At 45.5% G+C, this 103,769-nt stretch overlaps 3 protein-coding genes and 1 non-coding gene across 8 annotated transcripts; 1 reads left to right on the forward strand and 3 right to left on the reverse strand.

Moving 5' to 3' along the window:
- Positions 1-1,319: 1,319 nt before the first annotated feature.
- Positions 1,320-24,570, reverse strand: Ggt7 (gamma-glutamyltransferase 7). Of its 3 annotated transcripts, none has more exons than XM_032904535.1 (15): positions 24,351-24,570; positions 17,445-17,680; positions 17,068-17,219; positions 15,751-15,868; positions 14,517-14,584; positions 14,234-14,307; positions 13,739-13,935; positions 12,158-12,245; positions 10,473-10,600; positions 10,213-10,301; positions 7,157-7,306; positions 6,925-7,042; positions 6,084-6,221; positions 4,505-4,597; positions 1,320-2,063 (listed from the first exon to the last, which is right to left on the reverse strand). In XM_032904535.1, exons 1-15 carry the CDS (start codon positions 24,517-24,519, stop codon positions 2,001-2,003), a joined length of 1,881 nt encoding a protein of 626 aa, XP_032760426.1. In that variant the 5' UTR covers positions 24,520-24,570; the 3' UTR covers positions 1,320-2,000. The 3 variants fall into 3 exon arrangements, with proteins under 3 accessions (XP_032760426.1, XP_032760425.1, XP_032760424.1); XM_032904534.1 differs by having other exon boundaries at positions 4,498-4,597; XM_032904533.1 differs by having other exon boundaries at positions 4,483-4,597.
- Positions 24,571-27,592: 3,022 nt separating this feature from the next.
- On the forward strand, positions 27,593-70,270 carry Acss2 (acyl-CoA synthetase short chain family member 2). Of its 2 annotated transcripts, XM_032904530.1 has the most exons (19): positions 27,593-27,842; positions 31,541-31,736; positions 56,527-56,618; positions 56,811-56,914; positions 57,133-57,205; positions 57,474-57,549; positions 57,711-57,825; positions 58,542-58,580; positions 62,746-62,881; positions 63,226-63,398; positions 63,672-63,805; positions 63,992-64,124; positions 64,206-64,262; positions 64,436-64,516; positions 65,606-65,714; positions 68,173-68,241; positions 68,538-68,714; positions 69,240-69,314; positions 69,447-70,270. In XM_032904530.1, the coding sequence occupies exons 1-19, from the start codon at positions 27,665-27,667 to the stop codon at positions 69,572-69,574; spliced, it is 2,145 nt and encodes a 714-aa protein (XP_032760421.1). In that variant the 5' UTR covers positions 27,593-27,664; the 3' UTR covers positions 69,575-70,270. The 2 variants fall into 2 exon arrangements, with proteins under 2 accessions (XP_032760421.1, XP_032760423.1); XM_032904532.1 differs by lacking the exon at positions 58,542-58,580 and having other exon boundaries at positions 27,594-27,842.
- Positions 38,244-38,374, reverse strand: LOC116902544. The gene has a single exon (XR_004388145.1). It is a non-coding gene; the product is annotated as a small nucleolar RNA SNORA18 (small nucleolar RNA).
- Positions 70,271-70,674: 404 nt separating the features above from the next.
- Gss (glutathione synthetase) lies at positions 70,675-100,680 on the reverse strand. 2 transcript variants are annotated; one of them, XM_032904536.1, is made up of 13 exons: positions 100,597-100,680; positions 95,545-95,679; positions 89,723-89,868; positions 86,209-86,284; positions 85,795-85,934; positions 85,026-85,142; positions 80,661-80,741; positions 80,496-80,573; positions 79,179-79,245; positions 75,267-75,461; positions 74,394-74,475; positions 72,222-72,411; positions 70,675-71,212 (listed from the first exon to the last, which is right to left on the reverse strand). In XM_032904536.1, the coding sequence occupies exons 2-13, from the start codon at positions 95,671-95,673 to the stop codon at positions 71,089-71,091; spliced, it is 1,425 nt and encodes a 474-aa protein (XP_032760427.1). In that variant the 5' UTR covers positions 95,674-95,679; positions 100,597-100,680; the 3' UTR covers positions 70,675-71,088. The 2 variants fall into 2 exon arrangements, with proteins under 2 accessions (XP_032760427.1, XP_032760428.1); XM_032904537.1 differs by lacking the exon at positions 95,545-95,679 and having other exon boundaries at positions 100,597-100,615.
- Between the last annotated feature and the right edge of the window lie 3,089 nt (positions 100,681-103,769).

A 103,769-nucleotide genomic window follows, 5' to 3' on the forward strand; every position in this document is an offset into this window, starting at 1 on the left:
GAAAGGTACCTGTCGTGTGAACTATTATCTTAACAAAGAGCTCTCCCAGGTAGTTGTGAAATCGGTTAAGAACACAGGTTGCAGGGTTGAGAGATGGCTCAGTGGTTAAGAGACTGCTCTTCCAGAGGTCCTGAGTTCAAGTCCCAGCAACCACATGGTGGCTTACAACCATCTGTAATGAGATCTGATGCCCTCTTCTGGTGCGTCTGAAGACAGCTACAGTGTACTTATATATAATAAATGAATAAATAAAGAACAAAAAAAAAAAAAGAATACAGGTTGCAGAGTCAGACAACCGGAGCCTGGACCCAGGTTCTTCCACTTAACAGGTAAGAAACTTTGGACAAGTCCTTTAAACAACTTTTCTGCCCACATTTCACCAGTAAATCGAGAATACTATTCACATCTGGCTCAGGAGGTCTGTGACAAAGATTAGGTAAGATCATTTTCTTTTTTTCTTTTCTTTTTTTGGAGCTGAGGACCGAACCCAGGGCCTTGCGCTTTCTAGGCAAGCGCTCTACCATTGAGCTAAATCCCCAACCCCAATCATTTTCATAAAAAGTGCTTAGCATTAAGTATGCTTAGTAGATCTCTACAATAAAAGTTATTATCAGGCTGGAGAGATGGCTCAGCGGTTAAGAGCACTGACTGCTCTTCCAGAGGTCCTGAGTTCAAATCCCAGCAACCACATGGTGGCTCACAACCATCTGTAATGGGATCTGATGCCCTCTTCTGGTGTGTCTGAAGACAGCTACAGTGTATTCATATACATAAAAATAAACAAAATCTTAAAAAAAAAAAAGAAAAAAAAGAAAAGTTATTATTTGTTTAAAATATCCAATAAAATTGATTTATAATTACTAGTATAGTTTTGGCAACACAACCCGTACAATGTTGATCCCAGGTTGTCCAGGTGTCATGAGCTTCTAAGATAGGGGGCCAAGGTCTCCTCTCTCATTCCTACTTCCAAACCCATGTCTGAACTTTTGGTCTTTACCTGGGCACACTCTGACATTTTGGGAGTTTACAGATCCCCTGCAGGTGGGGCCTAGCTGGAGGAAGAGGGTGTCTGGAGAATAAGGCTTGAGGTATAACTACTGGCCTTCTTTCCTGTGATGTCTCTGCCTCCTGATCTGGTGTGAGCAAGTTCTCTTGCCATTGCTAGGAGCTGTTTTATCACCAAGCCATCCCTGCTTGATGGACTAGATCCCCTTAAACTGCAAGCCAATGGACTCTTTTCTCCCTTAAGTTGCACCTTGCCAGTTACTCTATCAGAGCAATGAGAAAGCGATTACTACATCAGTTAAATCAAGCCAGAGTCAGGGTTAAGCAATATTCTTTCTTTAATTCCCCGTTGCAAATGGAAGCCCCTGAGCTGATACCCACCCCCACCCCTACTCGGCTGCCTGGGGACCTGCAAATGCAAGGCCCCTGCTTCAACCTGGTGGAAGGGGAGGATTACCTCTCCCTATAGTGGCCAATTAAAAAAAAAAATTCTAGTCACTTAAGAAACGGGGCCAGATACAGGAAAAGGGAGCTGGAAGACAAGGCCTGGGTCAGACCAGTCTGAAGGTGTTGGTGTTGTGAGACCCTTGAGAAGGGTTTGCAAGCACATCCCTAAGCTCAAGGATAGCATGGCTGAGAGAGGAGAAGAGGCAGACAGACAATCTGACTCCTCAAGGTCCTGTCTGCCTGGTCATGGACACTGATGTCATCATTACCGCCAAAGGCCTCCAGTTGGAGAATTTTCCAGTTACTCTGGGATAGGGTTTGCTAAGCATCCCCTCTGGCCCCTGATCTGAGGCATCCATGGGGTCCCCCTGAGACCAAACCTGGGAGAGAGAGGGACTCTGGGAACATGCAAAGGCGGGGAGCAGAGATCCCGCCCACCCCAATGCTCTACAGGATGCTGGCTCCAGCTGCATCCGGGCTCCGAGGGTCCTTCACACCGATGATGAAGTTGTTGGTTCTCCGACTGCCGTGGACCCAGGATAAGACATCTACCTTCTCCACATGGTGACCCCTGGCTTCCAGGAACTCAATCTCTTCCTCGGTGAACTCACCTGCAAACCATCCCCGCAGCATACATGCATTAGAGCACTGACTCAGGGACCTCACTATCAGATTTGAGTCATGGTCTTAGCTGTTTCAACAGCAGGAACTGCATGACTTTGCATAAATTGCTCTACTTCCGTGAGCCTCAATGTCCTCATGCTCACAATGGGACATGCTCACAATGCTCAGCAGGGTTTAAAGGAGATAACACATAGGAAGCACTGAGCTTAGAGCCTTGTCATCAGTCAGTGATGATAAATAGTCATTCTTGGTTTATGTTTTTGTTTTTCGAGACAGAGTCTATTAAGTAGTCCTAGCTGCCCTGGAACTCATTCTGTATATCACTCTGCCTCAAACTTACAGAGATAAACCCACGTCTGCCTCCTAAGTGCTGGGATTAAAGACGTGTATTATCACTATTCAGCCTAGGCAAGAGGCCTGGACTCTCGCTAAGTGGCCATCATTACTCGTGAGGACGACTGCATGGTCTACTTAATGCTCACCCAGCCCTGCCATCTTTACAGCTTTACACAGGAGCCAAAGGTGCTCTTCTTCCACTCAAAACTGTCCAACAGCGTGGACAGGCCTTAAATAAAAGTCAAAGTCCCTAAGCCTCAAGGACCCACTAATCCCTCTCTAAAGTCTACTGAGTTCCTTCTGTTCTCCACTTTGCCTAACGGTTCTGGCCTTACCGGCATCCTTGCCACCTCTCCAGCCATATTGGCAACCTTGCTGTCTCTCCAGTACAGGCCTTTGTACCCAATATTGTTTCAGTTTACAAGGTTTTCCCCTTGATAGTCACACAGTTGACTCTACTTCATTCCTGTCCTTGGTCAAAAGGCACATCTTTGAGAAGTTTCCTATTATCTAGAATATCAGTCTCTGTCAGGCTTATCCTTTCTTTCCTTTTTTGCTTCTGTTTGAAATGGGGATCTTAGGCAGCCATGGCTGACCTCAGACTCATGGCTGACTTCAGACTCATGGCTGACCTCAGACTCATGGCTGAATTCAGACTCAAAATGTCCCTAGGTAGCCAAGGATGACCTTGAACTTCTGATCCTCCTGCCTCCACTGCCCAAGGGCAAACACCACAAGGTCGTTTTGAAGGTACTGGGGTAGAACCTAGAGCCTCATGTGTTCTGGGAAAGCACCTACCAACTGGCTTCATCCCTAGTCATACCCTGCTATTTTATTTTGTTCTGTTTTGTTTATTTGAGAGTGTCTCATTGTATCTCTTGCTAGCCTGGAAGTTGCTCTGTAGACCAGGCTGGACTTGAACTCACAGAGATCTGCCTGCTTCCATCTCTTGAGTGCCAGGATTAAAGACATGCGCCAGCAAGCCCTGTTTCTTTTTCCCCCAAAAAATATTATTTACTACTGTTTCTACTGGTTGTATCTCCCTCCCTAATTTAAGGTTTTTAAATGGCTGGTTGCCTTATTTGTGATTGCTTTCCAGTGTTTCCAGAAGGTCAGTACCCTGCAAAAGTTAAGTCTGTATTTGTGAAACTGTGGTCGATTCAGGAAGAAGTGTATCTGTAGATATGCAGGGAGATGGAGAGGTGGTATAAAGTCACAAAGGTGCCAGGTAACCTCAGGAAACAGCTGGTCTTCAATGCCATTCTTTCTGGGTCTTACACAGATTGTCCCTCCCGCCCAGAAAGTCTGATGTCACTACTGAATTCCCACTCCTAACTCAAGGCCCAGCCAGTCACCTGTAAAGCCTCCTGAAGCCATTTGCTCTCAAAATCTTTGTTGTTAGGGGCAACTCTGTCTCCTTACCATCAACCCCCAAGGTCCACGATCTGGTCCCTGCTCTCTCTATGATCTCAGTGTCTCCTGACCCACCTGGTCTCTTTTTATTTCTCAAAAACATGAAACCGAACCCTGCTTCAAGTTCTTGGCACCTGTTCTCTAAGTCTAGAAAGCTCTGCCCCAGATTCTGGTGTGTCTGGGGGTTGGGGGATGGGGGCGCTTTGTCACTCTTCAGATCTCAGCCTCCAAGTCACCAAAGAGAAACTTCCCACTCCTGTGGGTCCCATTACATCATTCTGCTCTGATGCTGTGGCCAAATCTTTCTTTCGCTGTCTTGTGTGCCTCTGATTATCTTCCCTGTCTGCCATAATAAGTACAGCTGTGGGGGCACAGCTGGATGATGCTTGGCACACAGTAGGTGTTCATCATATACTGCTGAATGGAAATTTGCTAAAAGATAGTCGTATCCCATTTTATAAAAGAGAAAATGAACTCTCAGGGGTTGAGACATGGATTTCCTAACACTAGAAGGTCAGGGAATGCCAAGATGGTTCCAATCCCCAGACCTTACATTGACCCACCAAAACCTTCTCAAGAAGGAAGTTAATGGCGGTCAAGGCAGGGAAACCTGGGGAAAGCCCTTCCCCACCCATCCCTGTGCCCATCCTATGGGACCTGCTCTGCACTCACTGTCCACCTGCAGGACGTTGGACTGCAGGTCTGGGTGGAGGCGTCCTCTGGCCAGGCTGTCACTCAGGTTCCGATTCAAGGTCAGGACATTCAGTAGAACCTATGTGCAGGCAAGGAGCAAAAACATCAGCGCTGTCCCAGAAACCATGATTCAAGACTCCATAGTTCTCATCCTCGGTCCGAACTCTCTAGTCTTTCGAAATCTCACACTGAGTTGGTGAATCATCTGAGTCTTGCAACTGCCCTGGTAACAGGTGACCTATGGTAACTGTCCCCATTTTACACAGGAGGAATCTGCGGGCCAGAGAGAGACCATGACTCCCTTTCAGGGTTTAAGGAAAAGGCACTGCTAGCATTAGTCTTCTATAATCTAGCCCAAGGCTACCTTCCTTTCTCTCCAGACAAGGCAGGGCTAACAGGGTGGTTTAGAGAACAACTGGATAGTTTCGTCTCAGTGGTTAGGAGCTGAACAAACTCTGGAACACAACTTCCTACCAAATGCAATAGCTGAGTGAACTCCAGTCAACTCCTTAAGGTTGTTTCCTTACCTGTAAAATCTAAACAATCTTTCCTCCCAAGGTTGGGGGAGTTAAAGGGGCTAACATACACACAAACACATCTTACACACATACACACTCCTCACACATATCTCACACATACATATCACACACATATATACACATCACACACTCACATACCACACACATACATACCACACACACACATACAACACACACATATACATCATGCCACATACATACCACATATACATACATATACAACACATATACATACCACACATATACATACCACACATACATACACATCACACACATATACCACACACACATATACATATCACACACATACACCACATACACATCACACACACATACATACCACACACACATATACCCATCACACACATACACCACCACACACACATATCATATACCACGTACACATTAGACGCATACATCACATGCATATACACATCACACACACACCACACACATCACACACATATATGCACATCACACTCACATACACACACACCACAGTGCCCAGGACTAAGTAAGGACTCTGTGATATCGTCTATTGTGATCCACTTCCCAGAGGAGGATACTAAGGCTCAAGAGAGGAAAGTGATCTCCCCAGCACCCCACAGTTGAAGGCTGGCAGCACTTAGGCTGAACTCATGGGATTCGAATTCCAAAGTTAGCTCATTGCCTGTCCAAATACGAACCTGCAGTGTGTCAGGTGCTCATGAACTGTTTCAAGGTATTCTGGAGACTAGCAGGAGACCTTCTTTTCAAAAGAAGACCCTACAGAGGGCCAGTGGTCTATTCATATAGCGAGCGGGGGATATGGGACTTGAGGTTCACAGAACACAGGCAGCCCAGATGTCAGGGCCCCATTTTTATTATGAAGCCCAACACAGTGCATCCGTGCCCAGGATAGGCCTGGCACAATGCAGTACAGCCTGTGATTGCTGGGAAAGCAGGGGAAACAATATGTGGGTCATGGCAGACCAGGTCACAGCATGGCTCCCGACTACAAAAGATCCATAATGGAGTAGCTCTCACCTGGGTCAGGCCACTGAGGCCTCGAGCAGCTCCATTGGCCCCCAGAGCGAGGTAGGTCCCACAGAGCCCTTCTGCTGGTCGGACTACAGTGGGCAGAAGGAAAGAGAGGGGCCGCTTCCCTGGCTGTACCGAGTTCTCCTGTTGCCAGAGGACAGAGATGAGAAGGGAGATGTAGAGTGGAGCAGAGGGAGGCCCAGACCACCACCTTTCCCACTTTTCTTCTATGTGGTCCCCAAGTTCGGCTCCTGGGATATGGACCCCTGCCTGGCAACAGTGTGCTGTCTGTGGAAGAGGAAGTGTTCTAGGAAGACTAGCGGGAAAAGCAAGGGAGAAGTGGAATCTCTGAGCTACAGTGCTGGTATGCATTGCAGGAGACAAGACTGAGCCAGCAACAGGAGCAGCAGAATTCCCACTGGACCTTCTCTATGTTTTTGCCCTACAGGAAGCTTGCAGGGGCAGAAGGGCTAGCTCCAAGTAGATGGTGTTACATTGGTCCCTCTTTGGTGTCCCATCACAGATCTGAACACCATTAGCCCAGTATTATGTAATCCTAGCTCTCTAGGGCCAGATGAAACCCACACACTAAAAGGGGGTCAGTGTCTGGAGAGGAGGCAAGACTTTTCCCTTCCCTTCGTCATACTGAGATCATGACAGAATGGCACAAGGATTCCTTAGACCCACCGGCTTCCATACTCCGGATTAAGTAGGGATGGGAATGAAGTGAACACCTCATTTCCTTAAAACAGAAGTTCTTAAAGGAAATAGGGAGGAAGGAGACCCACGGTGCTGTGTATCCTACCCAGCCTCAAGGTCCCCGGGAGAGCGGGAGGCGAGACCCTACCAGGCTGGGTGCAGAGTGGTTAGCGGTCCTGTTGGGCCAGGAGAAGTCTAGCATCTGGCTGTTGAGAAGGATCCCGGAGGGAGTGAGGAGGCCACTTCCAAAAGGACGATTCAGGGAGCTGCGGGTAGAAGTGAGGTTGAGCCCCGCAGGTGCCTTCACCCCCACCCAGCCCCAACTCCCATCGTGCCTGGAATGATTTCTTGTCGCTGGCTCTAAGCCTGAGCTGGCATACCTGACCATGGCCACGATGAAGTCGTCAGGGCCCATGACCAGCACCTGGGCAGCTGTGGGAGCCCCGTCCAGCTCATAGACAGGCAGGAGTGGGGCAGGGGCTGCCTGAGAGTCACTGATGTGGCCCCGGAAGTTGGCAGCCTCCACCTTGCTGAAAAGGGAGGTAAAGAAAGGGACACACAAGGTGCATTACATCCCACCTATCTGTGGTGGTTGTGAGAGGTTACATCTGCCTTCTTCATTGGGGAGGTCACACTGCTCACATGTAGGGGGCACCCGGAAAATAATTGTTGGACTGAACCTATTTATTTAGGCATTATTGAGAACTGGGAGCCAGCCTTTTATTTTACTTAATGTTCCAATCAAGAGTTACGGACATTTGGCTCTATCCCTCTCCATGAAATGTCTGGGCCTAGGGGATGCTCTGAAGGCATTTGTTTGGAATAAACAAGCTTGGTTGATTTGGCCTAATGTTTGCCATTTGGAACTAAGGCTCATTAAGAATTTAGTTAGACGGGGCCTGTGAAATGGCTCAGCTGGAAAGAGGGGCTTCCGGTGCAAGTCTGACAGCCTGAGTTCAATCCCCAGAACCCACGTAAAAGGTAAATGGGGGGGAAGAACTCGCTCCATAAAGCTGTCCTCTGGCTTCTATGCACACACCACACAACACCACCATCATCAAACGATGAATACATTAAAGCTTTTAAAAATGTTCAGTTAGAAGCCAGAGTGTTGATGTACGACTGCAGTCTTGGCACTGAGGAGATAGAAGTGGAAGGTTTTTTTTTAAGTGCTAGGTCAGAACTAGAATGCATAGAGTTCCAGGACAGGCTTGGCTATAAAGCAAGGTTCTATCCCAAAAGGAATGGGGAAGGGGAGGGGGGACGGAAGCAGGAGGGAGAGAAGACTGCAGTGTTTCAGTTGAGGAAAGATTTTTGCATATGGGGAATCTTTATCTGTTATTAGTTTGTTTTGTTTTTGTTTTTTTTCCTGTTTGCAAGGCAAAGAGTACATGGTAAGCCCCCGATAGCTATGTACTGGCTGGAATAGCTATATATGTGTCATGTAAATGCAGGCATGTTTTAGAGCTGTAAGCCCAGCTGAGGGGCTCTCCACCATCAGCGCTACTAACCGTGTGCTGTGTTATTTGTGGTGATCAGGAAATGATAAGTTCGTGAGGATTACCAAAGACATTCGTTTGGTTTTCAACCAAACAGGCTGGTGACCAGGCAGACTGGGCTCGGGGCTTTGGACAAACGCTGAGTGTCCAACGCTCGTCCATGCTGCTTTGATGCCCACTAGTTTTCATTGTCCTTACTTTCGCCTTGTTTAGATAAACGATATTAATGTTCAGTTTTCTTTTTGGAGACAGGATCTCTCTTTTTAGCCCTGGCTGTCCTGGTACTCACTATGTAGACCAACCAGCTAGAGCCTTAAATTCAGAGATCTGCCTGCCTCTGCCTCTAGAATTCTGGTGCCCAGCATGACATGATACTAACTTTTGTTATAGTGTACACACCATGTACTGGAGCTCAACATAATATTAACTTTTGTGTGTGTGTGTGTGTGTGTGTGTGTGTGTGTGTGTGTGTGTGTGTGCATGTAAGGGCACAAGCCTGCCTTGGTGTACGCATGACATGATGTGCATGTGGAAGGCAGAGGACAACCATAGGTGTCTATCCTTACTGTTCCCTTTGTTTGAGGCAGGCTCTCTGTTGTTTTTCCCACTGCATAGACCAGGCTAGCTTCTGGGGATTCTATCTCCATCTCCCACCTTTGCCTTCAGAGGTTACGAGAATTAGACACCAGGCCACGATTTTATATGGTTTGTGGGGATTTTAACCAAGATCCCCACGCCTGTGCCGTAAGTGAAGCTCCCCACTGAGCCATCTCCCCAGTCTGTGTATTTTTAAACTGACTGCTACAATAAGATGTATTTCATATATAGCCACTCACTTTAGCTCAGGTTGACCCACAACTTACTATGTAGTCCTAGCTGACCTTGAACTTATGGCAATCCTCCTGCCTCACCCTCCTGAATGCTGGAATTACAGGCACAAAGTCACCAGTATGATGTTTTGAAGAGGTGTATGCACATGGAGGGATGGTCAAATCTAGCTAATTAACAACTGTGATAGTCCACAGTTATCAGGTCTGTAGTGAAAATGCCTAACTCTTAATTATTCAAAATATAATAGTTGTCATTAACTAGTCACCATGCTACAAAAGACCTCTTGAACTTATTCCTGCTATCAGCAACTATGTATCCTTTCCTCCAAAGCCTTTCAATCTCCATTGTTTTGCTTTTAAATTATAAGTTGCTTACAATTTAATTTGCAGAGTGGTGTTTGAGTGACAGGACAAATTCACATTCGCTATATTTTTGGCTTGTGATTTTCTTGGAGCTGGAATGTAAGTCAGGTACAGTAATAGTCAACCCACCCTTACCTTTATGGCCAATTAATAATAATAAACTTCATTTATTGCACATTTACCATGTTCCCAGTTAATGTGCTAAATACCTAAAATGTTATTTATTATATACATGTTCTCTGATTGATTTACATGTTATCATCAAAACCTCACAGAGTGTATACAGTATTGCCATGTTCCTTATGTGATCAGACATAGTGAGTTTAAATTTCTTTCCCAGAGTGACAGCCAGGAAATGTAAAAGTGACGGTCCAATAGAGGCTGTCTCACCGAGCATGATCTCACCACCATGCTGCTGGCAAAGATCTAACCACTCAGAATTCCCGTCACCGCCACCATCTGCACAGAGACTACTGCCTTGCTCTCAGGCTTTTCCCTTTATACTCAAAGTGGAGGACAGCTGTGTCTGCACAGGTTAAGGCCATGCAAAGGTCCAGTGGGTTCACAAGCAGTTGACCAACTCACTCTCCAGACACGGAAGGTGATGCAGACAGAGTCACCATGTGTCACACAGAGTTAGGGCTCAGCTGAAAGGGACTGAGACTTCACAAGCTTTCTGCCCGACCCCTTCTCCCGTATCTCCCCCGATTTCTGCAGCACCCAGGGCCATATCCCAGGACAAACCTGAGCATGTCGTCCATGCTCTCACTGATGGTAGAATCATAGACAGGGTCTCCCAGTCTGCTAGCCAGGGCCAATGCAATCTTCAGGGTCTGAAAACACAGTAGGGATGTGGGAAAGGCTGCAGGGCCCCTCCCACTCCCCACCCCCCACTTGGGGGATCCTCAAAACTCAAAGGTGTTTTAGTTCTGCTCCAAGGAAGTGCGCTGCTTTCCCATTCCCAGCGTTCCCAGATCCAGGTGAGATGGAAGAGTGGGCCTTACCTCTGCTACCCAGTGAAGCGCTTGCTCGCGGGATACCAGGCTGGTGAGGTTGAAGCCCTCCAGGATGTTGAGCGCACTGATGAGGGCCGGGCCTGTGTGTGGGGGTGGGGGACTGAGAACCAGGTGGCCTGCAAGGATAGGAAACGACCAGACAGCAGGACAGGGGTCAAGTCACCTTCATTGAGACATCTCATGTGCACACCTCACCACTACCCACACAGTGTTAGCTCTCATCAGACGAGGCAAAGGAAGGCCACATGCTGGCCAAAGGCAGAGCCTTCTCCGCCATGGGAGACAACTAAGACTGAAGAGCTGGACTGTGCTCTCTCACTTGGGCAGCGCACAATTGCTCTGCTGAGAGTCACACTGTAGGTCACTGGCAAAGCAGGGACAGGTGTCCAAATGTCCACAGAATCCTGGTTTGGTTTGGACTTCCATCAGTCCCTCCCTGATGGAACAGGTCAGGAACTGTTCAAGGGCTCTGACGTCCTTCTCTTCCTACTTTTTAATTGGGTGGCTGGACATGAAAAGAATCCTAACACCACTGGAGACAAGGAACACTGGCAGTAATGGCCGACTCATCTAAGCACCCTTATTCTATAGGGACAGAAACTGAGGCACACAAATAGACCGGGCCAGGATTATATAGGAGGTCTACAGCGCTAGAGGGACTGGACTGCTGAGACATCCCAACCTGGGGAAGAGGAACAAAGACTCAGTCGTGAATTCAGTGTCCTCTGCATAAAGGCAGCTCCCTATATTATGTCATCAAGTCCTTGTGGGCACCCCGAGCTGCGGACACTGTTACTGTCTCCACCTTACGGAGGGACCCAAGGCTGGCTCAGAGTGTGGAGGTAGAGCTCACCTAGGCCTTCCTGACACAATGCTACACTCTTTGCTTTGTGTCATATACTACTACTACCTCTCAATGAGGAATCAGGAAGACGGGACCCTGGAAACAAACTCAGAGGAGGGCTCGCCCAGGGCGTGAGGTAACCTGTCCTTCCTAGAGAGGACAGAACCTAAGAACCCCCAAGCGACCTAGCACACCACACCTTGGGGTCAGCAAATATAAACTGCACTCGGGCCATAGGCTTGGCTTTCTAAGCTCCTGATTGGCTTCTGAACTGTTCCATCCTCCCTGGGTCTCAAGTATCTTTTACTGTCAGCAATGGGCAAATCTGCAATTGTCTTAAAGAGTTTGTTCTGCCCTTAGATAGGCTTTGGTCTCAAAAACCCTTAAGAAGCTCAGGTCAATGAGAAGGGAGCTGGAGGACAGGGTTGAGGCAATACAGAGCCCCAAATCAAGGAAACCGAAGCCATAGCTCAGTGGTGGGGAATTTGTCCTCTGTGAAAGGCCTAATTCCAGCCCAATAATAGAGCAAATAGGTAACAAACCCCCAAACAACAAAAGAACAGGCCATGTCCAACCCCGAAACTTCTAGGTCTTAGCCGTTGGCTAGGTGTCCCCCCTCCAGCCACACCCTAATCACTAATAACTGGCCCCATGGTTATTTCAGAAGGTGGCTGGTTCTGGTTTGTTTCAACAGTTGGCTGCCTAGGGAGCTCTTTGCCTCTGTTTATGTCCTGTGACAGGGAGAGTAGTTTCCAGGCCAAAAAGATGTGGCCATGGACTGGAAATGGTCTCCTGAGTGGGGACCCTTAGGAGCTGGGGGAGAGGTCACCTCGGTACACTCCACACACAGGCTTCTCCGTGAGAGCACTATAGTTGCTGAAGTCCTCCTCGGTCATGACACCCCCTGCATGCTGAACCTGGAGGGGAGAGAGTCACCATTCGTCACCGTGGGCACGTGAAGATGGCCATGCCCTTTACAACTTTTGTTCCTTCCATAACCTTTCGGGATCCCACCAGCCCAAGGAAAAGGGAGGCAGAGGAAATTACCACATACATAAAAGTTATCAAAACTAGCTAGGTAGTGGTGGCCCACACCTTTAATCCCAGCACTTGGGAGGCAGCAGCAGGTGGTCTCTGAGTTCAAGGCCAGCCTGGCCTACAGGGTGAGTTCTAAGATAGGCAGGGCTACACAGAAAAAGCCTATCTCAAAACTAACAAGACAAAACAAAACAACAACAACAAACCATCTGGTGTTTTACTACAGTTAAGTAAAGACACAACAGGGCATACTTCAATGGAAGAGTGCCTGTTTAGTGTGCTCAAAGCCCTAGGTTTGAGCCTTAGGTTGGCTTTCCTCTATAGGAAGAAGACTACTACAGAACTATGGACTCAGAACGACCTTGGCAGGACTGACCCACCCTATTATAAACATGACTGACCACTCTTCCCTGACCAATGCACCAATCCCGTACAAATCAGTGTGTTCACTCCATTCTGGCAGCACATTCATTGTCAATCTTTTAAAAATAATTTTAAATTATTATTTCAGAGTACGGGTGGTTTTTTCTGCATGTATGTGGTGTACCACATACATGCAGTGCCCGTAGAGGCCAGAAGAGGGCGTCAGATCCCCCAGGAACTGGAGTTGTGAGCTCACGGGGCCTTGGGAAGCAAACCTGGCCCTCTAGAAAAGCAGCCAGTGCTCTTCACCACTGAGCCATTTCTCAAGCCCCACGCCAATTTTAAATTAGTATTACCGCTATCAATTTTTTAATACTTTCTAGTATAAAACTTCAGACTCAACTGCCCTTAGTGAACCACTTGTTGAATTTCTAGGCTGGTATACAGTCAGGAGTCTGGCAGACTAATAAAACACAGTGGCCAGTAAGGAGAATGCACTTCATGACTGAATGGCAGGCCTATGTGATCCCCACAGTATATGACAGTGGCTTGAATAAATGTCCCCGCTGCACAGGACAACTTGACAATATTCTCAGTACCCATTGTTACCCCAGACTAAGCCTCTTTGGAGCTAGGGGTAATCCCCTGTGTCAATCTCCTATGTCAATATCACCATCAGTTCTTGGAACCTCCTGGACGGAGCAGGGAAGGGTCTAGGACCAGGAGAACTGAGCCTGGTGCCAGGTTTCCTAGGAAGAAATAGACCCAGTGCCTATCCTGCTGGCCCCAGCCCCGAGAAACCTTCCCTCTCAAGTCGGATCATCTCTACCCATGCTCATGTCACAGAGAAGGCAGTGCCTCTTAATAACCGCTGGTCTAATGTCTATCGCCAGAGGTTAATTTTGTTTATGAAGCACACAACCAGAAACTACGTAAGGGGTAAAGGGGAAAAGTGGTGTCTCTGCCACAGGGACACTGTGAATACCCCACCTCCCCCGGCCACACTCACCTCAGCCACCATCTCCAGCGTGAGGTTGCCACCATTGTAGAAGGCAGCAGGGCCAGAGATGCCAAGTATATCCAGCACCTCGGCGAGATCAGGCCGTCTCAGCAGGGAGCCAGGCAAAGGTGGGTGGCCCAATGGCAGGAAAGTTTCCAGGAAGCGGTCAGATGCATTGGGAGGCAGCTGCTCAGCCAAGGCATGAGCTGTGGGGGGTTTGGGGAGCGGGTTGAGAGGCTGGGGGCCAAGACTGGACTTGATGGGTTGGGTAGATGAGAGCTAAGTGACTGGCTCTGAGCTCAGGCTCCCAGAAGCCTGTCATAGCCTGGTAGGGACAATAGGCTCCTCCCAGATCCTCTCCCTGGAGGCTGCCTCCAGGGAAGAGTGGGATGGGAAGAAGACTGAAGTGCAAACTGGAAAAAAGGAGCCCTTTGCTTGGGGCCCAAATCTCAAGGCCTCCCCATTAACCTTGTACCTCCCCCGCTACCTCCGGGCCCCACTGACCTAGATCATGGGTCACGTTGAAGCCATCTTGGGCCACAGCTGCTGCGAAGGCCAGGACTTGGGACCAGGGCAGCCTGAGGGGGCCGGAGAGCAGGGGGTGGAGGAGGTCCTGGGGGTAGGAGGAGGGGTCCTGGGGGAAGGGGGGTTCCTGGGAAGGAGAATCCTGGCAAGGGAAGGGGATATTAGGAAGGGGAGTTGGGAAGGAAAGAAACCAGGAGGACAGGAAAAGGCCACCCAAGGAGGGAAGTAGGCAGACCAGGGGTCCCCAGGGGAGGGTCTTTACCTGCCATAGAGTTGATGAGCTTCATGTAGCCCTTTCACCATTCCGGGAACCCCCACCAAGAGCCCAGGCTGGGCGAGGCGGGCAGGCGAGGGAGAGAGGAGACCAGGTCACTGGAAGGGGGGGGCTGGGCTGAACTCCGCAGAGCCCCAAGCCAGGAATGGCTGGCACAGGGGAAAGACATAGGCCAAGTATCCCAGGAGAGGGGTAAGCTTTCCCCACGAGGTGCCTCTCCTTCACCCCTGACTTCTTATATGCAAATGCAGAAAGGTCTCCCATAGTTGAGGGATTTCATAAATTAAATGAACCCTTCTAAAAGCCAGGGCACAAACTTTCTAAGTAAAAATCAGTTCACATTGGCTAGTAGGTACCCTTGTCTTTTTAAGTGGGGCACACACAGGACCTCCGTTTAGCCAATTTAACTTCATGCCACTATCTGACTTGTGATAACTAAGGAGTGTGTTTGGTTTTTGCCATGGCACTAAATACCTATTTTTTCCAAGTTACTGTCTTTCCTCCTTTGCGCCTTATAGAATTGGCCTCTAGCATTTCTTTGTCCCAGTATGACAAAGCCTGAGAAAGTTATAGTCATCAGGCTTACAGTGAGACAGAGGAGTCTGTTTACTTCGGTTTTCTGAGACATGGTTTCTGGAGCTGAGACAGCTCTGGCTGTCTTAGAACTCTGTAGACCAGTGTGGCCTTGAACTCACATAGCTGTTCTCCCTCTGCTTCCCAAGTGCCTGGATTAGAGGGGAGTACCACCACCTTTATCACAACTGAGTGATATCTTAGGGTACTTAAGGGAGGCCTTCTGCTTTCCTTCCAGGCAGGTAAGCCTTTCAGAGATGTACCATGTTGGAGTGTAATCTATTAGTAGTCATTCAATTTTGTTTTGTGCATTTTGTTTTAATTTTAAAATTATATTTTATTAATTAGGAGTATGGGCATATAACCATGGTATGGGTGTATATAGGAGAGAACTTGTAGGAACCCATCCTCTCTTTCTACTAAACTTAGTTTGTCAGGTTTAGTGACAAATGCCAGCACCTTGTCCTTGCTTATTATTTTAAGTTGGGGGAGGGCAAGCTGCCTCCCACTGTGTAGCTGAGAGCATTTTGCTCAACTCATTCTGCCACCCCATAGTAAATATGGAGCACATTAATGCTTGGGGTGGCAGAAGGGAATGAAGGAGACCTCCCCCTCCCCCTGGACCCTCTCTTCTCACCAGGGTCCCCACCTTGGTATCCCAGTATCTCTGCAGGGCCTCTTCTCTGAGGGCCCCAGGTGCAGACTCCCGGAAATCAATTAGGTGGCTCTCATTCCGGCGGATATCGTGTACCAGCATCACGCCTCCCCTGGGAAAGACACGGAAAAGTGGAAACCGAGGAGAACTTGTCAGCCGTCTGAAAGATCCAACTACCACTCCCTTAATCCCCTGTGGGAAGGTTGTACGCTGTCCACCACACTGGGTCAGAGGTTGGAGCCCCATCCCCAGCAGGAATTCAAAAACTCAGCCACCCTACAAAGGGTAAAACCTAGGGGGTAGGGAACCCAGGTTACTGGAGACTTTAATCCCTGATTAAGAAAAACACAGAGACTGGGGGAACCGGCTGTTCTGTCCCCTCCCTAGACCAGAGCTGGACCCCTGCCAGCTTCCTGCACCTGCCTACTTGGTACACCCCGCTCCCTCCCCCCAAGGCTGGATTATGTAAGGAAAACCCCTGTGCAAGGCCAGAAGGGGAATTTTTCGTTGATAGGGCCTGGAGGGTTGGTCCTACCAAGAGAATGATTTTTATCGGCTGGTTCCTTTTCTGTGGCATATTTACATCTGTGCAAAATTAAATATGTGCAGCTAAGTAAGAAAATAAGGAAAGCAAGATAGATAAATAACAGAGTGGCTGGAATTACAGCAAAGTGGCCAGCACCCTGACCCACCATGGGAAGCACTCTGGTCAATTTCAGATAACTGTAGCCACATGGGAATGTGGGCTCCAGGTTACCAGATTTCCTGATTGTTCCTGAGATGAAAGCTGTTAGCAATCTGGATTTTTATGAAAACTGCCAACATTTTAACAACAGCAAACTTTTTTTTTTTAATGTGCAAACCAAACCAGCCTAGGTGCTGGGTCTGACTTTTGAACGTCCAATTTGTAGCCTTGGTTTTAAGAACTCTCCGAGCCTGGTGTGAATTTTCTGTGGACAAGGTCCACAGTTTTCATCAGAGTCACAGGGATTTGTGAGCCCGAAAGTTGGATCGTCGTTGCCTTAACTGATACCCCATGGCTTCCCTGCACCCTCATCCTACACATCACAAAACTTCTCTCCTCGTGGAAAACCACGGAAGCCTCCAGATCTTCTGTATGGTCTGCGGTTATGACTCCATCAAGGGAGGAAAAGTGAAACTGGCCATTGAAAGAGAAAACGCAAGGAGTATAGTCCCACCTTCGCCTTAAGCTCAAACCTCAAGAAACCTGCAGCCAGGCCCACAGACCAGGAGACAAGAAGTAAGCCTGAGGGACCCAGGCCTCCACCAGGTCCTTACCCAGCTCCTTACCCGCCCAGGCCAGAACTGTGTGGAGCCACTATTCCCAAACACAAGGCTGCTGCCACAGCTGCGTCCACGGAAGAGCCCTGTTTACTGAGCACCTCCATGCCCAGCGCCGTGCAACAGGAGGCATCCGTCACCACAGCACCTTGCTGGAAGATCTAGGAGCAAGAGAAGAGCGGACTAGTAGGGTGGTGCCCTCCACCACCCTCCAGCACCTCCATCAACCTAGAACCTCTCTTCCTGTCCTCTTGATCATCTTGAGCCATTTCCTTCCTCTTCCCTTCCCACTTCCTAGCAGCCTCCCACCACCTCAGCCATTCAATCCCCATCACCCTCTCACCCCCCTTCACCCAAGTTCCCTTCAGTCCATCTGCTCCCCTCACCTGGGGATCCCCGAAGTAGATTTGCATGACCAGCGCCACGGTGACACCCGTGGCAAAAGTGAGGCAGGCGGTGACGATGACCGTGAGCCCGTCCTGGCGGCAAGAACACTCGGCTGCTGCAGCTGAGAATGGGTCCTTGCGCGTCTCTCGAAGTGGTGACCCGTCCTGGCTGCCCATCTCCGACGAAGATGAAGGCAATCGCTGAAGCCGGGCAGACTTCAGGAAGGAGTCCGGATCTGTGGAGAGGCTGGGTGTCCGTCTGGCAAGCTCCTACCAGGCCCTCAAGGCTGGGCAACACACCCCTCCGCCCCGCCCATCACTCAAACCCCACTGCCCTGCACCGCTCAGTTTTCATCCACTCCCGCACACCTTAGGGCCCGCAGGACGCCAGTCCCCAGGTGGAAAAAGACGTCGAACTGGCCTGAGAAAGGTTGGATTCCTGCCTCAGGCGAATACCCAGTCCAAGTTCCTTGAATCTGGTATTCCGGGCTGAGAAGACCCCGGAGCGTGAGGGTGTTCAGCCTCTCCTGGAAACTTTATCCTGTTGTAACTGGGTATCAGCCTCCAGAACAAGGAGGCTACTATCCAGCCTTGGCTTCCAGCCTTGCTCCCCGCATCCATTCATTCAATAGAAACGAGAGCCTACTCTATGTCTGGCCCTAAGCTAGAGCAGATAATTGCTCCCTTTGCATATGGTCTCAGGCCAATGGAGGAAAAGAAAATAAATAAGTAAATACATCGTGGGGGATGTTCTAAAAAGCACGAGGGGCTGGAGAGTGACTCAGTCTGCAAGCATGAGGACCTGAGTTCAATTCCCCAGCACCCGCCTAAAATGCTCATGACACCATTGTGAGGCAGACACAGGTTGAGCCTGAAAATTAGCTCCCCAGCCAATCTAGACTGAGAAGGCCAGCTTCTGGCTCAGTTAGAGACTGACTCAAGGCAATAAGGCGGAGAGCAATAGAGGGAAGATACCCAAGGTTCTACTATGGCCATGAGCAAGTGCAAACACACACACACACACACACACACACACACACACACACACACACACACACATTCCCACACACGTACACACATGCACAACTTAACAACACATACTCCCCACCCATACACATACACATACTCCCCTACCACACTCCCCCCATACTCACATTCCCCCCCAGAACATGAAATGAAATATGATGTCGGAAGGGAGACTGCTTATGAGAGAAATCAGGCAAGGGCCTCATGAGGAACTGACTCCTGAACTGAGAATGAAGGGACCAGAAAGAGCTGCCCCCGAGAGAGAACACAGAGATTATGTATAGAGTTCTCTCTTTCCTCCATACAGGAAGAGAGAGCAGCAGGTTCAGAGGCCCTAGTGTAGGAATGAGTTTAACATCTGAAAGAAATAGCAGAGGTCTGGTGGCTCTGGTGTGGCAGCAAAAGAGGCGGAAAAACCCAGTCAGGGTGAACGCTGAGAACTTGAACTTGACCTCTGAGAGGCCACTGGAGAGTAGTGAGACTGTGAGGCAATCTGTGGTGGTTTGAATAAGAATGACCCCCAAAGGCTCATATATTTGAAGGCCTAGTCAACAAGGACTGGCCCTAGTTTGAAAAGGTCAGGAGGCGTGGCCCAGTTGGAGGGAATGTGTCGCTGAGGGTGGGCATACAGACAGAGAACTTTCAGCTACTTCTCCAGCACCACACCTGCCTGGACGCTGCCGTGCTCCCTGCCATGATCATAATAGACTAACCCTCTGAAACTGTACGCCAGCCCTAATTAAATGATTTCTTTTCTAAGAGTTGCCATGGTCATGGTGTCTCTTCACAGCAATAGAGCACTGACTAAGACACCATCTGGTTTGTGTTTTCCTATGTTCCCTCCGGCTGCTGTGTGAAGAGCAGGCTGGAAGAAAACAAGAGTGGAGGCGAGGAGCGTTGAAAGCCATTTGTGGACAACTCATTTCAAGTCAAGTCATGAGCCTCTCCTTCTTCAGCCTAACAACACAGCTAGCTAATCCTTAACACGGTGGGGTGTGTGTGTGTGTGTGTGTGTGTGTGTGTGTGTGTGCAGGATTCCATAAAGTAATGAACTCAGAGAGTCATCTCTTTTTTTTACCCATGTAAGGTGCTGGGCAGGGGTGTGCACTCCTGTAAGTCCAGCCTTGTGTGACAGAGACAGGGCGCTCCTGAGAGCCAGCTCCCCAGCCAGTCTATCTGAAAAGGCCAGCTGCTGGTTCAGTGCTAGACTGTCTCAAGGGATGAGGGAGAGAGTACCCGGAAGATGCAGGTTTTACTCTGGCCTCCACACACACTCTCAGTGGTGCAAACACCTTCTCTTACCCAAGTCCTCTCCTCTGGGTGCTATTACCCTGAACCCAGTCCCCAATGACCTAAGAGCTCTAGATGTTTGTGAACAAGGAACTAAGAGGATGACTTTAATGCCTTACACACTTAATGTATACACTGTAAATTCTTATAAGTTTAAACATTTGAGGGATTACATTAAAATTTGACTATCGTATTTCTCATGTTTACCTGACAAAAATCCAAGGTCTCTGACTTATTTGAGGATGTTTAAGGACCTCCATAACTCTCATCTCCATCTTTTATGTAAGTAGGAAATCAGAAACACACAAGCCCCCCCCCCAAAAAAAAGTAACAACAATAAAAAAGAAATCACAAACAGCTGGGCAGTGGTGGTGGTGCACACCTTTAATCCCAGAGGCAGAGGCAGATGGTTCTCTGTGAGTTTGAAGCCAAGCTGGTCTACAGAGTGAGTTCCAGAGGGCTACATAGAGAAACCCTGTCTCAAACAAAACAAAATCATATAATAAATAAAATGATATGTGCAAAAAATATTAGAATCCATTTAAAGTGGTCACTTTTTGAAAAGATACTTTAGGTAGGAATAAGGTGAGTGAATGTTTTGATTAAGAAAATTCTACTTACATCTTTATTTACTCTGCGTGTGTGTGTGTGTGTGTGTGTGTGTGTGTGTGTGTGCACACGCGCATGTGTGATGTATGGTATCTGGTGTGCTGTTCAGAGACATGTGTGTTCTTGTATGTAACTTTAGGCGCTCAAGCATGTGTGGAAGTTAGTGGACAGCACTGGGCATTAGTCCTGGTCCTCCATCTTGCTTGAGGCAGTCTCTTGCTTGCAGCTGTGTGCACCAGGCCAGCTGGCCCACGTGCTGCTGGGTCTCATGCCTAGCTTTTTAGATGGGTTCTGGAGATCTGAACTAAGGTGCACACACGTGAGCAACACGCTGATGATACACTGGGTGTCTCGCTTATATTTCCTCAGTGAAGTATTTTCATGACTTCATGAGCTAGGTTCCACTTTCCTCACTTTACAGATGAAGAAACTGAGGCTAAGTGGTCCCGCCTGTCTACGGCCATACCAGGAATAAGTGGGAGAACGAGGCCTAGATGTCACCTTTCTGTGTCATTTGATGGCCTCCGTTCTATTGATTCACGTGGCATCAGCAGCTATTTCCAATCCCCAAAACCACTCCAGTGAGCTGGGTGAGTGTAGTGGCTCAGTCTGCAACCCCTGCACTTGGGAAGTAGAGGCAGAAGATCAGGTGATCAAAGCTTGCCTGGGATGAATGAGGCCTTGTCTCAAAAAAAAAAAAAGCAAATAAGTAAAAATCCAACCTTACTAGCTAATTTTAGTTGCTATTTCTAGTTACTTGCCTTAAATGGCCCCACCATAACTAGATCATTTAAGACTATTCAACATATCAAGTCACCCATTTATTTAGTAAAATTATATGTTAAGGAAAAATATCAAAAATGGGGGTGGGGAGGTTCTTGCGTACATATTATGTGCCCTGCATGCATAGTAGGGCAATAATCCCATTGATAAAAGCAAGATGACATACTGAGAAAAAATGATTTAGGGTCAGAAGGAAAACGTTTGCTAGAGACAGACTTGTGGCTAGAACTTACAATCCCAGTGCTCAGGAGGCTGAAGCATCCAGGCTGCAACAAGCTTGAAGCCAATGTAGGTTGTAATAGTGAGCTCCAGGCCAGCCTTGGCTATATAGTGAGTTCTAGACCAGCCTTGGCTATATAGTGAGTTCTAGACCAGCCTTGGCTATATAGTGAGTTCCAGGCCAGCCTTGGCTATATAGTGAGTTCCAGGCCAGCCTGAGCTACAAAGTAAGATCTCAGTCTCGAAACAAAGATCCAGCATGCTTTCAGAGAAAGGCGGATTTAATTTTGATTATGATGAATTAGTGAGACACAAGGCGTTGTTGTCTCAAGGTAGCCAGTCAAATATTTAACTTTCATTCTCTTTCATGTCTTTCTCAAAAACAGGTTGTAACAACTTCCTAGGCTGGACTTGAACTCTCTTGAAGGAGAGATTTCTGAACTTGGGGTGACATGACCGGAAGTGCAGAGTGGTGCGTGAACTTGATGTGAGGGCAGCGGCAGGAAGTGCAGCTGTGTGACTCAGGAGTCATACAGGTGGGACAGGTGATGACATGGTGGTCAGAGGGAACTTAGGAGGGAGGATATAGAAAACCAGGTAAAAAAAAAAAAGTGAGAAAGTTAGAAGAAAAGAGGGAAAGACTCAAAGGTGGCTTCTGCGCATCTACTTTGGATTTTGAAGGGCAATGCCACTCACTGAGCATGCGCCGGACAGAAAGGCGGCTGTGGTGAAGACATGCAGATTTCGGCATAGAATGTTGAAGGTTGGGTATCTTACAAGATACCTGGAGTCTAACGCTAGGGAGAGGAAGGCTCGCGTGGCTTCCATGTGGACGGAAGGAAGCCTTTCCCAACTTTGGAGCGGTCCCTGACTAGCTCTCTCTTCTCCAGGACCTACTGTGGGGTGTGTGGCACTTGATTTTGGAGAATTCCGGGGCTACAGGCTAGCCAGGTACAACCCAGGTCCTGGAGACGAAGACAGCGCAGTGCCACTAGGTGGCACTACTAGGCTGAGACTATAGAAGGTCACGTCAGCTTACAAGCTGGTCTAGCTGGACCAAAAGAGTCTTGGGACTTGGAAACAGGCCTAGGTGACATAACATCAAAATGCTTATATACTGTTTGGACGGCGAGGTCCTCCAAAGCAAGTCCCGATAACCTTGGTGCTCACCCTTGTGGTAAGTTAAGTTCCCGGGAGCTCGGGTAACCGGTCTCTTGGCTGAATTTCTAGGCAAGTGTTCTACCACTGAGTTATCTCCCTAGCCCCTCTCTGTTGAATTTCCATCCACATCAGGATGAGGTTTAGGAACGCAATTCCCTATCATTACTTCACCTTGGCAGCTTCTCCCTTTCATCTATTCATTCAACAATTATTTACTGATTACCCAACACTTTGCCGAATGCTGGAGGAATAATAGTGGATTAAAAAAAAAAGCCACAATCCCTGCCCTTAGAGGTCTCACAGACATGCAGTAAAAACCTCACTGCCCAAATAAATAGCCACAGGCTTTTTATAAAGCAACGACTTTAACAAGGGGCCAGAAGAAGACAGGCCAAAGGGTCCGCGCTGTTATTTAGGACAGACGGATATCCTTTGCTGAGGTGGAGGAGAAAAGGAAGGCCCAGTACAAGGCAATCACACCTACTGTACTGTAGTGAGTCAAAGCTGCACTGCTCTTGATCTCTGAATAGAAAACGCGATTGACCAGGTTGCTGGTGTCAAAAGGTGACCAGAAGGCTGGTTCCACTAGGACATCCTTCCCCACATCTTCTACCGCCAAAGCTATCCGTCCGCCCCCCAAGACAATTAGTTTTGGCAGGCAGCTCTACCATTTGAGGACCCAAAGTCTCCACACCCCATTCCCACACCCAGCACAGGTAAAGTGAGATCCAGTCAGGTTGGTGGGGTGTGGTGGTCAGGAAGCAGGGGAGAGGATTTCCGGTTGCTGGGACAGGAATGACAACAGAAGAGCCAGGCAAGAAAGAGCTGGAGCAGCATCCTCCGGTCCGGAAAGGGATGAAGCTCAAGTGCAGGCACCACCAGGAGGAAGTCAGAGAGGGAAGCAGAAGACTGCTCTAATGCCAGGAAGTGACGTTGAGGGAGAGAGGGCAGAGGGATGCAGGCTCGGGAATGGAGGGGAGCACAGAGCTGGACCACATGGACAGGAGAGAGAGCAGTAGGGAAGGAACACCAAGAGCTCTCTTGGTCCCCAGCTCCCTCTCAAGCCCGGCTTCCTTCCCAACCTCCATCCCCTTCAGTTTCTGCACAGGGTTGAGAACACAGATCTTGTTGCTGACCAGAAGCTCCTACCAACCTGACTAACATCCGGGCCAGATCCACATCTCTGGAAGGGGTAGGGTAAGCCACAGAGCAGCAAAGGCACTGTAGTCCCCAAGGACTTAGAGAGGTCATGCAGTCCATCCCCTTGTCTCCCAATACCCACAATTCCCAGACCGAGAGGCATCATATTTTTCTTTACCCATCTCTGGACACGAAGAGATAGATTTTCAGATCTTCTCCGGACACTCTGCTTCCCATAATCCCCGGCTGTGGTGAAGTTCTCCTTAAGATCTAGACTCCATCCCGCCTGCTGCAGTCTCCTACTTGGTTTCCTCTATCCTGTCCTCTGTGGCTAGAGACAAGCCTTTACTAGGTGATCACAGCTGTTCTATAGGCTCTCCCCTCCAGCGTCCCTTCCTTCTCAATGGGTTCTTCCTAAAAGGTAATCATAGTCCTCTCTGCTGCAGTCCTTGCGTCCTCTCCTGTGTCGCATCCTACGCCTCTAAGGCAAAAATACCCCTTTCCCCACCAGACAGTTAACAGGGCTGAGGGAGAAGGGGAGAGGTCCAGGATGCAGCGGATGAATGAAGGAGATGGGAGAATGGAAATGGATGCTCAGAACAGGAGGAGGAGGACCGGGACGCCAGCCCCCACCCTCACCCCCCAAGGTGGGGCAGGGATGGGGCCAGAGGGCCTCACCAGTATCCGGGTCTCCCAGGAAGGCATCCTCATCCTTACGGCCCCTCAGCGGGGCCGCAGGCGCTGGCTCGTCCTCGGGCAGCCTCGGGAAGCTGGTGATGCTCATGTAGTCTACTGGTGAGTAGGCGCCTAGGGCGCTCTCCTGGCTAGCCTCGTTCTCTGCCGCCATCCTCGCCCTAACCCCCAGCAGCGCAGCGCCTGCCGGAAGTGGCAGTGAAGAGGGGGGTGCGAGGGCGGAGGGCGGGGTCTGAGCTCCTGGACAGCCGGGAGGGGGCGCCCCCACCCTCAGCAGTGTCCTAGTCTGACTCGCCCCCGCCTGCTTAAAGTCTATTGCTTGCAGCCTGCAGGCAGGTGCAGGAGGATGGGAGCCCAGAGGACAGTGGAAGGTTGCCAGGAAGAGGACGCTACTCTCAGATCTTCAAACAATTCCCGGTCCTTCCTCCTTCCTGCCTGAATCCAGCTCAGATTCCATATGCTTTTAGAACCACAGACTGACTTTTGAGCGCAAATTTCTCCTTGACTTCAGATCTTATGACCACTCACCTCTTAGAACCCTTAATCTCTCTGTGGTCGCCAAGATTCTCCTCCTCTGATCTCAAACTATTCCTCCGACCCCTCTCAAGACTACTCTTCACACCCTCAGAGTTCTTTTCAACTTATGAGTCTGCCTTCATTTCAACCCAAGATTCCTTTTCAATCCCCAACCCCTATTTCATCCTGACTGCTTTTTCATTTGCAGACCTTCTTGAACCTCTCTTTCGATCTCGAATCCCTCTCTGTGCCCCCACCAAATTGCTCACATTTCTCTTTTAAATCCTAACTCCTTCTGGAACCGTCCTGACGTATCAGCATGGGAGATTGGCCCCTCCTGAAAGCCCACCCCCAACTTTAGGACTTTTAGAAGCAAATCCTCAGATTCCACTTCAGAAAATGTGACCTAGTAGGCCTGAACATGGTCTTTGGAACCTTAATGTTCTTTGGCATTTTAAAGAGCTCTTGATGTGGTTCTGGAGCTAAAGGAAAAGTAACAATGGTGTGGTAGAGCAGGACAGTGGGGTAAGAACAGGGGCTTAGGAAGTAACTCATTGGTAGAGTGCTTGCCTGTGTGAGGGGTTGACGCCTGGCATCAGAAGAAGAAGAAAAGGATGAGGAGGGCGGGGGAGAAGCAAAGAAAGAAGAGGGGGAAAGAAAGGTAAGAATGAAAACGGGTTTCTGAACCCTAGGTGCTTGCTAAGCCCGTCTCTGGAACTGCTCTCCTAGCGCCAAGAATGAAAGTTATGAGTCCAAACTTCTACTCTTAGGTCCACAGACAGGGAAATGGGGTTGGTGAAGCTGTGGATATGCAATGCTCCTTTCTTTCCTGATCCCTGGCTCCCGGCTCAGCGTGACTTGAGCTGTTTTAGTATTTACCACGGAACATTGAGCAGCCGTGTTACTTGTAGACAGCAGGGGGCAGCAGCAGATAGGGAACAGTTTCAGGAGAAGGATTTAGGAATGACGGCTTGTCAGAGCTGGGCAGTGGAGCTGCGAATAAGGGATGACCGTCTTCAGATCAATAGGCAAACTTATTTATGTCTTCTTCCCCACAGAGAGGTTCTTATTAGTGAGATCTATAGGGATCCTTGATCTGTGTCATCTGGGTGCTGTCCACTCCTTCAGTGTATGTGGAGGCTCCTCAGTGAGGACGGAGTCCTCTCATCAGTGTCCAGATATCTTTAGTGAAATCTTTATCCCCTGTTTCTTACTCCAGTAATACCATCTGCATCCTAAAGCAGGACTTTCCCATTGGGGTCTGAGACCTCCAGAAAAATCTCTGCCTTCTTAATATATAGGTCATGTAATTTCAATGACGTGTGTATCTGTTTAGAGGGGTTATGTCTCCTGGACAAAGTATCTGTCACTGAGACCCTTGTCTATTCTACAAGGTCTGTATGTGCTTAGTGAGCCCTGAGGATCGGATAGGCTCTGGCTCCTATATCTGAGCATGAGGAGATTTTACAGTTTAGGGTGGGCTAAGTGTATGGTCAGTTGGACAAAGATGAGGATAGCAGGTGGGTAGATGGGTCACAAGCCCTAAGTAGACATTAAATGGCAGGAGCTGCCTGCTTCAGACCCCAGATCCACTCCTGTAACTAAATATTTAAAGATCCTGGTCTTGACACTCTGCGTTGTTAGATGAGGTAGTCCTTGGTGATAACCGTAGGAAGTTATCAGCTTCCTTTGGGGTGAAGAGGATAAAGGGAAGTCGGAGGTAAGTAAACTCAATTTGTGGCAGATAGGAGTGTACTTAGGTGAAATTAAAGAAGGTAAATTTTTCCTTTTTATACTTGCATTATTTTCTATTGCATAGACCCTGCATTTTACAAGATCTAGCTTTTGTTTGTGTTAGTAAAAACAGAAAACATGAGAGCTCAGACTTGACCCTAACTTGATCATTATTTGCTCCCCGACTTTGTGAAAGTTTCTTTCCTTTCCTGAATTTACCTTTAGTGCAAAGAGATCTTGTGCTTTTGGGGCCAAGATCTGAAGGATCCTCCTCGTCTTCACTTAAGAGTCTTGTGCTTTAGATCAGGATGGAGATTTATGGAGGCAAAAAGAATGACATCTCCTAAGAGGTGGAAGAGAATCAGAATGACCCAAGTTGGCAGGAAGGGTCATATCCAGGAGTCGCAGAGGAAATTTTTTTATGGGAACGGAATAGGAGTGCTGCTCTGTGGGAGACCTGCAGGAGTGTCACCCAGAAGGAACTGTACTCCACCCTGGCTATCCAACTCTGGAGTGACAGGATCGCGCAATCAGACCATGGTAAGTGCACAACAGATGACACAATGCCTCTTATTAGCCAGCCTTTCACGTCTCAAGCCGCGCGGCGCCGTAACCCAACCCCTGTCACTCCAAGACCCTAACTTGGTCACTCCACAGCCCTGCCTCCTCTCCTGTCACATCCAGCCGGGCTACACCCCATCACTCCACGGGCCCGCCTTCTCGCCTGTCACCTCTGGCCCCGCCCCTACTCTGTCATTCCAAGGCTCCACCCCTCTCCTGTCATTTCCCGACCATTCCTTCAGCTTTGACTACGGCTCCACCCCTTCCGGCAAGTCAGCCCCGCCCTTACCCCCTGGTTTTTCTAAAGCGGTTTTTGCTGACCCCGCCCCTTCACACATGGCCCTACCCACTATTGGATGCCTAGAGCTCGGCCTTTAGCCTCAGGCTCCGCCCTCACCCGAGGCCCCGCCTCTAGGGTCGACCTGTTTTCCCCGCCCCGGCACCCGCAGCGACCGCAACGGCGGCCAAGGTGCTCAGAACTTGACGTGATGGGGCTTCCCGAGGAGCGGCGCAAGAGCGGCAGCGGGAGCCGGGCTCGCGAGGAGACCGGCGCCGAGGGCCGGGTGCGGGGTTGGTCCCCGCCGCCGGAGGTCAGACGCTCGGCGCACGTCCCCTCTCTGCAGCGCTACCGCGAGCTGCACCGGCGTTCTGTGGAGGAGCCACGGGGTGAGGCTGGGCCCGGGCGACTCCTGGTGGCGCCAGTGAGCAGAGGAGCGGGAGCCGGAGGGGATTTTACCCAGCTCTGTTAGAAAGGGAGGAGATGGAGGGTCCCTGAGGGAGATGGAAAAGGGATTCGGAAGAGATGGCGTTCCGTGAGAAGAAGGAGGGATCTGTGAGGCGAGACTTCCTACAAGTTGGGGGACTCTCTGGCGACTTGGCAGTTTTGTGAGATGTGCGTTTTCATGAGGAGTTGCGGGTTCTGTGAGAGGAAGCGGGGTTCGGTGAGGAGAAAGTTCCAGGAGAAAGAGAGCCCTTGAGGTGAAAAGAAGGGCTCCAGGAAGCAAGGGTGAACCTTGAGGGAAGGAGGGCCCAGAAGAGAGAATCACTTTTGCCTCCAATTCATCAATTACCTCCTGCAGACCTTTAACGAATGTGCTCATCTCATTTTGCTCAACATCAGTGCAAGGTCTGTTTCCCATCTAGGAGCCTGCCTCTGTAAAGTAACAGCAATCCCAATACACAATTGTACAAGTTATCAATATGCCGATTGGGGGGGGTGTTTTGGGGGTTTTGTTTCTTTGTTTTTTTGCTTTAAAAATAAATTTGGATCTAAATTCTAGTAACTCAGATTCTGAGAGATAATTCTATACCTTGACATGTTCTTAAGTGTCAGGACAGTTTAGGGTGTAAAACCACATCCTAGCCAGGCCTGGTGCATATGCCTTTAATCCCAAGCACTGGGAAGGCAGAGGCAGGTCTTTGTAAGTTCAAGGCCAGCCTGGTCTGCATAGAGAGTTCCAGAACAGCCAAGGCTCTATAGTGAGACCCTGTTAAAAACAGAAAACGAATAATAATAAAACCCCACCACCACATCCTGGTTGAGAGGCAGTGTGGTATTTGCTCAGAAAAATACATAAATAGCTTTGCTTACAGTCTTAGACAGATTTAAAAATCTGTATTGAATTTATTCATCTCTAAGATAGGAAAAATAACACTAGACTCATAAATTAAGAAGTCTCAAGTGGGTCCATTATCGAATATTTGATACCCAGAAGCCATTAAATAAGTAATGATTTGTTTAACAACAATGTGGGTGAGGCAGATACTAATGCAAAATAGTATTGAATCAAATGAGAAGTCGTTCATGGCTACAAGTGGCATCCAACTTTGAGTCCTCGGGTGTCTTTTCCCTTCTCTTTCTGTGTATTTTCCTTTATCATGACTTCCATCTATTTCCCTGGGGTAAGCTAGTACTAAACAATAACCCTATTCTATGTATATAGCCTCACCCCTTGTTTTTCACTTACATTTTGTTCCCAAGTTTCACAGGACTATAGACCATTCGTATTTCACATACCTTGATGATGTTACACTGAACAAAACCAGACTGGGAGTGAGGTTTACCACCAAACCTGCTTTCCTCCATAGTTTAGTTCTTGCTTGCCCTAATTTTCTGTTTTCTGGTAGTGTCAATGGCATTATCCTAAACCATAAATTTCTTCTATCATCATCTTCTCATATCTTTTTTTATTTTTCTTTACTTTTTTTCGGAGCTGGGGACCGAACCCAGGGCCTTTGCTTGCTAGGCAAACGCTCTACTACTGAGCTAAATCCCCAACCCCTTTCTCATATCTTTTTTTATACCTTATGAATTATTATTGTTTACTAAGCAGTATTTCAGTTTGATTTGATGTGGGTACAACCCACATTTTATAGAGAAGGAAACTGAAGCTTAGAAAGACTAATGCACTCAAGGTCATAAAGCAAGGCTTTCCTGAAGTTAGGATTTAAACCAATATCACCTTGACTAGAGAACCTATATTCTGAATATTATGCTATTCTCTGACTGCACAATTTGTGTTTCACCAAGTTCTGTCCAATACAACTTCAAAATACCTCTCGGATTGACCCATTCTCACACACACTTTAAGTCAAAGCAGGAAGCAGTCTCCTAGTCCCCTCCTCCCTAGTCCTCCTCCCTAGTCTTAACACCTTCAGTTGTTCCAGTAGATTTATCTAACACTATCAGGCTGATATTCCGGGAGCACTGCTTTCATATGTCATTGCCAAGAACGTTATGAGCATGTGTGTATGTGTGAGAGTCTTGGTACATAGTCCTGGCCGGCTTCTTTAGAAAACGATCCTTCAGTATTTTATTGTGTCTATGTTACTACTTTTTACTACTTTTTGTTGGACTTTGGTGTTTGTTTTAAGGTGTGTGTGTGTGTGTGTGTGTGTGTGTGTGTGTGTGTGTGTGTGTGTTGACTAGAGGACAACTTTGGTGGCTCAGCAAGCCCCAGAGATCTACCTGCATCTGCCCTCAATGCACTAGAATGACAAGTGAGTGCCACTATGCCAGATCCTCGTGCTTGTGTGGCAATCATGTTACAAACTGAACAATTTCTCCAGCCCTATTTTTATTACTCATGAATTTTTTATAGTGTTTCATGTAGCCCAGGCTGGTCTAAAGTTTCCTGTTAGCTAAGGCTGGCTTTGAACTCCTGATTCTCTGGCTCTATCTTCCAAGCAGTAAGATTACAGGCCTACATCATTGTACCTTTTCCAGTTTCACTATTGTAGTGTTGCTATAGAAACCTTTTTGGGGTTATTTTCATGGAATGAATATATATATATATATATATATATATATATGTGTGTGTGTGTGTGTGTGTGTGTACATATATATTTATATTCATATGTATTTTCCAAAATTAAGTTAGCAAATAAAGATTCTAAAAAGTTTTATAGCTTCTCTTTGCTAGATATTTCTTACAGTGTTGATGATGTATAAATGCATCTGATCCTAGACAGATCTCATGTAGCCAAGCATAGAGTTAAATTTAAAAAAAATATATCTTGTCTTATAGGTATACACACAGTAGTACCTTGGGTTTATTTGATTTTTATTTCCTTAATAGTTTGAAAGGTGGCATACCATGTGATTTAGTTTTCAATTATATTGTCAATTATAACTATGCCATTAGTTTCATTATTTTCAGTGTTTCAGCTTCAAATAGTTTCTCTATTATTAAATAGTTTCAAACCTCACTTGGTTTCCTCTCGTACCATTTTCATTTGGTTCCAGAGTAAAATGTATACCTATCTTTTGACAATTAGTGAGAATGTCTTCTCAAGGAAATTCAAATCTTGACTTAGTAACCTGCAGTTGTAGGAGGAAATGCTCAATAAACAACAGCTAAGAGACAGTGAATAAGCTAGGAGAAGAGAGGATTGTGGAAGACTTTATGTGGAAGAATTTGTTTTTTATTGATTGCCTATTGGATACTGGTCATTGTGCTAGGTACTGCATGGATATGATTTAAATAGGTGGTAAAATCTGAATAGATATATTTGAGTGTGTATGTGTGTACTAGAGACAAGGTCTCATATAGAACATGCTGGCTTTGAACGCCCTGTGTAAAGAATGGCCTTGAACCCCTGTTACTTCTGCCTCTACCTCCCAAGTGCCTGGATCATGATAGGCATAGGGCACCATTCTTGGCTCTGGATGGTCAGTTTTGAGTGTACAAGGAACAATTAGGATCAACATTGGGAATAGCCTGTGGGTGGGAGAGCAATAGATGACAGATAATGAGTCCTGGGATGGGGTGATTGTAACTTGGTCCTGTGCATATACTAGCAATGCATCTGATGATAAATATGTTTGATACTTAGTGGTTTGTGGACATCTCTTTTTGTTGCAGAGTTTTGGGGAAACATTGCCAAGGAATTTTACTGGAAAACCCCATGCCCTGGCCCATTCCTCCAGTACAACTTCGATGTGACTAAAGGGAAAATATTCACTGAGTGGATGAAAGGAGCAACCACAAACATCTGCTACAATGTGCTGGATAGAAATGTCCATGAGAAAAAACTTGGCGACAAAGTTGCTTTTTACTGGTAAAAATATTTATAGTCTATGGCAGAGAACAATCTCATATTTATATAGTGTTTTATGATTCACCATGTGCTTTATCTTTAAATCTTAAAAATTATTCAAATTAACTAATTGTGTGTGGATGGCATGTGAGTGTGAGGTCAGAGGACACCTTTCAGGAGTTGGTTCTGTCATTCACATTGTGGGATGTAGGGACTGAATACTTTCATCAGGCTTATGAACAAATGCCTTTTACCTGTCGATATCTTGCTACCCCATACCTGCAACGCCAGATACCTTGAGACAGAGTCTTACTGTAAAATCCTGGCTGGTCTGGTATTTTCTATGTAATGAAAACTAGTTTTGAACTTGCAACAACCCTCCTGCTTCAGCCTCCAAACTGATGGAATTGCAGTGGTATGCTACTCACACTGGGCTGTCACAAAGTGTGTCAAATTCCATAAATTTACTTGATGCTTACAGTAACCAAAAAGAGTAAACAAAGGATCGTTAATTTGATATTTCAGTAAAGAAAAATAAATCAAGGAAGTTAAATTATTTTCTTCCAGTCACATAACTACTGGGTAACTGTCAGCATAAAATCAAGTGGTCCTCCTATTCTTAGTTTATGGTGGGAGATAAGGAGAATAGATATACAGGAGAGAACAGGACTAGGTTGCTTTTGGACAAAAATTGAGGGTTAGGTTTTCACCAACTCTATCACTGTTATGATTACCTTTGATTGAGTTAACTGTTAGATACTGTGTTCAGCGGCGTAAGAAATAATGTGTTTGGGCTGGGGAGATGGCTCAGCAGTTAAGAGCTCCAGACCTGAGTTCAATTCCCAGCAACCACATGGTGACTCACAACCATCTGTAATGGGATCTGAAGACCTCTTCTGGTTGTCTAAAGACAGTGACAGTGTACTCATATATGTAAAATAAATAAGTAAATCTTTAAAAAGAAAAGAGAGAACGTATTTGATGCCCACAGTAACTACAAAAGCCACTATGCCTAGCAAAATTTCTTTTTAAAATATATATTTTATTAGTTCTTTGAACATTTTTACAATATATTTGGTCGTATTCAATTCCAATCTTCCCCCTAATTCCTCCCAGACTTACCCTCACATGCCTACCCCCTCAAACTTGTCTTTGTGGGACCCCAATGTATGTTAACACTGTCTCTAAGAAGTAGCATTCAATGGAACACTAATTTGGGAAGCACTGCATTAGTAATCTGCAAATGCATTTCCGGTGCAATTAATTCTATGGTAAGACAGCCTTACCTGGCTTTTACACCATCACTTGTTCAATAATTTTTAAAGATACTGGATATCAGGGCTAGAGAGATAGCTCAGTGGTTAAGAGAGCATACTGCTCTTGCAAAGGGCCCAAGGTCAGTTCCCAGTACCCACATAAAGTAGCTTGAACTGCCCATAACTCCAGTTCCAGAGAATCTCATGCCCTCTTGTAGATGCCACAGGTACCTGCATTCATATGTGTGCGTGTGTGTGCATGCACTCACATACATGCACACACACACACACACACACACACACACACTTAATAAAAATTGTAAAAAGATAATGGATATTAGCCTCGTATTAGGTGTTATGAATACAGGGGTAGAGAAACGAAAGAAAGTACAGTGGGCAATTGATTTTCAGTTCTTTTATGTTTAAACTACAAGTGGATTACATGTTATAATAAAAAATAAAGTGCAAATATGCCACATATATGGTTGCTTCCCTTCTTGGGCCCAACAAAGTAAATATACTTACACCACTTCCTCTTCCTTCTCTTCCTCCTCTTTCTTTACTGCTGCTGCTTTTTGTGGTGCTGGGGATTAAACTTTTGCTAAGGAACAGCTTCACCACTGAGCTACACTCCCAGACCCCCTTTAATTGTCTTTAAAGAAGAGATTGGCTTCTTGTTTTCATGGATGAGAATTTAAACCTCAAATTCTCCTCTAACTTCTTCCTTTCATAATTTTAAAATTAATTTCAGACCACAGTCTTTATCAGAGCAGTGGAGTAAGTGTATTAAGATGGCATTTCCTGTTTTCTTTTTTTCTTTTTTTTTTTTTTTTTTGGAGCTGGGGACCCAACCCAGGGCCTTGCGCTTGCTAGGCAAGAGCTCTACCACTGAGCTAAACCCCCAACCCTCATTTCCTGTTTTCTTGCTCCTCTGCTCTCCTCTTCCCTCCCTTCCCTTCCCCTCCCTTCCCCCCTCTCCCCCCAAGATAGGGTCTCAGGTATCTCAGGCTCAATAACTGTGCAGTGAGGATGACCAAGAGATTCTGATCCCTTTTCCTCTGCTTTCCTCTACTGCTCTCCTGTGTCCTGGGATTAGGACCTGTACCCCCATGCCCAGCTTATGCTGGGGACTTGTCCATGGTGGGCAAGCGCCCTACCAATGGAGCTACACCCCAGCCTTCCGCATTTCCTTCCATGCACAGATGCTTTTGTTTTCTCTGACGCTAGCAATTACCTTACCATCTTTTTCTTCTACCATTTGCTTTTATCATATACTCAGAATTTCCCAAAATTCTTCTTTCTCCCCATCCCCACCAAGTCTTCTCTCTTAGGGTCCACCTTTTTTCTGCTTTATTTTTTGTTGATACTTTAAAAAAATAAAATTTTTAGTGACCTTTTATCTGGCAGTTCTAGGATTTGAACCTAGGGCCTTGTGCTGTTAAGGCAAGTACTCTTCCACTAACCTATATCTCCAGCTCTAGGATCTTTGCTATTTCAGCCAAGCTATTATGGAACTCATTATGTAACCCGTTTTGGTTTCAAAATCATGGCACCCAAACCCACAACTTTGTCCATGCTAAGCAACTGCTGTACCTGTTTCAGCCTCTCAGATCCTGAGATCACAGGCATGAGTAATCGTATCTGGCAAGTGTTCTTTTCTTATTGCTTCATTCTTGGATTAAATGGTGTCATTTAGATGAATGTAGTATTATTACCATAACACATTTGTAGTTCATTTGAGACATATTTATGCCCTGAAGTAATCCACAAGGAAAATAACACCCTCTAGAATGTATTCTAGTTAGCTAAAACAGAACCACCACAAGGAAGAATTTGGCCTTTTGCTTTGGCTTGGCACATAATAAATGTTTATGGAATTAAATTATTTTTAGACCTCTATGTGCCTGCTAGAATCTACATAGGTCAACTTTCTTTATAGATTAACATATCTAAGATTAGCTAGAGAGGAAAATGATTTCTGAGAGGGCTGTATACCTCTTTGAAGATAAAAAGAAGACTAATCTCAGGTAATTTTACTAGCCAACTATACTTTTCTTTACTATGATACTGACTTGTTCAAATTGACAACATTAGACTGTGATAGATAAAAGAGACATTAGCCATGCTAGTCAAATATATTTATTTTAAAGTAAAATTAAAGAAAAAACAAACCAGATAAGATTTGTTAAATCAGGATCAAATGTTCTAGGCACAGGCATTCTAGGGTTTACCTTCTATTTGGAGAGACTAAATAGATATTTAAAATTATTTGCCACCAAAAAGTAAACAAAAAACTAAACAACAGCAACTCAGGAGGTAGAGGCAGAAAGACCAGGAGTTCAAGGCCAGGCTTGGCTACGTGGATAATTTGAAACCAACCCAGCTGCATGAGACCCTATTTCCAAAAACCCAAAGCAAAAAATAAAATATACATAAAATAGCTTTTTATATTATGGAGTTGTCAATTGAATAAAATTAAATAGGGGAGCAAACTCATGTATCCAGTATCCTGGGATGGAGAAAGGGCTCAGTGGCTGTTCATCACTAGTACTGTATTTCTGGCAGTAAAAACATCAAGTCTCAGCAAGTGATCAGATATGAAACCTTATACATACAAGCAACCCTACTCACTAGGTTGTATTTATGTACTTATTCACATATATAAAATAATAAGAATTTTTCAAAAAGACCATGAATTTGAGTGGGACTCACATGCCATAGAGGGCATATCAGAAGGCTTGGAGGGAACAATAAGATATAATTATATTTTAATTTTTTTTAAGTTGAAAAAAAAAAGTTGGGTGAGAAACAAAACAAAAGCTAACAAGTCTCCTTAGACCAAAAGGTTTATGCAAGGAACAACTGATTTACTTAGCAAATACTTCTTGAGAATTTACTATACCAGGCACTGGTTGACCAAGCCAATACAGTCAGTCAACAGGGTCTCGAGGGAGAGAGTGAGGACTGAGAAGAAAAAAGACAATTAGACAATAGTATAACATGACTCCAGCCAGTGCTGAGGCTGAAGCAGCTTCATTTTTTCTCAGTCTGCTAGGTACATTCAAAGAATACGGCCAGTTCTCAGATCAAAGACAAAGAGATCACACCAGGCAGCAGTCAAACAAAGCAATAAGGTCCCCAGAGTCCTGGGTCTGAGGGCTTGATGGGATTATCAAGACAAAAGGGGAGTCACACATTCCTTGGCTGTGTTTACCTTGATCTTTGCATTAGCCCAAATGTGAATATTCTTATCTGAGCCTACTTCTTTGGGCCCAGTGACGGGGACTTGCCAAAATTTCTATGAGCAGCACCAAAAGCTCTCCCCAATGTGTAAACAGACAAATAGAAAACAAACAAAATATGACAAATAGGGGTTGAGGATATAGCTCAGTAAAGCATTTTCCTTACAAGGACTTGAATTCAGTTCTCAGAACACACACACACACACATACACACACACACACACACACACATACACACACACCAGATAAAAATGATTTGTATGTAAATGGCACACACAAATATAACAGATAAAAATGATTTGTATGTAAATGATATATACAAACACTAATCACTAGGAAAGAGAATGACAGTACAGATAGGATTGATAAAGGATGCTTTGATAGGGTGACATCATTTGGGCAGAGATTTGAGAGAAATGATGCAGTACACCAGTGATAATTGGGCTAGAGAAGAGAAATGTTCCAGATGGATGGAAGAGTAAGTGTGTGCTGATGCTTGGCGTGTTTGAAGACTGGTAGGTTAGTATAGCTCAAGCCATGTAAGGAGAGGGTCAGGGGATGTACTCAGAACCATGAAAGCTAATATGGAATGTGACTTTTTACACATGGTGAAATGGGAATGCACTAGACAGTCTTCATCAGTGACGTGGAGATGACTTGGATTATACTTAGGACCCATCTTTTAAAGTAAGAATAAAGTGTAGAAGCTGTGAGACCAATTACAAGGCACAGTAGAAATCTAGGTGAGGCACGGTGATGTAGGTAATAGTTGCAGTTGTGAAAGTGCTCAAAATCCGGATCTATTATGAGTAAAGAGTCATGGAATTTGCTGTCTTGGAAGGTTTTTAGCTTGCTGACCTCAACACTTTTTAGATAGTGGATAAGGTCCAGAAGTGGAAGATTAAAAGATCCTTATAAAGAAGAATGATGTGGCCACAGCTAGATTTAAGGTTAATCTGGAACTGGGCCAAGAACAGAAAACGTGTGTGGTAACAGGAGTGTGAATCGGGAGAAATGAGTTTGTTATTCAGGGTTGAGATGCTTAAACTGCATGCTGGAGACAGGTAGACAGTACCAAAGTTGTTGGGCTTTGGTGACTGGGGACCTTTCCTAGTGTAAACTAGTGATAGAATTCTAGTACATTTGACAAATATCCGTCATCAACCATTATTCCCACTTTCTTTTCATAAACCTTATTTGCCAAGGCTGATCTTTAACTTGCCTCATAGCCAAGGATGCTCTTGAGCCATTATATAGGCTCCATCGACAAATCAGTTACTGTCCCTCAGTGTCCTTAGCATACAGCTCTCACTCCTTTAGCTACCTATAAATTATTTCACTTGTTATCTCTCCCTGAATAACTAATCATGTAAACCATCACTACCATTCCTACCTACCACACTAAGACAAAGCTAGTGACAGAGAAGTTATGGGCAAAGTCTTGTTTTAGAGGACACATTTAACCCTTGAGCATGTGTCCGTGAAAACTAATATATTACACAGAATTCTTGTTTCGTTTCTCTTTGTTCCTTTCTTCTGTTCCATTCATATTTACAAATACGTTTCCTTCCATTAACTAACTAAAATGACATCTTTCTCTTCTGTTCCCATCAACAGTCTGTTCTCTCCCACCATGTGGGTTCTGGAGATTAAACACAAGTCGTCAGGCTTGGTGGCAAGTGTCCTTATCTGAGGAGCCATCTCACTGGCACAAGATGGCCCTTTAGAAAGAGCTAATGTTTAATCTAGTCATCCTAGTTTTTATCTTGGGCTTCTTTTATTTCTGTTTGAATTATGAGCATACTGATTACAACTTCAAAATTCCACATCTAGGATCTTTGAGTTCTAATTCTTTGAGCATTTTACTTTAGGATCACTTTTAGAGTTTATGGATTCTCCCTGCTTCTCAAATTCTAGCACCTTCCCTAAACATTAATGAGTTCAAACCAGATTCAGTCCCTAAAGAGCTCTATACGGATGTGCAATATGGAAGGTAAAAAAAAATTGTTAGATCTTTCATGGTTTTTGTTAACTGTCTTGTAGTTCCTTCTGACAAACCTAGACATAATTCTGTAAATAAATCAAAACCACAGAGTTACTCTGCAAGGTGTTTTCAATAATGTGTGGCTACCAGACGAGGCCCATCACCATACACATTAACTTACCTTACCTCTTTTAAGTCTTAGTTTTCCCATCTGTAGAATGGGGATAACAGTGTCTATCACACAGATTGTTGTGAGAAGTGGACTAATTTTTGTAGGAGCACAGAGGGAATCCCAGAGTCACATTGCACTGTTTCCTTTCCCATGTTCCTGTGGAGTCTGTGATATATGTGTGAGAACTTGCTTATTTCATGTAAAAAATAACCTTTAGTCTTTTGTAGTGTTTTTGTTTTATGGATGAGGTAATACTGAGTCCACATTCTCTGGTTCTTCACATGATATAGTTTCCTAAATAATCCCTTTATCATTAGCCAGTTTCCTCAGACATATTCTAGTTGGCTAAGATCTCTCATATTCCAGCTGTGGTCTGCTTCCTATCTCAATGTTCCCATGTTTTGACTTTTCATGATTATAGTGATGTTAGCTACACAGGCAGCTGTGCCTGACCATTCAGCTTCTTACAACTCTCTGTACTCTCTGAGGCTGATTGATTCATTTCTTACTTGTTTCTCTTCCTTAGAAATAGGGTCTTTGTTGTGTAGCCCTGACTCACATGGTACTGAACTTACAGAAATCCTCCTGCCTCAGCCACCTAAGTGCCAAGATTACCAGCATGTGCCACTATTCCTGGCTATACATTTCTTTACTTATTCTAATAATAAGCTATGTCTCCCATTGCTGTACTTATGTTTGTCCCCTTATTTTTTTTTAACCTGGATACAGTTCATAGCATTTTGGAGCTTGTGGTTCAAACAGTATAAATGACTTGGCCAGGGTCTTAAAGTAATTATAACTTATTTTGAAAGGAGACAATTTACATTCTGTCTTGTAGACACCATGCCTTTGCCTTTCTGACACTTGGTCATTTGTCTATTCAGTTGTTTATTAAGAGGGGTTGGGGATTTAGCTCAGTGGTAGAGCGCTTGCTAAGGCCCTGGGTTCTGTCCCCAGCTCCGAAAAAAAAAGAAAAAGAAAAGAAAAGAAAAAAAGTAGTTTATTAAAAGAGTATAAAAGAGCTGCTTTTGGAAATGTCAACTACTATTTATAAAGCTAAAGATATTAAAGTGAAATTGTAATAGAGTAGTATCTTTTCCTTAACTGAAATACACTTACTCATTAAATAATTTTCTTTAACTTGAGAACAAGTGTAGAGCAGTTCATAGGTGATCAGCAGAGAGGCACTTTTGTAGTCCAGGAAAGAGTCGACAATAGTGATAATGGTAGAAGTCAAGGAAAATGGGCAGACTTTGTATATTATGAAAGCAAAGTCAGTAGATGTAACAGATAGGCTTTGTATATAAGAGACTAAAGTAAAAACAAACCTGCAAGGAAGACAGCAATATGGCTCCTCAGGTAGTGGTGCTTGCCACTAAGTCTGATTTCCTGAGCTTGACCCCCAGAGCCCACATGAAAGAATTGACCCCTTCACCTTGTCCTCTGACTTCTACACATGTGTTGTCATGCATATGTGAAAAGTAAAAAATACATTAAAAAAGAATATCTCTAAGGAGCCAAGCATGGTGTCAGTGTGTATAATCTCAGCCATAGGAGACTGAAACAGGAGTATGAGGCTGGGCTACAGAGAGCAGCTGTGTTTCAATAAAAATGAAGGGCTGACTGCTCTTCCAGTGTCCTGAGTTCAATTCCCAGCAATTACATGGTGGGTCACAATATTTGTAATAGGATCCGATGCCTTCTTCTGGTGTGTCTGAAGACAGTGACAGTATACTCATATACATTAAATAAATCTTAAAACAACAACAACAAAAGACACATCTCTTAAGTTTTTCCCCATTTGTCTTATCAACTGGAAAAAAATGAAATGGAATTTCTAGTTTTCTAGATGGCTAAGATACTTGGGGGAGGAGTTCTGGGAAAAATACCAGAACTTTTTGTTTCATACAAAAATATATAAAGTTGTAGTTGTGACAAGGGTTAGAAAGTCACTGAAGGGTTCAAGTATGGTTACAATAGATCAGATTTATATTTTGAAAAAAATAAACATTCTTTAGATTATGAGTATATTTAAAAAGATAAGCCCAGCCCGAGGATTTGTAGGTAGAGGCCTTAGTTGCTTTGGAATCTTAAACAAGTAATGACATCCTTTTTGAGGTTTAGTTTTCTCATCTTTCAAATGGGGATAGCAAATCTTGTCTATCTCGAAAGATTACAGGGGAGCCAGGTCGGGTGGAACAGGCCTGCAATCTCAGCTACTCAAGAGAATTAGGCAGTAGAATTGAGAGGTCAAGGCCTGCTTGTTTAAGTCCAGCCTGGTAAAAATAAGTAAGAAGGTTGGGGCTGTAGCTTGGTGGTAGTGGCTTTTATGTGGGCCCTAGGTTCAGTCTCTAAGATTATAAACAAAATCAAAACCAGAACTGTCACAAGGATTAGCTGAAGGTTAAGATGAATAAACACCGTATGACACTGAGAGAATTGTTACAGTTAAAGAAAAGTTGCAAATACAATGGAAATAACCTTTCCCTGAACAACTTGAGTAATACAAATAAGAACTTTCCCTGTATAACTGTAGCATGACTCTCAAAACAAGGACATCCATATCCACATACCGCTTGCCATCTAATCTTTTGACTCCATTGCCGCTTTGTTGAAATTGTTCCAGTCGTGTCCTGTATAGCAAGGGGGCCCAGCAATAGAGTGATATGTAATGTCCTTTGTCTTTTTAGTGTCCTTCAGTCTAGACTAGTCCTTCAGTTCAGCCTTGACTCCCATGGTCTTAAAAGACTGTCTTTTCAGTCTTAACAGACAACAAAATGTAACCAAGATACTTACCTAGATTGGTTGTACTTGTTTTACACCAGTGGTTGATATATATATATATTTATGAAAATCCATTCGGTCACACAGGCCTCTCATCACTAACCTGGACCCGGCTGCTCCTGATGAGTAAGTAAGTGAAGTCCCCAACCTAACACCTTAGTGTGCACCAAGTCAGACAATCCTAAATATGACATCTAGGCTTAGGGCCAGCTACCCATTCTACTACATTCTAGTGGCAGGTTTTAAACCTTTTGATATTTATAAATATTTATAGACAGGTTTCAGGTAGTACAGTGAGTAGAAGATAAATCTGGTCCCTGTTTCCGTGGAACTCACAAGATTGTCAGCTGCAATCTTGTTTAGAAACGAGTTGTTAGGGTCAATGTAAAATAAGGAAACAAGTGTAAAGCAGGAGATTATTTTATTTTATTTTATTTTTTTTTGGTTCTTTTTTTCGGAGCTGGGGACCGAACTCAGGGCCTTGCGCTTCCTAGGTAAGCGCTCTACCGCTGAGCTAAATCCCCAGCCCAACAGGAGATTATTTTAAAGGAGTATGGGAATGTGGAGGGCATATCTTCAGGAGCACACAACCATACATGTGCTCCCATGACTCTTGACAATGCCCAGGACTCGTGTGTGTGTATCTGTGTGTGTAAATGCGTGTGTGTAAGCCAAAGGACAGTTTGTGGGAGGCAGTCCTCTTTTGCTACCATGCAGGTTCCAAGAATTGAACTCAGGATGGCAGGCTAGGCAGCAAGCACCCTTACCCACTGAGCTATCTCACCATTCATCAAGGACTGTTAAAGTTGAAATATGAGATCTTCCTTGCTTGGTTGAGGTTGTGGGTCTTTCAGGAAATTGTCAGCTGAAAAGATTGTGGTGATCCTCTGGTTGCTGCAGTGAAGTAAACAGTCTGGAATCCAAAACCTGGGCCCTAGGTACCAGTTTACATTTAGCCCCCTCGGTGACCTTGGCAAACTCTTCCTCTGGACTTCTTGTAATTTAAAAATGAGAATAGTAATACTTGTTCTGCCTATTGCTAAGGTAGCTGTGAGATCAGGTTAAAGGTGACCTTTAAAACGGTTATATAGTGTTGTCATGTGAGGAACCAGCTGCACCTGGATTGATTTACTCAACATGTGAGGCAGGTATGGCATTACTTTTCTTTGATCTCTGTATCAGCTAAGTTTTCTCTCTACCCCATGTAAGCAAGTATTCAATTACCATATAAGTTTCATACTCTGAATCTTCCAGGAATGAGCCCACTGATCCATTGTAGAAATGCAAGAGCATTTGTTGACCTGACTCCAAATTCTGCTCGTTTCCATCCTCTTCCTTTCTGTATCTACATATTTTCTTTGAAACCAATTTGGAGAACTGCTCCCCTACCACTGAGGAGAAAAGAATCAACAAGCTTAAGATACACAAAGATTGTCCCATCTAACACCAGCTACTCCCTTCTTCCAATCCTCTTTTCCTCTCATATTTTATAGAGGAAAAAAAATAAAGGCGAGTTTGTGCAAATTCATCTATTGGATTAGAGATAAACACTAAATGTAAGTCTGGTAACTCCATAGTCAAAACTAGGGGATCCTGCATTTTTGTATGTAAAAGCAAACACTTGAAAATTGTGCTAGAAATCCAGGACCTTAACCCAGGCTATTTATCTATTTTTATTTTATGAGTATGGGTGTTTTGCCTGTATGTATGTTTGTGCACCACATGTGAGCAGTAACTGGAAGGGTTTTAAAAAAGGGATCAGATACCCTGGAACTAGACTTACAGATAGTTGTGAGCTGCCGTATGGGTGATGGGAATAGAACCTGGGTCCTCAGGAAGAGCAGAAAATGCTCTTAACTGCTAAACCATCTCTCCAGCTCTGCCAGCCTGCAACCAGAATCTGCAGAAAATAAAACTTCTGAATCTTTTTATAAGAGTCTCAAATGGTCATTACATGGGGAGAGAGTGCTCCTGAGGAACGATTCTTTCAGCACTGGGGTTATAGACCGGCTGAGAGCACATCACCTAGAATACGTGAGGCATAGGTTTTAACTACCTCCATAATAATGTGAGGTAGGGAGAGAAACTGGCGGTTTTTTAAAGCATAAGAGAAGGTTGTGAAAGAGGGCAGAAAAGAGAATTCTCTCCAGATTTTCTAATAGGTCAGCGTTAGGAAAGATTACATATAGAAATTGAGGAACTAGAATTTTAATCTCTCAATATTTTTTTTGGCTGAGCGTTGGTGACACACCAGTTGTAGCATTCAGGAACAGGAGCAGACAAATTTCTGTGAGTTTGAATTCTTTTTTTTTTTTTTTTTTTTTTTTTTTTCTTTTTTTTCGAACCATACAGTTCTCGGGGCTTTAACACATTGATCTTCTTCCTTAACCTTTTCCTGCTGGCTTTGGAAATCTCTCCCTTTGGAAAAGGTCATGTTATTTAGGAGGGAAATACCTGAGTAGATAGGCATTTAGAATACCCAGCTGCTGTGTCCAGTGTGATGACAACCAACCACAATTTAATTTATATTTAAAGTAAGATTAAATAAATGAAAATTTCCGGATTTTACTCATATTTTAAGTGTTTATTTGTCATACATGGCTAATGGCTACTAAGCTGGATGGCACCACTTTAGGATAATGTAATGTTCTAGGGAACCCCAAGGCCATCTCTTCCTATTCTTGTGTCTTAGGGTTCTCATTTGTAAGAAAGAATGGTGGATATCCAAAGCTCCATTCTTTAACTGGGTGATTTATAATTCAATTTTGGAGATTTGTTCCCCTCCACCTTTCTGTTGGTCTTTCTTTTTATTTTTTAAGATGTATATATTTATTATAAGTACACTGTCGCTGTCTTCAGACACTCCAGAAGAGGGCATCAGATCCCATAACAGATGGTTGTGAGCCACCATGGGGTTGCTGGGATTTGAACTCAGGACTTCTGGAAGAGCAGTCAGTGCTCTTAGCCACTGAGCCATCTCTCCAGGCCTCTGTTGGTCTTTCTGCTACAGTTAGAGCTGAAGTATACCCTGGGGAACATTAGGCTGCTAATTTGTCAAATTATGTTGTTTCCATCTCCTAGTCCCTTGGTAGAAAGGAAAAATGGCCTGAGGGTATGCTTACGTCAGAGTTCCTTACATTTGTGCAACACTGTGTGTCATAGAACTCTTTCATATTGTTTCTTCATTTTATACTTTTGAAGTATTTTTTTTTTTTTAGTATTTTTGTTTTGTTTTTCAAGACAGAGTTTCTCTGTCTAGTAGCTTTTGCTGTTGTGGAACTCACTCTGTAGACCAGGCTAGTCTCTAACTTACAGAGATCTGCCTGCCTCTGACTCCTGAGTGCTGGGATTAAAGACACGCACTATCATGCCCAGCTTGAAGAATTCTTCTTCTGCCAGGCATGTAACGGTATGCATGCAATCTCATAAGCCCCCAGGTTGAGGAGAGCTTGGGTTACAAAGTGAGACCTGGGGTTGGAGAGATGGCCCTGCTCTTCCAGAGGTCATGAGTTCAATTCCCAGCAACCACATGGTGGCTCACAACCATCTGTAATGGGATCTGATGCCCTCTTCGGGTGTCTGAAGACAGCGACAGTGCACTTATACATAATAAATAAATAAATCTTTAACAAAGTGAGACCTGGTTTCAGAAGACCAAGGCTTAGAGTTGTAATTCAGTTCTAGATCCGAACATGTACAAGGCCCTGAGTTTGACCACCAATATGAGTAAAACTAAAAAAGAAGTTGAAAGGCCTTACAGTTAATCTTCAAGAATATAAATTATATGAGGAATTTGTAAAATGAAAAGTCCAGCATTGGTGTGATAGCACACACCTATAATCCTGGCATTCATTGAAGAATTACCAGGAGTTTGAAGCCACATTAACTGCATAAGCAAGACTCAAAAACCAAAATCAAAAAATGCCAATGCCACATTCTCTGGAGAATGATCTAGTATAAAATAGTGGCTAGAGTTGTCCCGGGCAAACTGAACAATCCTATTCTTGACCCTTTAGTGTGTGTTTTTAGAATCTATATTACTAGCATTATTTGAGCATACTTTTAGAAATACTGATTTTGTTTGGTTCTCTTGACAGAACCTGCTCTTTATTATCTCTGCAAATCTCAGTTCTACACGACCTCAGAGTCAGCGATCTCCTAACAGCATAGTCTGTCTTCCGGTACCTCTGACAGTCAGAAAGGCTTTCTTTATATCAAGCTCTCCAAAGAGATCGAACATTCCACTTCTAGTCTCATAGAGCTGGCCTGCTTTGTTCCAGTAAAAATCTTTCATATTTATTAACTCATTCAGAAAAATATATTGAGTACCTACTATGAACAAGTCTCTGTGGGAATTTAGCAGTGAACAAGACTGTTTGGCCTCTACCTCAGGAGCTATCGTCTATTGTGCTGGGGAAGCAGACAGCTTTCTCTCAGCTGTGTGTGTGTGTGTGTGTGTGTGTGTGTGTGTGTGTGTGTTTCTATGGTGTGTCCGTATTTGTATGTGTGCAGGTGTATATGGAGGCAAGAGGTCAACACTGTGTGTCTTTCCCTGTTGCTATTTTAGTGTCGGAGACAGGGTCACTCACTGAAACTGGAGCTCACCAATTCAGACAATTCAGTAAGACTAGCTGGCTAACAGCCCCAGAAGTCTTCATTCTCACCAGCACTGGTATTTCAGGAACATGCTGCTGCACCCAAATATTTCAGTGGGAGCTGGGGACCCAAACGTGGAAGATAGTAAATGAGCATGGGTGTTCTGTCTTTAAGAAGGCTGGTGCGATCGGAGCCTTAGAAAGGAGATTGAGAGAATGGCACAAGGGGAAGAGGCCCGGTATGGAGTTTGGTTTTTCTTCCTTATATAACAGAATCAAGTGATGATTTTTAGACAGAAGGCTGTGTGGTCTGATTGATGGTTTTAATCGAGCATTCTGAATGATGTGTACATTCAAAGGGGGAAGAGTGAAGTGAGAAGTCAGTTTGCAGGCCATTGTGATCATCCAGGCAATAAATAAAGTGGCTATAGCTAGGTGAAGGTGGGGTGGTGGTGAAGAGAGCGAATGCACCCCTCAACAGCTTCTTTTATTTTACCCAGAAAAACATCTGGCTAGTGCTCCTCTCATAACAGGTTTGACTTCTTATCAAGTGTTTGTTCTTTGCACAGCCTGGCTCACTAGGGTAGAACATCCCCCCAACTGGTTCTATGAATAAATCAAATTTCCCATTTATCTTTTATTGGAAGGCAAAGTATAGAAGATCTTAGTGCATGCTGGGTAAGTGCCCAGGCCTACCTCCCATGTACTCCCAGTCCTTTGGTCCTATTTTATGCTTTCCTTGTAGTTTCGAGAAATTAAAATCATCAATCTGATGCTGATCTTTCTAGAAGAAAGAGAGGATCTCTAGTCTTCTCTGTTAATCACTTATCAGTCTTCCAGTGATTTGACCATGACCTTGAGCACCCTATTATGCTGGCCTTATTGGAAGAGGCAGAGAAAGAACATGAATAGGAAAAGTTAGACCCATATAAGTGCAGTAGAAGGTTGTATGTGTCATGGTGTCACAAGGAAAATGAGGTGAAAGGCACTGGAAGGGCGAAAGAATTTTCAGTTGTGGCAGTGAGTGGAGGAAAAGGGGAGCTAGAAATGATTTCTTCGAGGATGTTCCTTGTGAAGGATAGGAGTGTTTGTCCATGAGATGGTCAGTGATAGCTCACTGAACAGACAATGTTTCCAGTAATCCCAGCACTTGGGAGACTAAGGCAGGACCGCTGTGAGTTTAAGGCTAGCCTAGGCTACATAATGAGTTCTACTCCAGCTTGGATACAAAGTGAGGTCCAGTCAAAATAAATAAAAGAAGCCAACATTTCATCAGTGATTCAAAGATAAAGAGTAGGCCTTGTGGTCATCTGGGGAAACAGTGTGCTACAAGTAGAGGACAAGGATTCTGGGATTTATTGTTTTTTTTTTTTAAATATTTATTTGTTTTATTATATGAGTTCACTGTAGCTATTTCAGACACACCAGAAGAGGGCATCAGATCCCATTACAGATGGCTGTGAGCCACCATGTGGTTGCTGGGAATTGAACTCAGGACCTCTGGAAGAGCAGTCAGTACTCTTAACCGCTGAGCCATCTCTCCAGCCCGGATTTATTGTTTTTGACCAGCACTAAGACAGCCAAGTGTATGAAGCAGAGGAAAGATAAGGGGCTATATAGACAGGGAGTAGATCATGTAAGAATTAGTAGAATTGGAAGGACTTGGACTTTGACTCAAAACTATGAGAACCACCCTGAGTGTTTTGAGCAAAGGAGTAACACCCCTGACTTACATAGCAGTGGTTTTGACAAGGACAATAAAAATAATTATGAAAACATTGTGTACGTGCAGCTCTGCACGTGCCTGAGGAGATGAATGAGGTGTTGGCTCCCCGAAGCTGGAGTTCTAGACCGCTGTGAGCCACCTGATGTGGGTGCTGGGAATGGAACTTTGATCCTTTGCAAGAACAATATGTATTCTTAACCACTGAACCTGTGTGTGTGTGTGTGTGTGTGTGTGTGTGTGTATGTGTATGTATGTGTAATTATTGAGGGGGCTTGAGACAGGGTTTCCCTGGGCAAGCCCTGGCTGTCCTAGAACTCACCTAGTAAACCAGGCTAGCCTCAAACTCAGAGATCCACCTGCCTCTGCCTCCCAAGTGCTGGGATTAAAGGCATGCCACCACCTAGCCTACATATTTTTGTAACTAACAGTGGATTAGTTGGAGGGTGTACATGAGGGCTATTTTAGAAAAACTCTGGAAAAGATCCCCCAGAGGAGGAACTTGAGAAGGACCATGTATTCTGTTCTCTCTCTAGTCACATGGCCTTCAGGTAGAGGACAGCTTTACTGCAGGTGAATTTCCTGATCAGTAATCTGTCAGTTAAATCTCTCATTAATAGTTCTGTTTGGTTTCCAGTGTTTTAAACTTTTGAAAATTAGTTATTGGTACTTAAAATTTTAGATTCCACCTTTAAGGAATGGCAACACTGAACAATCGAACAAAAATTGACTTAACTGGTTTAAGTACTGATACTAGATGAGTTAAGTTTAGGTACTAGATGGGTTCTTTTGCCAAAACATGTATTGTGGTTTCTAGTTGATTCCTCTATTGTTACCCCTAAACTGAGGCTAAATATAATTCTACACAGATAGTTGCTGTCACATAAAAAACCTAAGAGAAAGGAAAACAATTTTCTGTTTCTGTCAAAACTTTCAGTTATGTGACCTAAATCACTCATTTACCTGGACATGATTAATTATTTTCCTGTTGTGCTAAGAGTTGAACACAGGACCTTGTAAATGCTTGAAGAATGCTCTGTCACTGAGCTACATCTCAAACCCAGTTCCTGTTAATTTTTGATCTTGAAATTCCCAGTGTGGAAGCAAGAGGACTGGACTCTGGGTCCTTGTACCTGGTTTTTGTTTGTTTGTTTGTTTTTGGTGGCTTTTTGTACTTGTTTTGTTGTTGTTGTTGTTTTGCAAACCCCGCTTTGATCCCAATCATAACTAATAGTCTTTTAAGCCTCAAAAGTAGACCAAATTAATTGTTCTATTAAGAGTTTAAAGATGCTAGTGGGCTTTGTATCTTGAGAAGGCCAATTCTCATTCCCTTCCCCCTTCTGACCAGCTAGGGTCCCCAGCCTGGTGTCTGTGACAGAGAAAGAAGACACTGGAATGAGTAATGTACCTATATCAATAATGTATAGCTTGTGTCATAGCCAAGGAGAGGAACACACACTTGTGTATGTGGGTTCAAAAAGGCTGTGAACATATGAGCTGTACACATCAGTTCCCATTCGTCATCTGTGTTCCAAAGCTTATTCTCAGTGCTAGGGATATAGCAGTGAACAAGACAGGGTAGGTCTTTGCTATAATGAAGCAAGCCTACATTCCAGTAAAGTACACGAATAATAACCCTGGCCGGTCAGAAGGGGGAAAGGAGTGAGAATTGGCCTTCTCAAGATACAAAGCCACTAGGATCTTTGAACTCTGGACAGAACAATTAATTTGGTCTACTTCTGAGGTTTAAAGAGACTGTTAGTTATGATTGGGATCAATGGGAGATTATTTCAAGTAATGGGAAGTTTTATGAAAAAATAAAAAAAATGATTGGATGAAAAGTTTCTAAAAAAGGCAAGCTGTGCCTGCAGGGGGGTTTGTAAATGGACTTTCAGGCAGACCTGTTTGAATTCTGGGTACGTATATTCATGCTTCTTTGTGTTTGTGTATGTACCAGGTGGCTGTTGTGACTAGTGTTTCTATATTACTATATATGGTTTTATGCAAATGCATATACAAAGATGAGCTGGTACGTGGTACACACTGGGGATTCATGCATGAGGACACACATGTCAGCATCTGTGGAGATGTTTTGAAGTTTCTGTAGCATTTGTTTGTGGGCAGCTTTTCTGCTTCAGGCATTCAGGGCCATTTGCCAGCTCCCTCTGTCCTTGTTCCGTCCCGTTTTAGTAAGCTTGCTATGCTTGGCTTCTCTCAGCCCTAGGAGGACTAAAGCCAAGGAGAAGATAGCAACTGACTCATCAAGCCAGAAGCTGGACAGAAGCTAATAATTTCTGAGTAACTTCTCTCAGTAAGAAAAGGCCTGGCATCCTTGCCTGTCCATGTCCCTTACACTGTGATGAAATAGTCCTGACTTGAAATCAGAAGATCTGACGATCTATTCTTGGCTCTGTCACTTTTTACTGTGTGACCTTGGCTGGCTAGTTCTCTCTAGGTTTCAGTTTCTCCTTCATAAGTACTCTGGATAGTAAAGGGGAAGGGAGCACAGATGGCTTGTTGGGGTTATTATATAGTGTTGCATCTGAAAAGGGAAGAGGATCATTTTGAGTACAAGCAATGACAGAGCTGGGCAGATGGCTCAGTGGGTAAAGGAGCTTGTCGCCAAGCCTGATGACCTGGGACCTACATGATAGTATTGAGTCATCAACTCCTCTAGGTTGTGCTCTGACCTCCACACATACACCATAGTATGGCCCTCTCCAAACCAACACACACAAACATGTAAAATGGAATTTAAGATGTGGAGGTAGGCATGAGTTTTGTATAAGGAAAGCCAGAAAGAATACACTTAGGATAAAATGTAAACTTACCACTCCTATAAGGCCCTACCTGATTTGGCTGATGCCTAGCTCTCGTTTTCATCTGTTACTCACTGTATTCCAGCCACACTGAGTTCCATCCTGTTCTTTGAGTAGGCCGCAATACCTTTCTGTTTGATGCTTTCTATGTGCAGAATATTGGTTCCAGGAGTTGACATGGTTACCTATTTCTTACTGAGGTCTTAGCTGAGATAGCACTTCTCCAGGCCTTCCCTAGACTCTTATCTAAAGTGGTCATCTCTTAATAGTGACCAAGATATAAAATTCACGTATCTTTTGGCCCTAAAATTGTATTTCTAGTAATTCATTCTATGGATATATTTGCAAATGACATGAATAAAGATGGCTATTGAAGCATTACTTGTTAAATTAATCATAGCATACAAATAGCAAATAAAGAGCATGAAACCATTCTTGATAGAGAATGGCAGCAAGCCATATGTATACATTTTTACAAAGCAAGCTGATTGAGTTATACATGTAATATTTGTTCAGTTATTTCATAAACATAACAACTAGAGGCTAAAGCTATACTTCAATGGTAGAACACTTGCCTAGCATGCCTGAGACTCTGGTTTACATTCCTATCAACACACACACACACACACACACACACACACACACACACACACACACACACACGACTACCCAACTGCTTGTTTATGATGGTACATGCCTATAATAGAAGCCCTTGGGAAGCTCTGACAAGAAGATTGAGATATTGAGGCAACCCTGGGCTATACCGGTTTACAGTTTCAAAAAGAAGCAATTTAAAATTCTATCATTTGCATAGAAAATTAGAATATGTAAGAATACATTACGTAGACATCTTTGTCTAACAAGTGTGTCCCTTTAGTAGAGCACCTTTTCCTAAACCTTACTACCCCATGCTTGGCTAGACTGTAAGGAGCTTATCTCTTTAAAGTCTAACATCTTAAGTTCAATTTTTAAGGTTCTGTCTCCATTGGTATCCTAAGGATCTTATGAATGATGCTAAAAGAATAGACATCCTTTGAAGTCATTATTTTGGTCACTCCACACAAGCTCTCCGCACTAAGAGTAGCCTTATCTACATATTGTCTATAGAAAGTTATACAAAGTTTCAGTAACAGTGGTTGTCAGCAGTTGGGGATTGGGAGATATGATTGGGAGGGACACTTGGGGTACATACTTCTTTAGGCAATATTTATGTTACTTGGGGCTGGAGAGATGGCTCAGCGGTTAAGAGCACTGACTGCTCTTCCAGAGGTCTGGAGTTCAATTCCCAGCAACCACATGGTGGCTTACAACCATCTGTAATGGAATCCAATGCCTTCTGGTGTATAATAAATCTTTAAAAAATATTTATGTTACTTATTAAAATCATTAAATAGCAGAGGGAAGTGAGAAAAGTATTCTTATATCTAAATTTTCACATGTAATTATGGTACTTCCTTTGTATGTGTTTGTTGTTGAAACAAGGTCTCATTTTTTTTAGCCCAGGCTGACCTCAAACATTTGGTAATCCTTCAGCCTCAACCTTCTGAGTTTTAGGATTACAGGAATATGTCATTGTGCCCAGATAAAATTGTGTATTTAAAAGATATTTTTCCTTGTCATTCAGTTTTCTATCACTATTTTACTGCTTATAATACTTATCATAACTTAAAATTATCTTGGTTTAATTGTTGATTGTCTATTACCTACAATATCATTAGCATACAAGCTCCACAAAGTCAGGAATATTGTACATCAGTGTCTTGTTCTGCACATGTGTATGGCGTGTGATAGTTGTTGAATAAGTAAAGAAAGAATGACAAAAAACAAACAAACAAACAAAAGCCACACCTAGGGAGTCAGGAGATAGAAAGTATGTTATAGAAAGTGGGTGACATTTTCATTGCTGATGTTACTGAGTTGAAACCTTTAATCCCAGAACTGGAAAAGCAGAGGAGATGGATCTCTGTGAGTTTAATTCTAGCCTGCGTGGTCTATATAGTGAGTAATAGGCCAGGCAAACCTGCATAGTGAGACCCTGTCTCAAAAAGAAAAGAAAATTATTTTATTCATTTTTTAATTTAATTTATTTACTCACAGGTAAGATCTCATTTAGCTCAGGTTGGCTTGTAAACCACTGTGTAGCCAAGGATGATGCTGATCTTCTGATCCTTATGCCTCTACCATTTGAGCACTAGGATTATGAGCATTTGCCGCCTACCCATTTTATGCATTGCTGGAGATTGACCCCTGGGGCTTCATGCATGTTGGGCAAGCATGCTACCAACTGACTATATTCCCAGCCCCACCGAGTGTTGTATTTTTAAAGATGTTACCTCTAGAATTAAAAAGTAAGTACATTCATTTCAGAGATTGTTTTATTTTTATAGTAAAAGTAATTTAGGACTGGAGAGATGGCTCAGTGGTTAAGAGTGCTGACTGCCCTGCCAGAGGTCCTGAGTTCAAGTCCCAGCAACCACATGGTGGCTCACAACTATCTGTAATGTGATCCGATGCCCTCTTCTGGTGTGTCTCAAGACAGCTATAGTGTACTCACATACATTAAATAAATAAATAAATCTATAAATCTTTTTAAAAGTTATTTGTTTGTTTGTTTGTTTGTTTATTGGCTAAAGGGTTTTAGTAAAATGGCATAGCATGTAAAAGTGCCTGTCACTAACCTGATAACCTGAATTTGATCCCCAGAACCCAAACAGGGTAGGAAGAAATCTCTGATTAAGATCTCTGATTAACACTTTCTGTTCAGTCATCAGAAAAATAAAGATTTATAAAAACTAATCATGTTCTGTGAAATCAAAGTAATAAGGACTATTTCAGCCTGGGCCTGTCCAAGGAAAAGGGAGATGGCGAAACAGCGTGTGAGGCAGGTGTGAAGGCCGCACCTGCAATCCATCCTTTGCAGTCAGGAGGCAGACAGGAGAATGGGAAGTCTGAAGCCAGTCTGGTCTGCATAGTGAGACCCTATAGCACAACAAACAAAGGGAAGAGGGAGAGGAGGAGGGAAGAGAAAAGAGCCAGTAAGATAGCTAAGAGGCTAGCGGCTAGCAGTGCTTCCTGAGACCTGAATTCAAGTCCTGGTCCCATATAAAGAGCCAGATGTGGTCATGGTAATCCCAGCAGTCCTGAGTGAGATGGGAGACAGACAGGAGAACTGCCTAGGAGCTATTGAACCAGCTAGCCTGGAGTACACAGCACAGCAGAAACAAAAGATCCTGCTTCAGCAGGGTGAAAGGCAAGAACCAACTCTGACCTCTACATGAGCACCATGGAATGTGTATGTCCACACACAAGTAAATACATGAATATTAAAAAGAAAAGGAAAACCCACCAATAAAAACAGGACAAAGCTCTTTCTACCATCTGGGCTCATGTTGAGGCCTGCTAGAAATAGGATTATTCCTCCTCCTCTTCTTCCTCCTCCTCTTCCTCCTCCTCCTTCTTCTCTTCCTCCTCCTTCTCTTCCTCCTCTTTTTCTTCCTCCTCCTTCTCTTCCTCCTCCTCCCCTCCTTCTCCTTCTCTTCCTCCTCCTCCCCTCCTTCCCCTTCTCTTCCTCCTCCTTCTCTTCCTTCTTCCTCTCACTCTTCCTCTTATTCTTCTTCCTCCTTCCTCCTCCTCTCCCTCTCCCTATTTCTCTTCCCCATTTTCCTCCCCTCTTCCTTCTTCTTCCCCTCCCCTCCTTCTCCTTCTCCTACTCCTCCATCTCCCTTTTCCTCCTCTCCCTTCTCCCTCCCACCTCCTTTTTTCTTTCAGGACTGGGTTTCTCTGTGTAGCCCTGACTGTTCTGAAACTCACTATGTAGACCAGGCTGGCCTCACACTAGTAGAGGTCTACCTGCCTCTGCCTTGCAAGTGCTAGGATTAAAAGCACTTGCCCGTCTTATGGGAACAGAACTTCTAAAAGGCAAATATGTCTGGAATACTATGGGACAAGGGCATTTTTGCTAGCTATAACCAAGGTGTCTAGAACCAAAGAAAGCACTCAGCTCTACTTAAAATCAATTATAGTTATGCTTGAGATGAAACTGAGCTCTGTCTAGGCAAGAGTTGTACTTATTTGTGTGTATAAAGCAAGACACAACAAAATTACTCCTGAAGACAAACTGAATAGCACCAGAGTACTCTGGAGAAAGTTGAGGCTCATGGAAACAATGGCGTAGTTTGTGCCAAATTCCAAAGCAACTTTCCTACAAAGGTCACTGGTCACAGAGTATGTGTGATGCTGTACCCCTCACAGATGTAAATAAATAAAATGGGTTTGTGCCTTTCTTTAAAAGGGGGGAGGGGACAAGATAATCAAACTGTATTTATAAAGACTTATGTGTAGCACATGATTTCCTCGAATTTAAGATCTAGCCTTCATCTCCTGAGTGTTGGGATGAGAGATGCAGTCCACCATGCCTGGTTTCATTAGTTGTCTTTTTTAAAAAAGTGACTCTTTGTTCCCCACTGCCCCCACAACCCACATTTTCTGATCCTTGGATTGTCAAGGGCCTGTCACATGCTGGGCAAGTGTTGTATCACAGAGCCATGTCCTCAAGTCCAAAGGTAGTGATTTTTAAACTTTTGTCCCAGCTGTAACAGGGTTGTGCTTCAGTCGGTAGCTCACAGCCTTGCTCATGCAGATGTTAAACTCAGTGGTCACAAAACAGAAGTAGATGACATAAAAACAGGAAGGGAATTAATAGGAAAGAAAGGGTCAGTATTGGTAGGAGGGGTGAATGTGGTCAGAATGTATTTTGTACCTATTCAAATTGTCAAAGAACAAGTGCGTGTATATGTGTGTGTGTGCATGTGCACACACATGTGTATGCATACACAAATAGATTTTGTATTCTGATTCAGTAGGTCTGAGTTGAAGTCTAGGAATCTATATTCAAACAAATTCCTTAGGTAACAGGGCTCAGGCAATGTGAAGACCCTATTCTAAATAACAATATAATTTCTTTTCCCCACTTAATTTTTTTCTATAGTAGCTCAGTCTGGCCTCAAGTTTGGGATTCTGCTTTAGCCTACTTAGTGGTGGGCTTACAGGCATGCACCACCATATCTAAATACCACAGCAGTTTCCCCATTTTTTTTTTTTTGAGAAAGGTATCATGTAGCCTAGACTAGCCTCAACACTCCAAGTAGCCAAAGATGACTTTGAATGCTTGATCCTCCTGCCTTCACTTCTTAAGTATTGAGAATGAAGATGACTGCCATCATACTTCTATCTATCTATCTATCTATCTATCTATCTATCTATCTATCAATCTATCATCTATCTATCTTCTATCTATTTATCATCTATCAATCTATTATCTGTCTATCTATCTATCAATCATCTATCAATCTATCATCTATCAATCATCTATCAATCAATCATCTATCTATCTTCTATCTATTTATCATCTATCAATCTATTATCTATCTATCTATCTATCTATCTATCTATCTATCTATCTATCTATCTAACAGGATTTCACACTCCTGACTGGCCTGGAACTTACTATGGAACCCAGACTGGCCTTGAACTTGAGACAGTTCACTTGAGAACTTCCTACTTAGTCTCCTGGGATATTACTGGATATTACCCCTGATATTACAGGAGTGAGTCTCTATCCAAGGTTTTGATTCAGTCTTGACACTTTGCTGGACAGGTGACACATCTTTAGTCCAAGAGGCAGAGGCAGGCAGTGAGGGTTCCAGGCATTAGACTCTGACTCAGCATTAGCAACAACAACAAGGTGCATTTGCTGTGTGCTTTCTCTTTAATGCAACCCTAGGATAAAAGAGAAGAGATTCAGAGATAGATAATACTCTTTAAATCTCATAAAATTTGTATATAAAATATGTTGAGAGGCCATGGTGTCAGTCCAGTCAGCTCATGGTGTGGTATGAGGAGAAACTGGCTGCTCTGCTACAGGACCTGGGTTTGAACTCCTAGCATTCACATAACAACTTATAATCATCTGTAACGTCAGTGCCAGGAGATCCAATGCCTCTGGTGGTAACAGGCATGCAAGGCAGTACACATTCATTCAGTCAGAGAAAACAGACATACATATAAAATTTAAAAATTAGTTAATTATAATTTTTTTAGGAAGATGTAGCAGAAAAGGTATGACAGGAGAGTGTCAGGCACTGGTATGAGCAGATGGAATTTTGTGACTGCTCCTGTCTTACTTGTAAGAGAATAAGATGCATCTCTTGTTACTGATCCTTTCTGGTGTATTTCAGGGAGGGCAATGAGCCAGGGGAGACCACCAAGGTCACATACCGTGAACTCCTGGTCCAGGTGTGTCAGTTCAGCAATGTTCTCCGTAAACAGGGTGAGTATGGGTATGGGAGAGGAACTAGAGGACCTAACCCTGAAGTATCTGGGGAATTGATGAGAAAGGACAAGATATGGAAGGAATCTGGTAACAGGAACAGGAAAAGTTAGCTAGGAGGGGCCATCTGAGAGGGAGGGAGCAAGGAAAACAGGAAAGGCCCATGGTCTCTGCTCTGTCCTTTTCCTACAGGTGTTCAGAAGGGTGACCGAGTGGCCATCTACATGCCTATGATCTTGGAGCTTGTGGTTGCTATGCTGGCATGTGCTCGCCTTGGAGCTTTGCACTCCATTGTGGTAGGAGCTTGGGCTGGTGAAAGGAACCAAGGGTGAGGGCCAGGGTTGTAGAGAAGGAAATTAGACCTGGATGGTGAAGGATCATAAATATAGATCCAAATCAGTTATTGTACCTTCTGGAACCCTGTTTTGGAGATGCTAAATTTCATGAGCACCTCCTTTCTCTGATCACTCAACCGTAGTCCTCCTCTTCCCCTCAGTTTTTTTCCCTTCCCTAGTTTGCAGGCTTCTCTGCAGAGTCTCTCTGTGAACGGATCTTGGATTCCAGCTGCTGCCTGCTCATTACTACAGGTGACTTAATTCTTTCACCCCTTCTCCAGATCCTCCTACACCTCAAGTTTGCTCTCCAGTCTGCTTGTTGATTTGGGGCTACTTGGAATGGAGGGCAGGGACTGCTTGCCTGCCTTGTCCTCATCCTACCTCAGCTGACTCTATGTCAGCCCAAATCATCTGGGAGAACCAGAGTCAAGAGGTTTATTCAGGAAGGACCCTGTGGCCATTGGGCCCACTAGGGAGCATGGTGTGTACTAAGGCCTGGAATGTTTATTGCTCCCCAAAGATGCCTTCTACAGGGGGGAAAAACTTGTGAACCTGAAGGAGCTGGCTGATGAGTCCTTGGAGAAGTGCCGAGAGAAGTAAGTTTGCTGACCTACTGGCTACTAACCTGGTTAACAGGATCTTTCTCCACTGCCAGCTTCCCTTTGTCCTTGCTATATACTGCTAGAGGGGCATGGGTGCATCTTGTCAACTTCTTCTAACCAACCAGGCCAATACTTCAGCGGTTTCTTTTCTCCAGGGGTTTCCCAGTGAGATGCTGCATTGTGGTCAAACATCTGGGGCGGGCAGAGCTGGGCATGAATGACTCCCCCAGCCAGTCCCCACCTGTTAAGAGGCCATGTCCAGATGTCCAGGTGAGTCTGACGTTACTGTGCTCTCTTTTGGGCTCTAATTCCCTTTCTTCCTATCCGAGAATTTCCTCCCCCACCCCTTTTGCCTCTTCATCATAATGCTGAGATCTAGGAACAGTTCCAGGAAAGCTTCCTCTAGTAGAGCTGGCTGAGAGCAGGGGATTTTGACCTTCAATATGGGTAGAGAAGCTCTTGGGCTTTAGGAATTTAGCCTGAAAAACTGTGAATGTTGATAAGCACAGGGGACCCTTAGGGTTTAGGCTTGGGCTTGGGTGGGAAATGTGCTGACTTGGGTGACTATAAGTACTCATCCTGATTGAACTGTAACTTGAATGAACTACCTTTGTGGCTTTGAACCCATTACTTCTGCCGAAAGCTGTAGGACAGTCCTGTTGATAGCCTACAGTTCTGAGGAGCATGGGTATGTAAATTCTGGGGTCCAAAAGGATAGATTACTTAGAGTTTTTTATTTGAAGTATCTGAATAGTGTTGGGACTAGAGAGGTTACTAGTATGAGACTAAGGAGATTGGGAAGCCCAATCAATATTAGAAATTTTGTACAGAATAGGGGTTAGGAGAATAGAGGCTAAGGGGACTAGTGAAAGGGCAGGCTGGGGAGAAAGAAGGCAACTAGGGGTTTAGGGAACACTCACCCTTCCCTCTCACTTCTATCCTTGGACCCTGCTCATCAGCCTTTCCATTCCATGGGCTCTTAACAGGGTAAGCTGAAAGAGAAATCCAAGTGCATCCGACCCCAGGTATCCGCTTCTTCACTGCTCTTGATCACTGCTTCCCTGTGTGCTTGTCTGTCTGTTCATCTGCTCTCTGTCTGTTTGCTCCAGTGAGGTTACTGCTAGAGCTAGGCCGATTCCTTTGTTCCTGGGCCCCTTGTTGTCCCTGTCATTCTGAGGGTTATAGAATAAATGTCTGGTTTTGCCTTTGTTGGCTCACATACAGCAAGGATATCAGAGGTAGCAACAGACATCAGTTCACTCCTGCCACAGACATCCTTTGTAGGAGAGGGGACTAGGTGACCTCTCAGAAAGCATATGCTGTGTACTTAGCTGGGCAGAGGGTAGAGCCAGGAAAGACAGGAGGCATTTGGAGGAGGAGGTACAGGCTTTAATCTTGGGATTTTACCATCAAGTGGAAAGTTAGACCTATGTTGCAAAAGAAAAAGAAGTTTTGTATGGGACAGCAGAAATACATTTATATGCAACTTGGAATTTATAAACCATGCATCACTCTAAATTCAACAAAAGTCACATTGTAGGTGGTGCTCAAAGCAAACTATCGGTGGCTTGGTGTTCAGAGGCCAAAGTTTAGTTGTATGACTTCAACAAATCCTGTCTCTTTTCTGGACTCCACTTTTTAAGAAATCAGTACCAAAGAGATGTAAGTGATTAAGCAAAAAATTGTTCCCACCCCTAAAACAAAATATTTTCCTGTGAGCTTCACCATCTTCACAAGTAACTTAGTGTCTTCCATGTCTGAGTCCTTGTGCTGGGGGTGTATATAAGCCCTTACTCTGATGGGTGTGGACATAGACCTGGTTTTTAGAAAACTGTTTGTCTACAAAATTTAGTTAAAGCCAGGCTTAGGAATACATGCCTTTTTATCCCAATTCTGGGAAGGCAGAGTCATAAGGATCTCTGTGAGTTCAAGACAGTCTGATCTACATAGCAAGTTCAAGGCCAGCCAAGAAGGGAAGAAACAAAAACTAAATGAAACTTCTTTTGAAAGAGGTAACAAATGTGGTGGTTTAGAATGGGGGCCTCAGAGCCAGGCTCCCTGGTTCAAATGTTGTCTCTGCCACCTGCTACAATGTAAGCTGGGGCAACTTTTGTTTCAGTTTCTCTCTCTCTAAGGGAAAGATAGTAACTGCATATCTCAGAGGCTTTTATCCATCTATCTATATGTTGTTTGGCATGTAGTAACTACTCATATGTTAGTGTTGTCACTGCCTTAAAACACCAGACAGACTGGCAATTTCTAGAAAGAAGATTGGGATAAATAAGTAATAAATCCAAAACAATACAACAGTAACATTTTCTTGTAATTCAGCTCCAAGTAACAAACTCATGAGTTTCTGTTTTTTTGGAGAATAAAATAAAGTCAGTCACAAAACCAGAAACAAAAACAGTCACAAAAACAAAAACAAAAAATAAACCCCAAACAAGCAAGCAAACAAATAAAAACAACAAAGAAAATTAAATTATTCTCACAAAGTTCGTGTTGGTTTGTGTGAAAACTGCAGTAAAAACTGTAGAAACCTTGGTAGGCTTCCAGGCTCCCGCCCTGTTCCAGTCTTCAAAGGAAGGCCTGGACAGGTTTACAGGGATTCTCACCCATGCCACCTACAGACTCCATGCTCCTCTTGCATATGTGGTAATCTCTAAGGCAGGGCCAACTGCTCAGTTTTTATTTAGAAAACCCAGCCTTTTCCTCTTTCAAGGCCACAGGCCTCATAGGTACACATTCACCAGCAATGTTTGCTCATTCTGCTTCCTGGTGCTCACTGTCAGCTCCACAGTTGGAGTACCACACCTACTCCATCACCACCCCCTCCACACACACACACACCCACAAAGGAAACAGTGTTATAGGACTGTAAAGATTCTCTCATTGCAAACTGCAGTATAACTGTGTCTTACCCCATAACAATTCAATATACTGCAAGCCAGCACCATTTATAAAGACTATTGACATAGCTCTAAAAGCATTAAGGCCCTCAACTCAAACAATCATTGGACAGGAAAAAAGTATCCCTGTGACAACATACACATAAGCTTATGTAGATCATGCACTTAAAGATAGGGCACGTCATGTTTTCTTGCTGGGACAGTTTCTCTGTCACATCCCCACATACATAGCCGGATCTCTCTTAAAACAGGGCTTTACTCTGTTAGCCACAGCTGACCTGGAGCTCCCTGTGTAGACCAGGCTGGCCTTGAATTCAGCATGCCTCTGCCTCCTGAGTGCTGGGATCAAAGGCGTGAGCCATCCTACCCCGCTTCACCATTAGATGGGTTTATAATGCTCATACTCCAGCAGTTCCAAACTCTCACGGGTAAAGGTCAGGTAATACATAAAAATGGGAGTGATTAGCGAGTCACGTTCTAATTTATCAAGGTGTGTGTCTGACATTTTGGGGTTTAAAAATCAAATATTCACCTAACAATATGGGTATATAACTATGTATTAGAGAAAGGAATTTATCTAGCATTGCTATATCTACCAGTCAATCAGGGCCATTGAACATTCCAAGAATCTAATGGAAGCAGATGTCGCTGTATATCCTTCTAATTCCACCAACACAGATGCTGAGACTGGAGAATTGTAATTGGAGGCAAGCCAGGGACCTCGTCTTAAATAAAAATAAAAATAATTTACTGATTGTGAAAGGGCTTTAAGGTAGATAAAGAAAACCCCAAACATTTCTCGCCATCCTAACTTTTTTCCCCAGTGGTCATTAAACTTGTCCCTAACTGTCTGACTTTAGTCTTCCTCTCTACTGGCAACTGTCATATGTCTCTATTGGCATTTACAAGACCATGTCAGACCTTTATGGCAAAAGGAACTGTCCTTGTTTAAAACCCTCTAGAGAAATGGTTTAGCATTAAGAGCACTTGCAGTTCTTGAGGGGAACAGGGCTCCAAGCACTCAGGCCATGTGGCTCACAACCATCTGTCACTCCAGTCCCTCCCCTTGCCCAGGCACCTGCATTTCCATGGCACATCAACACATGCCACACACAAACACACACATAAGTAAGAAAACAGGAAAAAGAATGACTTCCCGTGGTCATATGGGTAAAAATTGAACTCCAGAGTAATTTTTGAGACATCAAGGGAATCCAACTTCACCCAACAGAAATTAGACTGGAAAAACTAGTTTTCAAAGAGGTAACATAGTCAGGAAAAGAAAATAGTTTCAAAGGAGAGAGGAGAGAAACTTCAGGATAGCAGAGCCTGAGGTCACTATCAAAGGCCGTCAAGCGTAGTAGGCCATCCCTTTCCTGAGAGGAATTTACCTTTGGCCTTTCTACTAACTTGAAACAAGACTTATGCTGAGCAGAACCTGTCTCAAGTAAGAGCTGCTATGGGAAACCCTCTTGGTTCTACTTGGATAAAAATACCAGAGAGAAACTCCAAGATGGGATGGCTTCTAATCACATAGGAAAAAAGTCCTGAACCCAAATCTGTTGGGTTCTCTTGCTATTAACTAACAGAATTAAGTGTTCTCCTTACCTGTAGGCAGTGACTAATTTTGTTTTTCTGAATTGTGTGGTTGTCTACATTCCTACTGATGTGCCACCAGTCCTATAGTGTGTGTGTGTGTGTGTGTGTGTGTGTGTGTGTGTGTGTGTGTGTGTGTGTGTGTGTATTCAGGCTGTGTATGTATAGTAATTTATCCAACAAAAATGTCTTTTGAGTGTCAAATACAATACTAGGTGCTAAGGCTATGGGGGTAAAATACAGCTATGCCACTATCCTCTGAGAGGTCCCTGTCTAGTTGGGGGAGATAATAATCAAGAAGACAATACCTAGAAATATGTGTTGTATGGGAATAAACCAGGTATGGTGAATAGTAACAGCAGGTGGGGTGGAGGGTGTCAGGTACTGTTCAGGGGGGTCTTTGTAAGAAGGTGGTGTTTCAGCTGAGAGCTGCAGGATACGAAGGAGCCAGTAAGGTCACACTCCTCAGAGTAAGCCAGGGAAGCAGGATTCTGGGCTAGAGGAAGAGCAAGAATGTAGAGTAGTCTGTTCTCTCTGCTCCATTGTACCTGTGAAGGGCCCCCTTCCTTTCCTCTCGCCCTATATGTAGGGCCTTAACCCCTCCAGGTACCAGGTAGGGTGTCTCCTGCCTCTATCTTGAACTTTTTTACAGCTCTTCCCTGCCCATTCCTGTCTTTCCCCACAGATCTCCTGGAATGAAGGGGTTGACTTGTGGTGGCATGAACTCATGCAGCAGGCAGGAGACGAGTTTGAGCCTGAGTGGTGTGATGCTGAGGACCCTCTCTTCATCTTGTATACCAGTGGCTCCACAGGCAAACCAAGGCAAGTGCGTGTGTGTGCGTGTGTGTGTGTGTGTGTGTGTGTGTGTGTGTGTGTGTGTGTGTGTGTGTGTGTGTGTGTGCATGCGTGCATGCGTGCATGCCTGCGTGTGTGAATGAGTACCGGGAATCCGAAAGATATGAGTGACTCTGGTACACAGTCTAAGAATGTAAGTGGTCACTGTACGTATGTGACATCAGGGTGCAACAAAGGCGGTCAGAGAGAGACGCTGCCATGAAAGGATTAAAATCTTTAAGAAGGATCTTTTTCCAGCTCCGTGCAGGCTCTATTTGTTGGTCAATAGAGGTGGACACAAAACCCTAACCTGAGGCCCCATTGTCCCCACAGGGTGTGGTGCACACAGTTGGAGGCTACATGCTCTATGTGGCTACAACTTTCAAGTTTGTGTTTGATTTCCATCCGGAGGATGTATTCTGGTGTACAGCAGACATTGGCTGGATCACTGGTCATTCCTATGTCACCTATGGGCCGCTGGCTAATGGTGCCACCAGTGTTTTGGTGAGATGGGAGCTGGGCATGGACAAAATTGTCCTGGGTAACCATTTCCCACAGCTTTTTAGTCTAAAGAAGGGAAACTTATACAGGGACTTCTTCCTGAAGGAAAAGGAATCTTGAGAGGTCATATATCCTACTAGAAAGCTTCTTGGCTTGTGTGGTCAGAGGGTAAAGACACAGTTGGTCATAAATGATGAATACTAAACCTGAGGGAGTGGAAGGGAATGGAAAGACTATTGGGAAGAGCCCAAAATAACTTGATTCCATTGGGGTCAGTTTGAGGGGATCCCCACATACCCAGATGAAGGCCGCTTGTGGAGCATTGTGGACAAATACAAGGTGACCAAGTTCTACACCGCACCAACAGCAATCCGGATGCTCATGAAGTTTGGAGATGATCCTGTCACCAAGTGAGACCCTTCCCCATCTGTTGTCTGATAGGTATCCTTCAGAGCTGAACACTGCCCTTTGTGCAGTTTCTTTCTATTGTCCCAACTTCCTGACCTGGGATGGGGAGGGGTGAAGGAGTGCTGAATGCATGTATATTTTGGCTCCTAATGTACTCAGAATTTTCCTCTCTTCCACTCCTGTTCAAGGCATAGCCGGGCATCCTTGCAGGTGCTGGGCACAGTAGGTGAACCCATCAACCCTGAAGCCTGGCTATGGTACCATCGGGTAGTAGGTTCCCAGCGTTGCCCCATTGTAGACACCTTCTGGCAAACAGAAACAGTGAGTAAGGGAAGCAGGAGTCTAGGGATTAGGGACAATGTAGGAAAAGTGATTCAAATCTTTGATCTCTGACTTCCACAGGGTGGCCATATGCTGACCCCTCTCCCTGGTGCCACACCCATGAAACCAGGTTCTGCTGTGAGTAAAGTGCTTCTGCTTGTCCTAGGCTTGGCAGGGATAGGATTTGGGGCTGTTGGCCTATTAGAGAGTAGGGTACTGGCCTGAGTGCCATGAGGAATTTGGGGCTCTGTGGAAGCTGAGTCAGAGTCCCTCATTCGTCTTCTTGGATTGTGCCTCTCATTTGCTTTTAGTCTTTCCCATTCTTTGGTGTAGCGCCTGCAATCCTGAACGAGTCGGGGGAAGAACTGGAAGGGGAAGCTGAAGGTTATCTGGTGAGAGTCTGGGCTCTGTGGGAGAAAGAAGGGTCTGCTGAGGGTACTCTGTTTTAGAGTTTATAACCTTATCTTCCTGGTAGATAAATATCGCTAAGGACAAATACAGTTGAGAGTTTGTCCTCTGCTGAAAGACACCATGGAGATCCTTCCAAATACTTTCCTATATCTTTAGTTTTTGGTACATAGGCTCTTAAGGGCCCTTATAGATTATATTCCAAGATTCGTGATGATAAATTTTTGGAGTCAAGAAGACAGTCTTAGTCCTTCCTTTGACATCCATTTCTAAAGAAAGGAGTCTTTGTACTTAAAGGACTAATCATGTAGGCTCTGGAGTCAGTCTGCCCGTATTCAGATCCTGACTCTGCCTCTTCTGTGACCTCAGATAAGCTGTTACCTACTGCCCATGAATGTAATTTTCTTACTTGTAAAATTGGGCTATAATATGTATAGATAATACTACTTTATCTAATATTTTATTAAATTAGGTAATCCATACAAAAGGGTTAGTCTGAAACTGCACAGTTAGTGTTCTTAAATGTTAGCTGCTGCCGTTTTTGTGGTTAGTGCCCGTCAGATCTCAATCCCATTTTACCTTTCCAAGATCAAGTTAGTAACAATAGCATGACTCGAATCTAAGCTTCCTTACTCAATCTAGAGTTCTGCTGGCACAGAATTCTATTGATTGGGAATTATTTATTCACTGATAGCTTCTATTTTATATGACTCGCTTGCATCTGATTGAACCTGCTTTCCTGAGTAATTATCCAAAAGAAACTCAAAATTTCTAGATGATTATTACTCAGAACACTGTGCTAGACAATTTTCACATACTAGTAATTTAATCCTTATAATAACTTTAGGGTTTATTATTTACAGATGAAGTTCAGAGAAGCAAAGTAACTTCCCTGGAGCCATATAGAACTGGGATTCTAAGCCAGGCTTATCTGTCCCCCCAAAGCCTACACTTTGCACTACCTCTCAGGGATGGCATTTAGGATATTTTTCTGTAACGTTTAGCAATGCTGTGGTTTTCTTCCTGTGAGACAGCCTAGAAGATGCGATCAGTGTACCTTCTCTACTCCCCAGGTGTTCAAGCAGCCCTGGCCAGGGATCATGCGCACAGTTTATGGGAACCACGCACGTTTCGAGACCACCTACTTTAAGAAGTTCCCTGGCTACTACGTGACTGGAGATGGTGAGCCTTGGCTGTCCTGTCCCCACCCCTCTCTGCAAGACATGTACCTTCCATTTTCAGAAGAGGTGGCTAGGGATGAATAGCAGAGAAAGGAATGTGCCCTAATGTCTGAATCTGGTGTCCAGAACTTCAGGGAAGGCTACAAGAGCAGGAATGAGGGATGAAGAGATGGCTCAGTGGTTAAGAGCACCCGTTGCTCTTCCAGAGGTCCCAAGTTTGGTTCCAAGCACCCATGCCAGTGGCTCACAACCACCTGTAACCCCAGCTCCAGAGGATCCAGCGCCCTCTTCTGTCTTGGTGGGCACCCACACACAAGTGGAAACATTCAAACATAAACACACACACATAGAAAAAGTAATTTTAAAAAAGAGCAGAAATGAGTATTGTAGGAACAGTCTTAGGACGGTACCATCTGAGATTAGGTTTCTAGGGCAACAGGCTCTTACTTTGTACTCTAGTGTGACAGAGCCAGGGCATGTAGAGATGCTATTACCATGTCATGTTGGGCCTCATAGCTAGAGCCTCTTTGCTCATGTCCACCAGTTCATCCATCCCGCACTACTTATTGAGTGGCCACGATGGCCAGGCACTGATCTAATGAGTACATGGTGTGTTACTGTGAATAGCACTGTCCAATTCTTCTATCGTATGGGGCTCACACTCTAGTAAAGAGGAGACAGACAAAAAACCAAGTTTATTGGTTACAAGCTAGTCATAGGTAGAGAGACATTTTATGAAGAAATCAAAGTAGTGGAGCTGGGATGTGGCGCAGTTGGTAGCACACTTGCCTACATATGTACAAAATTCTGGAATCCCAGCACCACATTCAACTGAGCACGATGGAATCTTGGAACTTGGGAGGTAGAAGCATTAGAATTAGGAATTTCAGGGCCAACTTTGATACATAGTGAATTTGAGGCCATCCTGGGGTGCATAAGACCCTGTCTGAAAAGGGGAAGCTGTGGAGAATAGCTCAGGAGAAGCATGTGTACCTAGAACACCTGAGGTCTTAGTCCTCAGTAGTACACACACTCACAGATACACACAGACACACACACACACACACACACAGAGATACACACAGACACACACACACACAGATACACACAGACACACACACACAGATACACACACACACACACACACACAGATACACACAGACACACACACTCACAGATACACACAGACAGACACACACAGATACACACAGACAGACACACACACACACAGACACACACAGACACACATACACACACACACACACACACGGGGAGGGTGGGTGATAGTATCTGGAAAAAGTTGTGAATGTATATAAAAATATACTTGAGATTGGGAATATTATTTATTGCCACGGAACAAATTATGCCCAAAGTTGACAGCTTCAAACAATACATAGTTTCTTGAGGATTGGGATCTGGGAGATTATTGGTTTGGTGGTTTTTAGTCAGGATATCTCATGGAAGAATCAAGCTGTTAGGGCCATGGCAGCCATCTTCCAGTAACTCACCAAAATAATGAACACAAAAGGAAAGAGGAGAGGCACTCGGTCTATGCTCTCTAGGCCTTTTAGGAAACATGGAGTTGTGCCTTTGTTCACACACATGCGAATCTACAAGAATACTGTAGACATTGAGGGAATGGGCACTATTCAAAAAGGAATGACCATAAGTGTTACCACAGCAAAACCGGAAGTCTACAATGTCACCCAGCATGCCACGGGCATCACTGTAAGCAAGCAACTTAAGGACAAGATTCTGGCCAAGAGGATCAATGTGTGGACTGAGCACATCAAGCACTCGAAGAGCAGGGTTTCCTGAAGCAGGTGAAGGAGAACGATCAGAAGCAAAAGGAAGCCAAAGAGAAGGGCACCTGGGTTCAGCTGAAGCGCCAGCCTGTGCTACCCAGAGAAGCCCACTGTGAGGACTAATGGGAAGGAGCCTGAGCTGCTGGAGTCCATTCCATACGGATTCATGGCCTAGTGTACAGAAGGAAATAAAGGATCCGGACTGCAAAGTGTTTTCCAAAAAAAAAAAAAGAAGAAGAAGAATCAAGCTGTTGGCTGCCTGAGCCTAGCGTCTGTCTGTATGCTGGCTCAGGGCTTTAGGCAGCAATCCTCAGGCAGTGGTAAGCTGCCTAACATGGGTGCTGGGAACTGAACCTCTGGAAGAATAATAAGTTTAAGTAGGATCTCTCCATAGAGTTACTCACATGGCACATGGCCACACCCAGAACAAAGGATCTGGGAGAACGACTACGATGGAAGCCAAAATGTCTTCAATAAACTAGAGGATGGAGATTGGTGGGGCCATCTTGGAGGCTGGCTGCTAAGGCAAACAAAAGTGGAAGCAGGAAAACTTGCTAAAAGATCACAATAAGCTCCTGTAGTAGGTGTGGCAGTTTTACATTATAAATCCTGTAGCCTGCTCTAGGGTACTCACTGTGTTCAATATTTTCCCAGGCTGCCGACGGGATCAGGACGGCTATTACTGGATCACTGGCAGGATTGATGACATGCTCAATGTGTCTGGTGAGGCTCCTATATCCCTTCCCATTTTGTTAGCTCTTTCCCCCAGCAACTCCTAGACAAAAACCTTTAAAAGAGCCAGGACAATCCTATTCTGTGTGTAGAGTATGTCGTTCAGTCCTGGTCCCAGGTTTTAGAGGAAAAGTATAATGCATGCTAGAGTACATTGAGAGGTTCGCCATTAAAGAGTGAATGAAAGCCTCCCCATTTGATTGGGTCAGCCCTGTGGGTGCAGATGGGAGCAAGAGCTGGGGAAGGAAGGAGAACTCCCTTTCACGTGCTTCCTTTCTCTGGACAAGGACATCTTCTGAGTACAGCAGAGGTGGAATCAGCACTTGTGGAACACGAGGCTGTTGCAGAGGCAGCTGTGGTGGGCCACCCTCATCCTGTGAAGGGTGAATGCCTCTACTGCTTTGTCACCTTGTGTGACGGCCATACCTTCAGCCCCACCCTCACCGAGGAACTCAAGAAGCAGAGTAAGGAGCTTCCTGGGGCAGGGACCGGAGGGTCTACAAGTTATTGGAGAGAGGCTACAGCAAATTACAGACAGAACCCCTACTTTCCTCCCCAAGTCTCCACTAGTTTCCCACTGGAATAATAGCATCCAACATTGTTTAGAAAACTTTGTGTCACCACCAGGATCAGGGCTTTAAGTGCTTTATCCCATTTAATTCCTGTAATTCCCCCATGAAATAGATCCTGTTGCTACTGTAGATGTAAGAGAAGAAACTTCAGGTGCAGAGAAGTTGACTGTTGCTCAAGGCTATGCTGCCAGGAGTGGGATTTAAACTCTAGCAGGCTGATTCTAAAGACAGCGTTCCATGAACATGGATTAAAGCAAAACCAAGGAGTAAAGATACACTGTTCAGAGAGAGTGGGGAACAGGAAACCTCAGAATGACTCTAGGCAGACTCTGAAGAAGAAATAGCTGGGGAAATAAAGTCATGGCTTTAGGAAGTCTGGCTAAAGGCGCTAAAGACATGATTATTTGTTGGTTACAGTTAGAGAAAAGATTGGCCCCATTGCCACACCAGACTACATCCAGAATGCACCCGGCTTGCCTAAAACACGCTCAGGTAAGTTCAGAGTTCCCCAGGAATTGGGATGGGCTGCAGCCCAGTGGTGGCAGGTATGTGGATGAAAGTCCCTAAAAGGGCTGGGATCAGTCAACGCTGTTACCAAGTAATAAGAGGTGTGTGTGTTACCAGGAAAAATCATGAGGCGAGTACTCCGGAAGATTGCTCAGAATGACCACGACCTGGGGGATACCTCCACAGTGGCTGACCCATCTGTCATCAACCATCTCTTCAGTCACCGCTGCCTGACCACACAGTGAACAAGACTCTTATCCAGGACTTCCCTGTGCTTGGCTCTCCAAATTTCTGCCCATCTATCCTGTCCCTCGCCCAAGAGTTCCAAGGGCCAGTGCTAGTTGACATTTAGGTTGAAACTAGGGAGATAGTTACCTAGACTGCCAGGTCGAAGGGAACAAGGCTCAGGTCAACTATGCACTGATACTCTCCTAGGCTACAGAGATCTCCAAGCCCAGAACAGAGACTTGAACACCATGTCCTTAACCAGAGTTAGCTATTCAGAGTGTAAGTGAGGGCCTACCTGGAAGCAGGGCAGCACCTCTAATCCTTTTTCAGCTTTCTCAGAAAGCACCAGTTCTTATCTTGGGCCTGCACTAGCCTTTATAAGTGACAGTTAGCAAGTCTATGAATAATTATTTTTTAAAATACTTTGTTGTCTCTGTTCTGAGTCTGAATTCCTTGTCAAATGATAGCAGTGTCTGTTCATTTGCTCAAGAGACTAGGCAAGTGGCTTCAGTCTCCAGAGGACTTCCATATCATCTGCTTCGTTGAAAGATTAAGATATGCTGGTCCTAGAACCAAGGGAGTTAACATTCCTAGTCTGCACCAGGAACAGAACCCTGCCCATGAGAGGCACTTGTAGGCAAAACTCTCTTTTCTTGTACTTTTTGTGCTAAAGACCCACTGTTGTAGGAATAAAGTTTATGAACTCAAGAACATAGTTGCTTTTTTTTTTAGGTATCTGTGTGTTCATTATCTGCTCTGATGTGTGTGGCAGATGGGAAAGGAACTGATATGCCCCAGACTGCTCCAGACCCCTTAATTTTGGCAGAATTAGGCAAAACTCCACCTTGAAGACCTTTGAGGAACCCCTAAACAAGAGTGAAAAACCAGTTCACACCTATGATATCACATCAGGGCTGCTCCTTCCTCCGATCATCTTGACCCTACGGTCCTCTAGGAGTGACTAAGGACTAGAGAACTTGAGGATCTCATGTATGAGATCAGAAACCAGTGAGGAATCCCTCTCCCCACACCACACACACAATGAAACCCAGTCACCTTTCTGGCATATCCACCTTACATGACCTCCCCTCCTCCCCTTGATATATGAAACAATGAGTCATTGAATCAGCATTGTTTTATTTAAGGCAGAGCTGGGGAAGTCTATGCCCATCTACCCTCTTCCTCCTGTCACTTGGTCCTACCCCAGGTCAAGGCACTAGAACCTGCTGGAAAGGCTGGTGAGAGGGCAATGAAGATGTGTGGGATTTATGGGCCTTTGCCTCAAAGGAGCTTCCATTCCCACTCCAAATCTGGGGAGCTCCAGAACTCTTCCAATGGAATCATAGCTTTTCTGGTCCTTGGATGGAAGGCTGAGAGAAGGGACCCAGGATTTTCCCTTCCCTAAAGCCCCTGGAGGTCTATGAAAGAGACAAGCTCCCTCCCCTAACATAGGTACAAGGGTAGCCCCTCAGGAGAGGAGTGCCAAGTACAGAGGATAGAAGGTCTCTTGAGTGAAGCCCAGAACATGTCTTCACACAGGGTAGGGGTTGTCCAGGACTGCCACTCCTGCTGCCACACCTCCATCTGCATGTTCAATGGCTTTGGTTCGAAGCAGATGCCCCACATGCTTGTTCATCACAAGTGTTGTTCCCTGTCTGTAGAAATGAAGTCAGGAGACATAACATTAGAAACCTAGGCCCTCCTCTGGTCCCAGCTGACCAGCAGGTTGGAAGGGGCTACATTTAAGAAATGCTCGGATTTTAGAATCAGATTTGGAGTTGCTTCCTAACTTGGAAATTATTAACTCTGCAGCTTCTTAACCTTCTTAAAAATGCCCTTAATTTAAAACTGAGAAATCCCTCTTATATTGCAGGATGGTCGTGCAGATTAAATAAATCGAGAAAAGCTTATAGTATGACTCAGATGCACATCTATGTTCTGAGCTATTCGTTTCCTTTCACTCTCTTTCAGGGTGCCTGTGCTGGCGATGGGAGTAGGGGTGGGGAGAGTAGCAGGCAGAATGCTGCAAGTGGTTAGGGCGGGGAAAGGCTGTGGTACAGGGCATGGCATGGTGGCATCTGGTTGTCTTTATACTTTGCCCTGACCTTGAAGTATTTTTCAGACAGTTGTATTAGGGCTTTGTTCCTTACCAATTCCAAAGTCCTCTCTTCTTTTCTTTCTGTCTTTCTTCTCTTTGAAACAGGGTCTCACTGTGTAGCCTTGGCTGTTCAGGTACTTGCTAGCCTTTACCTCATCAAGCTCTATCTGCCTGTCCTGCCTCATAAGAAGCTACTCAGCATTTCAAAGCCACTAAATACCTTCCTCTCTCTCATCTTTCTCTGGAATCCCTATTGGCTTTAGAGCTGGACTCAGACTTTCATACTTCCTGGAGTCTCGGCCATCTTTTCTCAATCTTTTTGGTACTACATGGAATTTCCTTTACAGCTATAAAGCATGTCTCTTCCAGGATTTACTATGATAGAGCCGGGGGCTGGTTAAGTCTTGGATCCTTGGCCTTATTTAACAGGCAGGGAAACAGATAATAAAACTAGAACTGAAACTGAATCCTGTGGCTCATGGCTCTACACCAAGGCTCATTCAGTGCTTTCTCAGTTGGCACTTGTGTAGGGATGTAGTAGAAGAAGGTGCTTCTGACGGGCTTACCTGACATAGACTCCAAAAATACCCAGCTCCGAGATGCACTGGACCACTTGGGCAGGGCTGCCAGGCCGTAGTAAGCAATTGCTAAAGGGCTCAGGTTCAATCTTCTCCATGAGGATGTAAGAGGCTCTCTCCTCGCTGTCTTTCAGCTGCTCCAGAGCGTGTACCATTTCCTCCCCATAGAAGTTATTACCTGCAATTAAACTGGCCAGTCACACAGAGCGTATGTGGCTTCTGAGAAGGAAAGAACACCTTGACAAGAGAGCCCTATACAAGTGGACACCCTGTCACCACACTGTTCTCTGTTCTGCTTGGTTTGCCCCATCTATGGATGTTTCTCCTCAGCCACCATTAATGGTTCCTTCTCTTGGGAATGTTGGGGTTCCTTGGGCCTGAGGAGATGTCTCAGTCTGTAAAGTATTTGTTGTGTAAACACAAAAGACCTGAGTTCTGATCCTCAGCACCCACGTAAAGCTGGCTGTGGGTAAATGTGTCTGTAACACTGTCTCCTAGTGCTGGGGAAGCGGGAGGTGGAGACAGGTGGATCTCCAGAGCTTGCCCACGAGCCACTAGTCTAGTCAGTCAGTGAGTTCCAGGATCAGTGACAGACTATGTTTTATAATATGGCAGAAAGCAATAGAGTAAGACAGCAGATGTGACTGTGGGTGTACACACACACACACACACACACACACACACACACACACACACAGATGTTGAGTTTTTTTAGGAATTCTCTACCTTTGCTCTGCCCTCTACTTCCTGTTCCTAAGGCTTCATCTATACCGTATATGTTAACTCCCAAATCTTTTAACTCATGTCCATGTACAAATCCCTAATGCAGGGGTTGGGGATTTAGCTCAGTGGTAGAGCATTTGCCTAGCAAGCGCAAGGCCCTGAGTTCAGTCCCCAGCTCCGGAAAACAAACAAACAAACAAACAAACAAAAAACAAATCCCTAATGCAAACTTAACATACCCACATGGGATATCTGTTTCTGCTAGAATTTACTTCTCCTGAACTTGCTACTCCTGCTAAGATGAAAGGCATCCCTGAGTCCATTTAAGGTCACTCTCATTATGTCACCTTAGTTAGCTTACCTATGTTACCAACTCAGAAATGTGTCATAACCCTAGTCTGGGCCCCTACATGGGTCTTCTTGACGATGGTATCAGCCTTCTTCCATGCTCTCTGTCACAAATACTCTTCTCATTCCAGGAACCCTATAAAGGCTGAAGCACTAAACTTTGAAAGTTTCCATCACTTCTAAACTTATTTAGATCCTGAATAGTTCGTGTATTCCTTCCCTGTTGAAACGTTAATGGCTTCCTACCTCACTTATGATAAAATACAGTTTATAACATATATGTCTGTGTGTGTGTGTGTGTGTGTGTGTGTGTGTACACATGCACACAAACATTCACGCATATGCAAGTGGAGGCAGAAGCCGATATTGAGGTATCTTCTTCAATGGCCCTCTACCTTATTTTTTGAGACAGGGTCTCTCACTGAACCTGGAGCCCACTGTTTCAGCTAGACTGGCTAGCCAGTGAGCCCTCAGGATCTGCCTTTTTCTGCCCTCCACTCCAAGTCCCAGAGAGGTACAGATGCTTGCTATCATGCTTGGCTTTCATGTGAGGGTGAAGATCCAGTGTTTGCATAGTAATCACTTTTTGACTAAGCCATCTTCCCAATTCCACAGTCCTGCCATCTCCAGCCTTAGCCTCACTGTTTCCCAACAGTCTAGCCTGTGTTTTTACAGCCCAGTGCTTTAGAATGATCTTCCCCATTTTCTGCTTACAAGAATCCCATCTGTCCCAAGACCCAAGTGGAAAGTTAAGTCTGTAAGGTAGACAAGATCCCGTCCTCCAGGAGTTTCACAGTAAACAGGAACACAACCAACTCTTCTCTTGGACTTCCCAGTGTGCACCTGTTTCATTTCCCTATAGTTTACCCACAGGTACCTCAAAACTCAGCTTGTCAAAACTCTGCAGTAGTTAATCAGAACCCCTTACAGTCCACAGTGCTCTGTTTCAGGGTGCTGGGTGACATGCTCCATGCTGGGCTCTGAACGGCTTTCTCTTATAACCACTAAGCCTGGGACTGAATCCACATCCAGTGCCAATAACTGACAACAACCCTTCACTGAGCAGCTCCACAGAGGAGACCCACCTACCTCCGCCCTCTCTCTGGGGCTTCAGCACAAAGTGGCTAGGGGCAGCAAGGGCCTCAGCGACAGCCTGGTCCCCTTCTTCACCCTGACAGGAGGCAGAAAGTAGTCACTAGAATTCAGGCTACAGGTCTTGCTGGCCATGCAAAGTGACATCAGGGGAGGGACAGAAGGGGAAACAACCATAAATTCCTTTAGGCTAGACACTTCAATCTGGATGTGACCCTTAACTTCCTTGTAGCACTGAACACCAAACAGGCTTTCAGTACTGCAGCAAAGGCCTGGAAACAGGTTACAGATAGCCCCTAATTCTCTCTACTCTTCAGTCATTTCCTCTGGTTTTCATCCCTATCATCACCATTGCTGAACGAGTTTGCAATGAATTGTAGCCCCCACCCCCCCCAGGTTTTAACTCCTGCTGTGGTAGTTTGAATATGCTTGGCCCAGGCAGTGTCACTATTAGGAAGTGTGGCCTTGTTGGAGGAAGTGTGTCACTGTGGGGGTGGGCTTTGAGACCCCCCTCCTAGCTGCCCCTGAACCAGTCTCCTCCGGGCTGCCTTGGATCAAGGTGTAGAACTCTCAGCTCCTCCTGCGTGCCTGCCTGGATGCTGCCATGCTCCTGCCTTGATGATAATGGACTGAACCTCTGAACCTGTAAGCCAGCCCCAATTAAATGTTGTCTTTTATAAGAGTTGCCTTGGTCGTGGTGTCTGCTCACAGCAGTAAAACCCTAACGTAGACACCTGCCCTCAGGCTCAGGGGTCCTCCAGAGCACCAAGGACGTGAGCCATTTGCCAACCATAGTGCCAGCTGTGCTGCACCCTCCCCAACACATTTGTGCCCAGGTCTCTGTTGTGTGGTAGGAAAAACACCACATACCATGTCCAGTGAATAGAGGCCAGCAAAGGTGGCACGGAGGCGGGCCACAGCCTCGGGCTGGCCCGGGAGCAGCGCTTCCAGCAGGCCCACCCTGCTCAGTTCCTGCTGCACCTTCTTAGTGCCAGCCAGCTGTGTGGCAATGTCGGGACACTTGGCAGCACATGATCTCTCTAGCAGCAGGCGAGCTTCCCAGTTCTGCAGAGGCAATCAGAGCACAGAGCCTTGAGTGAGTAGGTGCCAGACACTGTGCCCTTTCGGTCTTCGAGCTGGCTATCACCACAGCATCCATGGGAGGCAGGTACGACCTCTCAGTCTGCAGGGTACTAGCCAGCCTTTAGGGGATTTCTGGTCTAGCAAACTAATGCAAGGTCATAATTGAATGGCAAATTACTACAAGGAACTGTCTTTGGGGAGGAGGAACAGTGTCTCACTGTGTAGCTCTGTCTGTCCTGAAACTTGCTATATAGACCAGGCTGGCCTCAAACTCACAGAGATCTACAACTGTCTCCTGAGTGCTGGCTAGGATCACCGCATCCAAAAGAAAAGACATTTTGTGAGGGTAAGGAATAACTAGTGAGCTCCTCTTCCTCCCCTCCTCCTTTTCCCCCTCCTCTCTCCCTCCCTCCCTCTCTCCTCCACCACCCTCTCTTTTGAGTCTCACTTGGTAGGCATGCTGGCCTGTATCTCCTGAGATAGCCTAGGCTGCCCTCCTGCCTCGGCCTTCAGAGCACTAGATCCTTCATTTCTCAGCGGGATCTGGTTATGGAACCCAGGGTGTTCTGGAATTTGCAATTCTCCTGCCTCAGCCTCCTGCATGCAGGGATTTATAAATAGTGCCACCACACCTGGCTGGGCGAGGTTTGAAGGGTATGGGATACTTGATTATAAGCTGAGCTTTTCACTGTGCTCCAGAGAAAACCCAACACATAAAAATCTAGTTAACCATATATTCTTTAGCCTTTTATCACTACTTACCATCCCTGTAAGACCCCATAAGACTGATTCCCCTAGGTTTCTCATCTCATGCCGCTGCTTCCAGCTCCTCTCCCTAAGCCCTAACCCCCGAATTCTAGCCACACAAGACTGTAATTACGGACATCGCGTTCCTTCTCATTCTAGTCTTTTATTTACTGTTTTCTCTGCCTTTTAACTTTCCATGGATAGCTACAGCCTTCTCATCCTCAAGTCTTGGTGCAGTTGTCTTTCCTCTGACCAGTGTGGGTTTTTCCATAACCCTCTCCTTTCCATCCCGTTCTCTCAGTCAGAGCCAATTACCTCTCAACTAGGGTTTCCCTCAAGCTGAGTACAGTATTCTATATTTGTAATGCTAATACTCGTGAGGCAGTAGGGTTCTGAGTACAAAGCCAGTCAGAGTTATAATAGTGAGTACCATCGTGCCTGGGCTATAGAATAAGCCCAAATGAGTTTGTCTCAATGAACATAAAACCAAAACTGAAAAACATAATTTTTCTCTTCTTTCTTATGTTCATCTCCCTGCCCAGGCTGTGTATCCACCGTAAGAACCAGACCCTTGGGTTTGCCTTATTTTCTGTTACATCCTCACAGAAATGCAGTTTCTAACATTTCACAGGTACACAGTATCTGTTATTGTTGCTCAGTGAGGTGAACTTTGAATAATACCCTGACAATAGGCAGTCTGACTGGTGGAGCTCACTGGAGAATGGGCCCTGTGGCATATGGATCAGGTAAACAAAGATCTGCAGGTGGCTAATCACAGGTTGAATAGTCTTATTGTTTTAGGAGCTTAGAATATAAGAGAGGGAAACATCAGAGGACTGAGCTCCCAGCTCTGGTCCCCATTCTCAGGCACTGGGGAGAAAGTTGTCCTTGCCACATCACTGACACCTGTCCACAGCTAGATCAAGGTTAAGGCCTAATGCACATGCCCTGCCTCCACCCAATGCTGTCCACTGCAATAGCGTGACCTGATCTTCGCCAGTCATCTCAGTCAGCTAACTACCTGCTGACTGGGCAGTCATAGAGGCCCAGAACACAAGACTTTTAGAAAGATATCTTGTAGAAGCAGAAAATTCAAAACTCAAACAAGAGTTTAGAAGAGTCATCTAACAAGTCACAAAGCCTGTAGCTGTATGTCCGTGTTCCAAATGCAGGCAGATGAGCTGCTCTCTATCACTTCCCTTCCTTTACTAGCTCACCCTCTCCTCCTAGGAGTTTATTTTATTTTATTTTATTTTATTTTATTTTATTTTTGGTTCTTTTTTTTCGGAGCTAGGGACCGAACCCAGGGCCTTGCGCTTCCTAGGCAAGCGCTCTACCACTGAGCTAAATCCCCAACCCCAGGAGTTTATTTTAAACTGTTCCTCTGCCTCCCTGGCTGAGACTTGGATCCATTTTCCCAACAGACAGTTTCCCTCTTCTCTAGTTAGCAAGTTTCCGGCACTAGCCATGTCTCTGGACAAAAGGACTTTCCCTAGGGCTATCCTTCAGTAGGACAGTCCCCACAGAGCTCAACCCCACAGAACCCTAAGTGAACTATAAATCTCACAGGGGTCCCTTCATTTTCAAGCATAGCTCCTGTTTTCAGAAGCTGAGATCCAGGAGGGGCTGGGAAAGCTAGTAAAGTCATGACTCTCAGCTCACAACCCAGGGTGTTTCCTTGCTTCTTTGGTTAAGTATTTTTTTTAAAAGACTTACTGTTATCGTACATGTATTAGTGTTATTCTGCATGCATGTATGTGCACTGCGTGTGTGCCTGGCACCTGTGGAGGCCAGAAGGAGGCACTGGGTCTCCTGGAACTGGAGTTACAGATGGTCGTACACTGCTATGTGGGTTGGGAACCAAACCTGGGTCCTCTATAAGAGCAGTAAGTATTCTTAACTGCTGAGTCTCTCTCCAGCCCTTCCTTCCTTTCTGCCTTCCTTCCTTTCTTCTTCCCTTCTTTCTTTTTTAAGCCCATGAAAGCCAGGTTTTTATGCCTTTCCTCCACGGTATAGGTGTTAACCTCAGGAGAGAGGAATGGCATATTCAGAATACATCGTCCTGAGAGTCAGAAATCCTAGGAAATTCTTGTGAGATTTTAGACAAGCCTCTGCATGGCTCCAAACTTAGTTTTCTCATCCATGTAATGGGGATAATTATAAGTCTCACGTGCTAGTTGTAAGAGTTAAACAAAATATGTGGAAAGTAAGTTTTGAAACTACACAGTAATTAGCAGGATGAGGTAATATTGATTGCCATGAATATAAATGAGAACGTGATCAAACAAAGCCTTTCTGATTTGGATAAAGGAGAGGTAAAGAACATGAAAGTGGTCAGAGAAGCTGGGCGTGATAACTCACACCTATACTGTCAGCACTTGGAAGGCTGAGGTAGGCAACAGCCACTCATTTGAGGCTACACTGAGTTTCAGGTCAGCCTTGAAGGAAGACCTTGTTCCTCCCTACCCTCTCCCGCCAAAAAAAAGCCACAGAAAAGAACAAACAAAGGTAGGTGGGTAGGTGGGTGGGTGGCCGGGAACTAGCTTGCACAGCTAGTGAGAGCTGGCTGTACCTATCTCTTCCCAGGTCTTTGGTCCGAGTGGTTAAACTGAGTAGTTCAACATTATACAATGGAGGTTAGCAATGCTATACCCTGGGGCTCTTCCTCTTAGAAAGATGTTTGTTAAACAAACATTTGCCAACACATATCCAGAAAATGTATAAATGGCTATAACACTGCAGATAGATTCCTGAAGATTCAGATCCTAAAGATCTTGTAAAATGAGAGTTTAAAAAACACAAAATTTTTAAGGAGTCAGTGGGAAGAAGCAAGGCGTCTCCGGCAGCAGTCCCGTGAGAGGGAGGGAAAGCGCGGTGGTGACGCCTGAGCTGGGTCTCTGAGGCTCTGCTGGTTCCCTGGAGGCGCAGAAGGGTCTGAGAGAAAACACCAACCTGTGCGTTATACTGACTGGGCATGTAGCCATCTCGGAAGTAAACCACAGCAACTTCCTGGTCGTCCCTGTAACACAGGATGAAAAGAAAGCTTCTGAAGACAGTTATTACTGACGTGTGGCAGGGGGCTCGCTAGAATGAGTGACAAGAGAAACCCACTACTTGTCTTAAAGGCAGAGGTGTGCCGTACACAGTGCTTTAGAACGTTCTGGGTCTAAAGTTATTTTATTTAGGAGGTTATTATACATAAAACTAAAAACATGTATCCAAAGTTTTGAGTGAAAGAATCATATTGCCATGATTAACAAAACAGAATTGCACTATGTACTTCTACTGCTTAAAGTAGCAGAAACCAGACTAAGATTTCGTAAACTGTTGGTGGTGGGGATGTGCAAAAACTTGACTCTAAGATAACGTCTCCCCTTGCCCTCCGCCTATTTCCTATTATCTAGTTTATCTAAGAAGTAAGCTAGCTACTGGTTTGTTATGATAACAGCATGTTTGGAAATACCTGAAGTGAGGTTGGGAAAGTCTGCAGAGGCTCTTAACTTTTTTGTTACTTCATTTTTTTTGAGACAGTGCCCCATCTATCCCAGGCTGACCTTGAACTCACTTTGTACCTGAGAATGACCCCGAGTCCCTGATCTTCTTGCCCCACTCCCAGCACCAGGACTATAAATGTGGGCCATCATACCTGGCTACAGCCTTTTGTCTTCAGACAGGATCTCATTATGTACTTTTCTATGTGCCTAGAACTTTCTGGAACCTGGAACCAGGCTGGTCTAGAACTCCAAGATCCGCATGCCTTTGTCACTGGAGTGTTGAGACTAATGGCATGTGCCATCATGTGGAGCCCCGGCTAGGTCTAACTATGTAAGCTATGATTCAATCCAAATATGTGGTATTAAAGCTACAGTGTGATGGCCCATGGGAAAAACAGTAGGGCCTGTCTTAGGAGACAAACCCAGGCTGTCGTGGAGAGTGGCAACCAGATAGGGGAAGATGGGCCTGCCTCCCTGCTTGTTTTGACTAGCCACAAAGATGGGCAAGAAAACTTTTAGAACCTCAGGGTTCTCTATGAAAAACTAAGGTTATCTTTAAGAATGATGTTCTTATCCAGAAGAGCAACAGCTCTGATATATTCCTTTAGAAACAGAGTTAGGCATTTCTAAAATTTCTTGGGAGGATGAGATATTTCAAAAATTAGGAGAAAGGAAAACAGGCTATTGTATTCCCAGAAGAAAAGTTCTTTGGTGGCAGGAGGTGTCAAGAGAGGCTCTTAATCTAGCTGTCTAGTGGCTCCTTGGGGATGCTTACATAAACAGCCTTCGGTTTTGGTCTAGAGAACCCCTTTCAGAGACATCTTCAAATCTTCGGCGGATTACGTGGATCTTCCTGGGAACAGTGAGAAACAGGTTAATAGATGTGTTCTGAATGGGCCTCTCTCCTGGGGCCGCAGCCAGGGTCTCCTCCTTCCTTTACCTGTCTAGCAGCTCGTTCTCTAAGGCACGCTGGTCAAATATGTTCCTTTCCTTCTCCTGAGCAATCAGTAGCACCACGGCACTGCGGAAAGAGCACAGGTGAGCCAGGCCTGCTGCCGAGCTGTGCCGCTCCCTTCAGAGAGGTGAGAACGCATAGCCCTGCTGATGCGGGCTGTAATCCCAGCCCTTGGGGTTGGGGCCAGGGCAAGAAGATGGTGAATCTGAGGCCAGCCCTACAGAAAGGGGAGACTGAGGAGATGGCTCAGTCAATAAAGTGCCGGCCGTGCAAGCAGAAGGACCTGAGCTCGAGCTCCAGAATCCACTTAAAAGGAAGCCAGCTGTGCCACACGTCTGTCACCCATCCCTGGGGAGGCAGAGACAGGAGCGTCCCTGGGGCTTGCTGGCCAGCCAGTCTAGCCAAATTGGTGAACTCCAAGTTCAATGAGAGACTGTCTCAACACAGATGGAAAGAAACTGAAGAAGACACTAGATGTTGAGTTGGCCTGCACATACATGTACACACAAGACAGACAGACAGATAGACAGAATATACCTTCCCTGCAAGAACAGATGCTACCTCAAGTTAGAATTGCCTGAAGCAACAATACATTTCTTGAAACTAGGAAACGTCGTGGGGGGACAGAGGCATCTAGGTTCTCTAGTGGTAGATGGAAGGCTGTAATGATGTCAGACTTTTGTACAACTTAAAATGCAGATTTAAAACCATCTAACCATCCCACTTTCCTTTCCCCTAGAAGATAACTTGGGCCGTGGGTGATGGTGCACTCTTTGATCCCAGGACTCAGGTGAAGACTAGAGAATTGGGTGTTTAAGACTGGCCTGGGCACTTGCCTAGCAAGCACAAGGCCCTGTGTTCGATCCCCAGCTCCAAAAAAAAAAGAAAAAGAAAAAGAAAAAAGAAAAGGAAAAAAAAAAGAGAGAGAGAGAGACTGGCCTGGGCTACAGGAGACCCTATCTTAGAACAAACAACAAAAAATATAACAGCATGATTCAAAAATCTGTCTGGAGAATAAGCAGGGAGGCGTGTTTGTAAGTCAACCACAATGCTGGTCAGGTGCTAATGACTCCGTGGCCAGGCTGTAAAGGACAGAATCATGGAGAGTGGAGCTCTTACATGAAAAACAAAGGAGGCAAGTGGAACTCCACAGGGCAACTACAAACAAGTGTCTCTTGGGACCTCGGCAGCTCTGTAATGTCCACAGGGCCACATTTGGTCTCACGGTAGGAATGGGATCACTAAGGCTTGCTGGGCCTGTTTCTCTCTGTTCATCCAATAGTTTCTGAAAGAAGCTAGAGCTTGAACACTCAAGAAAAAGCTTACACCAGTTAAGCTGTGTTCAGTGTTTGAAACATAAGCCCTTCTCCCCTCCCAAACTAGAACTGATAAGGCCAGTGTTTTACAGTGTTAAATTCCCTCTCTGCTAGAGCTGCTGTTTTATGCTGGTGGATTCTTGCTAGGTCATCTGGAAGTGCAGACTTTGGCTTAGAATGCTTTGTATTTCTCACCTCCTATATCAGCCTCTTCCTTCTCTGCTTCTTCCAACCTTAGCTGAACCTCTTGTCTAAACTGCATTCGCCTGACTTCTTTCTACTTGGCTGAATACTCTTCCAGCCTGCTTCAAGTCAAAAGGACAGATAGGCCATTTAAACTGAAAAATGACTTTAAACTAGGTCTGTAAGACAAAGTGGAGGTGGTTTCTTATACGCCATCTTGCCTTGAGAGACCCCAGGGCCAAAGACCTTGCTCTTCTTTGTCCTCTGAACTACTCTGCTCATGGGTAGGCGCTGAGGGGGCAGGGTGGCACCTGGCCCAGGATGGCTCACCTCCAAGAAGAGGCAAAGGAGGAAGCCTGGAGGCTGGAGGTTAAAATGGAATCGCATACTCTGGCTCATTAAGTCAGCCTTTCCACTTGCCAAACGGTGGAAGCCAGATTCAGAAAACACATTCTACCCTACCGCCTTCAGTTCTGAGAAGTCTGTACTGTGCAAGACCCGGAAAGTCATCAGGTGAGGAAGGTGAACTGGAAATAGCATGCTGGCTGGGAGAGCAGACCCAGCGATCTTAGTCCTGACTCTGCCAGGGTCTTGTGGTGTGCGTGTCCTTGAGCGGGTCAGTCAACTTCTTTCCCTGAGCCTTAATTGACTCGTCTATGAAATAGAAGTGTTAATCAGATCTGATGTCCCAACATTTAATATCAATAACCAACTTTATTCTTCTCATTTTAACTACAGGCCCTGTTTTTCTGTTGTTGTCTAAGGATTTTTATTTATGCGTACATGATTTTGTAGTTATATGCCTTGTGTATGTAGAAGCCAGAAGAGGGCATCTGATTCCCTGGAGCTAGAAATACAGGTAGTTGTGAGTGACCCTATGTGGGTCCTGGGAGTCAAACTCAGGTCCTCTGGAAGGTCAGAAAGCACTCTTACTCTCTGAGCATCTCTCCAGCTCCAGACTCTATGTTTGAAAGCATCTGTCTAAACTGAATTCATAATTTTACAGATGGTAAATTGAACTCGGGTCCTTTACATCAACAACAAAAGCTCAAAACCAATCCGCTGGCCTAGCTGAAATCGTAATTTTATAATCAGGACTGGTGGTATGTCCCTACTTGGGAGGCCAAAGCAGAAGGATTGTCCTGAGTTCAAGGCCAATGTAGGCTATATAACAAGACCCTGTCTCTAAAGACCCTTGGATGTAGCTGAGCGACAGAGGACTCTCCTGGCACACAAGGCCCTACATTTGACCCTCAGCATGACAAAAAGGTTTTTAAAAAAGCAAACAGAATTATAATTTAATTTTCAGATTTATTAGAAATTTCTGGGTTGATTTTTTTCTACTTTTTTGTTTTGTTTTGTTTTGTTTTGTTTTGAGACAGAGTCTTGCTATGTATCCCAGGTATTATATTCACTACATAGCTCATAGCTCAGACTGGCCTTGAACTTAAGGTCATCCTGCTGTCTCGGCTTCCTGAGTTCTAGAATTACAGGTGTGGTTTTTATTTTTGAGACGGGATCTTGATATGTAGCCTGGGCTGTCCTGGAACTTGCTATGTTGACCAGGCTGGCCTTGCATGCATAGAGACAGACCCACCTGCCCCTGCCCCTTGAGTACTGAGACGGAAGGTATGTGTTGTCCTGCCCAGCTCAAGGAAAACAATCTCAGAGAAAAGAGAAGACCCACTAAGGTCATGTGCTTGTTCAGCAGAAGAGCCTTACCACTCTCACAGTGTGTAAAGCCAGTCCCTGCTCAGAGGCCACAGAGCCCATCACCACCAGGGCCTGACTCTGGGCATACAAATGTTCCCCCACACACACTACTCTTGGCCTGGCAGGGTTTTCCATCTGCAGTTTCTCAGGTGACCCATCCCCTGACTTCACTTTCTTAAAATGGAAGCTGGTGAAGAATTCTACTTGACATTGTTTGTCCCACTTGTAAATGCTCAGAATTTGAGGCTTCTAGGAACTTAGTGGTGCTTAGCAAGCCCAGAAAGGCACACTTGGAGGCAAGAGTGTCATTGTATGTAAACACTAAGTTCCACTACCAGCCCACCATCCCTGTGCCTCTCTGAACCCTGGTTCCTTTTTCTGTGAATCAGGGAGGAACAGCACTGCCTCAGTGGAAATGTCCTGAGACCCTGCATGGAAAGCCCTCAGTGCTCACCAGAGCATAACTCAGTTCCACACGGACACGGAACAGCTGCTAGCCGTGGCCTCTCAACCATCCTGAGTCACTTACCTAGCATCTTCACACATCTGGAACATGGTTGAGAAGTAGGAAGAAAGCAAAAAACAAAACAAAAACAAAAACACTTCTAAGCAGTTAAAATGGACACCATAAAATTCTCAGATCAAAGAGGTCCTCACACTCTTCACACACGGTTACAGGAACCGGGATCCCTGATTTCCCCCAGAACCACAGCAAACTAGAAAGCAAAGGGACAGAAGCAGAGGATTCCTATTTCAAGTGCGCTGACAGCAGGAAAATATAAAAGGAGACGTTTAAGAAGCCAACTGGGAGCATTAGAGGTATGGATGGGAACTCCATGCCAGCGGCACGGGCGCTTCCTAACTGTGGGTGTGGCCCCTGTGCGCTTAGCAAGATGCAATCACTGATGGTCATCACCGTCATCACCGTCATCACCGTCATCACCATCATCACGATGACTTCCATGCAACCAGGAAACCTTAACTTATAGGCAGCATCTCTTATTTTAGAAGAAAACCCAAAACTCCACTAAAGTATTTTTGGCATTTGAAGGTGTGCCTCCATTCCTAGAAACCCCCCCTCATCCCCTGATGATGAGTAGCAAAGGAGAGAGAAGCTGCCACCTTTCCACATTCTTACTTGGCTGAGCCATAGAGCTCCCAGGCTTTGGCGATCCCCAGGGCCAGTCCCTTGCTGGGGTTGTTGGACAGGATCTTGGAAGCTTCGTTGGTCTTATTCAGGACATTGAGAACATGTCTGTTGGAAGAGAGACGGCTGCTCAGTAACTGGATGGACCAGAGTGCCCTTCTGCCCGTGACCTCACAGATACATATAGGAACACTACCATGAAACCCAGCCAAGTGCTGAAAAGTACCTCACGGCCATTCCTGGAGGTTCCTCTGCAGCCAGGATATCCTGAGTCCTCACATGCACTCCCAGGAGTCCCAAAACCCTGTGAGGCCATTTCACCCCAACTCAGTTCTTAAGGGAGTCGGAGCCCTTATGTTGGGCCTCCAGGTGCTATATGGAACCCATATGGAGTCACAGTGACCCGAGCACCCCGGATGGCTAGGAAACTACAACTACGGCCCAGCCCTCTCTGCTTTGGATTCAGATGCTTCCAGGCATCAGGTATGTCAGGACCTTCCTATCAGAGGCCCCTCAAGGCATCCTTTCTGTGCCTGGAGCGTTAATATGCACAGGGAGGGGCAGGACCAATATGCCACGAGGGCCCTTCTTTCTCTGATATATAATCGACCTGATTTCAAGTGGAAAACTACTATGAGGAGAAAACGGAGCTGTGAGGACCACATGACTCAGGGCCCAGGAAGGAACAGTCACTGTGGCTATTGGTCCATTGAGCTCTTCCCCACAACTGTGCTCCGTATGGACTGCCCTAGGAACCCACCGGTGCACAGCCGGAGTCCGGGAGGCCAGGCCCCCAAAGCTGGCAGAGATAGTGTTGATCTCAATCTGTTTCAGGGCTTTGGAGCCGTCTGCGCTGCACTGGAACATGTAATCTGAACGATTGAGGCCCAGGAACACAGTCTGTGGAGAGAACTGAAGGCTGAGGACACTGGCCCAGGGGCTGACTGGGGTCGAGCCACACGGTACTCTATAGAGCTAAGGAGAACTAACATTCCCAAACCCAGAAGGATCATCCCAGGACTGGTCATGCACAGGCCCAGTAGCGACTGGTCAGAGGAAGATTCCTATGAGATCAAGGCTGAGGCCAATTCTTCTAGGAAAAAATAAAACAAAAGCAAATCCACCAGCAATAAAAGAGACAAGTGCCCGACAAAGGAGGGCTAGCGCTGGTTACCTGGGCTATGCCCTCTTTCAGGACTTGCTTGTAGATATCAAAGAGACGGGCAGTATACTCATCCTTTTTGATGGTGCTAGAGGAGGAAAGAGAACATTGTCTAGGCTATGTGAGACCCTACAGGTCAGGGAGTCCCACTCCACCTTCTGACTCCCAGGCCCTTTCTGGGTCTTGAATACCCATTCCGACCTAAGAGAAAATAGTGCCTAATGATCTACCCTAGAGCCAGATAACCTGGGTGCAAACCGCTGTCACCCGCTGTCAGGCAACCTCAGGGAATCCTGTCACCTTTCCACCTTAGTCTGTTCAACTGAAGAAGATAATAACTGTGCTCAGAACATAGGGTTGTGGTGAGAAGCAAAGGACACTGTGTTTTCAAAAACCTCCTGAGTGAGGTACCTCAGACCCAAAAGGACATGCATGGTATGCTCTCACTGATAAGTGGGTATTAGCCACAAAGTACAGATACAACCCACAGATCCTAAGAAGTGTAGCAAGCAGAAATGCCCAAGTGAGGAGGCTTCAATCCCACTTAGAAGGAGGAAGAAAATAATCACAGAAGGCAGAGGGAGGGAGGGATTTGGGTAGGAGAGGGGAAGGGGAGGGGAAAAGGGGAACAGGATCAGATATGGGGGTGGGATGTGAGAGAAGCCCAGAGGGCCAGCAGAATGAATGGAAATATTCAGCCTCAGGGGGTGGGGAGTGGGAGGACCCTCTAGAAAGTACCAGATGCCTGGGAGGTGAGAGACTCTCAGAATTCAACGGGGGTCAGAATGCTCTCCTTCAGAGAGGGAACTAAAAGAGCTCACCTCCAGTTCGTAGACAGGGCCTCAAATGGAGGCACAGGGCTACTAACCCGCAGTCAAACTTTCTGACCCACAATTGTCCCCGTCTAAAAGAACTGCAGGGGCAAAATGGAGAAGAGACCGAAGGAAGGGCCATCTAGTGACTGGCCCAACTTGGGGTCCACCTCATGGGGGACACCAAGACCTGACACTACTATGCTATCGCTATGGTGTGCTTACAGACAGGAGCCTGGCATGGCTGTCCTCTGAGAGCCCCGACCAGCAACTGACTGAGACAGAAACAGATACTTACACTCAACCATTAGACTGAAGTAGGGAACCCCTATGGTTGAATTAGGGGAAGGATTGAAGAAGCTGAAGGGGAGAGCAGCCCCACAGGAAGACCAGCTCAACTAACCCAGATCAGGGAGTCCCAAAGACTGAGCCGCCATCCAGGAGCATACATGGGCCAGTCGGAGGGCCCTGACACAAATATAGCAGAGGTCTGCCTGGTCAGGCCCTAGTGTGAGAAGATGTGCTTAATCCTCCAGAGACTTGAGGCCCCAGGGAAGGGAAGGGCTGCTGGGGAGGAGAACCCTCTCAGAGGCAAGGAGGAGGAATGGGATAAGGAACTGTGGGAGGGGGGGACCCAGGACGTGTAGATGTAAATAGATTAAAAAAAAAATGCAATCATCTTGAATACTGATGGCTGAGAAGTTTTCTAGCTGACACTAGTTTTCTAGTCAACACTCCACAGTACTCTGGTTACCTTCCAGATCCGTCTCCCTCCTCCATGACAGCACCCAGGGCAGTTTGTTGTGTACCTGCAGATTTTTCAGGCCCAGGGTACATTTCCTGGTTTACTGCTTAGGTTAGCCCTCACAGAATACTGTTCCTGTAGAGAAGCGTTCTCTGTCCAGGCCAGAGCCCTTTCTAGGAGCTCTCACAGCACCGTGAACGCCCCCACTACAAAGCTGACAGAAGACACAATTTTTACTTTATTGTATGACAACTGATGTCATCCCTTCTGTTTGGCCCGAGGCTGTATGATGAGCTAGCTGTACGTGGGCTGTCACCTTAGCCCAGGGAGCAGCTGTGGATGGTGACATGTGCTAGGGGCTCATCCGGTATGGTTTTCTGGAGCCTTAGGAAGAAGCACAGAAAGGAGGAGTCTAGAAGTCACTAACACAACACTGGATGCTTCTCAAGAGTCAGGCAAACGCGGTGTCTCAGCCCAGGCCAGGTTTATATCTGGTGACAGGAGGCCTGTGCTGGAACAGTGTGGGGTTGGCAAGGAGTTTGCCTTGAAGCCTCCCTCTCTGGCCAGCCCCCTCTGGAGGGTGAGTGCTTGCACTGGGGCTGTTCTCAGCCCATGGTGAGGTGAAGAGTCCCCAGCTGGGCTTTAGCCTCCAGGAAAAAGGACACATTTTTGCTTCTCTGAAGAGGTTAACACCTTTCAACTCCAGGTTCTAGGCTGTTCCCTTAGGAGCTAGCTATGATGATAATTGTGGTGGTGGGAGGGGGGAGGGAGAAGGGAGAAGGAAAATGGGGTTCTGAGGTCTCTGGAGCTGGTCTCCCACCTAATGACATTGTCAAGTGTCAGTGGGCGGAAACCAGGCTGCTTGTGGTGAGCACAAAGCAAGCCCACCCTGAGAGAGGGTGCAGCACAGGTCATTCATGGCCCACTGGAATTTTCGCTCCAAGCCAATGGTTTCCAAACTTCATGGCATTATTGTTTCTTCTCATGTCCAAACTGCCACCAATCTGAAAAAAAACTTGGTCCCTAACAAAACAGTCTTCCATCAAAAACTTAACCATAGATACATAATCACACACACACACACACACACACACACACACACACACACACACACACACGATTCTAAAGTAAGCAATTTATACCTAATTCCAAAATTAACTGAGAAGTGTCACTTGCTTCAGGACCTAAAGAGCTAATGGAAGAGACAAAGGAATGTCTGGCCATGGCTATGTGAGCTTCCAGGGTTGTTTACTTATATCTTCGTTATGGCTTGCTCTGCATTTTGTCCTACCTACCCAAAGACAGGAGGCTTTAGGTGACAAGAAACATTTATTAAAAAAAAAAATTAAACACATCCTTTTAACGGCCTTCCCTGCTCTCTGTTTTCTTCCCAAACCAGGCCTTTTCTATAATTCCAAATGGAGAACTTTCAAAAAACTTATTTTTATTTTATGAGTATGAATGTCTTACTTATGTGTATGCAAGTATATATACTCCAGGAAATATCTGGTGCCTAAGGAGGCCAGAAGGGGATCCCTGGAAAAACCATGGAGGTTTCCTGTGAGCCACCATGTTGGTGCTGGGAATTGAACCCTGGTCCTCTGCTCCAGGGGCAAGTGCTGTTTAACCACTGAGCTACCTCTCCAAACCCCCCCAACCCCTGCAAGATTTTTGTCATGAAAAGCAGGGGCCACTGACCACAGAATCACAGCAACCTTAGATCTCAGTCAAACTCATTTTTCAGATGAAGAAACTGAGGCTCAGAGAAGGAGGAGAGAGGGCTTTCCTTTTGCCTCCCAGACAAAGAGCAGCAAAGTCAGGATTAGAAGACAGCTCTCCTCGCTCCTTTCCACTGAGGGGCACCTGCTCTCTGGTCCACCAGGATAACTAACACAGCAACAATTCATGGCTCCCCAGCCCTCCCATCCCCATGCTAGCACCCCTGACCCCCAACCTCAGCTCTCAGTACCTAGACAGTGTTTGCTCCAGGAAGGCGGAGTTCTGGCTGACAGCATCTACCAGGATGTTGAAGTCCATCTGCACAGCGTAGGCCTGCTCCAGCAGAGTGCTGGGCACTGGTGAGGGGAAGAGCGTGAATGGGGCATACGTCACCACCTGATCAACGAGAGAGTGGGGGTAGAACAGCTGTGAGTGGGGTATCTTCTTGAAAAGTCAGGTCTACAGGCACTGAGCACCCAACTGGAGGGCAGCAGTCACTTCATGAAGGGAAGAGATGAGAAAAAAGCAAGAAAGGGTACAGTGGCAGATTCCAGGTTCTGTGACAATTCTACAGGGTTTTCTTTACATGAGAGGCACAGGAAATAAGGACTCCCACAAGAATTGTTAGGTTCTTACTGCTTGCAAATCACTGTACTGAATACTTAAGACGGGTTTATCATTAAATTCTGTGAGGAAGGAGCTATTGTTATTCAAACTTAGCAAAGGACTTGAGTTAGAAGTTGGTATTTGGATTTGAACCAGGATGGTCACTAAACCACTTTATCACACTCGAACTACACGGCCACCATAACTGCACCCCCCTCCTATGTTCCTAACTGACTGATGTTGAAGTCTGTCCCCATGTCAGGAGCTCACCCTGGCCTTCTAGTTGGGGTAGAGGGGAAAGGTTCCTGGTAGGGAGCCAAAATGAACTGTGGCTCTCCAACTAGAAGCCGGGAGCGCCATGCCCTTGTCCTGTGTACGGGTGGTGACTCCGGTTAACAGGCTGGCATTTAGTTGCATGCTGGGCTGTTTGGACTTTGACATAGTCATGAAATCCAAGTATCATTTCAGACAGTTATTCCAAAAGAGAGATATGCCTCCTGAGATTTCCAACAACAAACGAACTGGAACTTGGCAGATAAAAAAATAACCCTGTTACTTGAATTATTTACCCTCTTGGTTAATATGTTTGCCGTTATGGTAGAATGGGTTTATGGTGGTAGAACCTTCTCTTTATTTTTCTTTTTGTTGTTGCTGTTGGGTTTTTTGAGGCAGGGTTTCTCTGTGTGTGTAGCCCTGGCTGTCCTAGAACTCAACTTTGTAGACTAGGCCAGCTTTGAACCCAGAGATTCACCTGCCTCTGCTTCCGGGTGCTAGGATTAAAAGTGTGCACCACCACTGCCCAACTTAGAACTTTTATTAATATACTTTCTTTTAAAATTTTACCTTGAGCTCCCCCTCTTCTCATCTTCTCTCTGTGTGCATTTGCCCCCTTCTCTCTTTCTCTCTCCCTTCTTTATGCCCCCCCACCTTCCCATGGTGACTTCCTGGTCTTGGTCCTTGGGGGTCAGTGAACTAGTCAACCAAGCGCAGCTTCCCAATAAACTGGCCTTTTATATAATATTAAAAAATTACCTTGAACTACATATTACAAACAACCATACACATTTCAAAAGAGCTCTAACTAGCTAGGTGTGATGCACATGCCTTAATCCCCAAACTTGGGAGGCAGAGACAAGCAGATCTCTGTGAGTTCAAGGGCAGCCTGGTCTACAAAGTGAGATCCAGTATAGTCAGGGATATGTAGAGAGACCCCGTCTCAAATAAAGAAATAAAGAAATCAAAATAAAGGAGCTAAGGTACATGGTGAGAAGTGTGTCTCAATCCCACTTTGGCCTGAGTCACCTAGTCCTCTCCCCAAGACACACACACACACACACACACACACACACTGCTAAATATAATGATAATATATATATATATGTTTACAAATATATGATCTCCTCTTTACACATATGGAAGGATCCTGTCTCCAAAAATATAAAACAAAAAAAAAAAAACAGGGTCAGGATAATTGCAGATCGCGTAAAAGGTGACCAGCACCCAAAGAGCATGGCATTAAGACTTGGGAAACTGCCTCTCTCAAGTCTCACCCAATCTAAAAAATTCTCAGTTTTTCTGCCAAACCTTCTGTCTGTCCTGACCCCAGAACTCACTGTACCTACTTGAATCTAGGAAGAACAGCAGCACACGGCTGTCTCTGCTGTCCACAGCCTGGGACACACAGCCCTCACTTTTTAAACAATAGCACACGTAATGACAATCATGCTCTGCTCTGCCACCAGGGGACAACAGGAACAGTGAGGTGGGGGAGGAGCAACTGCCAGACCATGCGTCTTCTACCGCTAGGTTATGGAATCAGACTCGGGCCCTAAAGCTCGGCGGCTGGTGCCTTTACCCACTGAGCCCTCTAGTGGTCCAGTCTTGAACTTCTGCCTCCCCTGATTCCACGACCCAAGTGCTAGAATTACAGGCGTGTGCACCTTCCCAGCTTGACTTGTATAGATAAACTGGGCAACTTTCCATGGTTGCTGTATTTGTTATATCATTTGCATGTGTGCATGGTGCATAGACTTGTTAGTGGGCGAGCACAGGTATACTGAGAGTGAGATGTCTTTCCCTCGATTGATCTCCACCTTCACCTTCTGAGACAAGGTCCCTCACTGAACCTGAAACTCAGATTTGACAGGCTGGCTGGCCAGTGAACTCCGCAGGGCGGGGGTTACAGTGCCTACTACTGCGCCAGGGATGGATTCTGGGGTCTTAACTCAGCTTCTCACGTTCGCTCAGGTGCTTCAGAAATGACCCGTCTCCCCAGATCCTACTGGTTCAGTGTTGCCTTTGACGTTTTGTTTTAATGCTGGCATGGGGATGGAGAGATGGCTCAGTAGTCAAGAGCGCCGGTTGCTCTTGCAGAGGACCTCAGTTCAACTCCCAACAACCACCGGTAGCTACAGTTCCAGAGGACCTGACACCTCTTCTGGCCTCTATAGGTAGTGAACATCCTACCCTTGGGCACAGACAAACACATAAAATAAAAATAAATATTTTAAAACGAAAACGCTGCTAATTTTTTTCCTTGAAAAGAAGAAGACAACACTAAGGCAAATGTCAAGATGGCTTGCCTCTGAGGGGAAGGTTGGTAGAGGAAGGAGCCTTACTCGACACTGGATGAGCTTCTGGACAGCACCTAGCGCATGTGCTACCTGTCCAAAACGAGCTCACTGTCACTGTTGCAGGTGCCAAGCCTCACGTGGCCAGTTTGCTGCACTGATCTACAGGGTGAAGGTCACAGTCCCCTCTGTCCAGAATCAAAAGCTGGGCTGTCTGACCTCAGCTACACCCGCCGACCAGCCCTACCTTTCAGCTGCATTCTTAGAACAGTTTTGCCCTCTCCCTTCTTTGGGGTGCACCCATTTGTCTTTTAAGCTCTAATTTGACTATCATTCCCCGTTCTACCTCTAATCTAATTTTGAAATGAATCACTACTTCTCGTGGGCATCCCGAGAGAGAGGAGGGTGGGAGTGTGCAGACATTTCCTCAGGAACTTAACTCCACAGGATTAGAGTCGGGCTCGCCGATCTTCCCAGGACCTCAGTGACCTCAGTCAAGTTACTTAACTTCTCCGAGCTGTGACTCCATCGCTACTGTGGTGAAGGTTGAATGAGTCAGCAATTCCAACGTGATTAGAATAACACTCAACACACAGTGGCTGGTCAATAAATGACTGCCTGCATGCTGCCTGCATGCTGCCTGCATGCTGCCTGCACCTCCACGGCCAGTGACATCCTTAACTTTATTCCCTGCTACATTCTCCAACTGAACCCGTGTTCCAAAGGTGAGAGCCTCTGACTGACCACTTAGCCTTCCATGTCACGATGGTCCTGGCATAGAGCAGGGTGTGGATTAAAAAAAAAAAAAAATCACAGAGTCGGGGCAGAGGGGGAGGGAGAGGGAGGGAGTGGAGAAAGGAGGGAGGGATAGAAAAAAGGGAAGAAGGAAGTGGGGGGTTGGAAATGAAAAAAGAAGCAAAGATCAGAAAAGCTGATCTAGTGCATGCCTTTGAGTACAGAGGGAGAAAGGGCTGGGTGTGGGGGGACACAAGGCAGTAAGTACAGCCACCCAGAAGACTGAGACAGGAGAGTAGAGGGTTTGATGCTATCGTAGATCACACAGTGGAACCCTGTCTCAAAACAAACAAAAAAGCAGAGAAAATAAATACGAAGGTATTGTCCAGTTGAAAAATAGAGTAAGTGTGACTGAGCTGAAGAAAAAGTTTAGATGCACAGAGAAATCCTGTCTCAAAAAAGCCAAAGAGTGTGTGTGTGTGTGTAGTGTGTGTGTGTGTGTCGGTGTGTCTGTGTATGTGTATCCGTGTGTATGTGTGTGTGCATCTCTGTGTATGTCCATGTCTATGTGTGTCTGTGTGTGTCCCTGTGTGTGTGTGTGTCTGTTTCTCTTTCTCTCTGTGTATCTGTGTGTATGTCTGAGTGTGTGTTTCTGTATGTGTATGTATCTGTGTATGTGTGTGTCTGTGTCTATATGTGTCTGTATGTGTGTGTCCCTGTGTGTGTCTATATGTGTCTGTATGTGTGTGTCTATGTGTGTCTGTGTGTGTCTGTGTGTGTGTCTATATGTGTGTGTGTGTGTGTGTGTGTCTGTGTATGTGTGTGTGTGTATGTGTGTGTGTGTGTGTTGTGTGTGTGTCTGTGTGTGTCCGTGTGTGTCCCTGTGTGTCTGTCTGTTGTCCCTGTGTGTATGTGTCTGTGTGTGTGTGTGTGTGTGTGTCCGTGTGTGTCCCTGTGTGATATACAATGAGTGTCTAGTCTTTGCAACATAAAGCAGTAAGACTAGGGTGTTACTCAGTGGTAGGCGCTTGGGAAGTTTGCCCCAACTCAAAAAAAAAAAAAGAATAAAAAGCTGCCAAAAGCAAAGACCTGGCCTTTTCTCCATTCTTTGCTCTCTTCTCTCTCTTTCTCTCTTCTCTCTCTCTCTCTCTCCCCTCTCCCTCTTCTTCAGATTTATTTGTTTCATGTATGTGAGTACACTGACGCTGTCTTCAGACACACCAGAAGAGTGCATCAGATCCCATTACAGATGGTTGTGAGCCACCGTGTGGTTGCTGGGATTTGAACTCAGGACCTCTGGAAGAGCAGTCCATGCTCTTAACCGCTAAGCCATCTCTCCAGCCCCTGGCCTTTACTTTTCAACATTTAATTTGTTATCCTTGGCAATAAAAACAAAAAACAAAAACAAAAAAACATTAGAAATGAAGTTAACCCTCACCTAAGGTTAATTCATTAAATAGATTGCTAAACAAAAATTAAAAACACGTGACGGAATATGTATGATTCAACTTGGATTTTTTTGTGGTTGGTTGTTGTTATTTTTCGAACCCTGGAACTCACTCCAACTCAGAGATCCACCTGCCTCTGCCTCCTGAACACCAGGATTAGAGATGCGGGCCACCATGCCTGACTCAACTTGAACTTTAAATTGCAGATGTGTGTGCGACAGTGTGTGTTAGCACAAGCCAAGCCAACCTGCCGATGCATGTTTAGGAGGGGAGCAATGGGAGGAGCACCATGAGTTCAAGGCCTTCTCGGTCTACACAGTGAGCTTTAGGCTAGCTAGGACTCCGTGCTAAGACTCTGTTTCCAAAACAAACCAAAAAGCAATTGCAGAGAAGACATCGTGATTCAGGATGCTTGATATAGATGGATTCCCTGGACAGAGTGCTTCCTGGGAGTCATCTCCTAATCATCCTGCATAGTCAGTGATGTGGTCTTCCTGTGTCTACATTGGAAGAAAGGACATCTTACAGAAATTAAGTAGGTGCCTACATTACACTTCAAACCCCAGACTTAAGTGTGACTACTCAGACGCTGCTTTCTACTTTTAGAATCATACTTCTAGAAATCAATTTTAGTTACTGAATAAAACAGAGGAAAGAGACAGTCTTTCCCCCATCGTGGAAGGGTGGGCTCAGAGGAGTATGATGAAGCTTACGTCAGAGGAGCTGGGGTTCTTTGCGGACCTCAGCAACACCCCCTCAGCCAGGGCCCGGTCTATGGCTTGCTGTGCCAACTCTTCCAGCTGCTTCTCATCCTGCAAGATGCTTCCCCAGCTGGTGGCCATCCCAACCTGTGACAGACAAGAGGACTTGGTGACAGAAGGCCTGCAACCCAGCAGCCACCAAAATGTGGCTACTTCCAACCTTGTAAGACCCGACCAGTTACCACGGAGGGGCAACTGTCTTTCCACTTCCTCCGTGTGCATAACCCAAGTGACAGAGTGCTACCATGGCTACTCATTCTCTTTGGAGTCTCAAAACAGCAATGGTATCACTCTTACAGTGAGGAAACAATGGTTCAGAGTACAATGACTTGCCCTAGTCGATGGCTTCTGGTCTAAAACTCTTCAATGGAGAAAAATGTCAGTAATGCCATATGTAACCAGAGCAAGTAGCTTCCCTTCCAGAACTGCAGATTCCCTACCTGGGAACTAAATGCAAAGGGATAAATACAGTCTTGCTGTGTAGCCCAGGCTAGCCTCAAACTCATGGCTCTCCTGCCTCCAACTCCTGAATGCTGGGATTACAGCCCTGTGTCACCAGGCCCATCAGTAGCAATTATTTTTAATGTGTTATCTTTCTCTGGGTTGCTGGTTCCTAGCCATTAGCAGTCTTGTCAGACAAGCAAAAGCCCATGGACAGATAGCTGTGGATTCAGTGTGGGGAAACGGGGACTAGTGGAGGTCCAGTTGCTCTAATGCTGGAGCCATGGGTTCTTATTCTGTTACCACGTTTCCATATAACGTCTAGCAAGTCTCCCACTGCTTGTTAAGTGAGTACAACCAGAGCAAATTCCTATGCATAGCCCCTTATGATTGATGGGGCTCAACGGGTGGAAGGGGTTGAACGAAAACCATTATAGTAAATTGTCAATTTCCCTTAAGTTTTTAATTACACTTATTTAGTGTGTGTGTGTGTGTGTGTGTGTGTGTGTGTGTGTGTGTGTGTGTTGCCATGGAATGCCTGGTGGAGGTCAGAGAAAAATCTGCAAATCAGTTCTTGCTTTCCACTAAACTGAGGTAACCAGCCATGGTGGCAAAGACCTCTTTACTTAATGACTCACCTCTCTTGGCTCTAATTTCCTTTCTTTTTTTTTTTTTTTTTACTTTTTTTTTTTTTTTGAGCTGGGGACCGAACCCAGGGCCTTGCGCTTGCTAGGCAAGTGCTCTACCACTGAGCCAAATCCCCAACCCCATCTAATTTCCTTTCTTATTCCAACAACTTACCTCAGTAAATCTCAAACAAATTAGAAAGTGGGGAGAGGAGGAAACTTTATGGTATATCATGAATTGCAGATAAGGTCAGTTTCAATTTCTTCCTTATACTAACCAGGAGCCTTTTTCCTTCCAGTTTTTCCAGACAGGTTTTTTTGTTTGTTTGTTTGTTTTGTTTTGTTTTGTTTGGGGGGGGATATAGTCCTGGTTGTCCTGGAACTCACTCTGTAGAGCAGGCTGGCCTCAAACTCAGAGACCCGCCTACCTGGTGGTGTTTTGTTTGCATGTAAGCCTGTATATCCAAAGAATACATTGAATTCCCAGTTATGATCCTCCACGTGGGTGCTGGGAATTGAACTCAGGACCTCCGGAAAAGCAGCCAGTGCTCTTAACCACTGAGTCATCTCTCCAGCCCCCACCAGGAGCCAGTTTACCAGCACAAAACAATTACATCTTTGTATGGACATTTATCCCCATAGTATATAAAAGGGACAGAAAATATTTTTAAGAAATCACATTATAGGGGTTGGGGGTTTAGCTCAGTGGTAGAGCCCTTGCCTAGGAAGCGCAAGGCCCTGGGTTCGGTCCCCAGCTCTGAAAAAAACCAAAAAAAAAAAAATCACATTATAGCCTGGAGTGGTGCTACACACCCAGTACTTGGGAGGCTGAGATGGATAGATCTCTGTGAGTTCGAGGCTAGCCTGGCCCTACATAGTGACAGGACAATCTGGGCTGCACAGAGAAACTCTGTCTCAAAAAAACAAAGAGAAAGGAAGGAAGGAAAGAAGGAAGGAAAGACCTTATCAAGGTAGAAATGCCTGAAACCCAATCCCCGGCCCAAGGTGAAGGAGCCGTTTCAATCGTGGCCAGAGACGCCAAGAGCAACTTACATTTTGCTGCTTATTCACTCTGCAGCAGGTTCAGGGTTCAGAGGATCTGGACAAAAAGATCTGGAAACATCTGCTCACTGTCTGGGTTCTACCCGACTGTCATTTAATTCAAGGTAACAAACATGGCTGCCCAACTCAGTTGTCTTCAGGAGGAGAGTTAGATCGTGATAGATAACCTCCGTCACTTTCAGCCTGTGTCTCCTCCCCATGAATGAGCGGGGTTTAGATAACTCTTCCAAGTCTGCCAGCCTCAGCACAATGCTTTGACAGAAAGAGCACGTGGTCTGAGGGCAGACTGGACCAGCGCCTGGCTGGGTGAGGATAGGAGACAGCAGTCATCGCAAAGACTCTGGAGTTACACAGACCCATATCGAGTCTGTAACCTTTACTTCTCTTGTAAGGACACTGGATTAAATGAGAAAAATCAGTCAGGTGTCTCGGCACGTTCAGAACTTTTCGTACTCAGTTTTCTGTCCCCACAGTGAAAGGCCTGAATCTGGGTAACTGTATAAGGAGGTTTCTTATTCAGACATGGCAGTACGTTGTCTATGATTCCAGCAGAAGTAGGAACATTTCTGCAAGTTCAAAGCTAGCCTGAGCTCCACATTAAGTGCTGGGCCAGCCAGGGCTATCTAGCAAGGTACTGTCTCAAGCAATAGCTCAGCTAAGACGTTTTATTACTTCTTTCTCCGGTCAGGATCTTGCTATGTCACTCAGGCTGGCCTCTAACTCAGCAGTTCCCCACCCTTGGCCTCCCAAGCAACGGTCTCACAGGCACTCACAGGCACGAGCCGCCACACCCAGCTAAATAGTTGACTAATTAAACTCTCTGTTTTGAGAGCTGCAGGGCACGGTGCTGGCTTGGATGAGGACGCCCAGGCTGAGAGCCTTTCAGCGGAGGGCATGAGGGCAGGAAGAAACCAAGCAGTGATTCAGACTCACTCATTAACAACTCACTCCTCCAAGAGTAACTTGGCCTCGAAAGAGCCACCTTCCAAGAGCAGCTTCCTCAGTGATCTAGGACATCCAACCAGGCCTCACCTCTTAAGGGTCCCACCACTACCCAAAATCACCACACTGGGCACCAAGCCCTCCACATGAACCCACAGCCGAGTGCTATGCATAGGAATTTGCTCTGGTTGTACTCACTTAACAAGCAGTGGGAGACTTGCTAGACGTTATATGGAAACAGAATAAGAACCCATGGCTCCAGCATTAGAGCAACTGGACCTCCACTAGCTCCCATTTCCCCACACTGAATTCCACAGCTATCTGTCCATGGGCTCTTGCTTGTCTGACAAGACTGCTAATGGCTAGGAACCAGCAACCCAGAGAAAGATAACACATTAAAAATAATTGCTACTGATGGGCCTGGTGACACAGGGCTGTAATCCCAGCACTCAGGAGTTGGAGGCAGGAGAGCCATGAGTTTGAGGCTAGCCTGGGCTACACAGCAAGACTGTATCAGCTGAGGCAACGGTTCTGTTGGTAAAGTGCTAGTCACACGAGTTGATCTTCAGCACCCATAAAAGATGACTGCAGTAGTGGGGTACTCTTCTGAAATCCCAGTGCTGGGGAGATCATGGCAGCTGGACATCTGGAGCTTGCTGGTTAGTGAAGTCCTGTCAGATCCCCAGAATGCACAGAAATCCTGGGCAGGTAGAGGTGGGGTATAATCCCAGAACTTGAGGTGCAGAGAGAGATAGTGTAGAGAGTTCAAGGAAGATACCTGGGACTCGGCCTACATGTATGTGCACATGCAAATGCACTCTCACATACAAGCACTGATAGGCATATCTGTGTAACACACACACACACACACCCCAGAATGCTTAGGCATCCATGCATACACGTGCACAAATGCTAACTGGGCCTCTTGTTTTCCTTTCTACAGATTTAACTGTTCTGTGACTCGTTCGGCTGGTGACTCTCGTTTGTATTTACTCAGCAGGTACTTTTCCTGGTTTTAAATTAGAACATTCACCTGCTCCCTGGGACGCTCCTCCTCTGATGACTCTCACCCTGGCCTCCAAGTCTCCCATGCATTCCTCTCCTACATCCCATCTCTTCCAGTCCTGTGGATTCTGCTGACTAAATGCAGCGCTTTGAATTCCCCCACGTCTGCCTCTACTGATCTCGAGCACTGACCAACTTAGTGCCAACTCCTCTTCCTGGGCACTTTCGGAGTAGGAAAGGCATCTTAAATGCCTTAGGCACACCAGCTTCTCTCCTACTTTCAGATCTGCGCCGGTGCCGCTTTCCTGATGGCTTAAAGGCTCTTCTTCTGAGCTACATACATCTCCAGCCTCTGTCTCCCCAACTCCTGAGTTTTGGAAGCCATCGCTGGATTTCCCTGTGCAGGTTCGTACCTCTACCATAAAAACAGCTTTCGCCTTGATACTTCTCTCCTAGTACTAGAACCCAGTAGTCAGTGAAGGCTAAATAAGTAAGTGATGAATGAATCACGAAAACTTTAAAACGCCCACACAGAAATCCGGTCGGACTTTAATCCCGTGGGCGAGGCAAGTACCAGCTCAGGGCCTGGGGCTACAACACAGTCGCCCGTCCTGGCTTGTCCCCACGACTGGACAAAGTTTGGTCTGATCTCTCCCAGTGTTTGATGGCGGCTTGTTTATTTTCCCTAGAACTCTGGCTCTAGCCTCGCTGACAGTGTCCGAACTGGCAGCCAGCGATCTGGAAATCTAGGTTCAGCACGCCTAGCACAACCCCCTCACTGGACACAAACTTCCCGGTGCTCGCCCGGGTCCCAGCCACCGCGTCTGTCCGCCCGCGGCGTTCCAATCGCTCTCAGACCCCTCCCTCACCGCTCTCCTCCCAAGGAAACTTGACCCTCGCCAGCCGCCGTCGCCGAGCCCCGACTTACTCGCTTGTTGTCCAGCTGCTCGCCAAGCTCAAACTCCACACGCCGTTACCCAGGCTCAGGGGGCAGGGCTTCGGTCCGACCCAGTGCGCCTGCGCAGACTGCCCTGTTAGGCTGAAAAAAAAAAGAGGGTGGGGAAGGAGCCCCGCGTCTATAGAACTGGACGGCGGCCGGGAAGGGTCATTACGTGAAAAGGTGAGAAGCGACTTGGACTTTAAGGGATAGGTCGTTACTCTAGGGAAGAGGCCTTGGGTGTGGCTATAACAGCGGAATGCTACCTGTTAGCTTAGTTTTTCAGAGAGTAAGAGCTTGTGACATTCTGTGAAATGATGACACTCAAAGGAAGAAGAAAGCGTCGGATCACCTAGGAACCGAACCTTGGTCCTTGGCAAGAGCAAAAGTTCTCTTAGCCGCCCTCTCTTCAGCCCCGCGGGGCTGTTTATAAATTTGCAAGTTCATGATCCTCTTCCCTCTATACAGAACCCCTCATCTTCTGGTAACCTACAGTAATTTAACTTTCTTTTCCCTAGAGTGTGAGAGGTTCATTAAAAATCTGAGGTACCTGATAACAATTTTCCTTAAATGAATGAAATGTATCTGACCAAACTCCAAGGAATTATGACTAAGATACCAAACTCCTAGTCGGTTTGGTGTAAATAAAAGGTGGGCTCTAGAGTGTGGGGCAGGCTGTTATGAGCTGGCCCCAGGAAGAAACCTTGAGGCTGGAGATTTGAAAAGACACCGTTCTATGTTAGGTACAGGAAAACGTGGTGTAGAGTTAGCTGTAAGTCGGTGAGGCACCAAGCCAGGGTGTGTAGCTAAAAAAGGGGGGTAGGGGTGACATTTTAGGGGTGTCAAATTGAAGAGAGAGTTAGGAAGGAGAATTTCTACTGACTGTAAATCAGGGGCCTAACCCAGGGACCGGAATCCTTCTAACTCTCTAGATAAAGCAGGCACATCTCTCCAGTGTAGGAAGGACAGCCGTCCAGATGTCTTGTATGAACGGGACAGAGTTGGCAGATGGGTGGTCTGGTTATTACCAGAAAAGTGTTGCTGTCAGGTACCTTTTTCTTGTTGTTTCTGTACCAGACCAGGTAGGAAGCAGCCGCCTTGAGTGACAGACAAAAATCACTCTATTAACCAGAGACAAAGGTAGCTATTTCTAGTACTTAAAGAAATTACAGTAAGCAGGGAGTGCTGGCGTGTTCTTTTAATTCCAGCCCTTGGGAGGCAGAGGCAGGAGGATCTCAGTGAGTTCTAGACCAGCCTGGTTTACATAGCCGGTTCCAGGCCAGCCAGAGTTAGTTAGACCTTGTCTTAAAACCAAAACAAACAAAGATGAAATTATAATAAAAATAAAAGCACCAAGGCCCAGGGCTCTGTACAGACTCTTCTTTTAAGATGGATCAACAGTGGTCTATCTGGTGATTGTGGGTGACATTTGGGGAGGACCCCAGATGTTGACAGCCCTTTGGTTGGATCTCCACATTGTGGCAGCTGAAGTGGCTTCCTTTCCATTTTGTAGGCATGGCAACTGAGGCTGAGAGGTTACCTAACTTGTCCAAAGTGACAAGAGAGGGGAGGAAGAACATGCCGCCCTTTTCTGCTCCTCTCCGTAGATGATTTATTTCTAAATCCTGACACAACTGGCTCCTTGTCACTCAGATGTTCACCACCACTACCCCTGTCAGTCTGTCCCGTGAATGATTTTCCTTCAGACCAGATATTAGTGCCTGGGATTACTTCTCTTTGTCGCTTGTACCTTCTGAACATGAATTCCATCACCATGGCCAGTACCCACCTTGTTCGTTCCCCTGACAGGTCCAGGACAGGAAAAGACGAAGAAGCAACTTCAACAACAAAGCAGGTTTAACCTGAGAAAATATCCACACCTCTAGGTCAAGGGTCCACCAGAGGGGCCTACTGCTCGCTTACAGACTAGAAAAAGGGACAAGGAAGTGAAGGTAGCAGGAAGCACTCAAGATTGCCATTGCTAGGACTAACTAGGGGAGTCTGAGAGAAGAATGTCAGGAGAAGGGTCAGCATCTCCTGGGCTATCTGTCACTGAGGTCAGCAGGCCAGGTGGATGGCAGGAATCTTGGAAGACAAGTTAGTTTAGTTCTGGAAATCCACATCACTCTAATTTCAGGTATTTAAATCACCATTTAACCAAAATGAAGGAGCATTACAGCATGGTCTGGACTAACACCCGTTAGACCAGTGGTTCTCACCCTGTGGGTTGTGACCCCACGGCGGTCAAATATCAGATATCCTGCATACCAGTTATTCACATGATTCGTAGCAAAATTAGTGATGCCGTAGCAATGGAATAATTTTATAGTTGAGGGTCACTTCTACATGAAGAACTAAAGAGCTGCAGGGTTAGGAAGGCTGAGAACCGCTGTCCCGGACCCCGGAACAGTGCCTGGAAGGACGATCTTCAGTCTTTGGAAGATAATTCAAATAGTCTGGGAGGGGGGAAGGTGGCTGCCAGCATTGGTGGAAACTTGAAGGTGTCTCAGGTGCTCCTCACAAGTTAGCCATGACTCCTTGCACAGCCCTTCAGAGGTCATCTCTGAGAACGGCTTTGTTCCTTCAGGGCTGGGGTTCAAATCAGCTTAACCGGTAGAATATTTGCTAGCATTCTCGAATCCTAGATCTGCGAAGCAGCACCAAGCATGGTGGTGGACGCCTGGAATCCTCCCACATGGAAAGTAGAGGCAAGAAGAGCAAGAGTTGAAGACTTGCCGTAGGCAGCTTAAGACACACTCTCTCTCTCTCTCTCTCTCTCTCTCTCTCTCTCTCTCTCTCTCTCTCTCTCTCTGTCACACACACACACACACACACACACACACACACACACACACAGTGGAGAATTAAAGGGTCTAAGATCCGCAGAGGGAGGCTTGGGGTGTATCCCAGCAGTAGAGTGCTTGCTTAGCATGTGTGAGTGAGGTCAGGGCTTGATCCCAGCGTCCCCCTCAAAAAAGGATTAACAAGGCTCCCACTTTCCTCCATCATGGACACTTTAAAAACTGGCCACAGTGATATGTCTGTAACTGCAGCACCTTGCGGGCGTGTGAAGTGGGAGGGTCACGAGGCTATCCTAGGCTGTACATAGATTTTGTCTCCAACCAAAAACCCAGGATGAGGGAATTTTCCCAGGGCCTTTCTGG

This window comes from Rattus rattus, chromosome 5 (assembly GCF_011064425.1).
Source record: "Rattus rattus isolate New Zealand chromosome 5, Rrattus_CSIRO_v1, whole genome shotgun sequence".
Classification (NCBI taxonomy): domain Eukaryota; kingdom Metazoa; phylum Chordata; class Mammalia; order Rodentia; family Muridae; genus Rattus; species Rattus rattus.

Bases quoted from the DNA above. Each gene is read 5' to 3' on its own strand.
- Ggt7 (XM_032904533.1), bottom strand. From the start codon at position 24,519: ATGGCGGCAGAGAACGAGGCTAGCCAGGAGAGCGCCCTAGGCGCCTAC. The intron at 14,585-15,750 runs GTGGGGACCCTG...CGCCTCGCCCAG, and splicing joins AGAGATACTGGGATACCAAG to CCTGGGCTCTTGGTGGGGGT. The intron at 12,246-13,738 runs GTGAGTGTGGCC...TCTCCCCTCCAG, and splicing joins CGCTGGAGATGGTGGCTGAG to GTTCAGCATGCAGGGGGTGT.
- Acss2 (XM_032904530.1), top strand. From the start codon at position 27,665: ATGGGGCTTCCCGAGGAGCGGCGCAAGAGCGGCAGCGGGAGCCGGGCT. The intron at 57,550-57,710 runs GTAAGTTTGCTG...TCTTTTCTCCAG, and splicing joins TTGGAGAAGTGCCGAGAGAA to GGGTTTCCCAGTGAGATGCT. The intron at 58,581-62,745 runs GTATCCGCTTCT...CTTTCCCCACAG, and splicing joins CCAAGTGCATCCGACCCCAG to ATCTCCTGGAATGAAGGGGT.
- Gss (XM_032904536.1), bottom strand. From the start codon at position 95,673: ATGGCCACCAGCTGGGGAAGCATCTTGCAGGATGAGAAGCAGCTGGAA. The intron at 86,285-89,722 runs GTACTGAGAGCT...TTCCTCCTCTAG, and splicing joins CTGGAGCAAACACTGTCTAG to CACCATCAAAAAGGATGAGT. The intron at 79,246-80,495 runs GTAAGCATCCCC...CCTGTGTTACAG, and splicing joins CAAAACCGAAGGCTGTTTAT to GGACGACCAGGAAGTTGCTG.